The sequence below is a fragment of the Diadema antillarum genome, unplaced genomic scaffold (assembly GCF_040938485.1).
Source record: "Diadema antillarum isolate AM-2024a unplaced genomic scaffold, OU_Dant_1.0 seq00001259_RagTag, whole genome shotgun sequence".
Lineage (NCBI taxonomy): Eukaryota > Metazoa > Echinodermata > Echinoidea > Diadematoida > Diadematidae > Diadema > Diadema antillarum.
This window is the reverse complement of record NW_027272042.1, coordinates 97880-199141: the sequence shown is the minus strand read 5'-3', so window position 1 is coordinate 199141 and position 101262 is coordinate 97880. Positions and strand designations below refer to the sequence as shown.

The 101262-nt window shown below is 39.0% G+C and overlaps 4 protein-coding genes across 4 annotated transcripts; 2 read left to right on the top strand and 2 right to left on the bottom strand.

Moving 5' to 3' along the window:
* The first annotated feature begins 4975 nt into the window (after positions 1-4975).
* LOC139745359 (large ribosomal subunit protein uL29m-like) lies at positions 4976-12175 on the top strand. The gene is made up of 5 exons (XM_071655755.1): positions 4976-5104; positions 6563-6735; positions 10175-10332; positions 11188-11364; positions 11813-12175. Exons 1-5 carry the CDS (start codon positions 4992-4994, stop codon positions 11978-11980), a joined length of 789 nt encoding a protein of 262 aa, XP_071511856.1. The 5' UTR covers positions 4976-4991; the 3' UTR covers positions 11981-12175.
* Positions 12176-22345: 10170 nt separating this feature from the next.
* Positions 22346-51693, bottom strand: LOC139745374 (peroxisomal targeting signal 1 receptor-like). Its single transcript, XM_071655767.1, has 15 exons — positions 51617-51693; positions 49944-50164; positions 47700-47826; positions 41264-41404; positions 39417-39495; positions 35289-35324; positions 34491-34593; positions 33351-33479; positions 28575-28742; positions 26903-27046; positions 25846-25916; positions 25112-25324; positions 24194-24359; positions 23621-23778; positions 22346-22720 (listed from the first exon to the last, which is right to left on the bottom strand). The coding sequence occupies exons 2-15, from the start codon at positions 50115-50117 to the stop codon at positions 22516-22518; spliced, it is 1914 nt and encodes a 637-aa protein (XP_071511868.1). The 5' UTR covers positions 50118-50164; positions 51617-51693; the 3' UTR covers positions 22346-22515.
* LOC139745354 (uncharacterized) lies at positions 43895-46678 on the bottom strand. The gene has a single exon (XM_071655750.1). The coding sequence runs from the start codon at positions 46425-46427 to the stop codon at positions 45177-45179; it is 1251 nt and encodes a 416-aa protein (XP_071511851.1). The 5' UTR covers positions 46428-46678; the 3' UTR covers positions 43895-45176.
* A 4090-nt stretch (positions 51694-55783) lies between the features above and the next one.
* Positions 55784-98195, top strand: LOC139745366 (H(+)/Cl(-) exchange transporter 6-like). The gene is made up of 22 exons (XM_071655760.1): positions 55784-55891; positions 60600-60668; positions 64388-64519; positions 65184-65250; positions 66844-66950; positions 68240-68366; positions 69297-69423; positions 78604-78650; positions 79452-79537; positions 80082-80195; positions 81672-81832; positions 83966-84059; positions 84683-84815; positions 85393-85546; positions 86165-86324; positions 86964-87070; positions 87744-87930; positions 89177-89316; positions 89691-89856; positions 90861-90968; positions 91442-91567; positions 98085-98195. Exons 1-22 carry the CDS (start codon positions 55805-55807, stop codon positions 98193-98195), a joined length of 2610 nt encoding a protein of 869 aa, XP_071511861.1. The 5' UTR covers positions 55784-55804.
* Positions 98196-101262: the final 3067 nt, after the last annotated feature.

The window sequence follows — 101262 nt, the reverse complement described above, 5'->3', positions numbered from 1 at the left end:
GAGGAGGAGGAGGAGGGAGAGGAGGGAGTTCTATAAGAATCCGCACAGGTTCACAAAGAGGTTGTTTGAGGAAGGGGTTTCAGGAAGTTTGGAGGTGTCGAAGGAAGAGCTCGATAGGCATCTGAAGGCCACATACTGTGATGAGAGGAGAGAGGAGCCTTTTACTGGGGTGGCAGGGCTATTGAGGCCACAGGAGCCAGAGGTCAGTTTTGACTTGAGTGAGTTGAAGTTGTGGGAGGTTGAAGCCGTGGTTAAAAAGGCCCGAGCTGGCAGTGCAGCTGGGCAGAATGGCTTGTCCTACAAGCTGTTCAAGTACTGTCCTCGTGTCCGAAGGGTGCTGTGGCGGATCCTAAGGGTGCTATGGCGGGAGCGGATTGTTCCAGTCAGCTGGTGTGTGGCAGAAGGGGTATATATCCCAAAGGAGAGGGAGGCCAAAGGCATTGGCCAGTTTAGACCGATTTCGCTTCTCAACGTGGATGGTAAGATCCTCTTTAGTGTCTTAGCAAGGCGGTTGTCAGGATTTGTCATGAAGAACAAGTTTGTGGACACCTCTATACAGAAGGCAGGGATACCAGGTTTCCCTGGGTGCACGGAGCATGTCCAGATGATTTGGGAGTCAATCCAGAGGTGCAAACGTGAGAAGGAGGATGTGGATGTCATCTGGTTGGATCTTGCAAATGCATATGGATCAGTTCCTCACAGGTATCTCAGCTTTGCTCTTGAGTTTTTCTGGGTCCCTAGGGTGATCCGGGAGATGGTGCAGAGCTACTACAGCCAGTTCAGGATGAGATTCACGACCCAGACTTACACAACAGAATGGCAAGCGCTAGAAATTGGCATCCCCATGGGGTGTCCAGTCTCGCCGCTGCTGTTTGTCCTTGGGATGGAAGTGTTAACCCGGTGTGTGGCCCCGAGAATTGAAGGGTTGATGCTGGCTGCAGACGTGGTTGTGCCGTCGATTAGGGCCTTCATGGATGATCTCACAATCGTGTCTGGCAACGAGACCCAGGTCAAAGATGGCCTCCATAGGTTGGAGGAGTTGGTGGCCTGGACACGGATGAAGTTCAAGGCCAAGAAGAGCCGCTCAGTGTCAGTGCGGAAGGGGAAGGTGGTCGCAAGGAGATTTCAGATTGGGGGAGAAGATATCCCTCAGGTCACTGAGCAGGGAGTAAAGAGCCTTGGGCGGTGGTATGAGTGCAAGTTGAATGACAGGCACCGAGGAGTTCAGATCTATGAGAAAGTGGTGGAGTGGTTGAAGAGGGTGGACAGGACACTCATCCCTGGGAATGCGAAGGTGTGGTGCTGCCAGTTTGGCTTGCTACCACGGATCATGTGGCAACTGCAGGTGTACGAGGTGGCAGTGTCCAGGGTTGAGAGGATGCAGCAGAAGATGAACTCATACTACCGGAAGTGGTTAGGCGTTCCAAGAATGCTTACAGATCTGGCATTCTTTTGCAGATCAGGCAGGTTGCAATTGCCTATGACGTCAGTGGTGGAGGAGTTCAAAGCTGGCAAGGTTAGGCTAGTGATGATGATGAGGGAGTCAAAGGACCAGGTAATAGCAGGAGTTAGGCCACCGATCCGCACAGGGAGGAAGTGGAGGGCGGAGGAGGCTGCGGACGAGGCAGTGGCAATGGCAAAGTGGAAGGAGATGCAGGGTGCGGTTCAGGTGGGTCGGAAAGGGGTCGGGTTTCATCAGGGTGTCAGATGGTACAGCAAGCAAGGCAGGAAGGGTAGGAGGGAGTTGGTGGTGGAGGCGGTTAAGGAGAAGGAGGAGGAGTACCGCTTTGCCAAGGCTGTACAGCAGGGAGTGCAGGGAGCATGGACCCGATGGGAAGGGGTGGAGCAGAGGAAGGTGTCATGGAATGACCTTTGGTCAATGTCCTCTGGAGCTGTGCGCTTCATGATCAGTTCCACCTTTGATGTTTTGCCGTCTCCAGTAAATCTCCAGAGATGGGGCATTGTGGAGGATGGTGGATGCAGGGTCTGCAACAAGGCGAAGGGCTCACTAGAGCACACTTTGTCAGCATGTAGAGGTCTATTACAGGCCTATACATGGAGGCATAACCAGGTGTTGAAGGAGATGGCGGAGGTGGCGAGGGTGGCAGTGGAGGCAAGGAAAAAGAATGGGCCTCCTAGGGTGAGGGGTATCCGGTTTGTGAAGGAGGGTGTGAGATGCAGTGTGAGAAGGAAGGGTCAGAGGGATGATGGTGGGGGAATCTTAGCAGCGGGGGATGATTGGGAGGTGCGGGTGGATGAGGGAAACCGTACAGTGCCAGAGGAGGTGGTAGTAACTGCCCTTCGGCCGGACATGGTGCTGGTGGATAGGTCTGTGCACAGGTTAGCAATGGTGGAGCTGACTGTGCCATGGGAGACAAGGATGGATGAGGCAAGGGAAAGGAAGCTGGATAGGTATGCTGAGTTGAGGGAGGAGTGTGAGAAAAGGGGGTGGAGAGCGGAGGTGCATACTGTGGAGGTGGGGTGCAGGGGATATGCTGGTCGATCGGTAAGGAGGTGGGTCAGAGGGATGGGAATAGGTGGTAGGGACGGGGAAAGGTGGATCAGGAGAATTTGTGGGGCAGCGGAGACAGGATCTGCATGGATAGTAGGGAAGGCTTGGGGGGGTGGTGGGAATAGGGGGGGTGTAGAGAGAGTGTTTCGGGAGTGAGGAGAGGTGATTGATGCCAAGCTTTTTCTTTTCTGTCTTGTTTTGTGATGTTTTGTTTTGTTTTGTTTTGTTTTTTCTTTGAAATGCCATGGGGGTGCTGTCAAGGGGATCCCAACGCAGCACCGGCCAGCCAGGGGGAGGTGTACAGCACTTAAATGGCCGAAACACTGGTGATCCCTGGTGTGCTGCTGACGACCCATGGCATTTGCGGAGTTAACATCTTTCCGTTTATTTTCTCGGACACAAATGATTGAAGTTAGAGGATTGTGAAGTTTTCCTGATTTCCACAAAACAGTTCTTGAACAGTCAGTATGGATATGCAAATGAGAGAGGTGATGATGTCGTCACACATTGTCTACATAAATTCTTGACATTTTCCAGTTTATTTGCTTTGTTCTCGTTCTTTTTTTTGTTCTTTGTTGTTCTGTTTTGTTCTGCTTTTGCTCAAATGCAATTATATCCTCCATCAGTCTCAAATCCTAAAATATACCTAACTGATCATTATTCAGAAGTTATTCAACCAGGAATAACATTATGTTTTAGGCTTTGCTGTTCAAGCCGTTCAAGTTTTGTTTTGTTTTTGTTTTTGTTTTTGTTTCTCCATAATTATAATCACAATGCTCACGAAAGAATCACTACAAGTAATCAGCGAAAAGGGAGTACATCATACTTTAAATGGGATCGATTACAGAAATAGGCAGTTTAATTACAAATGAATTAGAGGATGGAGATGGGAGGAGTGGAATCACTTATATCGAAGCTCAAAGATACTTAGAAGAAAATTGAAATTTCATCAGTTTTGTTTTGGTGAACGATTATTGGCAAATTGTGAAGTGATGACATCATCAAGTCACTCATTGAATATCTATATTGTTTGTTTGTTTGCTTGTTTGTTTTTGGTTTGTTTGTTTCAATTTTAGATCTGTATGGCTGGATCATGGCCCATATTCAGCCTCAGTAGATGGTCTTCCAGCTAGTATGTATAGCTAACCTATTCTTACCAACTGTTCGAGAGCTCTTTTGCACAAAAATAGCGATACTTCGCAATTCAAAACTTCTCTTAACTTTATCCGATTCTTATCAATTCTTTCTAATCTAACAGGGTCTTTTTTTAAACATTCAAGATCGAGTCAGCAGTAGGCTCTTGGGTTCCAACAGGTCTTAAAGAAGCATTTCCCGTTTGAGTGATTTGCATCTCTTCCATTTCACGTTTTGATTCAAGTTGACTTCATGGTGAATATAATATAATTATAGTCTAATCAAGGAAGCACGATAGTAAATGTTGAAATACAACTGGATAGAAATGATACAATATCATGGGACTTAACAAATCTTACTAAATTTATATATCATGTACACTAATTGCATAGTCTTTTTTTCCTATGCCTATCCACTGTATATATAAATGCAACAGTACGATTTAAAAAAAAATGTTTTTGGCATTGAGGCGGACCGTGCTCATGACAACTTTTCATCCTACGGAGACTCGGGGACAGCAAGTTGATAGAGAAGGTACACAATAGTAGGCCTTCATGCGATCAGATGACACTTTTAAAAAAATTCACAGAGCCTCAGTCTTAATCAGCTATCAATACATTGCTGGGATAGAGTTCAGACAGAGTGGGAAAGCGAGAAATGGGAAACTAGAAGTGGGAGTGCTGATATACTTGTATTTCAATCATTCAAATGGGGATTTTTTTTGTCTGTCACAGTCGACCAGTCCTAATTCCTCATGTCGCTTGTGTGTTTTCACATGCCCATTCACAAGGCATGATAAGAGCACTACTGGAAAATAAATGAAGAAAAAAATTAATTAAAAATCAATGATGTAGTTTGGCAAAAAACTGAATAGCTGTAGATATTGAGTATGAATTCCTCTACAAACTGCATTTTGGTTGGAAGATGAAAGCTTTTCTGATGGAATTTGAGGGGACTATATTTCATTGGGTACGTGTACGGAAAATAGGTGATTTTTTGAGTGACAAGAACTCGTAGTCTGGCTTTGCGGACCCCTGGACAGAATTAGAGCAGAACAACCCACCCTGGCAATCTGATGGATGAAAGGTAATATCTCACTTATTCAGGTTAGTGAAGATGAAACACCTCATTTCTCCCAGCTATTTTACAGAATTTTTTGAAATTTGAATTTTAACACACGTCTCTAACATGGGGAATTATTTACCCGTGTGAGCCCTACTTGTCAAATATGAGGTCATAGCACTCTTTGCTCTTTTTGTTATATTATGTTGTCGTTATTTTTTTAGCCACGCATGGCTTACGAAGAATGGCGGCCTCCATACAAAAATGTGTGTCCAGGATTGCGATGGTTTGTGGGTTATTTGGAAGGAAGGTAACCCAGAGTGTCGCCACAGAAAGTAAGAGGGGACTGGTCATGTTCAAGCAAAAAGGTCTCGCCTGCTTGTCTCCCGGGTTTGTGTAAGTCAATTTAACAAAAAGATTTTGTGTCTGTGTAGTTTATGTACACATTGCATGCATGTGCATGTGTAAGAGAAATTACGTCGCGGTGTAGTCCCAACTATAGACATTCATGCTGTTTTCCGATTGACCAACAAGTTTCTGTTTCTGTAAGTAAATTTTATATGCTTATGGCAGACATGTCTGTTTCTTCCTCACAAGTAGAATTCTAGCTGGTAACACAGATTCTCCTTCTTCTTCTGATTAAGTCTGCCTCCTTCAAAAAGCTGAAGACTTGCAGACTGTGTGCGAGGTCCCAATCCACACTGCACTGCCACTGGCACCACTGCACTGGCACTGCTGTCCTGTCTGTGAAAGATTTTTACTAGTAAATAGTACTTGTAGTAGAATCAAGAATGAGGGAGGACATGCAAAAATGCAAGCCACCCATAATTTGACCACAACACTGTCCAAAATTAGACCACCTGCCACATGTATTGTAGAAACCTAGCCCTATATATGCTGCGCACGGTCTGGTCTAACCCCGTTGCAGGGCGCTGTAACATGATACATATTTGTCCGTATGGGGTCGCTGCTGCGGTTACAATTGTAGGTCTGGTCGAACCTTGGCACGCATGGGAGCAGTAAATATATTTAAAGTTTACATATGTGTAAATTTTACAGCTACAGAGTTTACTGCAACCAGCCTGAACGCAAAGCGTGTTCAGGCTGCAGATTAAGATTAAGAATTTGGTGTCTCGTATTCAGTGTTGTAACTTGTGGTTATTTCCTTGAAATTTAACATCAAAATGAACATACCAACCGCGACCATAGATGTGTTTAAATTTTCCTTTTTCCCCGAGCTGTTAGAACCTGGAACCACCTGCCAGGACCTGTGGTCACAATTAAACCAACCCATTAACATTCAGAGAGGCTGCTCTTCCAGTCATCCAAGTGATGCAGCCTCCTGTTGGGTCACACATGCTCTAAGTTCGTATCTAAGAAAAGATGCATGTTTTTTTACTAGCACTATGCACCATCACTTTTATTGGACATTAGTGACATTTAATAAAATCATCCTGTTCACCATGTCACTTCTCACTGACGCATGACACTTCTACCATCCCGGGATAGTTTCAAGGAACTGATGAAAGGGATTACTACTTCAATGTTCAAGGTTCAAGGTTCAAAATTGGATTTATTTTAAATTTGAATACCTACCTGGTAGTGGCAGAGATGTACGTATGTACACTACAGTAGTTCATTTGTTGACAACTCATGACAGTCATGTTGCACAAAATATGTATTACAATGCTGTCTAATACAACGTTGGAATCCCTAATGTTGGTAAATCTGTGTAGCTAAGTTTGAATTTGTAGCCTAAGAAATAATGTACATTACTTGTAGAGCTGCCTACTTATCAATAGTTTGTGACACTGAAGATACTTTCTTTTTCCCATTGATTTTGTTGCTCTTCAGATACAATGACAACTGTACAACTGTCAAATCGGTTTGCAGGCCAGACTTGCTATCCCGGCAGCCATCAAGTCGGCCAGCTGTCATGTCAATGATCCACTCATCTGCAACTTTACGAGGGCTGGAGGAATTCTTTGATGATGAAAAAAACTGGGGCCAGCCTACGGTTAAAGCAGGTAATCACTCGCTCTCTCCCTCTCTCTTTCACTCGCATCTCTATGCTGTTTATTCAAAGATATCCATGGATGGTAGAATGTTGACAATAACATATCTTATTTAAATTCATGAAATTCTTCCATCGATACGTTTTCATTGCAACTGATTGCCCTGCATCGACGTAAATTGACGTTTTACATCAATGTAGGGCAATTTGTTAATCAGTTGCAATGGCATATCTTTTTCAGACTCTGTTTCATGTCTTTGATGATTATATTAATGCTCAGTCGTTTGCTCTACTGGAGTGGGATTGGCACTTCATATTGTTAGTGGTAACCCTATGTAGCACACTGGAACATACAGTATGTGGCTGTGACCTCAGTGTATGCAAGCTTTTGGAGCTGCTAAAATCAGGCTACCAGATTTACATGTATGTTCTGTATTACAGAGTGAATGCAGAACTGTATCTCCAAATATCTTAAAATCAAGCTATTTAGAAATACGGTTCTGTAACTACCGAGTCGTAAACAGTGGCTGAAAACCTCACAGTGAGACAATATGTGACCCTGCACCTCAAAACAAACAAAAAGTCGCTAGATATGAATTTTTAGCTCACCTGAGCCAAAGGCTCAAGTGAGCTATTGCGATCGCCCTTCGTCCGGCGTCCGTCGTGCGTCGTGCGTCGTGCGTCGTGCGTCGTGCGTCGTCCGTCGTCCGTCGTGCGTCGTGCGTAAACTTTTTACATTTTCATCTTCTTCTTGAAAACCCCAAGACCGATTTTCATCAAACTTGGGAGGTAGCATCCCTAGGGGGTTGGGAACTCAATTTGTTAAAATGGGCACCATGCCCCACCCAGGGGGCCCCCAGGGGGGCCCAAACCCCCCAAAATTAAGGAATCTGTAAAAATCTTCTTCTCTAGAACCAGAAGTGATAGAGCTAAGTTAATACTATGAGTTAGTACATTGATGACTGTAGTTTCAAGTTTGTTCATGGCAAAATTAGGGGTGCCCCCCTTGGGACCCAGGGGAGGGGGGTGGGGAGGGGTTCTAATGGGGCCTAAATTGTACATTTTCATCTTCTTCTTGAGAACCCCATTACCCATTTTCACCAAACTTGGCAGGTAGCATCCCTAGGGGGTTAGGAACTCAATTTGTTAAAATGGGCACCATGCCCCACCCAGGGGGCCCCCAGGGGGCCCAAACGCCCCAAACTTAAGGAATCTGTAAAAATCTTCTTCTCCAGAACCAGAAGTGATAGAGCTAAGTTAATACTATGAGTTTGTACATTGATAACTGTAGTTTCAAGTTTGTTCATGGCAGAATCAGGGGTGCCCCCCTTGGGACCCAGGGGAGGGGGGTGAGGAGGGGTCCTAATGGGGCCTAAATTGTACATTTTTATCTTCTTCTTGAGAACCCCATGACCCATTTTCACCAAACTTGGCAGGTAGCATCCCTAGGGAGTTAGGATTTCAATTTCTTAAAATGGGCACCATTCCCCACCCAGGGGGCCCCCAGGGGGGCCCCAAACCCCCAAAATGAAGGAATCTTTAAAAATCTTCTCTAGAATCAGAAGTTATAGAGGTAAGATAATACTATGAGTGAGTACATTAATGACTGTATTTTCATGTTTGTTCATAGGAGATCAAGGGGTGCCCCTCTTGGGGGCAGGGGGGGGGGGTTGGTTGGGAAGGTCCAAATGGGGACCTGAATTGTACATTTTCATCTTCTTCCTGAAAACCTCATGATGTATTTTCATCAAACTTGGCAGGTAGCATCCCTAGGGGGTCAGGATCTCAATTTATAAAAATGGGCACCATGCCCCACCCAGAGGGCCCCAGGGGGCCCCAATCCCCCCCCCCCCCCCAAATTAAGGAATCTTAAAAAATTTGGGCCCTTATTGTACAGTTTCATCTTCTACTTGAGAATGCCTGGTCAAATTTTGGTAGAGCTGTGAATAATTTAGATTAGTGACTGCGTGAAAGGTGAACTTGCGATACTCAGGTGAGCGCTAGACCCGCGGGTCTCTTGTTAGTTAAGACCATATTCTGAAAGAGCAGACTTTAAGCTTTAAAATGATGTATAACTCAAATCAAATGGACTCTCCTAACCTATTTAGATATTGGAAAGAAAGCACAAACTCAGGAAAAGTGTGAATTGAGAAAAGAGGCTGTGAAGTACAGTGTCTATTCAAGCGCTTAATCTTTACTTAATCTTTGCTTAATCTTTGGCTGTGCGATGAATGGGACAAAAAACAGGAAGTAAACCACCAGAGTAACAACAATGAAGGGATTATCAGATTAAACTGAAATCATAAACGCCTCATTAACACATTCTGTCCATAATCAATGCCAACTTTCAAAGCAGTAGCACTATCCTTTCAAAAGTTATTAGAGTTGAAAGTGAAGAGTGTGGACAAGGTCTTTCAGAAATGTAAAAGTTATTCTAAAGACACACCTAATCACACTATTCTACCAAAAATGTTTGAGATAAACTGCTAAAAAAAAAAAACACTTTCCTGCCCGTTTTATGATACCAAATTTTAGCATAATGTAGAAGAAGACCCGCTCTTTCAGAAAATATGAAAAAGTCAAGTTCGGGTAGGTTGACCCATTTCACTTATTTTCAGTCCTCACGCAAAATCAGTGTGTGCGACCTTATGTTCGTTTTGAGGTGCACGGTCACATATTCACTTTGTACCATTGAACTTACAATTCTGTAATTGCAAACACTATTAAAAACCCTTTCATGTCCAATATCCAAAGGCCCATGTTTGAGGCTGTACTGGTGAAACCATACATCAATGAAGAACTGAAAATGCATATTTTTTTTTCTGTATTAAAGTCTCCCAATGTATCCGAATAAAGTATTCTAATTTCATGCCTAAAATTTCAATCAAAAGATACACATAGTAATATGATTTTGACTTATTTATGGAGAGTAAATTGCATATATGGCCATGCTTTCACTACATTAAGCACGGTGTTCACAGGAATGGTGATAAATATATATAGACTTTTTATGTCTTTTTTGGCGTTCATTTGTAATGATTATTTTGTGTTTTTATGTGCATTCTCTTCGTTGTATAATTTCTATGTTTTGTTATCATTTCACGGCCTCGCTGAAAAACAGCTTATAGCTGATAGCAAGCTTTTTACCCCGTGGTTGAATAGATAAACTCAGCTCAACTCAGTATATTTCGTATGATATCCCTGCTTCTTTTCTTTTTCTTTCTATGATGGGATGAGTCCATGCATCAAGTTACTGGTATTTCAGATTTCCATAGACATTTGTAAACATTTGTATCCATTTGTGATAAACTATTTGTGTTATCGAAATAACATTTACATTGCCATAAAAATGTGTCAGATATAATCCAGGGAAAGATCAACACATACACACAAAAGAAGACAAAATATGTACAACGATATATAAATGAAAAGAAATATTTTATTTTACTCAGGTCGGGCATGGAGCAAAGATGAGCTGAGGTTGAAGGACTACGTCACCCTGCACAAGCTGTGGTACGTCTTGCTCAAGGAGCGCAACATGCTCCTCACCATGCAGACCGAGGCAGACAGACAAGAGAAGTTTCTCCCTAGTCCTGAGAGGATCAACAAGGTCAGGCTTGCCTGTCGTGGCAAGGAATACCAGAAGTGTATGAAATATTATGATCTGTACAAATGCACGACATATTCTGCTTTTGATTAAAATTAGTTACAACATATTACCATCACAGTGCAATGTATCATGTGTATGAATACATGATAGATAAATGGTCAAGCAGGTTGTTTAATATGGTGAAGGAAGAGGTCTAGTAAATTTAGTTTCTACATTTTTGTGTGAAATGATTGAAGAGAATTAGCAATGTGCCACTCAAAGCATAGTGTTTGAGAAGAAAAAGTGCTGAGATTATTGTTCACTTTGTCATCAAACAGCCTGGAATGGAGTGACGGAAGGTTGCTCTTGTCAAGAAGAATTTTTAGTGGTCCCCATGCTTAGGCATTTGTGCCATTATTGATACAGATAAAGGAAGTATTGTGGATTGCCACAAGACTGGGGTTATTGTGGATCCTTTTCACCACTATAAGCTAGAGGCAGATCAAACAGGGCTGAGTAGTGTGCGGTGTGGGAGGGGATAAAGTGGTCGACACAAACCAAATTGTGCGACCCACACCTCATTTCTACATACAGGTATGTCTCCCATCGTTGTGTTCACAGATAATCGTCCAGGACAGCACACTTATATTTCACTTCCTGACACATTATAGGTCACATGTTTTGGTTTGTCCCAGTAAACCTTTCACACGGAAACCATTTTTCTGAGTAGAAACAAGGGGCACACACATGCGTGATGTGTCATCACAAAAGCTATATAGTGGTAATGTTCGGAAAATCATTTTCTGGTTTTTGGAAGAAATGAATTCGCCAGAAGCTAAAAAGAAATTCTTCCTCGCCTTTTTCTCACTCTATCAGGTGGAAGTTTCCATGGAAAACGTGCAAGCTGTGCTGAAGGAGCGGAAAGAGGCACTGACAGAACTTGAGACTGGTCTGAAGGATGAGCATCCAGCAGAACTCAAGTACACGCCATTCGGCTACAAGAGATGGGTCAAGCCTAGGGAATATGCCGTCCCCAAATACATGAACAAATTTGTGAGTGGTGTATCACCAGTTTCCTTTGTGTTTGGAGGTCACTTCTTTGAATCTTCAAGTAGGGCAGTGCCAGTTACAATGTAGCTCTGTAATATGCCCCGTAGATGTCCACTTTTCATGACAATTGGTGACCCACTTTGCTGTTATTTTGTCAATCTGGCATTGACTAGAGTTTTTGGGATGTACAATCTTAATATCAAGCAGCAAATACCTCATACTCAGATGAAATTATTGTGATTCATTGTGATTTGTTATGAATTTTGAAACCATTCTTACTCCTCATCCCAGTCACTAAAAAGTTCTGAAACTGTGTGTTCAGTATAACGAAGTTGTAGATGTTCAAATGCAAGTACGTACCTGGAGGTTTCCTTTAATCTTGGGTTATGAATTGCATTTCTTTGACTTCAAATCAACTTTGCAACTTTCTCTCTCAAACTTTTCTCAACAGTATGCTACGAGGAGGACCTGGTACGACCCATCAATGGGACGCTACCTGTCCCTGTGGTACGAGCAGCGAATCAGACGAGCGGCGAAGGAGAAGAGGAAAAAACGCCGCCAGCTCCAGAGCCTCAAGAAGCGGTTCCCTGAGTCAGACATCTGGGAGAACAAGAGCTGACCCGGAACACCGTGAAAAACGAAATGGAACTTTTATACCCTGTAGTATTTTGCCAGTATCTTGTGAGCCAGTTTACCAGTCCAACATTGACCTGTATTTTTCACATCATAGCTTTTTGTCCTGTCGTGAGGGTCACTTACCAAGAGCTGTAGGATCGGTCTCCTCTATACTGGGCGTAAATGTGGTGGTCACTGGAGAAAGATGCATTGGCAACACTTGAGGAATAAAATTCCACTCAATTATAGATATTGCTGGTTGTACCTTGACAGATGTATGGTTGTTGATATTTATCTTTATATTCCACATACTGAGAATCTTGCTATAGGATTTGTCAAGAGCTGATCACGTGATAAAGCATAGTTTTGCCCATCACATCACCTGAGAAGAAAAGTTTGTTACACTCTATGATGATAGTCACTTTGTTTCACTGATATCTTAGTCCACATAGTCCTCACGCGTGATATAACTTGCAATTTTGAGTACACACGAAATAAAAGTGCATTGCCCTATGGTCAATCATTTGACCTGGGTCAAGTGATAGACCACAGTGCAACACACTTTATTTCAATGCCACACACAGGGCGCAGGAGCAAATTTGTTGTTATGTCATCTACGCGCATACGTCTTAAGTAAACTACGTAGCCTAAGCCATGAGGATATCCTAAGACAGCTAAACCAGTTTCAGATGTGGAATAAAATGGGAATATCTAGGACCCTAGATGTGGAATATAAAGCAAATAATCAACTTTTAGTTTCAGGCAATGAGACAAACTATCACTTCCTCGGCGATCTGAATGTGTATGCTATCTTTCCTCAGCTGTGCTTCGGAAAGATAGCTACATCCAGATCGCCTCGGAAGTGATAGTTTGTCCCATCACCTCGACCAACGTTGATTATTTGCTTAATGTACCTTAATATCTATCCCTGTGTCGGGTTTTCTCAGGAAGCAGAAAACAAGTGATTATTATAAATTCCCTTATTTTTAGTCCACCAAAAAGGACAGTTGGCAAGAAACTATTATTTTTAGTGGGCCTGTTTGTGTTTGCACAGTAATTTGCACACCTAATTGGTAATTCAGAAACGGTTTTGTCAAGATTACAAGTGTTGTACAATGTATGTTTCCCTCCCCGGACGAGTACCGGTATACTGGGACTTGGAGCTCAACGTTGTGCTTGTCTAATACAGTGTATACACATGGCATTTATAAGAGTCAAGCACATGCAGCATGAGTTGACAGGTTTGTACTGAGCATGCAATGTCTCCGTGATTGAGTGGGGTGCATCTTAAAAAAAAATAATAAATAAATAAGATACAAATTTGAACACCTCTTTATGTCCTAACAAGACAAGACAAAGAGCCTCTTTGATTTAGAAATCATTTTTGTTCAGCGAGCTGCATGCAGCACACAAGTACCTCAGCAGTTGCTCACAAGGACTTAAAATGATTTTGTTGATGTGTGCATACCGGGCATCTTTGTAAGAGGGTTAGGTTTGTGGAAGTAGTGACAAGTAAAGCTATGGATCTGCAGATATTGTGTACTTGTATGTATGCAAAGGGATACAATAAGTGTCATATTAGTGCAGTCATTAACTTTCGACAGATATGTTCTTTTATACAACACCTATTCTAATAGAATGTAGCTATCCGATCGGTCGATTGCCCATCATGTGACATTTAGTGAAACGTTCTATTGCACGCTCTGGCTGTCTCAGCGTGCAATTTTGGTTTGACCAAAATGTTCTATTGCACGCGCTCTGATGTCACAATAAACAAACATGTGCCTCGCGCACTCAACAATTACAAGCGCATACTTTTGTCACTCATTTTTGTAAACAACTTCATTTCACATAAAGCTGTACGTACATACGTACACACATGTACATGTACATACACGGTGACTGCGACTGTGAGGCTACTCATTCGTCTTTCACGGAAAATGGTTGCCATTTCTGTGCTAAATTCAAGAATCTTGAGTACCAAATCTGTTGACGTTCGAGGTGTTGTATAAAACAAATAGTGTATGGTCTTTACTCGTGCAATGGAACCAGATTTCGCACTCGGTGAAAGATGAGGCGCACTATTCAACTCGGCTTCGCCTCATTGAATAGAGCGCCTCTATCTTTCACCTCATGCGAAATCTTGTACCATTGCACTCGTGACCATTCACTATTTGTATACTATATCACAGTTTTCATAATACAGGATGTGAAAGTGTGGTCAATCTACCGTAAAACCAGAAATGTTTGCATGCATTTTCAATATTGCGAGAGCCTAGATTCGCGAAATTAAAATGCACACAAAAATTCTTGTCTACACTACATGTATTATGCATTGAATACAGTGTACCAGTGATAATTCACAAAAATTTCATGCAGCAATAAAGGCTATCATCTCAATTCGCGAAATTTCATGCCTACAAAATATTTTGCTTTACAGTATTCTTCTCCATCTTTATACTAATGGCTATTTTGTTAGCAGTTTTGGACATTCTCTTTAATAGCTTCGATACTTACCGTCATTTTTCTTTCATTGAGATGCATGGCAAATTTATGTCTAGGCCATAACAAAATCAATGCCATACACACACTGTAACTGTTCATGAATGTGTTGATAATGTACAAATGTATCATGTAATTTTTTCTTGAAACTCTGCACACAATATAAAAGTGTCTATGTAGATATGTCCTTTTGTACATTTAAAACCACTGTGACAGCTAATGAATTGTTTTGGTGGTGCAATGATATCACTCATTCACCCATGCTGTTTTCATCAGTGATTGATAATATAGCAAGTGTGATTTGATATCATGATCACTTTTGTCATATCAGATGTTTTTTGTCTTTGGTTTCTATCGGTAAAGAAACAACCACAAGCTATACAGTCATCACATCATCTCGCAAATTTTTGAACTTGAGTACTTTAATAATGCACAGCTTCATATTATCAGATTTCAATCTTCACATTCATCTCTAAGAATGACTGTCATTTCAAATACTCATATTCAATGTGCGTGCAGAGAGGAAGCAAGAAAAATTCATGGACTTTGTCCCTTACTTGCATTTCACATTCCACAGCACGGCCATCAATAATAATACTGTGCAGGTCAAGGAAAAAAGAAAATAATTATGTGGCTTACTTTATAACCTGGATTTTCATAGCAAAAACGGACATAGCCCCTATTCAGTCACAAAATGTGGATACTGAAACTCAAACAGAAGAAAACTGACCAGAAATTAATATAATTTATTATTGGAAAAATGAGCAAAGAAAATGGGATTCCATCGGGATATGGAATTCCATCGGGATATGGAATTCCATCGGGATAGCCCAATGGAATCCCATTTTCTTTGCTCATTTTTCCAATATACTGAAACTCGATAAAGAAATATTGCATGAAATTGTCATCGTACATGTACATGTACAGCCTACGGACAGTTCAGACACATACATGTATCTCAACCAATTAGGAAAAAGAACAGCATTGTATGGATGTGTAGTAAAATTGCCTATGTTGTCGTGGCGGCTGCTAGCCCTTGTAGAAATGAAAGATAAGGTTACCTTTTGCACATGCTCACACTAAGCCCGCCAAGTTGTACCGTTCTATGGTCGCCATACATTCATATCCACACGAGAAGGTGATGCATTGTCAAGTTCTATGCCGATAGTTCGAAACATTGCTCTTACACTCCCTCCATTTACAATGTTTCGTTATGACATTTCTTTAGTGTTCAAACACATAAATCCATCATATAGCTACAGTGTATATGTTTTAGTATAACATTTTGTGTGTGTGTGTGTCTGAACACACTGATAATCTTTGTGTAGCTCTGTGTATTTTTTTTTCCATGAAAACAATTGCTGATAGCATTTTCTTGGTAATATGAAGTCATAAGACTGCTTTCCTTCAACATAATAATCATAATTAATACATGTACATTCCACCACAAGCGGCTTTGCGAAAATTTAGGAGCAACTGCGAGCTCAATATACTGTAAGCTGGCACAAAATATGCCGACATTCTTAGCTTTCATGTGTACCTTTCTCTGTAAGAATACATGAATAATACTTGTGTGGCGTCTCAGGTAGAAAAAAGAAATATGCAGTGCATTCAATATTTCCATACAATAGTCAATCAAAATCATTACGACAAAATCATATGATGCTGCAAATAGGGTGTATATATTCCATGTTTCTGTGTGAGAATAACATACATGTATATATTAACTTCACAATGGATTCATAAAAATATACAATGATTCTTTTTGAATAAACAAATGAAGGAGTTGAGCTTCTAGCAAAAGGAAAGGAGAACATATCAAGATTCATACAATGCACTCCTGTTATGACAAACATGGTTACAACAAAATTTTGGATATGCCAAAGTAAAATTAACGTCATAAAATTGTCATCTATCTTCATCTATCTTTATAAACTTTGACTTTATTTGGCTATAAAAATTTTTTATTTTACTAAAGAACATTGCCGGTCCCAAGGACTTCATTATAACAGAAGTTGCCTGTATTGGGATTGAATAAGCTGCAGCAGAAAAAATAGAACTTCAGATAAGTAAACAATTTACTTTATCCCAATCACTTGACAACCCCATGGAGCATCAGACACATTAACAACAGGCAAAATATATTTTTCATCTTTTCTATGTGAATATACCAAATGATATGTAGATTATATTGTTTTTCTATCGCTTTACTCTTTGTTTGACTTCACTTGACCTGAATATTGACAAGAAGTGCACTTTGACCTCGGGGACTACATTCTCAAACCAACATTCCTCTTGTACATGACCTTTGGGGTCAAAGGTCTTCAGACCCAGGATGGGAACATGGAGTTCACTGTAACTGAATAGTAGATAAATCTTGCAGTACGTGTGTAGTGGTAGTCAATTGTGCTATCGGGTACTTATTGTAACTTTAAAATACAAGACTTCTGCATGTCATATGAATTAATAATCACAGAAATTGGGCATGGAAAACAGAGACTCCAACCCAAAGCACCTTCTGATCTGGAGATTCTCCCGCCTGAAATCCCTAGCAAACTGGAGACTCCAATTTGACGTGTACGAAGCGCGAAGTTCCTAGGGTTCTAGATGCTCTCTGGTGCTATCTAAGTCTTTATTTTTTCAAAATACAATAGCAATAAGTAAGAAATCCTTTCCAACGGGAGACACAGAGCCAGGGCGGGAGAAATTAAATCTCAAGCGGGAGAACGGGAGATTTTGCAAAAATGGGTTTTCGGCGGGAGATCTCCCGTCGAAAACGGGAGAGTTGGAGTCTCTGGGAAAACATGTAACATGCACTGCATGGGGATTACACAATACTGAATTATACAAGAGGAGTGCAGATGTGATGTCCAGATGTTCAAGAAGAAGCATGTGTGCTTTGATGATGGGTTTCAAGCCAAGTAGTTGGAATTAAGTGAGTAACCTGCACCAAAGCACAACAACCATTATGAATGGCTAGAAAATCATTTGATGTTCCTTGCTTGCCGGGCATAAAACTGTAGTCAATTACCAGAACTACACTGTATTTAAACAGTGTGTCACACACTCTCCAGGCTTAAACCAATCATGTTTATCTATACATGCATTCATTAGCAGAAAGTCACTCCTCTTGTGACATAAGTATGCCAGATGGAGTATGATCAGAGCATAATCATGATGTTTGATTAGTATCTGCTACCATCAATGAAGAAAAAGAAGAAGAAAGAACTGTTTCAGTTATATTTGTTGCATCTGCTTAGCCAGGAAACCCAAACACAACTTGAAACATGCAACAACAAATTCCTGATTCTTGACGAAACTCATTCAAAAATTAGTAATGCTCCACGCCATAATTACATACAGCAAAATATTTCTGGCAAGAATACAGTTCTAAAACTTTAAATCTCTCTGTACCACATTCTACACTGAACAAATCAAAAGGATAGCAATCGTACAATGATTACAACTAAAATGAATGAGACAACAAAAACGAATCCCACAGAAATGCTGAACAAAGATTATAAAATGTTACACAAGGAACAAAAATTACACTGTTTGGGGAACTTCATATGCGGATTGTTGTCTTTAAAGTTCATGTGCTCAGTCATGCATGACATCTGTCAACATAATTAGGTATCAATGGAAAGAGGAAGAGTTCTTCATTCCACACAATTAACTTTGCACTCTCCAAAGCTGACAATTGAAGGGGTCGGTGCAATATAGTGCTAACCCACGCATTTGTCAAAATTGAATTACATGCATTTTCATAATCCTTATCCTTCACTCTAGCCTTTGTGAAAATATCATATTTGAATTCAACCAATAAGATGGTAAAAATGCATGCATTCATCTTTTATTACTGTACAATGTATGGACTTTCCAAACAAACAGCAATTATCTCAAAATGACTATTGTGTGGGTTAGCACTATATTGCACCGACCCCTTCAATTATGAAATGGTAGCCCTCCAAAGTTGGATTACTTTTTTTTTTTTTTTTGGATACACACTGTATATATACAATGATACACACTGGATTAAAAGAACAAAAGAAATTTGATCTTGTCAAATTATCTGTGAACAACAGGACATGATTTTCCTAGCAGGTTATTTGAAATGATGTATCCTCTCATCGTAGGCAATGAGTAAATGATTGCACATAATAGTGATATCTACAAGGGAAAAAAATCGCACCAAGATGTTTTAATTATCTCATTACATAAAACATTACATAATCTGCAGTCAATTAGGCATGAAGGCATACTATCAGGACACAAGAATATACTCATGAACTTCAGCAATACTGGTACTTCAACTTATCCACTGTAATTTACTGCAACCTATTTGAAAGCACAAACTCGCCTAACACAATATTGAAATTCAAATTGGCCCTATACAGGACACACCAGGTTTGAGGAGGCCATGGGGTAAGTGGAATTCAAAGGGAAATTCCAATCCTGATATTACATGTACAATGTAGGTATGTTGCTTTGTATGAAAATAGAAAAATCAGAGAAGTGGATCAGTGAAAATATGGGGAAAACAGTAGGGCAAATTGGCAACTCTGTTTGATCTACACTTGTACATTGTATATGTTGAGCAGCTGTTTATTCAGTTTGTACACAAAAATTCACAATTTTTTATCATTCTTCTGTTCATTTCTTATGTATCTTTTTTTCGTCCTTTTGTGTACTGCATAAGAATCAATTAATTTCAATGATAAAAAGTTGACAAAATCTAATTTATATCAATTTAACAAAAAACAAAATTTGCATTGGATTTGCACACAATATCGAAAATTTGAGCTGTTTTAGGCCGACATGCATATATGCAAAACAGTACGTAACTTCAGAAAGGTGTACCCGGACATCGCAAATTTGGTCTCAAAATATGCAGGAGACTTCAAAGAAAAAATGTCATGAAATGGCACGGCAAAATCTTTGCCCATTGCGGAATCGTCGCACGAAATGGGGGGGGGGGGGGGGGGATAGGGTTAAAGGCTAGTAGTCGGTGACATCCTCCTGATATTCCTACTGGCATCAATTAATTAATATATAACATAACACACCTGCGTTACAATCACTAACTTTTAGGAAAGGGAAAGATTAGCAACAAAAATAATATACTGTATACGCTATATATTTCGCGGGGGTTTTATTTTCGCGAATTTCGCGAGTCGGGAGCTATTCGCGAAATTAACAACACGCGAAAATATTACCTTCCAAAATGAATCCCTTGCCTTGATGATACGAACATTTCAGTACTAGAATACCATGTCACGGCTTACCGAACAGACCATACTGGCTAAGCTTGTTTATGCACGTCCACGTCTACTTGATACGAATACTGTAGAGAGCCAATCCATTATCGCAAGGGGACTACTCGTCAGAAATCTAGCGCGATGGACTTAACCACTTCAAAAATGTTGAATTCTAACTTACTAGTTCGCAGAGTTTGGCAAGTCTTTTTCATGCAGTGTATAACTAGTATCATTCTTATATGCTAGTAAGTTGAAAATTCACACTTTCTTTGCCACTTCATATTTTCTCTGGTCCCCCAATCGCGAATTTAACCACTCGCGAAAATGTGTGACATCGGTAATTCGCGAAAATTTATGTACGCGAAAATTATAGCGTATACAGTAACGGAAGAAACAGTCACTTTTATTTCCTTACTTTCGTCTCACTTCGTCAGGCTTGACTTTTCAATGATGTACACATAGCAGTATTGAAACCTCTCCCACTATTGGGCTTAAATTTCAATCGGGTTACAAAATATTTCATACCCAACCTCGCAAATATGATTCAGAATTGCCAACTTTTGTAAGCGCCTTTCAGTACTTTGATGGCTGAAAATCAGTAATTTGCACCTTTCTTTTTGTTTTAGTGAAAATCAGTAATCCTTAACTGTGTTATAGAATACATGTACAATGTATATCACAGACAATGATTTCTATAATCAGTAATTTGCTTGTAACTTTCAGTATTCTTCTCCAATTTCAGTAGAAATTACTGAAAATCAGTACTAGCTGGCAGCTCTGATGATTGTATTCCCAGATAGTGCTATGAGATATAAAAATAGGATATTCTATCAAAGATACACAATTTCATATTTACAGCGACACTGTTGGTTGACTTGATGTATTATGCACAGTACACTGCTAATCCCACAGACACACTTGCACTTGGTATCGGCATGGAATAAGTCTATTTCAGTGCATATCCTGTGATTTTTTTATTACTTTATAACTCTTTCTTCTTGATTTCATTTCCCAGTATGGCAAGAAGGAATGATTCCTAATCTTTCAGTGTGTGTGTGTGTGTAAGTGTGTGTGTGTGTGGGGGGGGGGGGGGGGTGGGGGGGTGGGGGAATATTACAGGGATACACATACACCATTGAAACCATTAAACAATAATAATATTGCAATGATTAAGTCAATGATTCACAATTCATGGCAAAAGGAGGGGAGTATTACAGAGATATGCATACAAAATTGAAACCATTAAACAATACTAATATTGCAATGAATAAGTTATACAACTTATTTTTCCAATGATTCACAATTCATGGCAACATTGAAAAAAAAATCTGCAAAAACGATGATTTTTGCATAAATTTCTGAATGCCTCTTCTCAACAGCTGACACCTCAACACCGGTCCTACCATGCAAGGAAACACCAATAATACAAACTTGGGATTAAAAAGAACTTTTCTTCTGGGATAATCATTCCTTGAATATTTTCTGTCAGTAGGACTCAACTCCACTGTGCTTTGCTTATTGCAAAATTAGGCTACAGAAGGTCTCATGATGAAGTTTGCTAAATCCCGCACTCTAAGAGCATGAAATGCATCTTCGAAATGCGCCTATTGCTACATCCAATATATCATGTATACTGACCATCTCAACTTCCATACTGTAGTATCACATTCGACAGATAAGAGAACAAATCACACAACATTCATTGCACAGCTGCTTGTCATGGTGGAAATCTATTAACATCATGTATGCACCATGACAGGGCACTTCCATGTAAAATATGGCAGTGTGCACGCTCCTAACTTATATTTCATGGTTATGATCTCGGCTACGACGAATGTGCATTTCTCTGTCTCTGACAAACCTTGAAATAGGAAGCATTTCTCCCACAAATTAAGTAAGAGAGGATTATGCAAGTTTGGTCACTCTCACAGATTTTGAGTTGCTCCTGTCCTTGTCCACACCATATGAGATATCAACTGAATTTACAACACTCTGTATTAACAATCGTGGCATTTTGAACACTTCATAGATTGAAAATGTCTTCATTCCCACGGGTCAATTGAGATGCAATTCTTTTGTTCCTTTTTTTTTCCTTTTACTTTATCAAACTGATTGCATTTTGGAAACTACTGTACCTCAAAGAAAGATGCGTGTAATAGGGTAAAATAATGGTTAGACACTGCAATACATACCCACTCTGCATACGTATTTTTTCATAGTCCTTAGAAACTTTTCAAACTGAATATAAAAACGGGAACCTCTCAAACTCATTCCAAGGGGGATTCCCCTTCTACTGTTGTGTCATGATACAGTGCACAAGGTAGGTATTATAAAAGATATATGTGGAGGAGTCTTAATATAAGATTAGATGTATGTAGGAATGGCCCTGGTCTGTGTAAAAAGTGTCTTCCTGTGACATTAGTCTCGATTGCATCAGAATTTCATCGCTTGCAACGTGGGGATACCACAAGCGATTTCCATTCATTCATAAGATTTCAGCAGCATCACTGTAATTTTGAAAAGATCTGTCTCACACGAACATCATACACAGTCTGCATCGTGTAGAACCATTTCCTTCAAAATGATATTGGCAGATTCATTTTCACAGGGCAGCCACAAATCACTGAGGTCATCACAACCACTTGGCATCGTGCGGAATCGTCACCCGGATGCAGTCCGCGTGGGTGCACTGGTAACTACGGCAACATTCTTCTTTCCGCCAGTGAATCCATTCGTTCCACCTGTGCAGCGGGGACGGCGTAGCGCGCCGGTCGTGCCGTCACTTCGGGACGATGTTGAACTCGGCATTGAGGAGATCCAGGTCGTGTCGGTCTGCTGCTTCGTAGAGCTGGATGCGTCCCATCAAGGAGATGGCCATGCGCAGTGTACTCCAGATGTTGTCCGACATCTGCGACTTCTGACCCTGAGGGCCATGGCCGCTACGTTGGAGGTTAAGTGCCTCCAAGAAGTGTTCTACAGCTTGTCTGAAGCAGAAAACAGCAATAATGAAAGGACAGAGAGATAGAAAGTGAGATCTCACAGCAGATTTATGAATGACATCAAGCATCATTTGCATGACCCTCCCTCCCCCCCCAAAAAAAAAAAATGGGACTTCTCATGGAGAAGATGGTGGCTGCTACCTTACAGATTAAAGTCTTCGTCCATGAAGCGTTCCACAGCTTGAAAGCAAAATAAAAGTATAAACAAAGAAAGCAAGCAATGTGACCACTATACAAAGGCTGCTGCATTGCCTCAGGTTTTAGCACGATAACATTACTTCAAGGAATGGCCCCTCATTACAGTTCGAAGAAGTGTACTTATCATGACCTTTGATCATGAGTAGATATACACTGCACCTCTAATTCCTTTGCATGTAGGAAATATCTCTCCAATCACTTTCATCTCCCTTACAAAATCACAATCACATTAGACATTCCTAGCTCTAATGATGGCTGGATAAGGATAGTTTCAGCCAAAAGTCAGCAACCTTTGCACTTTAACCCATAGAGGACAGACTGATTTTGCTACAACACACATTTTCCATAGACACCTGCCCAAGTAATCTCGGGACTCGTCCTCAACAGGTTAATTCTAACCTTTCATCCCTATCATTTCAAAAGAGTAATAACGAGGAAAACATAAGCAGCTAAAAGTCATAACTGAAACCTTAAAGTTCAGGCAAAGTTCAGCAATCTTCCTGACATTTCATCTCGACAGATTTTGCCCCAAAATCCAATCAGCATAATTTCACCTTGCACAGCATGCCCGCACTATGCTGGTACCAAGGGCGAGCCAAATCTACGACAGTTTTAGTCAAGTTCCTGATAGTGAAATCGGCTGTGGAGATACACAAGGGTCAGAGGAGATGCAGAAATGGGTCTTACTTGTGCGCTCCTAGATTGACGCAGCTGATGCCCAGGTTGTATCTGGACCGGACGAAGCCAGGAGCAATCTCCAGTGCTCTGTGGTAGGCATCCACCGCCTCCTCACTCCTGCCACTGTTGGCCAGGGTAGCTCCCAGTCGGTTCCACAGGTGGGCATCCTGTTATAGAACCAACATGTTTGTTGAATTACACACCAGCAGTTGCAATCATACAAATTTCATTTGTAGAGGGAGACAAACTGAAGGAAATTCAGACCTCAACCTTCACCTCTCTGATTAATATTCTCTTGCTTTTTTACATCCTATGCAAGAAATGACTGCGAGGGGAATCTCCCGTTTGCCAGGACATCCCCCGGCAATCCGCGAAGAGGGGGATCGTCTGAACGCCGGCTGATTATACATTTTCATCTCTAGCTTTGTGCACTAATATCAAATCATTTTCCTTTGTAGGTTTTGGAAAATCCCTACTATTATCACATATTCACATACACATTTATATTTTGTCTGAATTTACATAAGTTTACACACAAATACATTCACATCTTTCAGATCTGTTATACAGTAAGCGACTAACATCGGGTCTGACTGAGAGGGCAGTCTTGAAGCAGTCGACTGCCTTGTCGTACTCCTGAGAGAGATTGAAGAGGACACCGAGGCCGTTCTGGATGTCGGGGTCGATGGACTCGGGCGACATTCTCGCAGATTCCATGTACATGTTCTGCACTTCCTTGTGTAATGATCTGTGAAAATTTCAAAGAACATCCACAAAAACTAGTCTATATCACTTATATCTGAAAAAAAAAGAGAAAACAACAACAACATACCATCACCTACCTGCCAAAGATACTGTAGTATCCATAGTCAATATTTTACAAAACAGGTATGTGATTTGAATATGTCGAAAAGTCATGTGCCAGTGTTGCAAGGGGGGAAAAAGCGTAAAGTGAGGTAAGCCCACTGTTGTGCACAGTTGAGCAGAATAATCTATTAATTACATTGGTGCTCTCCACCACAGCATATGACTGGGTACCCCCTTGGAAGCTGTGTGGCTGGCTTTAGCATGTATGTACCCTTTAATAACTGGCAGCCTTGTTGGTTACCCCCGAGAAAGGGGACTGTATGTATTGGAAGTGCACATTTAAATTGTAAGACACTATTAAATAGCCCTACGACATGGTGGAAAGGTGCTCTATAAAAATAAAAAAAAACCAAGCAAACAAACAACAAACTAATATTGATTATCTTTTCTTAGTGAGTTGCTAAAATCCTAATTATTACATAATCATTGTCGACAAGCCTTCTTTTGCTTGTTATGATTCAGCCATTTGCATACAAACAAAGTCTTTTCTTAGCAAGAACAGTTTTGTAACATCCTGAATTGCTGATTATAGTGGGGTGTTTTTTAATTGATTTTCTTGTTTTTATGTGGAATGGAAAAAGACAAAAAGAGGAAATGAAAACACTTTTGGCATTAAGACGGAGATTCACTCACACTGACATCATGGGTGAGAGGTTGGTCCTAGCCTCCTCAGCGGAGGCCCCCTCAGGCCCCGCCCCGTCCCCTTTGATGAGGCTGGAGTACTTGGTGTTGGACTTGAGCCACCTCTTCAGGATGTCCAGTGCCTTGTTGTGGTAGGCCTCGTTGGTGTAGCTGACCGCCAGGGCCATGAGGGCTACTTTGTTGTCTGGGCTGAGCTCCAGACACCTGACGGTCAATGCAGCAGAAGCAGATTTAATACAATTCAAGAGTCAATTGTACCTAAGAACCGCCTTGGGTTAGTTAATCCATGCAGGCAAGAACTCTATGGCAAAACAACAATGTACATTTTGAGTATGTGTGACCCGCTACACTACAGCATAAACCTGGGACCCATTTCATAAAACTTGTTATCAATAACAAGTTATGATTGTTGTAAAGCAACTGAAATCCTTGCATCTAATTGGCAAATTTGTCATAGAAACGTGACAGTTGTTGGTGATAATGAGTTTTATGAAATGGAACCCTGATAAAGTCAATGATATCACAGCTTGAAAAACAAAATGTCTGTTGAAGTAACTAGAGTCAACAAAAGTCACAGATACTAGACATCAGTTTCAATATCAAGGTTTGTTATCTATTATTGCTACCATTATCATCATCATTACCAGCAGCAGCAGCAGCACCACCACCAACACCACCAACACCAACACCACCACCATCATCACCATCATACAGGCTTGACTAACCTTTTCAGTGCTGATATAGCTGCCTGCTCCTGCTCATTCTCTGCCTGTGTTGTGCCTAAATACTGCCATGCCTGCAAAAAATGAATGAATAAATATTAAATAAATAAATATATAATATATAACAATATAGTTACCATAATAAACAACAATCAGTGTATTCAAAGTTGGACTCCTTCTTTACATACAACTCTTGAACCTATTTCAATTCCCAAAGCAGTGCAATCAAAGTTGGAATCCACTTTCACATAATCATAATTCTAAAACCGAGGATACATGGTGCCATATCAGTGATATATCATGCTTGTTAACATTTACACTCTTCCACATCTTTTATATTTTGTCTGATAACTGTTCACAAATTACACTTTATAGTGGGTTTATTTTACCAAAGTTTTGCCAGTCAACCGATACTCACAAAATCTCCACAAACACTTCAACTGATGCCAAATTTTTGGTAAACACAGTCACCTACTAAATACATTACCTCATTAATATAGCAGCCCAACTTACCAGCGAAGCCACTTTGAACTGGCTTTCAAAGCTGCTTAAAAAAACATGGTGGCTGGTCTGTTCATACTGTCTACACATCTTCACAAGAATCTACCTCTACAGTGTACCTCTTAGATCAATCATGGGTACCAGCTTACTTTTATTAGGTGTAAACTTAATCTCCTTGTTGCACATAAGTGCAGTAGACAGTAAGGCATTTTTAGTACTACAAAACTAAGTATTTGCTGACACTGATAAGTCAGCTTCCAAGGAAACTAGGATTGGTGTATCAGTTAAATACAGTGTACTTATACTGAGCTTGAAAGAGCATTTAACAGCTTGTAAGCTACGTCTACAGAATTGGTTTAAAACACTGGACTTGAAAGTCTTGACCAAATTAGCTATTTCCATTGTTGCTGAAGATCATAAAATCTCACCCAGTATAAATAAACTATTATATTGACCTGAAGTGACACGGTGCGTTGAAGTCTGACACATACATAGACGCTCACATTAATCAAAGCCATCGTTCAAACACAATTCTTTGAAGGATCAGGCTTTTTCTTACTTCCATGTGCTCCGGATCTTTCTGGACCTCTGCCTCAAAGAGGAGCACGGCATTGGCAAGGTCGCCCTCTTTTAACTTCTTGAGGCCTTCCTCGAACGGGGACGGGTGGTCACGGAGGGGGTTGTCCTCCTCAAATGAGTACGGCTGCAAGAAGTAAGAAATACAATTGCACAGGTCAACTCAAAACAAAACAAAAAAATAGAATAAAAGAAATGAAATATAGCCATGCTCATCTACAAAGTGTCACAGTTACATACAAATTTACATGTTTGCATAAACATTGCCTGGTCCTGAAGGGCATATGATATATATTGCTTCTCCTCAGATGGGACATACATCATGTATAATAACATGAATATATTGACTGGCCCAGGATCATATTGCAAGGTTTCAAGACAAATGCAATACGGTCCAACTCGGAACTGCCGTCTTTGGTGTGTTCTTCTATGATAAAGGTCATCAAATATAACATAATATGAACCATCTTCTCAGTGGCTAGAGCCGTGTGGCACACAGAATTCTCGGGTAATACGTCTTTGCTGATGGTGCAAATACAAGACCCAAAATAACAAGCAAACAGATATTTGCCACTAGTTCATTATCTATACCAAAGTGTATATTCCATAAAAGTATAATTGTAAAAGTAGACATCTTAACGCAAGTAATTTTTTGTGCTCGGCTGGGTAAGATAAAATTTGAGTGCTTTTAATTGGTGAAATCATTTATTACTGGAACATATGGCATGGTGCGCTTTAATTTTCCCCCCAAGCTTCTGGTTGCGTAAAATGTGCAAAAAATTTCACTTTTACAGTAGCTGCCACTACCTATGAACAAATTTCCTCCTTCTATGTGCAAAATGCTGACAGAGGCTGATTGGACTTAGTTTTTTGCAGATGAGCACCTGCAAATTTTGTCATAGCACAAAATTATACAGCTATCCTGGGTATGTCTTTACATCACTTATATTCCTTCTAGTATTGGTTTTTTTTAATTATCTTTTACTGTAAAACCACAAACATTCGGGGCATGAAACTTTCACGAATTAGAGCCGATGGCCTTCCTCACATAACGAACTTTCGCAAATCTTGTCTCCTCCTGAAACTCATGAAAGCTTTATGCATGCAAAAATTCGTGATTAGAGTATTCTAAAGTTAGCCAATGCAATTTATAGCAACAACAACAAAATGCCAGTATGGTAGGTCTGTACATTTCAGCTTGCTAACCATCTTAGACAGCATTACAGTATTCTGATGGCAGAAAAGGCATTTTCACTTTTCCTGTAAAAAGCATAACGTCGCTGGGGCGACAAGACCTCGTATCTACAAAATGTCAAATGTTCTGGAGAGCCAAAAAACATGGCAGCCAAAGCACTGTGGCGAATGGGATAGCAAATCCTTTGACATGCCATGGTGGCTTCATTTTTGGAGTAAGACAGCTGAGATTTGGACAGGACATCACTTAACCCATTATTTGACCATTAATCCAAAAAAGTCATTTTCACCGAAATTGCAGATACAAGGTCTTGTCACCCCAGCAACGATATGCAGTGATACAATTCGGGAGGAAATAGTACTGTCCATAAAACCTGCAGAATTTTTGTCAACAGTACAAAATGCTTCAAAATAAAAAGGAGGACAGTTTGCATCTCTGCCTGTGTGAAAAGAGAGGTCACCTGATCTTGCATTTCAGCGGTCTTGAATTCATCGAGCCACTGGTGTTCTTCCCTCTCGGACCCCGCCATGCTCTCCCACTCTGCCTGGAGCCTATCCCAGAATTCCTGGTCGGCTGGCATCGTCTTCTCCTGGTCGAAGTCTCTGGCCCACTCCTCGGCCGTGTACTCCTGTAGAAACGTTGATAATTCTCCTTAAAATCAAATATAATGTGTTGACAATGCAGTGCCCGTGCACAGCGCAAGCTCACTTTTATTATGCTGATAGTACCCGAAAAACATAATCTCAAAACTGCCATATTTTTGCTGATTTTCTCAGCTATTTTTACATGCTAGGAAGAGAAATATCAAGACATACATTGTAAGCTCTGAAAATGTATTCCTATTGTGAAGTTGCAATCTTTTAGTCACGATAAGAAGGGACAAGTTAGATGTGAGTACTGCATATACGCTCTGCCCATGCCTGCTGCAGTAATTCTGCATCATCGGAAGTGCACAAGTGAACACAAAAAGTGTAACACCACTGGACCGCCGCATGTTGAGTGTGGGTACGAAAGCTCACCTCATTCATACGCAGGTAGTGTATGGCCAGCGAATGGACCCAACCACTAGCGACTAAATGTTTGCATACATATAAACATGTCAGGGCGAATTAGAGATATCACTTTTGGTGCCTCTCTACCCAGCATTGTAAAAGTAGAAATCTTTGTGCCATACATCTTTTTGCCCATCAGACATATCGCTTTTGGTGCTTCTCCAACCAATATTGTAAAAGTCAAAAATTTTTGCATCATCACATTTTTTCTTGCTTCTTGTAATAAAAAGAATTTCATATATTTTTGTTTTCACTGACTGTCAGCATGTAGCTAGTTAGTGTAGCTATGAGTGGACAAAGAGTTGCTAACAAAATATGAGAACATATTCAGTTTTGCCTAAGTATTAAATGTACACAATTTTCAAGACTGCACAATTTTTTCGCACTTTCAGCACCTGGGATAATATCAAGAGCAAATTTGCATCTTTGTTAGTATAAATCTATTACCTGACCCTCATTTATGACTATTTCTTTTTTTTTACCATTTTATTACAAAATAGATTGCTGCTTATCACTTCTAAAATCTGATAGTAAGAGAAGTAATAAGAAATAACTGCACTGAATCATTCACTATCAAATGCCATTGCTATATAAATTGCAGGTTGAAAATAGAAAACTGCCAACTACAGCAACTGCAATACAAAATCTATAATAAATTGTTTCAACTGATTTGCCCAACAAAGCTTGTAATGTGAACTATATAGAGTATTTCAATATGATGCAAAGCAAGTTTTTAACTAAACTGTTTGATAAGAGGACTACACTACACATATCTGTTTTCACAAGGCTGTATCTGCATCTTCAGTGTCAATGTCAGTTTGTAGATCCCCAATTAGATGCTAAGACTACTAGTACCTCTTCCAAACTTTTTATTGCGAAGATCAAGAAACTGCACTCCACTCTACGGAGCACATGAACATCTGGGCTCTCTATTACAGACAAGGGCTTGACGTTGCATAATTTCTGACACAATCTGTGGGCACATTTATCACACACATATTGTATGTGTGGGTATGTTTTGTAAAATAATGTATTACTAATTAATATAATGTGAATGGGAGGGGATTCTTTGATAACACTTTGTTTGAAAATTTGCCATCACTCATACATATCTGTTTAAACTAGAATTTTGGGGCACTATTTTCTGGAATTTCAGTTGCTGATATAATGATTCATAATATCAACTTCTACAGTGAAAATGATCTCTCTTTTAAGATATATCAAACCTAAGTGCCGTAGCCTACTACTAAACAAAATTAAATTTCAAAATAATTCTGAAAGCAGGCAAGTGATACAGTATGCAAAGAAACTCATAAGCAGGTATAAACACCCACATTAATGCATGAAGCAAGAAGCTATGAAAATCATGACTAGCTCTAAATCAAGAGTATGCTAAATACAATTTAAGCATATGTAAGCATGTTGTGTGTATGTCATCAAAAGCTGTATAGCATAGTGAAATCTAAAGGGTGTGTATAGTTCTGGTTGAGGTGAGGAGTTAGCTTTTAACGTTTTGCGAGATATTCAGAAACCACTCTATGAGATGTCAAAGAGCATGCAATTCTAAGGGGTATCAAAAATTTATTTGATGAAGATCGGTTTTGAAATGGCTGAGATATCCAAAAACAAAGTGAAACAAAGAGATCCTAATAAAAGGCATGGCCTATCGCCTTTTATTATTATCACTTTTTTGAATATCTCTGCCATTTGAAAACCAATTTTCATCAAATAAATGTTGAATCCTTCTTAAAATTACATGCTCTTTCATAATTCATAAGAGGTTTCTCATTGTCTCACTTAGGAATGTTATAAACCTGAATCACCACCTCAGCCAGTACTGTACAGTCCCTTTAAGCACCAAACCATAGATGCCCCAGAGAAACTCAAACAAAGAAACGCCTCTAAAAAACTGAAACATTCTCCCATCCAAGAAAACAAAAATACATTAAACTGGAGGAAACAAACGGACAAAACATAACATTAAATGACACAAGAAAGAAATAAGCATAAAACATTGATAGCAGATTATTAGAAGACAATGCAGCAACTCATATATCATAAAAGCTATGGCTACTTCACAGTTTCAATGTTACTGGGGGGTAACGTTGCAATTTTCTACTGGCAAGCTTGATACATGCAGCTACTGAAACATCAAGGCATTGGTGGTTTGGGGAGGGGGGATACAATGTATGACTAGCACTGTGTGGAGAAAGGGTAGTGAATGTCAATGAGCTACATATATATAGCATTTGCGCAAGCTTCGGTGATGATGGCAAGCCCAACTTTTAACCCGTCGCTTACTGAAACAGGATCCTCCTCTTCTTCTTCCTCCTCCTCCGTAATATCCTATGCAGTGCAGCAGCAGAAGTTGGGAAGCAAAGGGTTTAAAACACACAGGGGATGGAGCTCAAAAGGTCCAACGGTTAACCTTTTAAATGCTATCTTCCTTTGAAAGGTTTATCTCATCTCCCATTTGGTGAAAAATACATATACGCACACTTCCTGAACAGGTCTCATTTTAGTGGGACATGTGTAGATCAAGTCAAAGATAGTACACTTGTAAGAGATAGAGTTAGGCAATCCTATGCAGCTTTGATTTGATGCAAAAATCATTTAAACACTTATATTATGAATTGTCAAGACATATCATTTCACCCAAATTTGTTGTCAACATGCCTTTTACATTTGTGTTTCTTTTCTTGTTGTCGTTTAAGGGGGGGGGGGCAGAAATGTTGGGAGAAAGATAGCACATAAAAGGGTTAGTCATCACAGGCATTCAGAGTGGATATAGGACACAATGTACATAGATTATGTAACAGCAGACTTGCAAGGGGTCAAACTTCAGTTCAGGATTTGGTGGTCACAATTTGTAGCTGTTGTTGATTATAATTCTCCTTGGTTTTTTTCTTCCTTAGCTGTCTTGCTTTTCTAATCACTGACCATGCACACAGACAAGTGAACTATGTGTCATGACTGCAGCTGTCCACAAAATGCACAAGAGGGTTGGTTTTCGAAATTCACATTTTCACATCACATACAGGCATGTCAAATGTCGACAATGAAAGGGACAAGAAATATTATGGAATTCTGAGCACAAATTCTACTCACTTGAACATATTGTGTCATGACCAGAAATTAAGGATTACAAAGAAATAGACTGGATGCACACAAAATCCTGATTAAACATACAGACAATATGTTATGAATGGTGAAGAGTTTTAGCAGAGTGGAAAACTAACAATGAAACTGACACATTTACACTGATTGGCAGCAACACAGTGCATACGTTTACATGTTATGCAACACAATATCAACCTACACGTTTAGTCACAGAAGAACAGCAAAGTACAAATCACAAACACCCACAATGTACAAGAAATAGACTTTAAACATTGAGCATACGCCATGAACGACACTCTTTCAAAATGACAATATGAAATGATGGCAAAATTTAACATAATCTTAATATGCAACAGGAGTTTTCTAAGTTTAGATTTCAGAGAATGTGATTGATTACAACAGCACTTGAAACCGTGCAACTAGCCTCGACGAATTTATTAAGCCACAATTACGTGCTTCTTACAGGAACCTGCTGTCTATGAAACGATACATTTTCCGGTAGCATTAATACACAGTCTATCCCTTCCCATAGGCATTACCAGTAAGATAATACAATTATACTATTCAAAATCATTTCTGGATCACCTTGGGGGTTGCTTTTCATAGTCTATCAGTGTGTGGACCTTCTAAATCTGGCTACAGGCCAGGGTTAGTAATTGTACAAGGTGTAGAAAGATTTCCTTTAATCACTTGACGGGCAGGTGAATTAAAGTGCTGCATCCCATAGCAATAGACAGCTTCAAACTTTGGTCTACATGCAGAAAGACGCTAAACATAGATCTAAGTAAAAGGGGTCATCCCACGAGACCGACACTCAACAGTCATATAGCCTATGAATTTGACACTGAAAAAAGGTTCACGAGCTCTACAATCCACAAGTTATACAGCCCATGAGTTTGACACTGGGTAAAAAGAGCCCACGAGTTTGACATTACAACACCGGACTTAATGTGTCGGTCTCATGGCCTTGTTGGCTTAGTGTCAAACCCATGGGCTGCATGACTCATGGGCTGTATGACTTGTGGGCTGTATGACTCGTGGGCACCCATGCAGAATTCACGCACCTGTTGGGAGGCAAACTCTGAGGACCAGGCATCGGCCGTGGCATCAACCACCGATCCATCTTTACTCTTGACCTCATTGCCGTCCACTGTTATCTCACCGTCACTCAACTTCTTGATAAATTTCATGAACTGGAAAGAAATGTAGCAGATATTGCTTCATTCGCACTGTTTGATTTATTCTTTTCTTTTTTCAATATAAAACTTCCACAGAGTAAATATTTCTTTCTCTATTAAAGTTGTGGTCAAATATTATTAGGGGAAAAAAATCATATACTAGCTTACTTTTATCATACAACGTCCAATCTACTTTCATGAATTAAGTATGGCATATGTCCACTTGTGGGTGTATAGGTTCTCTCTTTCATACGTGTACGTCATGAAACTTTACCATCTCTTCTATAATGGTTACAAGACCTGGAATAAGTGCAGCAAACTAAAAGTGGGGGGTCTGATAACAGCAAAAGACTAGCTCCTGCTGCAGGTGTGACAGAATAGAGACCTGGGCCATCCGTCCAAACACATTGTAACATTTTATTCTGCCATTGTGTTATTACACAGTCTATCAAGGTTACACTGAGCTGTTTACACAGACCGATCAAAGGGCACAGCATGGGCAGTCAAACTGCAGCTAGCCCTTGTCTAAACAGCTACATTTTTTTTTTTTTTTTTGTAGGTGCAAGTGAAGCCACACTTTGCAGTACGACAGTTTACACTACAAACGTTAAAGACACACAACGACCAGTCTCGAGGCAGCTCTTATGTGTCAACGGACTCTGAGCCATAATCTGACCTTTACAAGACAAAGTCCAATCAGAAGTGGACCAAGGTGCCCCCCTCTCCCCCCATCCCCACCCCCCAAAGCTAGCTGTCTTTTTATTTGATTAGCCATGAAGCATACATGCTGAGTGTCACTAATGCAATACAAAAATGAGCGCTGAATGTGGGGATTTGACAGTTATCAAATAATACAATTGATTAATACATGTGATGTAAACATAAGCATATGATACAGTTATTAAAACTCGTAGGCAATGAGGATTTAATGCAGTCTGGACTCTGGCGATGAGGGTTGAATGGGCACAAAGCATTTTGCATCTGGGAAATGATAGGAAGGAGGGAATGGGCTGGGGTCACACCTACCTCTGAACTCTGGAACTTTGGATCCTCCATCGACCCGAGGAGTTGAGTGGCGGTCTGGGCCAACTCACTCTTGGACTGATCTTCCCCTTTAAATTCATCGATCCTGTTTCAGGGACAAAAACACACACATGACAGAACAATACAATAACGAAACTACCAACTACTTCTACTACTACTTCTATTTTACTACGACTACTGCTGCTGCTGCAAATAATACTACCAGTTACTACTATCAACACTTTTTATAACAATAACAGTTGCACAAAGCACAAAACAAAACTTTGATAAACAAATAATTTCTATACTTACCACATTGTGTAACAAGACTTACATGGTAACACTGTAAACTTGCACGTATACAAGTGTCAGAACAAAATATGAAAAAGTACAGGCAGAAAAAAAGAAAAAGGGAGATCAGAACACTATGCCTCTAGTGTTCGACAACAATAAAATAGTAATAATGGCAACCAGGCATATCAATTTATAGAGTGCCAAATCCATGTACATATATTCTTCTGCCCTGCATGATCCCCTGATGAACTCGACAATGATAAACAATCAACTTGAAAGGTGGATCAGGTCTTAGTTGGAATAATGCTCCAGTTTGGGATTTCCTCATCTGCAATGGTCAGTTAATCCATAGTTTTGGGGCTGCCCAAGCAAATGCTCAGTCTCATCATGTTATATTTGCTTCACATGTGTGTGCAAGGTACATGTTGTTTTATACATGATGAGGGTATTAAAAAGATTAGTGAGAAGAAAAAAAAAAACATGTCAATATGTCTGAAGACTACATACCATCTTGCATCTTCATTCTCGGCAAATTCTTCCGTCCTGGATGCATAAGAACATGAGCAAAAAACATGGTAAGGAAAACAAAAACACGAAAGAGAAACAGTACTTAGAAGAAAAAGGGATAAATAAAGATATGAGAGAAAAACAGTTGGAAGAAGATTTGATAACTAGATGATAGTCCTATAGACAGAAGTGGTACACGTAGGTCATTTTAAAGTGATTACACAGAAATAGAAGGAAAACATTTAAAAACAAACTAAGGATGCTGAACATAACTTCTCATTTTGTGGACCGTAAGTATGGAATACATTACCAAAAGAACTCTGCTCATTGATCAATTTGCAAAATGACAAAAAGAATCGTATAAGTTTTCATGTTCATTTTGACCTCATCATTGAGATGATGTTACTATGTACTTTGCATTGGTTAGAAATGTGCTATATAAAGACTGTTTATCATTACTATTGTCATAATTATCATCAGCATTGTTTGTACTGTAAATCAACTAGAAATGTCGCTATGGCGACTGATGCCTCCGCCATAATGCATGATTCTCCCAATAGGTGTATAGTACAATGTCTTCACAATGTGTGATGACAGTTTCACATACAAAGTAACTGGCAAAATATTGAAATGACAGGTTTGTCAGAAATATCCTGAATGTTCACTTTCCTTGAACTAGATTTGCTATACAGATTGTCTATTAAAGAGTGCAGGTACAAGTATTTGGGGAATTGAGGATTTTTACTTGACTCCGGAACGAACCTTTTATAAGTTTATGCATTGAGTAATTTTCAAGGTATGAAGAAAGAGTGCAATTACAGTATAAAACATTTTTTTTTTTTTATTTTAAACCTGGCCTTTGACCCCTAACCTTTGACCTATGACCTTCTGGCTGGAAATTTCCAAGAGAATCTCCATTACGTAATACATGTATATTAAGTTTTAAAAATAATAATGCAAGCATTGCATCTATATAGTATATATGAGGAAAATAGTAAAATTTTGAGGAGTTGACCTTGACCTTTGACACCTGACTATTGACTCATGACCCCTAAATTCCCTAGATAATCCCTGCCAGTCAGTATATGCGTATGTACCAAGTTCCATGAAGATATGTACATTGAACCATTTGCGAGAAAAGTGAAATTGTAACATTTTCACCTATGAAACCTTTGACCTTTTGACCTTTGACCTTATGACATGAATCTCTCTGGAGAATCTATACGCAGTAGTATATGTCTACACTAAGTTTCAAGAAAATACCTTCGGGCATTGCATGGATATGGGGAAAATAGCAACATTTTTAGCATTTGACCTTGACCTTTTGACCTTTGACCTTTTGCAAATGTCACTATAATCTACTCAACTAATTGCCCCATCATACATCATCCTTGGACCAAGTTTGGTGAAAGCTGCTTCATCCAGTTTTGAGTTATCAAGTAAACAGATAAATTTTAGGATTTGACCTTGATCTTTGACCTTTGACCTCTGTCCGATTTCACTCAAAAATCAATCAAGTAATTGCCCCATCATACATCATCCTCCAACAACGTTTGGTGAAATTTGCTCGATCCAGTCTTGAGTTATCGCATAAACGGATACAATTTCATGATTTGACCTTGACCTTTGGCCTTTGGCCAATTTCACCCAAAATCTAATCAAGTACAATTGCCCAATCATAGTATATATTTGGACCAAGTTTGGTAAAATTCAAGTAAATATTACTCAAGTTATCGCGTAAACGAAAGCGGACGGACGTACGGACGTACATACAGACGTACAGACGTACGGACGTAGGGACGGACGTACGGATGTACGGACGGACGGACAACCCGAAATATAATGCCTCCGGCACCACTTCGTGGCGGAGGCATAAAAAAGAATAATTAAAATATAAAATGGAAGCATTATCAGGGAACAGGATGACAGAAAAAGTATATTTCCTTTAAAGGGAAGGTAAACCCAAAAAGCAATGTGGATTGAGTGAAAGCAGCAACATTAGTAGAACACATCAGTGAAAGTTTGAGGAAAATCGGACAATCGATGCAAAAGTTATGAATTTTTAAAGTTTTGGTGTTGGAACCGCTGGATGAGGAGACTACTAGAGGATATGACGTATGAGTGGACAACAATACAAAGAAAATATAAAGGAAATTCAACAAAAATTCACTTTTCTAGAATTATGAAAGAGCAATGGACCAACCTCTTTCAGAAAGCAGGGGGAATAATTGCTACCCTTAACATATGTCAATATCAAGCTGATGGAATTTGTAATTTTCATGAAAAATGGATTTTTGTAGAATTTTCTTTATATTTTCTTGGTATTGTTGTCCACTCATACGTCATAACCTTTAGTAGTCTCCTCGTCCAGCTGTTCCAACACCAAAACTTTAAAAATTCATAACTTTTGCATCGATTGTCCGATTTTCTTCAAACTTTCACTGATGTGTTCTATTAATGTTGCTGCTTTCACTCAATCCACATTGCTCTTGGGGTTTATCTTCCCTTTAACACTGCAAACAGCACTATAATAAAGATTACACATTTTGTCCAATGCACAATACAAACACTGAATACGCCACTGCTGTATATTAACTGCATTATACCTTACATGCCTCATTAGCACTAAATGAAGTGGCTACAGCAGTAAGGCTGCCATATCATACAAATTGAGGCTGTGCCATTTCATTACCATCTGCGGGGCACTGAACCATGAAGCAATAATGTATTGCAGTTTCAATGTCATAGCTGATTAATATCTGTCCAAACTGTTGTATGCTAGCTCCATTTCATCTTTGTCTGTATGGCAAGTCACAAAGTATTTTCTCCACTCACTTTCCTACCACTCTCTAGGGGCTGTGGGATAGATTGTTTTTTGTTTTGTTTTGTTTTGTTTTGTTTTGTTTTTCGGGTGGGGGGGTGGTAGTGCTCATGGTTGGTTCGATTAAAGGTCCTGTTGACCTTTGGGAGTAGTGATTTTAAAAATGTTCAAGATATCACATTTGATGCATATGTGTAGGTCTGTTGTATCACAAAACATCCTACCATATGAATTTCTTGCAATAAAGCCAAAAATATAAGGAGATATCAGTATTGTTCTCATTAAACTGTAACTGTAGACGGTTTCGTCTGGAAACACTTATATCATAACTATTGTTCACATTTCGTGTATTTAAAAGATTTACTTAACATCTTATTCAAATTTATGAAGTTCTTCCGTCGTGATGTTTTCATTGCAACTGATTGACAATCAGTTGTAATTACTTAACATCGATTATAAGGATTCAAATTTTTACAGTGGTTGTTTCTATCCCTAACTCACATTTTATCTTAAAGCACTAATGCTGTTTTGTTTTTTCTTCTGCAAATGGTAAATTATCCCTTTAAGGGTCAATGCTCCATTTCCCCTTGGTTTTCTCTTTTTTATTTTTAACCAAAAGTGTTTGACGCCTGCAGCCTCCCTGTTCAGCAGCCCCATGCTGTCAGTGTATCTGTCTACCAGTCTATGCTCTAAAAATCTATTCTAGCAACTTGCGAGCTACTTATCTACACAGCAATGTTGGCGTCTGTAAACCTGACTATCTATTCATCTATAATTCAATGTCTAATTGAAATTTGCCCCATCATTCCACATGTGTATATCTTTCTATAAATACCTGGTATAACGATTCTCCTTCAACTAAATTGAATCTACTCCCATTCCAAGATCTCTCTTTGTGTATATCTTCTATCAGTCTATCTACAGGTCTACCTGTCTGTTAGTCTGCTTATGTTCTGTTTTTACATATCGTCTGCTGAGAATGAGAAGGGCGTTAAGTGGTCTTGAACACTATGGGTTTTGTGGCAATTTAACGCCCTTATCATTCTCAACCGACGATATATAATGATTACTGTGTTACAACACTTGGTAATTAGTAGTAATTAGTAATTATAAAGTGCCTTATAGATATTAGTGCTTTGTTCATCTTCGCTAAGCTTTGTCATGTCTGTGCAGTGCTGTTTCAATCATTTGATCTTGTTCTCACCACATTGTGTTTTGTGTCCAACTCAACACATGCACAAACATGTTCAGCTCTAGTAAATTAATGAAAAAAAAAATTATTATCATTTATGAAAAAAAAAACTCACCACAGTTTGTGTTCACTTTGCTCTAGGTACTCTTCTGCCCATTTGGTGTTGGAGGTCGTAGGAATTATATCTGGGCCAACTGTACACATGTATGATAAAACACAGAAATAAGGATCCATTAATAACTTGAGTCAATCGGTACTTGGGCTCTACAAACCTCTGCAGATGAAACACCATACTGATACAACAAAAACTTAAAACAAACAAACACACAAACAAAAACAGTCTTACAAAAAAATCACATTTTGGTCTTCAAAAAATGGGAAAACGAGTAAATTTAGTACACGCTCCATCCAATTTGGAGAAAAAAAAATCAAAACATACTTTTTTTAGATGAAGGGAAGACATGCGATGAGAAAACATATTAGTGGGCAGCTCTTGAGTACTGTTTGACAAATATTATTAATTTGGGATATGGTGAGGTGCTCAGGCTGGAGCAATATTCCCTTTCGCCCATTTTCAATTTAAATCTGTGCTATGTGTCACCACTGAATCAGCACAGCATGCCTGAGGAGTCACAAAGGTATTCGGAAAGTTTCTAAAATTCAAAGTACCTTGCAGAGTTTTGGACTCACATTTATACGTCAACAGGACACAAATTAAGTTTACAGATTTCGCATAATATATATTATGTGACCGTGCATCACAAAACAAACAAATACATGTAGTCGCACCCCTTGATTTTATGCGAGGACTCAAAACAGGTGAAATGGGTCAACTACGTCAATCTTGAGTTTTTCATATCTTCCGAAAGAGCTATCTTTCTTCTACATTATTCTTGAGTTTGGGATCCCAACTTGAATGGGAAAGTGGGTTTTCAGCAGTTTTTCTACAACTCTTTTTTGGTAAAGTAGTGTGATCAGGTATGTCTTACAGGCCTCTTTTTCATTTCTTGAAAATCCTTTTCACACTCTTCACTTTCAACTCTAATAACTTCTGAAAGGATAATGCTACTGCTTTGAAAGTTGACATTAATCACGGACAAAATGTGTTGATAAAGCATGCTCAATTCCAGCTTAATCTGATAATCCCTTCATTGTTGTTGCTACAGTGGTTTACATCCTGTTTTTGTCCCATTCATCGCACAGGTAGCACGGCTTAGTAAAGATTTTAAAGCATTTGATTAGACGCTGTACTTCAGAGCCTTTTTTCTCAGTTCACACCTTTCCAGAGTGTGTGCTTTCTTTCCAATATTTAGATAGTTTAGGAGAGTCCATTTGAATTGAGTTATTACGTGTACATCATTTTAAAGCTTAGAGTCTGCTCTTTCAGAATCTGCCCTTAACTGAAAATCCATGTCTGGTGACTTTTTGTTGGTTTTGGGGTGCAGGGTCACATATACCTATTATGCCATGTTGCCATGTTTTTATTTTTTGCAAATTTTGTAGATTGCTAATTTCGAATTTAACAAAAAAACCTTTAAACTTTGACCCTGACATGAATGCGATGTGCACGTGTACATTTCTCTGTTCATTTCAGCACTCCACATTCAAGAATTCAAAGTCTACTTGCAAAACTGTCAGGAAGTCTCAATTCGCGAAAAATTACACTTGCTAAATATATGGTACTCTATATATGTATGCAGTAAACTTCTTCCTAGGGGAAAAACCACAACACACACACAGAACATCCCAATGGAAGTTTAAAAAAAAAAAAAATTACAAGAATATGGAATCATGCCTTGCATATATATAAAGTCAATGAAATATCCAGATGACATGTAAGTCAAACAATGTGTATCCGATTACATGAGAACACATACAGTGTAGCACTTGACAACTGTCAAGCAGGGGAAGAAAAAAAAAAAGAGTGAATGGTCTGAAATAAATCAAAAACTTAAAACATACCAGCATCTCTCTGGGAGTCAAGGAAATCCTTCGTCCAGTCCAGGTCAGTGTCGTCGACGATCTCACCAGCTCTCTGTTGCTCAGCCTCAAGGAACTCTGCCGCCCAGTCCGGCTGCGAAGCGAGATGCGCCACGCCAGGTGCTGTGGTAACCAAATCATTCAACAAAGATGTCACTGCTCCAATGCCTCTTCTTTCATCAGCTTTCAATGCACTCAGTTGAATTGTTTTCCCCTCCTCCTCCCCCACTCCCTCATCCAGCAGAAAAGAAAAACATCATGAATAGCAAAACAATAGTAAGCTAATAATCAACGTTAGTGAAGGTGATGGGACAAACTATCATTTCCGAAGCAATCTGGATGTATAGCTATCTTTCCGATGTGCAGCTGAGGAAAGATGCTCATACACATTCAGATCGCCGAGGAAGTGATAGTTTGTCTCATTGCCTAAAACTTAAAGTTGATTATTTGCTTTATATTCCACATCTCGGGTAGCGGTAATACTACGAGTCAACTTTAGACGTATATATGCGCGTAGCTGACAAAATAGAAAGATTAAATGAGAACTTACCTGTTTGAAATTTGATCTTTATTTTACGAGGGAGTTGTAGGAAGAGAATACATTGAGAGACCCGCTTTGCGCACGCGCAGTCATTTTTCGAAGCATCAAATGTGGCTGCTGGATATCTGAAAGATTATGGAGAACTTAGCTTCAAGTTTGAAACCTTTGGGAGGGAGAGGAGGGAATGTATTCTCTTCCTACAACTCCCTCGTAAAATAAAGATCAAATTTCAAACAGGTAAGTTCTCATTTAATCTTTCTATTTTACTTCTGGAGTCTCCGAAAGAGACTACATTGAGATTTTGAAGCCCAGCAGCCACATTTGTAAGAAGATAACAGAAATGACTATGAATTGTCATTTACCAAAAAGGGTAAATTGTTTACCTTGTCTGGTCATTTCTTTAGTAGAGCAGTTGTGAGACACTTGCTCCCATCATCGAGCAAGGGTTTGCTGTAGAACTTTCTGAAAGTCTTTTCATTCGTCCAGCCTGCCTTCTCAAGGATAAACGAAACTGGCAAGTCTGCTCTGTGTGCAGCTGACGTCGCAGCTGCTCTTGTTGAGTGAGCCTTATATTTTGAAGTGTCGATTCCTGCCGCTGTCATAACATCTTTGATCCACCTGGAGATGGTTTGTGACGTAACTTTCGCATGGGGTCTGCGAAAACTAATAAAGAGCCGACGCTCTTGACCTCGAATTTCCTCAGTCCTCCGTATGTAGGCTTTGATGTAGTTGACAACGCACAATCGACGATCTGGAGGGTAGGCTCTCATGCTCAGTGTGTAGCCAGCGTTTCCCGGCCTATTTTGTTTCAGTAACTCGCTGAAATGAAATGTAACTGATGATCCCTTGAGTATCATGTTGTCCAAATTCAGGAGCTGCAACGACTGTGCTCGCTGTGTTGAGATGAGAGCCATGAGCATGCATAGCTTTTTGGTGAGATCTCGTAGGCTCAGTGCATTTGCCGGTGACAGCTTTCTGAGGTAACAAAACACAATATTTACATCCCAAGTATCTACATAGCGAGGTCTTGGGGTTCGGAGATGGAAAACTCCCTTCATAAATCTTGATATCAAAATGTTGTTCCCAACTGTAGAGGCACCATCCTCAAGAACTAGGAATGATGCGAGCGCACTTCTTGCTGTGTTGAGTGCATTGTATCCAAGACCTCCTACATGAAAAAGCTCACTAAGAAATTCTAAAACAAACTGAACACTAGAGTGAAGATGGCTTTTCTTCTTACTCTTGCAAAAGTCTTTCCACTTCTTTATGTACACACAATATTGCTTCTGGGTAGAGGCTCTCCAAGAAGCGGCCAAAATGTCCACAATTTCCTTCTTTAGTCCTGTCCTTTCGAAGGGCTGCCGCATAACCTGCAACAGAGAAGATCAATTCGATCATACAAGGGATGTGGTTCATGCGTTACAGGTTGCGTTAATAGGTTCCTACTCCTTGTAATTAGCACTGCTTCACCCTTTAACATCCTTTTCAGCTTAGGAAACCATGCCTGTGTGGGCCAATTTGGCACTACCATTATGCCTTCAGCTCTATCTGTCCTAATTTTTTGAAGACATCTTGGGATGAGACAGAATGGGGGAAAGGCATAGAATTTGAATTCTCCCCAATCCAACGTAAATGCATCTACGGCTTCTGCATTTGGATCTGGCAACCAAGTGACATATCTCTCAAGTTGGTTGTTTAGTCTGGACGCAAAGAGATCAATGTCTGGAAGCCCAAAAACTGAAACTAGTTTGTTAAAGGCTTGCTTGTTAAGCATCCATTCATTTCGGTCACTGAACTTTCTAGACCTGCTGTCTGCCTCAGTGTTCTCACTCCCTGGAAGGTGTGCTGCAGTAACCCAAATATTACGTTCCATGCACCACCTCCAGATGTCTCTAGCTGCACTGTCACAGTCCTTGGACTTAATACCCCCCATGTTATTCAAATAAGCAACTGCTGTTGTCTTGTCTGACCTAAGGAGGACATGAACATCATGTAAAGAAGAGCAAAAGGACTTCAGTCCAAACCCGGCTGCCAATGTTTCCAGGTAATTGATATCATTCTTTCTAGCTCTTTCCATTTCAAGATCGTTCCATCTGCCTCCTGTTTCAATGGACAGATTTGTGGCTCCCCAACCAAGTCCACTAGCGTCTGTACGCAGCTCAAGTGTAGGTCTGTTACGCTTAATTGGTGCACACTCCTCAAAGACATGATTAATCCACCATTTGAGCTCTTCTTTCCCTTCTAATGACAGCTTCATAGGTCTGTCAAAATGGCCTTTGTTAGCTTTAAGGGCGGCAATTTTGTCACGTTCTAGGCATCTGTAGAAAAGAGGGCCATGTTGGACTCCAGGGAAAGTAGCTATTATCTTCCCGATAACATGTGACACCTGCCTGATTGTGGGTCTAGTATTGTCAAGCAAGTCTGAACAGACTGTGATAATGTCCTGCATTTTCTCTTCTGGCAGGGAGATAGTCATATCACCAGTGTGCAGCTTAAACCCTAGGAAAGTGAGCTCTTGTTGGGGTTCTAGCATAGATTTCTCCTCGTGGACTACGAAACCTAGTTCAGACAGGAGATTTGTGGTTGCACGTACAGCCTCCTTTGCTTGTTCTACTGACTCTCCAATAATGAGAGTATCATCAAGGTAGCCTAGTACTATGTGCCCCATTTCTCTCAATGTAGCGAAAACAGGTTTCATGAGCTTGGTGAAAAGTCTGGGCGCTGTGCTGAGCCCATTTGGTAGGACTTTGAACCTGTAAAATTTCCCTTGCCATGGAAATTTCAAGAATTTTCTGTGTTCAGTGTCAATTGGGATGGAGTAGTAAGCATCTCGGAGGTCGACTGAGGCTAGGAAATCTCCTGGGGAGATTAAAAGGGCAGCTGTATGAATGTTATCCATTTTGAAGTGTTGTACGCTCACACACTTGTTCAAATCTGTCAAATCAAGTATTAGTCGAACACCCCCATTTTTCTTGGGTCGTGTGAAAATGTTTGAGAGAAATTCTCCTTCTTCATGACCACATTCTTCGATAACATTCTTAGTCAGTAAGCTTGCGATCTCTCTGTCAATACAAGCTGAATTGTGCTGGTTTGGTTTGTATTGAATGAAGGGCTTATCCCTCCTAGGGGGCATACATGCTTCTTCAAATTCAATTTTGTAACCCCTGATTGCTGCCAAAATAAATGGATCAGCTGTGATTTGGCACCATCGCCTGTAAAAAAGCCTCACTCGACCTCCGACTGCCACTGGAGCTTTCTTTGGAATACATTGCACACACGTACAAATACATTGGGGAATGCAGGTATGATCATGATGTGAATCGAAACTACCTACCTCTTTGGGTATGCTGGTAGTTATTTCTTGCGCTGCATTGGAGGCCTGTGCTGTGGAGCCTGTTGTGGGGGGCGGCTCGCTGTGCGGGGTGGTGGCTGCTTGCTGTGACCCCACTGTGGGCGCTGACCTAAAAAAGGCCTGCTACTACCGCCGGCTGTTGGTCTGTGTGTTGAGGCAGCTGAACTTGCAGTCCAGCCAGCACTTCTGTATTGTCGCTTGGAGAAAGCTGCTCCCCTGTACGGGTGGTACGTGCTAGACTGTGGCCGCGAAATTGGGTTTCTCATCACCCCTGATGCAGCTTTCTGCTCCTCTTTGAGATCTTTCATTCTCTTTCCCAATTCATCTCCGAATAGGAATTTAGTGACGGGAGTGGAAGGTTTGCAAAGATGAGAGTAAGTGGCTGCCATGTCCGGCTTGATAAGCTCTTTCCTCAACGAATTGAGTTCAAAATTGGCATTGCACAGCAACGCCAATGCGTCCTGCTGTGTGTCAGTCAGCCGAGGTGATGGGAAGGACTGTATTAGCGCACTCAGGCCCTTCGTCAGCGACTTCTGCACACGCTGTAACTTGGCATCTCTACTGCGTGTGTGTTGCGGTAGGTTATCCCAGATCGGGCCGTTCACCTTCGGTGTAGCGAGGTAAACACAGTTGCTCGGGGCTGGATACTTAGATGCCGTCTCTTCCAACACTTTTTCTTCTAGCGGGTGGCTTATGAGGTAAGTAGTAGAGCTGGCTAAGTCCTCGTCTACCGGTAGTCCTGTATCACCCGGCTTGGCAAATTTTGCTGCGAGAACGGGAATTTCTTGCACGTCTGCCGCGTCTGACGCAAAATCGCCTTCTTCTCTGTTGGCTTCGCCCGTGTCACGCACGTGCGGCTCCCCGCACTGTTGAAAATCAGTTTCCATAGGAATTTCGCACTGTCCGGCGCTGTGCGCCTCATCGTACGCCACAAATTGGCGCGATGCCGGTTTCGGCGGCGTGGAGTTTACACTGGGCAGCGCGTCGACCACTTTACTCAGAAGACTTTCCAGTCTCGATAGTCTGTCCTCGACATCCGAGGATTTTTCGGCCGTCTTTGGGCCCTGCTTCGCTTGCGGCACTGTACCCGCCATGTTAGTACCGGAAACCGTGTCCGACTTAACTAGTTTCTTTTTCGGCTTGACTTTTTTGTCTGTCGGAGGGGAACGTTCTTCGCAAACAACGTTGATGCTTCCCACTGCGCCGGGCTTAGCCGGATGATGCAGCTGTTCTTTGAGCTGTTGTGCCTCCATCACCGTAGCCACCGCGTGACTTTCGTGGAATGAGGCCGCTAGAAAGGGCTGTGCTTGCCGCCTTGCTAAGCACCGAATATTCGTTGTACGATATAGGAAGATTGCGGAATCTAATTCCACTAACTGCTGGTTTCTAGAACCGTTAGTACCGCGAAAATGCGATAAAAGATCAGAATTTTCGACTGCGATAAGGGAACTACGTTCGAATACTCGTGCGTAGAAAAGCGATATGACTGCGCGTGCGCAAAGCGGGTCTCTCAATGTAGTCTCTTTCGGAGACTCCAGAAGTAAAACAACGAATTTGCTTCGCGCACCATGGCACCGAAACTGTGGACTACCACTCTTGACCTAGTCAAGTGATAGTCCACAGTGCAACGCACTTTTATTTCGCACATACAATGTACTCATCTCGCATTAGGACTGTATGGACTGAAGAGATCAGCGAAACAAAAATGACTATCACTATAGAATGTAACAAACTTTTCTCTCAGGTGATGTGATGGGCAGAACTACGCTTTATCACGTGATTACGTCTTGAACAATCCTGTAGCAAGATTCTTAGTATGTGGACTATACCTTTTGAATTCTTATCACATCTGTGGCTATCCTTGAACATTTCAATGACACCAGTAGTAAATGCTTTAAATAGTAAGACCTTATGGTGTCTCATGTCCAGCAGCATTTGCAAAGATTCTGGTGCAATGAAACTTCCAATGAGACACAAAAAGTATGCAACATTACCTATTGGTTTTCTCATCACTTGCTAAATCTTCAAGAGGCAAATGCACATGGTATTTTAATCTAAACGCTCTCAGTTGAGCAATTAAGGAGAATGAGGTTGTATTATCTCCGAGTCGGATAACAGTTCATTCTTGGTTGGTTGCACGGGCCTGAGGGCCAAAGTAATTTTGATTGCTTTTTTCCAACCCAGCAACTTAGGGAAGCACATCAGGAAAAGCCTGACTTTTTGTGCTCTTGTATTATGCTTGTTTTGTTTGTTTGTCTGTTGTTTGATCATTCACTTGTATTGTCTTTCAAATGGTGAATAATATTTAGTAATTTATTGCAGCATGAAATGTCACCTCCTGTAGCTAACCTGCCACCATCCTTGCAAACATAATGAAATAAATGATGAAACTCTTAACTTGTCACTTCTGTTGTTTGGCTCCTCAAAGTATTCTACGAATGTAATCACAGAAGGCATTAATGATTTGTAAGTATTATTTACATACACTATTGTCAACACTTGAACAGAGAGCCTGGAAAACATACCTTGGGAGAGAGCCTGCCTGCTGTGAAGACTTTCTATTTCCTGCATCTCATGTAGCAGGGCATCCATGCGAAAAGTCTGGGGAGGCCCCACATGACGATGCTGGTCTGCCAGAAACTCATGCACCAGCTATAGTAGGAAAAAAAAAAATATAGGAAGTGGTGTTAGTGATCCATAACAAAAGCAAGGGAATATTGAATGCATTTGTATATATTTGACACGACAGATAGAGCTCTAGATATGAAAGCTTTAGTCATATCATAAATGACATGGAAAATACTGTTTATCCATGAAAAAAAATGGTTTATAATAAAGATGACCTGAAAATGAAGGGGAAAAAAACTTTTATTTACTTTAGAGAATTTCTGGTATATATTGCTTCGAAGCAACTATCCCCACACTTGATTGTGATGATCTCCACATTCTTTGTTTCTTTTTTTCTGATTTGTAAGATAAACTGAATTGTCATGATATAAAAGCAAATTCATTATTTCACACTAAAGACACTTTACATTAAAATCACAATTAATTTGTAAAATTATTGCTTCGCAACCATGTTTAATCACAATGTCAGCTTTTGTGTGACACCTTTGATACATGGTACGCTGTATACATGCTTTTTAAAAAGCAAAATGCAGAAATGAGAAAGGGGAACAGACAACACAACAGCTTAAGCTTGATATTCCACTGCAAATATGACTGCTCTGGTCTGAAATCACATTTTCCACAATGGGGAAAGTGAATGTAAAACCTTGTCCATGTAGCTAGTGCGGGTTTGAAAAGAAACTTATAAATGCAATCTTAGAAGCTACTTTATGGTAGGAAATTGTATAATATGCCATTGCTGATACATATAATTCAAATAACATTTTGGTAAGAAGAAGATAAAAAAGCAGAATTCACTGAAATATGTGGTTTACAAAGTAGATAATAGCAGCTTTTCACTCCTAAAATTAAAGCTAGCCTTGTATCCGCACAACTCACACATTTATAATATATAGTTCATTGATACTTATATACCACATAATTGTTAATAGTACCACCTCACAAATTTATAATAAAAGTCTCAAACAGGTTAGAGCTCTGAATTCTGTTCTAGAACCTTGAAATATGGACATTACTGCATTTCTGCTTGCTTTTCCACCTTATTTTGGAGAGAAGTGAGATACCATAATCATCTGCTTGTACTAAAAATCACAGCGATGAAAGATTCAATGAATAAGAAAGGTCCTGTAAATATACCATACTTTGGTGCCACTTGATTTTCCTGTAACTTGAAAGAAAAAAAAAATTATATTTGAAGTGGGAAAACATTCCTCTCATTATCCACCTTCTAATTTCTATCAATTTGATGGGACACTATATTTTAGTCATCCTAGCTATTGTGCCATGTTATCTGGTATGCACAGCCAAATCTCTAAATGACAACACATCTATGTACTCTGTATAAAGACCATATGTGATCATTAAAAATTTGTTTCCCATGTGTCTTTGGAGAACGAGCATGTCCTTTAAAACCTCTTGGTCTGCCAATGAAATTTGGTTCTTGTTTTTCTATCTCTTCCGGGTCACCTTTGTACACTGGTTTCACTGTACATATATTCATAGAAGACATGGTAACACAAAAGAGCAACGACCAGCCCCCTTGTTAAAGGACAAGTTCACCTTCATAAACATAAGGATTGAGAGAATGTAGCAATATTAGTAGAACACATCATTGAAAGTTTGAGGAAAATCAGACAATCCGTTCAAAAGTTATGAATTTTTGAAGTTTTTGTGCAGTACCCGCTGGATGAGAAGACTACTGCAGTGTATGAATAACTTAGATGTCACATGCGTACAACAATATAAGGAAAATATAAAGAGAATTTCACAAAATTCCATCTTTTGAAAAAAGTACACATTTCCCTGACTCGTTACCGACAAATGTTATGGGTAATATTATTCCCCCTGCCTTTAGAAAGAGGCAAGTCAAGTGCACTTTTATTATGCCAAAAAAGTGAAAATATGTTGAATTTTCTTTTACATTTTCTTTATACTGTTGTACGCATATGACTCACAAGCTGTAGTAGTCTCCTCATCCAGCGGTTCCAACACAAAAATTTAAAAAATTCATAACTTTTGCATCGATTGTGCAATTTTCCTTAAACTTTCACTGATGTGTTCTACTAATATTGTTGCATTTTCTCAATCCTTCTGTTCATGAAGGTGAACTTGTCCTTTAAGGGTATGGCTGGAGCACTCACCTCCTGATCAGGGGTCTCCAGAAAGGGCCTCGCTCCATGAACCATCTCCCCTGGCCTCGGCAGGTGCTGCAGTCCCTCCTGCTGTAGGGACTTGTCCTGAGTGAAGTGGGTGGCCAGGCGCATCAGGGGGTTGGCCGTCCCACACTCACCCTCCACCATGTCTCTCATCGCCATGGCGACTGGTGGCTAGACGTTGCTTCTGTGTTTCAGAGGCAACCAATCTGTAATAAAGATAAGGATCTTAAACTTCATCCACTTCCAGAACGACATACAATTTGTAAGCTACTGACATTTCATAAAATAAAGCACGGCAACATTGATTTAAAGAGACTACAGAGAGGATTATATCAGCCCAACTCAAGCACCGAGGTATGGCAACCCGAAGCTATCACCCTGATAATTATTCTATTTCACACGGCTCTTCAACTGCTCTCGCCAACTCCTTCTTTCATAGAACAGCGAAGGATTGGAATGGCCTGCCGAGCAATATTATACAGATTCATAAATTTGATAGATCCGACTAGTTGATTCTAGTCGGATCAGGCCGCTAGGTGCGGCAGTCTTGCATTGTGCGAACATGCTGGCGCTCGTGTTTTGATGGGCGCTCTGCATCGGTTGATTAAAACTCGATTTTTGAGAAAAAACACACACAGGATTTTTTCTTCTTTTCATCATGGATAGTGGACATGTGTGTGTAACAAAAAATCACCGTGCAAAGTTGCGACAATTTATACGTCAGATGTGAGATGAATAAGAAGTGAATAGGGGGCCTCATGAGGCGTTCCCCCCCGGGCCTCATGAGGCGTGGGGGCGGTCCTCATGAGGCGGGGCAGTCCTCGTACGCGGGAGCGGTCATCATGAGCGGGTTTCCTGGACTGATTATTAAACCTACTGCGGAGGGCATATGTCTGCTGCGGCCGTGGCGGAATTATTCTGTAAAATAATGATAAAAAAACACAAAATCTTATCTCGATTCATCAGTCTGTTAGTGTTTATTTCGTCTACACAGTCTACGTCTACCAGACGCTGTGCGAAGTGTGTATAGCTACCGATTTACGGGCAGCCACTACATGGACACACACACTTAACACACACACACACTACCTAGCGCAAGCCTCGCCCGCGTGATTGGTTTGCGCGATCAGCTAGCTCCGCAGAAGCGCTGAGTGAGGCGGGCTTTTATTTAGTGACCTTATCACTTGTCAAAACGGCGTTCCATATACACCGATATAGCAAGAGAAGCTCGCCAGCTGCTCAGTGCGGAATGTTATGGGATAGATCCTATCACCTTAGCACACGGCGAATGAGGTACCGATAATATCATAGAGGGCCATAAAGTGCACAATTGCCATTTATTCTGTAGAAATTTCTCCAACGTGGACACCTGCCCTGCCCCTCTCACTGCAGTGAGGCTGGGGCCTGGGGATTGCATAAATGACACTAAGTTAAGTGACTAAGTCCACTAAGCTTAGACTAGATCTAGAGTTCTCTAGTCTAGTAGTAGTCACTGACACTAGGTCTAGGCCTAGCAGTTAAAGTTTACATCATGTACATTTGTATCTTATCTATTGACCTTGTAACTTCAGCTGCACAGTCATGATCTACTTAAAAATCCCTACAAACTTTTCTCGCCTACATTTCTACAATCCTATATATTTCAATTAGCATCCTACCTAAATTTCGCAGTTGGTGGGTAACAGTCACTCAGCCTCCTCTTGCCTTGCATAAAGACGTCCTGCTAGACTAATACTGTTGCTCTCTGAGTCTGACTAATCGTTCAGCTCATGATAAAGGCAGGGGGGCAAGCGAGCTGCAGCAGCTGACCTACAGTTTGTAGCTCCACCACTACATCATACACCACATGCACTGTACTGTGATACGACCACCGCTTGCAATGCGTACACCGTACCTGTGCACACGGCAATACATGGATACAGGCACAGATAAGCATGGCTGTCCTTGGTGTGTATAACGTGTGTGTGTGTGAATGTGTGCAAGGGTGGTATGGTGTCCTCAAAACAGTAGAAATACTAAGTACATGGAGGGGGGGGGGGGGGGGGGGGGGGGGCAATCGCTTTCCCACTCCCATACCGGTACGCCCCCCCCCCAAAAAAAAAGAAACAAAACAAAACAAAAAACACCGAACAAACAAAAACGAACAAACAAACAGACAAACACTGCAAACAAAACAAAAACGAAAAAAAAAAACCTTAAAAATTTTCCTTGAAACTTCTTGATATAATTGGTCCTCTTATAAAAGAAATATGTTTTGATACATGTATTTACAACATGGATGTTGTGGATGATAGGGACTTTATCTTTATCATTAATGATGTGTGTTTCATCTGGGCTTTTTTTTTTCGTCAGGAAAATGTTATTTTTATAGGTTGTTACTGTCCTTTGAAGTTTCCATCTAACAAAATGTCTAACGTGAGAAGAGATCATCATATTCCAACTTTGCCATTTCAAGTATTGCACTTGGTGCAGTGTAACGAAATTTGCCATTTAGGGTCAATATTATGCACCACGTTTTTAAAAATGGGGCCCAGTTTATCTCTAATTTCTGGTGCCACTACAGGGTTTCATCAACTTCAACAGGCAAAAAAAAAAAAAAAAAAAAAAAAGAAAAGACCTCACGTTGGATGACTCACCCGTGCTCACTGAGAAAATATGGAAAAAATCGCTCTGGTATAACACCTTGCAATTGGCAAAAGCTTAACCACATTCTATTCTTCCGAGGTTTAAAAAACGTAGGGCCCAAAGTGCATGGTTACACCCTCCCCCCCCCCCCCTCCCTGATATAGCCTCGATTCTTAAAGACCTCTTCTTTTTTCAGTTTCAGTTTCAGCAAGTTTTATTTCTCCACTTGTACATAATAAAAACTAAGTATAAAAATATCGAGTATGTTATTCACAAGTCATGAAAATATAAACAAAATGTCGCATCACAAATATATAATCATGTGAAATAATACTTAAATATGATTACAGATCTTTAAGTGTACAGGTGGAGGAGACTGTTATCAATAAGGAAAACGCTCGACTTGGACAACGGCCTCTGAACATAATATGCCTTGTAACAATTGTTTTTTAATTTAACTAAAATACAAATAATGTAAATCTTATTTCAAATGTCATTTGACCAAAAAGGACAACACAAGGTGGAATGTATAAAGACGAAAGAAGAACAACGAAAGAAGAACAAAATAAAACAAAACAAAACCCGAGCAATAAGGTACCCGAATATAGGAAAAATAGAGGAAAGAGAGAAGAGAAGAAAAGCGATGAGATGCAGTGTTCAGGAGTTGGGAACTATAAAACAAAAGCGTAATTTTTAATTCGAGTGGTTTTGTATTGCGAGAAGAACGTTTTTATAAGACTCCACTCCTCTTGGGCAGCTAAATATATAGGACCACTCAAATCTTATGTAATTTTAGTGGTCCTTAAAAACAAGAAATCTATAGGCCTATAGTGACATGAAATAAACTGGAAATGATAACAATCTACTAAAAAAATCTTAGTCGCTCGATCAGAGACCTGGCCACCATGACCAGAAGATGAACGCTTAAATCGTAGAAGTTTGGTTGCCCGACGGCGCCACGGGGGCCACCGCTAATATCGATCCCTGCATCTTCGGATAACCCGTTCCATACTGGATTCTGAAATCCAGACCACGTACCAAGGCCCCATTTGAAGTTGATGTGATAACAACTCTTGCTGGATTGTCAAGGTAACGACAAGAATCCAGCTTCCTGATTGGCTGTTGCTGTGGGAAATTGCCATTCCAGCAAGAGTTGCCATCCTATAAACATCTTTTATGAAATGGGGCCCATGCAGGTTCCCGTATATTATGGAACGGGTTAAGGTTCAACGTCCCCGCGGTGACGCCATTTAGGCAGCGTCAAGTGATGTACTGTAAGAGTGTAATTTAGCGCACATTAATAATAGGTGTGTTGTGGATGTGGTTATATACATGGAGCACATGAAGAGTTTGTTTGCAAAAACCGATAAGTCCATTTTTGAAGATTTTGAAGTACGATCTTTGTCATAAAGTACAAAATAATACCTTTTAAATGATATATTGGTCACTACATATAAAGGTATATTTTTGAAGTTATGGTCAAAAGAAGCACAAATTTTCTTATTATTCTCTATATTTTTCTTGACCTTTAATCGCAAATATCTCCATTTGGCAAATATGGACTTATCGGTTTTTGCAAACAAACTCTTCACATTATTGCCTAAAAGAGGTACCCCATGCATGTGCAACATGTTTATAGTGAACAAAATGCACTCCCAAATTGATGCATTTGCTATTGTTTTGTGTTATTGTGCATGTGTTTCTTCCGAATAACGAATACTAACTCAAGCACTGCAAAATAAGCGTGCACTGAGAAGTGAAAAATCAGATATATAAAAGAAGGGCTAGAATTACTTTTAATTTTGATGTGTAACATGTGACTCATACCTTTTAATAAATCGTTAAACCCATCGAAGCCTTGACGAGGCAAAGAAATTCCTTTCGAAAGAATTATTTAGCCTTTTGTTATTTTGCATTACTAAATAGGGCTAAAGTCGCTCACAGAAGAAATCAAACAAGAATGATTTTCTTTCTTTCTTCCTTTCCACAATTTGCTGAAATTTCCCATCGGTTTCAATTCATCATCTTGAGCAGGTGCACTGGGTCGGATCCACTTTTTTTTCCGAGGGGGTGATCATTGGGTTGACTCAATAAAGACGGGTCATGACAAGCAAAAAACAAACGAACAAACAAACAAACAGCTCAAAGGGGGTTTAAAGGGTTGTACAGTTCTGGTCGAGGTGAGGATTTAGCTTTTAACATTTTGCGAGATATTCAGAAACCACTCTATGAGATGTCAAAGAGCATGCAATTCTAAGGGGTATCAAAAGTTTATTTGATGAAAATCGGTTTTGAAATGGCTGAGATATCCAAAAACAAGGTGAAACGAAGAGATCCTATATAATAAAAGGCGTGGCCTGTAGCCTTTTATTAATATCACTTTTTTGGATAGTCTCAGCCATTTGAAAACCAATTTTCATCAAATAAACGTTGAATCCTTCTTAGTTATGCTCTTTCATATTTCATAAGAGGCTTCTCATTATCTGGCTTAGGAATATTCAAAACATGAATCCCCACCTCAACCAGTACTGTACAGTCCCTTTAACCCCCCCCCCCCCTGCCCTCCCCCAACAATAAAGCAACAACAACAAGAACACAGAGACTCCAACCCCAAGCACCTTCTGATCTGGAGATTCTCCCGCCCGAAACCCCTAGCAAACGGGAGACTCCAAGTTGATGTGTGCGAAGCGCGAAGTTCCCAGGGTTCTAGATGTTCTCTGGTGCTATCTAAGACTTATTTTTTCAACATACGATAGCAATAAGTAAGAAATCCTTTCAACCGGGAGACACAGAGCCAGGGCGGGAGAAATCAAATCTCCAGCGGGAGAACGGGAGATTTTGCAAAAATGGGTTTTCGGCGGGAGATCTCCCGTCGAAAACGGGAGAGTTGGAGTCTCTGAGAACAACACAAAACTGGGGGCCCATAAAGGGGGCGGGGCCCCGGGGAGGGGGCCGGGGGTGGGGGTAATACGCTTACACTAAGATATTATGTAGGCATACTAATCCCTTTACGCATGACTTATGCATAAAGAAAGCTTCAGCAGCTAACCTGCTGCAACGCCCTCTTATCTACTGCCGTACGTATGACCTATGTTTACTCCACTGGTGGTGCCTTGTGCCCCCTTCCCCCCACCCCCACCCCCACCACCCCCACCCCCACCACCCCCACCCCCACCCCCATTTTCGCGATTGTTGTGCGACAGGACAAGTAATTGTACAGGATGGCAGGCGCAGGGAGGCCCCATAAATGCTGTTTGGCTTCCTGTGTCTGCTGTATTCCAACGAGAAGAAGAGATGGGGAAGAGCTGGTAAGTATCCAGGGCAATTTTTAACTTCTTAGCTTCAAAATATGGCATGATAAGCTGTTTAATCCCAACAACATTATCACTGAGTTTAAAGCTTGTAACGCACTTCAGTCCCAGATGTTGCGTTTTGCGTTAGTTGTGGGTCAACTAGCTCTATGAGATTACACACAGCCCGTATGCCCAGTCTAGTCTATAGTCGCTATAAAATTACACAGCGTGCAGCGCAGCGACTGGGCTGTGTATAGACACTAGTTAGTTGTAGATCTAAGTTTACTACTTTTCTCTACGTATTTTACACAGTTCTTGCTAGTCACCTGGCTGCTGGGTGTGTAGACAGAAAGATCCGTCTGTCCGGAGGACTCTTTTTATATTTTGCCATTAACGCTGTCCTCCGTAGACAGACGGAAGGTTGCAGTACCCATTGCTGTGTGGATGTTCTTAACCACTGTCTCTATGGAAAATTGGGTGATACGTGAGGTACTTCACCCTTCTCGATTGCGTCTAATTCACGGCCCTAGGTCGGCAAATTTAAGCTTGTATCGTGAAATTAGCTTTTTAAAAATACATTAAACTCACCAGATTAATGAATTATCCAAAATTTTAGTAGAATTTTCAACGTAAAACACAGCCTGTCGCGTCGTCACGTTCAAACTGCGGAAACATACACTATGAATCTATTAGCCTATCACATGCGAGGTAGTTTCTGGGCCAATCCACGTCAAATCATCCAATTTTCAGAAAAGTTGTCACCCGACCCCCTCCGATTTTCTTTAAAATCGCACCAAATGTTCCCCAAAGTGTCTGACGGAAAATCCCAAAATATTTTGCCCCAAGGTCAATTGGTTGCTAAGATACAGCCTCACATAGCAACCAATGCGCATTCCAAAATATTAGTTAAAAGAAAATTATGCATTTTTGATCGATTGTGGTAGCATGGATATTTATGCAAAAGTGTTCATTATCTGGAAATTGAGAGAACTTTATAGTCTTTGCAAGAAAAAGTGACTGTGACGCAAAATTGACTTTTCGTTAACGTGCACGAGGTCACCGAAAATGGTGTTAAATGTTAATTTTGAAAATTTCAAAGCATATTTAGAGGCTAATATCTTCCACATTTCATCACCTCAGGTTCTAAGATATTATGCTGTTGAAGGCTTTGACTTGCTCAGTAATTTTGAAAAAAATCAGCGGATTCGTGCTCACCGTTTTTACGGAGAGCGCCCTCAAAGTTGACAAAAATGAAAAATGTGTCATATTCAAGGTCACGGATCACCCTTCGTCCCACCTAGGAATGGCATCAATTTTTGTGTATTGATAGACATTTACCTATATTATCTTGGGTTACCAAAGAAATTTTGCTACCGAAATGTTAAATGGTAAATTTACCCCACTGAAAATGGTCGTAAACGGCCAAATTACCATGTAATATCACATATTGGGTTTAGAGGACATTTCAAATGTCCATGCTTTCAAGATGAAAAGCCGTAGCCCTGTGATATTTGCTGTAGGGGTAGTCTGTAATACATATTTTAGTAATATATACCACAAAACACTTTCATTACATAATCATGACCTTGAAATTTAATCCAAAATTTGATAAAAACAATAAGTCGCTCTATTTTCCTCATTGCACTGCATGTAATATGTGTTTTGAATGACTTTTCACAGAGCAATATTTCAAGAATTATGAAAGCTGACAGCCTGCCATATTATGGTTCTAAACTATTTGTGCTCTTCTTTCTGATTTAGTGTCAATTTGATTATGAATGTTATACCCTTGACCTTGAAGTGCTTCTAAAAATAGCTGTAAATTTGTTAACTACAAATTACACACACAACAGGTGTTTTATGGCATAACATACTAGTGATTCTTTCACAAACACAAAAGTTTTTATGGTGTAAATGTTATATACTGGAATAACTATAGGTTCTTGCAAGATATGTCCGATTAATTACTTTGTTCTGACAATGACCCTGAATTTATGACCTTCAAAATCAGGAGAAATGTCTATTCCTGCCCATAAAGACCTGTATTTACACTGTAAGTACATATGGACATTGTACCCTACACAAGATTCTTATTCTAGCCTGTGAAAAGCAAATTAAAAGCACTGAGAGTCTTCTTTTTTGGGGGGATTTGTTCTGTAACTTATGACAATTCAAAAATCATTTCCATTCCTATATATTTTCTTGTTTTTGGTAAATTTGTTATGTATTTCTTTGTTTTTTATTTTCTACAGCATTTTTTTTTATTGGAAATTGTCACAGTCCACTTTTTCTACCATAATTTGAATAGAATTAATCAATCAAAGTGATAGATAGTGAAAATGGTCAAGTTTTTATGACTTTTACCAAAAACCACTGTTTTCCATGGGAAATGCACACAAAATCACAAAATATTACTGTACCCTTTTGTGACTGAAATTGAGGGTCATTGTCAGAACAAAGTAATTAATTGTAACATATCTTGCAAGCACATATAGATTAATTCCAGTATATAACATTTACACCATAAAAACTTTTGTGTTTGTGAAAGAATCACTAGTATGTTATGCCATAAAACACCTGTTGTGTGTGTAATTTGTAGTTAACAAATTTACAGCTATTTTTAGAAGCACTTCAAGGTCAAGGGTATAACATTCATAATCAAATTGACATTAAATCTGAAAGAAGAGCACAAATAGTTTAGAACCTTAATATGGTAGGCTGTCAGCTTTCATAGTTCTTGAAATATTGCTCTGTGAAAAGTCATTCAAAACACATATTACATGCAGTGCAACGAGGAAAATAGAGCGACATATTGTTTTTATCAAATTTTGGATTAAATTTCAAGGTCATGATTATGTAATGAAAGTGTTTTGTGGTATATATTACTAATATATATATATTACAGACTACCCCTACAGCAAATATCACAGGGCTACGGCTTTTCATCTTGAAAGCATGGACATTTGAAATGTCCTCTAAACCCAATATGTGATATTACATGGAAATTTGGTCGTTTACGACCATTATCAGTGGGGTAAATTTACCATTTAACATTTCGGTAGCAAAATTACTTTGGTAACCCAAGATAATATAGGTAAATGTCTATCAATACACAAAAATTGATGCCATTCCTAGGTGGGACGAAGGGTGATCCGTGACCTTGAATTTGACACATTTTTCATTTTTGTCAACTTTGAGGGCGCTCTCCGTAAAAACGGTGAGCACGAATCCGCTGATTTTTTTCAAAATTACTGAGCAAGTCAAAGCCTTCAACAGCATAATATCTTAGAACCTGAGGTGATGAAATGTGGAAGACATTAGCCTCTGAATATGCTTTGAAATTTTCAAAATTAACATTTAACACCATTTTCGGTGACCTCGTGCACGTTAACGAAAAGTCAATTTCGCATCACAGTCACTTTTTCTTGCAAAGACTATAAAGTTCTCTCAATTTCCAGATAATGAACACTTTTGCATAAATATCCATGCTACCACAATCGATCAAAAATGCATAATTTTCTTTTAACTAATATTTTGGAATGCGCATTGGTTGCTATGTGAGGCTGTATCTTAGCAACCAATTGACCTTGGGGCAAAATATTTTGGGATTTTCCGTCAGACACTTTGGGGAACATTTGGTGCGATTTTAAAGAAAATCGGAGGGGGTCGGGTGACAAGCACTGGATGATTTGACGTGGATTGACCCTTCTATGTGTTTGTTCTGCTAAAACACGTACCTCGCATGTGATTGGCTTACAGATTCAAAATGGCGACTTACAGCTTGCGAACGGCGATGTTGCGATATCGATAAAATGTCTGCGTTATAACCGAGTTTATGTGAGTATTTCGATTGCACAATTGAGAAATTTATCCCAAATATTGCTGCATAATGTGTCATGTCATGTCAAACTTGTTTGAATGTAAAAAAGCTGTCTGAAATTTGGTTTGTCGTAACGTTTGATCTGTGCGTGACTGCTCCACACAGGAGCCGCAATCATTGACTTCGGTCTGTATACGGAGGGGATCCGTGAAGCCAAACGCAGTCTCCGCGGAACAGTCCCCGACGGACAGATACAGACTGATCTTTCGGTCAACTGGGTGTGCTGCTATAAATTTAAACACTAATCCGGATTAAAAGTAGACACAACAAATATCCAAAATCAATGTATGAAGCATTGATTTATGGAATTATGGACCAATAATGTCAAAGTCAAACGAATCGAATCATGGAACTGTCACTGTCAGCACCGTTTTAATGTTCACAAGATAATTGTGGTGCTCATTGCATGTAGAAATACCCACCTCTGGTAAATTCAAATTAGATTCTGGATGCTCTGTTTCTGAGTTGACATAGACAGTGCTATGTAGTGACACAGGTTGTGTTAATTTGAGACTTAACTTTATATAAGAAAATGTTTCATATGAAATAGCGTAAAATTACAACAAAGCAGATAGCCGACGCTAGGCCTATCTGCTTCATCGCTGCATAGCTTTCTCATAATTCTCTTGTTCTCCCTCTCGCTCTCTTTCTATCTCTGTGTGCACATAAATAGAGACTATGTGTGTTTGTATGTGCATCGATATGTGTGTATATATAGTATAATTATATATGTACATACATACTGTTGTACACTCTCACACACACACACACTCAAACATTGAAGAAGGTATTCATGATCCTTCTCTGAGTTTGACCTTTTTCAATTTCATTTTTTTCTATCAGCAGGATTTTCTTGCATCAAACAGCCACAGTCAAAGGCAACACCTCCAACTACCACGGAAAGACTATGATGTGAGTTTTTGCATTTCTGCATTGAATTGGCACAATGGGCTTTAGATGACTGGATTGGAAACCCCATGAATGTTAATATGTACTGTAGTGTAAAAGTGGAAATTTTTTGCAGTGTTGAAATTTTCACGCATTTTGTGCAACCTTAAACTAGTGCAAAAATGAAAGCACACAAATATTTTTGCTTGCCATTATGTTCTAGTAGTCCATGTCTGGATTTCGCGGAGTTAAAAACATGTGAAACTCTTCTCATCCGGCCAAGCGCAAAAAAATTAGTCACACGAAAATTCCACTTTCACAGTATTCTCATCAAATGTCAAGATCCTCTATAATATCCTGTCAATCTTTGCAACATACTGTAAAACGAGGAATATTCGCGTGCATTCTATTTTTGCGAATTTCATACCGCAAAAAAAAGGTGCAATTCGCGAAAAATTCATGCTGCGAATCCATATCATGTTTTACAGTATCAGGGTGCTACATAAGCACTTACACGATTGCCCGAGTCGAGTGAAAATCAAATTCGGGCAAGTGTTTTCAAACAATGAGAACAAATGCTTGCCCGGATTGGGCAAGCTTAAGGTTTTGAAGCCACTGTTTTTTTTTTTTCACTTATTCCCTTCAACAAACCCATACAGGGCAAGTCCAAGATAACGCGCATGTTACGTATGGGACATTCAGAGACTTTTATGACCTGAAAAATAGTGTTAATGGCCTTTGATCGTATTGAACTTCATCATGGTGATTGATATCTTCAAGAAGTATAATCATGTAAAAAATTGAGAAAAATGACCTTGACAATTATATTCTAGAAGAGAAAATATGTGCCGTTACGTATGGGACCAGAAAAATTTTGTTTTTTTAAACATTTTTTTCAACTGCAAAACTCTCTGAAAGTATATCATTCTACAACTTGTAACTCACTGTGATGAAAGTCACAACACTCAAGATTATCACAGGTAAGTTTCATGTCATTAGGCAAAAAGCTCTAATTACAGGTTCTAATTAAAGGCAGACATGACGTGTTACGTATGGGACAGTTACGTATGGGACAGTTTGTCCCCCATTCATTTAGTGTGTGAAGAACCATGTTTGTGGGTATTTTGCATAATCATTGAAGTAAAATCAGTTGAAACTACTCAAATACTGATCCAGATTGTCAAGGAAACAATATTCCCCAAATATTCACCATCATAATCTTATTATATTCAATCATATTTTTATATTTTTATGACCAACCTGGGTATGCATGCCCTTTGTCCCCCATTCGTTTAGTGTGTGGAGAACCATGTTTACGGGTATTTTGCAAAATAATTTTGTAAAATACCCATTTAAACAAATTTTTGCATAATTATTGAGGTGGAATCAGTTGAAATTACTCAAATACTGATCCAGATTGACAAGGGAACAATATTCCCCAGATATTTACCATCATAATCACATTCATATTCAATCATATTCTATATTTTTTATGACCAACCTGAGTACAGGTATGCCCAATTTTTATCAGGATAGTTACTACTGAAAAATTGAATAGTTTAAAGTGTTCACTTCCATTGATGAAGGGCAGTTTGCCATTTAGTTTCAATAAAAAACAACTTGATACAAGAAATATTAAGTTTGATAAATAAGCAATACCTGCTGTGTGGAACCCCAGTGATTGAGTAGATATATGATGTCTGTCTAGCAGTCAGGTCATTGATTCGAGTCACAACTCAGAATGTATACCCATGAATTTTGTTGTGGCTACTACTGAAAACTGAATAAGGACAATTTGTGTATCACTTGCAATTTAAAAAAAAATCATTTTACTTTTTATTTTTTTTCTGTAATATCACAACCATTTCAAATTGGATCTCCATCACATAAACTTTGAATTCCTCTAGTCTTAGGATTTTATGCTCTTAAGTAATTCATATAATTGGTTTCCAATCATCTCTTTAAATGTTGAAAACTGAATCCCCATTTCTACAAAAAACTATACCATCCCTTTAATGCTGATTTTTCATTGTGTATTTTGCCATTTTCCCCTCCCCCTTTCTGAAAATTGTTCAGTCAAGGTCATGTACATTGTTTCAAGTGTCTATAACTCAAAAAGTAGCTACAATGTTGGGATGCTTTCTTCAGGATGATTGACCATTTATGTACTGAGAGACCTTCCCAGGTAGCTACATGCATTCACATGCAATATGTATGAGGATGTCCCATACGTAACGCATTTGTCCCATACGTAACATTATTTCAATGCCTAATAAAAAATGTTTCTTTTACTTTTTTTTCTTTTTTCTCTGGTATTTAATTTCTCTTAACAATAAATTAGAACTTTCCAAAAGGGCATTAAAATAACCTTAGCAATTTCAGAAAAAACCTAAAAAAATGACCTCATTTTGTTACGTATGGGACATCTCATGATAGGACACGAGCTAATTTGCATAATCATTTGCATAATCCCTAAATTTTCATATCAAGTTAAACTATGTGATGAACTTCTTATGTCCACATATTAATCAAATATTATTTGCTTTCCTTTGAATTAATATGAATTTTTATAAATGTCCCATACGTAACGCTGTGTTTCACATTTATGCAAATGAGGCCCTTGAAATTTGCATAAATTTACATAATATCATTTTTTCCTCCGCGGAAATCAAAACTTCAACTCATAAGCTTCAAAATGATACCAAACATGTCAATATTGAGCAAAGATGAAATTTTGCCTTCTGAGGGGACCTTATCTTGGACTTGCCCTACAGTCAACCATACAGAAGCCCAAAGATATTGGCTGTTTTGTACGTGAAGAAGCCCCAATGCAATGCAACAGCAACACTTGATAGGACCAAGTTTGATGCTCCATTGTGTTTATGCGTGCAGTTCAATGTGTGCTGTTTATTCCAATGATTGCATTTCATTAAAAGATTGATCTATCAGTTATGATAGCCGTTATATGGAAGATGATACAGGAAAGTATATAATCGTTAGGTTACACCACATGTGAAAATGAACAAAACAAATTTGAGTTTTTAAAACAAACATGAAAGATATTGCCATTTTTCAAGGTTGGTTTGTTGTGGAAATAATTTTTCTCTTCCACTAAGGCTTTTTATTCTTCAGAGATGTAAGAAATCAGAAAGAATTGCATCAAAATCTAGAGCGTTTCCTAAACCCTGAGTTTACCACTTGGTAGATATTCAGAAATGAAAATTATGTAAATGTCACTGTGTCCTTCTTTAAGAGCCTTTTCACTGTATATTGAATAAATCTGGTACGAATTAGAAAGGAGTGATTTGTTATGGTGCCAGTCTGCATAATGGTTGAGTTATTTTTATGCCTCACTGGAGCTGATTTGAACAAGATGGAGAATTTGGTTCACTTCACTAGAAAAAGTGAGAGTGAGTGCATTCAGTACGTGTTATTAGTTCGATTTTGTGTGTTTGAGTTTGGATACATCTCAGTTTATGGTTTCTAAGCTTGAATGCTTCACTTACACTCATGATACATGTAGAAAAATATACAACAATCTAGAAAATTATGAGAAGGTAAAAGCAACAACAATAAATCAAAGATACCAGAACATGAATTCAAACTCAATTCAAAAGAAAAGTGTGATCACAAAAATCTATATGTACACAGATTGCTTGTTAAGTTACAGTTCCAAGGTAAAGATAGTGCTAATACATCAATGTTATAGTAGTTGTTACTTCTTGTGGTCCCAATTCTGACAGAGCCTGGACTATGATACCTGCTACAGTGAGGTTTACTCTGAGATGCTGGAGGGGAAGAAATCTTGGGCCAGCCGTCACCTTGAGGTCTTCCGCTGGATCATGACAGCAGCTATCGGTATTCTCACTGGTCTGGTAGGTGTGGCTGCCACATAAATGTTACAACTGTGACCATTTTAGGGAGATGCAGTGAGGGAATCTGCAAAATTCACTTCATTAATGACATAACGAATGACAATTTGTCATCCTATAGGGATGACCATTTTGTTAAAAATATGAGATTTAGAAATTGATCTGGTAGGTGTGGCTGCTACGTAAATGTTACAACTGTGAATATTTTGAAGTGGTGTGGTGAGAGAGTCTTCAAAATTCACTTCATTAATGATATAGATTTTGTTTGAAAAATTTGAGATTTAGAAATTGATTTGTGCATTCTATTCACACAAATGGAATCAGATATGTACATTGTATGTCTGTGGATATGTGTATACCTTTTCATGTAAACATCAGATTCGATGATGTCATAATTGTGCAGCTGTAGACTCACAATGACCCATTGAATATTATGTTTCCTGGGCGACCCATACATTTTGCTCTCTCAAAATTTTCCTTCCTCACAGACTGATTTCTCCTTAAAATCTCTGGAAGTGAGCAGTTAGTACAGTGCTCTTAAATTTCACAGTGCATGGGTTTTGCTGGTTTTGTCATCAGTTGTATTCAAGGAGACAAATTATGAGACAATTTCATCATCTCTAATAGTTTCGATATCCGGTGATGTTTTTTTTTTCTTCTTCTTCAGGTAGCTGTCTTCATCAACTACTTTGTTGATTTGCTCAGTGACTGGAAACTTGGCACAGTGGACAATTGTATCCTTTGCAGATTATACCCTGGTGAATCTTAATCTATGATACATTCCCAAATACAGTCATCAATGTTTTTGTTCACTTGTCAGGCAATGTATCATTTAGCTAGAATAGATACAGTTGTGCCTATGATGACTTAGCTCTTTTTATTTACTTATATATTCACCCAAATTTCATATTGAGCCACAATTTCAGCAAGGAATGTTCAGTGGTAATATTATGCTGCAGGAGGGCTGTCAGTGTAAAGGGTACATAAAAGCAGATGAATACAACCAAACTCGACCACTTGCTATAATTTGACTGTTCTTGATGTTTACCAGTTTTGTAGTATATATTCACATAATATGCTTATACGCTGACTGGGCAGTCAGTCATTGCTGTCTACAATATTATTCCAGAAATATCCCCTTTATTGTCATCTTATAATATATGTGACCCTGCACCACAAAACCAACAAAAAGTCGCCAGACATGGATTTCTTGTTTATGAGGGCAGATTCTGAAAGAGTAGACTCTAAGCTTTAAAATGATGTATATCATAATTCAAATGGACTCCTGTAACCTACCTAAATACTGGAAAGAAAGCACACACTGTGGAAAAGTGTGACCGGAGAAAAGAGGCTCTGAAGTACACAGTCTATTCAAGCGCTTAATCTTCACCAAGCCGTGCTAGCTGTGCCATGAAAGGGACAAAGCACAGGATGTAACCTCCAGAGCAACAACAATGAAGGGATTATCAGATTAAGCTGAAATTGAGCTTGTTCTGTTAGCACATGCTGCCCATGATTAATGCTAACTATCAAAGCAGTACAGTCATCCTTTCAAAAGTTATTAGACTTTACAGTGAAGAGTGTGCAAAGGATTTTAAGACATGAAAAGCGGCCTCTAAGACATACCTGATCTTCTACTCTTCCCCCAAAAAGGGTTGTAGAAAAACTGCTAAAAACACACTTTCCCATTCATGTTAAGATACCAAACTGAAGAATAATGTAGAAGAAGTATAGCTCTTTCAGAAAATATGAAAAACTCAAGATTGACTTGGTTTATCCATTTCACCTTTTTTGAGTCCTCACGTAAAATGAATGGGGTGCGACTTTTTGTTTGTTTTGTGGTGCATGGTCACATATAGTGAATCTTGTGAATATATATTGGGCTGTGTTGTGGTTTTTCTGTTTTGTCCTGGCCACCAAATAAGGTTAGTCTGTATCTTAGAAAAAATGAATAATGATGATGATGATGATGATGATAATAATAATGATAATAATAATAATAATAATAATAATAATAATGATAATAATAATGATTATGATAATAATGATAATGATAATAATAATAATGATAATAATTATAATAATAATAATGATAATAATAATTACTATTATAATAATAATTATAATTATACTAATAATGATAATAATTATAATAATAATGATAATTATACTAATAATGATAATTATAATAATTGTAATAATAATAATGATAATAATAATAATGATAATGATAATGATAATAATAAACCTGTTTGTAGCTTACTGATATAAACTTTAATTGTGCTTAGTGTTGTCATTAAGTTTCCCTGACGCACATGCCCATGCAGTCCTGCAAGGCTGTACTGTGTACAGCTGTATTGGTCTCCCTCTTCTTGTTCTCATGGCCTTCAATGCGTCCTTTGTCCTGATAGCTTCACTTTTGGTGGCCATGGAGGTAGGTGTGATTGGAGTTAAGGTTTGACACCTTCATTTCCTGTACACAACTTGTTCACAATTTGTTGTAGAATAATGGCAGACAATTGAATATGAAACAAGTGTACAGTTTTAATGCAACAAAGGAAGATGAAATCCATGTTCATCCAAAGGTCATGCTTCATCTTGTTTAATTCTACTTAAATTTTCGCGGTGCTGAAATTTTCACGCATTTCACACAAACAGAAACTAGCGTGAAAATAAAAGCACACAAATATTTTTGCTAGTTGATGTCTTGATTCTTCTTGATTCTTTCCTCGCAGAGCACGAAAAATTAAGTCGGGTGAAATTATCCACTTTTACAGTATGTCATTATTCATATATATGTGTTTTGTTTATTTGTCAGTGATAGGAACTTAGCACAGAGTGAAATTGTAAATGTAGCCAGTAAACCAAGCTTGTATTTTGCAGGCCTTTACCTCCCCACATAGTCATACTATCTTTAATTTGAGATAACAATGAGCTTATTCCTTGACCTGGTGACTAATAAATGAAACTGACCATAGTGTGTCATTCTCACCTGTCAGCCATTTTTAGTCAGCGACTGTTGCATGTGGAAGGAGCGTGATAACTTGCTGATAGCATGTGATAAACATCAATCAGATCAGAAGAAGAAAGTTGCTTACACTTTTGTTGAAACACACACATGCATCTAGAGTCTGAAACATTGGAAACACATTGTACAGTTGGACTGGTGGATAAGTGCAGTATCTTTCTGCTTTTACAGATTTATATGTATGAGCAGAAATGGATACCAAAGAGCCATGAAAGGATTCAAATGTAGGACCTTGTCATGGAAAGCACATTCTGCATCCATTAAATCATGACACTTCTACCTGATTAGACAGTTGATCAGGGGGGCATTTCATAAAGCATCTGGGTCGGATATTTTTCTGACAAACTGTTACAAGCCACTGAAATCCTTGTATCTGATTGGCTGAGAGCAAGTTTGTCCGACAACTTTGTCAGACAAAGTGCTTCATGAAATGTCCCCCAGATCACAACGTACAATTTGCATATTTGATCAGTCATATAAAGCAAATAATGCAAATTTTTTATGCGCAATGTTAAGTTGATGCAATTCATTTCGATTGTGTTTACCGGAGGTGGTGGACTTTACTCTCTCACAATTGTCAAAGTTTCACTCAGTGATCTATACAAGTTCATGTATGCAGCATGATATTATGGTGAATACTATGCATAATGATTAACACATTGTATACATATATGTATATAATTATCTTCATTTAGCCAATAGCAGGTGGATCAGGCATACCGGAGATCAAGTGCTACCTCAATGGAGTCAAGGTACCTCATGTGGTCCGCCTCAAGACGCTGGTCTCCAAGGCCATTGGTGTACTCTTCAGTGTGGCGGGAGGTGGGCATTGACATGTTGAGGAGTTTTCCTTCACTCAAATTTAGAGCTGTTTTCAGTTAACATATATCGTAATTGATTATCTGTGATTATACTGTTTTCTTCCTTTTTTCATTCCTTATTCATTTCAAGTTTTACTGTATATCAGTCATTCATTCCTTTTTTTTCTGTAATCAATGTTTGCATTCTTCCAATATACCCATTTATTCCTTCATTCATTTATTTACTTTGTTGTCTATAATCTATTTGTTGTTATATCTGCTTATCTCTGTCTGTCCATCTATCTATTCATTTATTTTTCACCAGCCTTGGACATTGCTACCACATATTCAATAGATGTGAATAATTAGAACACATGCATTAGTCAATACAGAACTATCATAATGTCTCCATGGAGTTTACAGCTAGTGCCTATTATATGCTTATCCTCCACTGCCAAATACTAAAACTAATATGAATGATAAAACATATGTGGAGACTTCTGATTAAAAATAATAGCCTTGTCTGACAAAAGCTTTCTTGACAGGTAGAACAGTGGATTCTTGGCATTACCTTTAGAAGCAAAAAAAAAACAACAACAACAACAATAACAAACAGACCCTGCCTTGCCCGTAGTAGAATTTTTTAAGGTCAAGAGGCTGATGCAATGACTACATGCTGGTGTGTCAAATGCTGCATCCCAAATGTGGCACTCTGCTGTGTGATAGTAAACATGGATGTGATAATCCATCAAATATCAAAGGCAGATTTATGTGAATGTGGCATGTTATGAGTTAATGTCATACTTTCTATGTACATGAAGCTGCATTCATCACACAGTTCATTTGGCATCTGACTTTGAATCCTTGACACCACGGCATTTTATTCTGACACATTCTTTTCTTTCTTTTTAGCATTGAATTAAAATGAGTATGTTCTTTTCGTTTACTACAGGTCTCTTTGTCGGGAAGGAAGGACCCATGATCCACAGCGGTGCCATCGTTGGGGCAGGTATCCCACAATTCCAGAGCATCACATTCCGCAGGCTCAACTTTGACTTTCCTTACTTTAGAACGGACAGGTTAGAACGCTCTCTGCCCATCATACAGTTTGTACCCTCCTGACAGGAAGATTATTAACCCATTAAAGACTAGTCCAGAGTATACTCAGGCATTGCAACTGATTGACAAATTGCCCTACTTCGACGTAAATGAGCACTGAATTGATCAGTGTTTTAGTAGTAGCCATGATAAAAAATCATGGGCGCACATACTCGAGCAGGATTCGAACCTACGACATCCTGATCACCGGACAGACGTCAGGAAGCTCGGTGGTCTAGTGGAGATGACGCCTGTCTGGAGATCAGGAGGTCGTAGGTTCGAATCCTGCATGAGTATGTACACCCAAGATTTTTTTATCTTGGCTACTACTAAAACACTGATCAATTTTAATAGTGCTTATTTACGTCGATGTAGGGCAATTTGTCAATCAGTTGCAATGAAAACATCTCGACGGAAGAATTTCATGAATTGAATATACTCAGGCAGATGCCTATGGAAAATATGTGTAATAGCAACATCAGTTCATCTTTAATGGGTTAAAGGTTTCATGGATGGTGGGCTAGCAAGAGAAAAATATTGTATGAGTCAGTAATCCAGCTCTATGGAACGCCATTAAGGAAACAATACAAAATTCATTTCACTCCAGCCAATATTCATTTCACTTTTAACAAATACATTTCACTCACAAACATTGATTTTACTTTTTATAAAAATACATTTCACTTTTCACAATAATACATTTCACTTTTAAATTAAAATTCATTTCACTTTTCACAAAAATACATTTCACTTTTGAATTAAACTTCATCTCACTTTTCACAAAAATACATTTCACTTTTGAATTAAAATTCATTTCACTTTTCACAAAAATACATTTCACTTTTACATAAAGATTCATTTCACTTTTCACAAAAATACATTTCACTTTTACATAAAGATTCATTTCACTTTTCACAAAAATACATTTCACTTTTAAATACAAATTCATTTCACTCCAGCCAATATTCATTTCACTTTTAACAAATACATTTCACTCACAAACATTGATTTTACTTTTTATAAAAATACATTTCACTTTTCACAATAATACATTTCACTTTTAAATTAAAATTCATTTCACTTTTCACAAAAATACATTTCACTTTTGAATTAAACTTCATCTCACTTTTCACAAAAATACATTTCACTTTTGAATTAAAATTCATTTCACTTTTCACAAAAATACATTTCACTTTTACATAAAGATTCATTTCACTTTTCACAAAAATACATTTCACTTTTACATAAAGATTCATTTCACTTTTCACAAAAATACATTTCACTTTTAAATACAAATTCATTTCACTCCAGCCAATATTCATTTCACTTTTAACAAATACATTTCACTCACAAACATTGATTTTACTTTTTATAAAAATACATTTCACTTTTCACAATAATACATTTCACTTTTAAATTAAAATTCATTTCACTTTTCACAAAAATACATTTCACTTTTGAATTAAACTTCATCTCACTTTTCACAAAAATACATTTCACTTTTGAATTAAAATTCATTTCACTTTTCACAAAAATACATTTCACTTTTACATAAAGATTCATTTCACTTTTCACAAAAATACATTTCACTTTTACATAAAGATTCATTTCACTTTTCACAAAAATACATTTCACTTTTAAATACAAATTCATTTCACTCTTCACAAAAATACATTTCACTTTGGCGTACCATATCACTCAGACAAAACCATTTCACTGCGCTAAAACCATTTCACTCTGATAAAACCATTTCACTCTGATACAAAAAAAAATACGTTCCTCTTTTTTCCCGGCCAAAAGGTGGCGCCAGTCTGAGAGGAGTCACAGTGCCATGGCACTTAGCACTGAGCTGAGGTGAGTGGCCGGCCAGCTGGCCGGCTGGCTATGCAGTACCAAGATTTAGCGCGCTAACGCTGGCGCGGAAGCGACGCGAGGCGAGCTAGCAGTCGACGGTCCTCGCCTCGGCCTCACTCACATGCACGCTCGTGCCGTTACATGCATACTACATCGAGGATTGAATCTACACCTGACTTGCTGAATAATTAACGTGTGTTTTACAACGCTTTTCAACAGCGATGTTGTGGGGTAAGTTTGATGTGTGACTTCTTGTGATCGACATGCTATTTTTTTCCGGTTCAAAATGAGTAGGTCTATTTTTTTGCCGTTTAAATAGTATCTCGAAGTTGACATAGTATTTTTCCTCTTTCAAAACATTCCCGTGTTTATAGCTGGCTGCTGACCCATCTAAAAAGGGGATTGATGTGACTTTTTGTTCATCAGGTCGGCAATACTTCTTGACCGAAAGATCGGTCTGTATCTGTCCGTCGGGGAATGTTCCGCGGAGACTGCGTCTGGCTTCACGGATCCCCTCCGTATACAGACCGAAGTCAATGATTGCGGCTCCTGTGTGGAGCAGTCGCGCACAGATCAAACGTTACGATAAACCAAATTTCAGACAGCTTTTTTACATTCAAACAAGTATGACATGACATGACACATTATGCAGCAATATTTGGGATAAATTTCTCACATTGTGCAATCGAAATACTCACATAACCTCGGTTATACTGCAGAAATTTTATCGATATCGCAACATCGCCGTTCGCGAGCAGTAAGTCGCCATTTTGAATCTGTAACAATTGCTAAGCCAATCACATGCGAGGTACGTGTTTTAGTAAAACAAACACGTAGAAACTACCTCGCATGTGATTGGCTAATAGATTCATAGTGTATGTTTCTGCAGTTTGAATGTGACGACGCGACAGGCTGTGTTTTACGTTGAAAATTCTCCTAAAATGTTGGATTATTCATTAATCTGGTGAGTGTAACGTATTCTTAAAAAAATAAATTCACCATACAAGCTTACATTTGCCGACCTAGGGCCGTGAATTAGACGCAATCGAGAAGGGTGAGGTACCTCACCAAATTTTCCATAGAGACAGTGGTTAAGAACATCCACACAGCAATGGATACTGCAACCTTCCGTCTGTCTACGGAGGACAGCGTTAATGGCAAAATATAAAAGAGTCCTCCGGACAGACGGATCTTTCTGTCTACAATACTTCGTGCTTTACGCAGATACCAAGATCGACGGTGCCCTAGAAGCATAACTTGTTAAAAATTAGGCCTGAAGATTGCATTTTTAGAGGCCAAATAATGTATTCTAGTCCTCCGGAAGGTCACGCGATCGCATCTAGTGCGGAAGGGGACTTTTTCGGACCGTACCGAACGATCTCTGCGGAGGTGCAGGGTCAGTCCCATATATTGAAATTAGCGTTGTTCATTCGCTCAATTGGAACTTTGTGATATCGTGTGTTGTGTACAGTGAGTCAGTGTAGGCCGGTGGCGGTAGGCCTACAATTGTATGTGGCGATGGCAATTTGTAAATTTGAATTTACAACTTATTCACAAAAATTGTACAGTGTACAATGTGTATGCTGTCTATAATAAACAGGGTCTTAGTCTTCATTTCTTAGTAGTTAATTATTATATGATTTAGGCACCTACTCATCACTTAATACAAACAAGAACAGTATAGATTCAATATTATTATTAGTAGTAGTTTTTTTCTTTCGCATGGAGAAAGAAGGCACAAGAGCGATTCTAGTATTTGATGTAAACATAATTTTCATGACATGTTTAAGAGTTGACCCGGCTGCAATATTAACACTAATAGAGTACCAGGCTATTTGAATTTTTCAAGTTGGTATACAGGTTGTCAGTAAATATAGAGATGTATTACTAGTCTTCCGCATCTACAATTTGTAACAATAAAGTTTACGAGGATGTCTGAATGAATGCAATTATTCTCAGAATAATATGAAGAGTTTGTTCGCAAAAACTGATAAGTCCATATTTGCCAAATGGAGATATTTGCGATTAAAGGTCAGGAAAAATAAAGAGAATACTAAGAAAATTTTTGCTTCTTTTTGACATAGCTTCAAAAATGCCCTTTTATATGTAGTGACCAATATCTCATTTAAAAGGTGTTATTTTGTACTTAATGACAGAGACCGTACTTGAAAATCTTCAAAAATGGACTTATCGGTTTTTGCGAACAGACTCTTCATATGTTTACCATAGTACAGTGCATGTCTGTAGTTTCTCTCTGCTTGAATTGGGGTTTACTCCAACATAATGTTTTCGGACATGTTATTGTGAATAATGGTTTATAATATCATCTATGATTAATTTTCTCTATTTGTGTCACATTGTATATGTAGGTATCCCCAGTACCTGACATCACACCGATGGAACATGCATATTTAAGGTGATTCTCTTCTCTGTGGCCTCCAGGAAAATCTGCATGACATAAACGAGAAGATCTACACTGTCAGTTCTATAGTGTATTTTGTTTTCTTGGATGCACACGTACCATTCAATCTCTGACAGATTTTTATCAAGGAGAGCACTGCTGTTTTGCAAGCGCTGAGTGACTTCCTCACAAGAATAGAAACAACTGATTAGTACACCTGTCAACTTTTTCATTTCATTGAAAAACCTAGAGCAGTATGTGATCATGATAACCTACCTCAGAAAGGTGCTAAATATGTGATATGATACAATAGGAAGAATGAAGTTGATATACAATTGTAACATATTACAGTATGTTACTGTATATCAACTTCATTCATCTTTACGGTAACATTTTTAGTAAAGAGGATGTACATGTATATTCTTTGAAAAGCATGGTTGTTGTAGTAAATGTGAAGTTCGACCATTACAGATACATCAATGTGTGGAACTATGCAAGATAGTATATGTTAAATTATGTGCATTTAAATTACTTTGGAGTTTGTACAGATGGCAGAATAATGAGCCCTGATTAAACTAAATATTATCCTTCATGATATTCTTGATAAATGTTATGGAAGCAAGTACATTGTACAGTATGAAGTAGTATCTGGACGTACAGCCATTACTCGACAGGGGCATGTCTTGTTGCTGAAGGTATGAATTTAATTTGTACATCATCACTGAAGCACTATAAGAGGTTTAGTTAGTACATGTATGCATGTTTTATTGCTAATATTTTGGTTGTGACCCATTTCAGAAGAGGTTTCAAAGATGTAAGAATTCTGTTCGATCAGGAAGATACACTAGGTATGTCACCAAAAGGAATTGAACGGTCAAGAAGGGATAAGGAAGATGAAGATTTTGACACAACAGTTAGATAGATGATACATTACATTAGTACTTCCACCAAATCAACCAAAATTTTGAACATGTTCGCATTGAACGGGCATGCTCTTATTAGATACCTATAAAGAAAAATTGTGGACCTTGTGAAAGGTAAGATGAGCAGATTTTTATAACACCTGGGGGGTTTCATGTTGGCCTGTAGTCTACCCCAGTGTTGTCGAGTGTTGTTACTGGTAAGGGGTTCGAATACACATTTGTATCATTCACTCGGTCATAACCATGAAGAGAGTGACACACAGATATTTTAAATGTGTATGATACTGCTTGTGTACATGTACTGATACGTGTACATGTGTATTCAGTTGACAGAGATGTTGGGATGATTAGTTTGCCTTTTGACATTTCAGATAAGATTATATACAGTCAATGCTAAAGTTGGGAATGAAAGATTTCTTCACATAGATGTTTTGCAAGATGCTATAAGGCCAAATCTAATCTGTCTGCTTTGATTTCCAGTTATATTGATGTTTTAAAGTTACTTTAAATTTTTTATCTGTTTAGTTTCCAGTATAAAGTGTACTTCATACATTGGCGGATCCAGTTAGGACCGCAACTGGCGCACGCCCCCCTTTATTTTTTGTTTAAACAAAAGAAATTAAAAGAAAAAAATGGGGGGAGGGGTGCATGCGCCCCCCTTTAATTTTGTAAACGCGTCCCCTCTTTACGGAATTCCTGGATCCGCCCCTGCTTCATATGTAGTATGTACACTTCTGAATTGTTGATGCAGCTGCCAGTTCATGTGTTTGAAACATTGGCAGTGTGACCAATAGATACATTGTACTTGCCTTCAAAGTATTTAAGGGCATATGTACACCTTCAAAACATTCTCTGCTGTTTGGACTGTCGATGAAGTTTATATATTTTGTACATGTTTCATTTTGTTTCCAGTAAGTACACTTCATATGTATACATGTACACCTTCAAATTGCTCTTGCAGCTGCCAGTTTACTGTCACCCTCTATTCATGTGTGTGAAACCTTGGCGATGTGAATACTATAGTAGATACACGTATGTGTACCTGCCTTCAGAGTACTCAAGGGCATTTGTACACCCTCAAACATTCATGCAGTTTGAACTATTAATGAAGTTATCTCTGTACATGTATCATTTGAGTGAAACCTTGCCAAAAGTGTAGATGGCATGTAATTTACAGAGTATTGCCTCAAAACATTTGTGGTATTCTTGCTTGATTTTATTCACTTACATAACATTCAAGCCATATTCACAACTGTTTCATGTTTGTGCAACATCGGTATCAGTATAGTTTGTTTATTGCCAGTGTCAAATTTGCCGGCATTTTATTTGTACAGATCTGCTCCATACAATGCAGCTCTGCAATTGTTCAAACTACCTGGTACATTCATTTGCTCTTGTCTTATTACTGAGCTTCACCAGAAGATTTTTTTTTTTGAAATGTTCACTGTACATCAATGTTGTAGTCAAGACAGACTGATCCTACTCGCGTTCCTACATGTACTCACAAGACCGCTGACAGTTGTACCTTTCGCAGGTCTCTTACATGCCACTTGGCTGGAGACTGAGTCCAATACCACCACCAAAAAATAAATTAAAAATAATTAATAAATGGATGAATAAATAAATGAGAGTTATACAAGTTGTAAATAAAAAAAATAAAATGATCTAAAATTGCATTTGACTATACTGCTAAAAAGTAGATAAAACTGTAGACTGCTTATGCAGCTCTTACTTTAGGTATTTTTTTTTGTTATGTGTGTGATACATTGTCATGAAGATTGGTGGATACCTTGAAACTTAACTGCAATGTAGTTCTTTCAACACTTACATGTAATAAATATATATATATGGAGATGTATATACATTTATAAAGAAAAAAAACTTGTGGATTGTGCTCCTTTCTCTGTTGTTATTAATGAAAAAAAAAGGTATTTTATTAATTGATGAGAATGGCACGTGCAATAATGTATGTAAATTTCTCTGCCTAGTTAGGTAGGCCTATAGTAATAGAGTGAAGTAATGTAGTGAAGTCCTTGGGATCAACAGCTTTCTTTTGTTATATCAAAATGTTGTTATAACCAAGCATGTAAAAAAAAAGGTGGATAATGTAAGCGGAATTTCGATATACATGTAATGTAACTGTGTTCACTTTAGCGGAGTGAACGGTATAAGTAGTGGTTATAATGTATTTGAGTGGATGCTTAGGATGCTTTGAATTGAGAGAGAGTGATGTGAATGATTGATGGCAGAATGAAACTGAGAATCAGACACTTCCTGTTGACGAAATCAGAAGGGTGGACAAAAGCAAACAAAACAAACATACATTGTATTATGAATAACAAGAACAAGACATATAATCAAAAAAGAGAGGGAGAGAGAGAGAGAGAGAGAGAGGGAGGCCCAGCAAGAGGCTGTAGACTATTAGTACGTAATGTCTAATGACAGACACAAGTACAGTATATCACAGCCAGACGCTCGAAACTGACCACGTGTATTTACGCTGGGGTCGTTCATACAGTAACACACACGTACAAAGGCATCGAAGACACACGTCAATTTCTATATGTGGGACAGTACAGTACTTCGCGATTTCGTGCCGAGAAAAAAAGGAATGACATCCCTATGATATCAGCTGGCTGCTGACCCATCTACAAATCATCACATTACACTTTTAGGTATCATCTTAAAGCTGAATAAATTTCCTTTTACATGATATAACTTTTGTTGGTGTCCCACGATGAAAAAGAAGACTTTTAGGAGAATTTTAGAAGAATATCTGTATCCATTATTACCGGAACATCTGCAATTAGTTAGCCACGAAGTTGATAATCTTTCATGTCGTTCTTGGATAAATCAACAAGATAGCATCCAAGTTTTAACCTTTACCTATCAAATAAAAGAAAAATCATGTGAAAACGTAATTCAGTGACCAAGATATGAGCATTTCAAAACGATTCTCCAATCGCGCTCTCTATGACTTGCGGGGTCAACTCGCGTGCGAGGACTTGGATATTCTAGACGGGTTTTTTCGGGCTTGCCGACTGACTGGCTACTAAGTATTTAAAATCTAGGTACTGCATGCATAGCCAGCCGGCCAGCTGGCCGGCTACTCACCTCGGCTCAGTGCTAACAAAGTGCCCTGGCACTGTGACTCCTCTCAGACTGGCGCCACCTTTTGGCCGGGAAAAAAGAGGAACGTATTTTTTTGTATCAGAGTGAAATGGTTTTATCAGAGTGAAATGGTTTTAGCGCAGTGAAATGGTTTCGTCTGAGTGATATGGTACGCCAAAGTGAAATGTATTTTTGTGAAGAGTGAAATGAATTTGTATCTAAAAGTGAAATGTATTTTCATGAAAAGTGAAATGAATCTTTATGTAAAAGTGAAATGTATTTTTGTGAAAAGTGAAATGAATTTTAATTCAAAAGTGAAATGAATTTTAATTCAAAAGTGAAATGTATTTTTGTGAAAAGTGAGATGAAGTTTAATGCAAAAGTGAAATGTATTTTTGTGAAAAGTGAAATGAATTTTAATTTAAAAGTGAAATGTATTATTGTGAAAAGTGAAATGTATTTTTATAAAAAGTAAAATCAATGTTTGTGAGTGAAATGTATTTGTTAAAAGTGAAATGAATATTGGCTGGAGTGAAATGAATTTTGTATTGTTTCCTTAATGGCGTTCCATACAGCTCAGTGATTGAGCCAGGTCATTCTCAAGAATTATTGATATTACAGATAAAGATGTCAATAGCTGTAGATGTGATGAACTTGAATTCGGAATTTGGTAAGCCTATTTGATGTAGACAAAGAATATTTTGCTACATTCCGCAAGAACACTTAGTTCAGTAATCCTGATATATGCTCATGCATTTAAAAGTCATGACTTAATGACTTACACACATTCCTTGAAAATATATGTTTCCAAATGGCCAATCTGCAATTTTAATGTTCCAATTTTTGCTTTGTCTTCCATCCTTAACCTCCAGAGACAAGAGGGACTTTGTTTCGGGTGGAGCTGCAGCTGGGGTAGCAGGTATGACCCCATCTTTTTTTCCTCACCCCCCCCCCCCCCACACACACACACACACACCCCACGTACACACTCTCGACACAAAATTCAAGGCCCCTTGGCCCCATTTTATCAAAAGATACTGTATAATAGATTATAAATTTCCTTACCACATCAGCTGCCATAAACTTACAATGGAAATCAACTATTAATCAATTATAACTCTTCATGAAATAGGGTCCTGGTGTTATAAATAAACTTTGGTATAATGATCCTTTGGACATTCTAGCAGTCACATTGTTTCATGTGTTTAAATGCTTTGCCAGTTTGCCATCCTCCTTGTTTGGTTTGAAAAGAAAAAAAAACTTTCTCAAAAATGATTTAGATAAAACTGTCTTCATATATCAAATGTACTGCAGTTCTTTAATCATGAATGCAAATCTGCATTAAATAGTTCAAAATGCTCTCTTAACTTATTCACTTTCACTGTTACAGTTTTAAAAGAAACTCATATATAAAGTAGATATGTGCATTTGGTTGGAATATTGAATGAATCATGATGACATTAGACATACCTCTGAAGTCCAACATGAGTATCATGTAATAATCTCAACTACTTCTTTGCAGCAAATTGTGACTCATCATGCTCCTTTGATGTTATATCAATGTTTCTTTCAAAGGGTGATGGGCAAATATTTATACATATTATGTCACCATTTCCAAATAAGCAAATTATTTTGTATCCCACTCTACTTATCACACCCTTCTCCTGAATAATAGAAATCACTGTTATGATTTTGAACTCCTTCCACTTTTTTTGAACAGCTGCCTTTGGGGCTCCCATAGGTGGAGTCCTCTTTAGCTTGGAGGAAGGGTCCTCCTTTTGGAACCAAGCTTTGACATGGCGGACGGTAAGTGACAGTTCATCTCAATCTTACATTCAAATGTTTTCTCCAAATCAGCAACTGAATTCCAGTTTTAGAAATATGAAATGACACTAGTAGAGTCATTAAAAAAAAAGATAGGTGTCATAGACTGTTGTATGTAAACACCAACAAGCAATAGTATTGATGGACAGTCATCTGGAATATAAGCTATCAATACTTTTCTACGATACAGAGACTTCAGCACTTGCAAGCTAGTCAGTACTGTTCCGAAAAAGCATTTCAAAGTCTTCGTTTGCTGTTTAGTGTTTATTGCATGACAGATGAAGAAGTATGTGTATATTAAAGGTGATTTATACCGCTGTCACTTGAAATCAAGCTCTCTGTTTTTAAAGTTGAGTAACTTAGATGTGATAAGCATGTCCTCCCTTCTCTTATGAGATTCTCTTTTGCTTCTTCTTTTGTGCTTTTTCTTTTTAAGAAAAATTTGTGAAAATTTCATTCCACACAAGCATATCAATGCTGTAAATTTTGCTAAAGTACAGGTCCCATGTTTGTAATTTTCTTACAGTTTTTCTGTGCTATGTGCGCGACTTTCGCCCTCAACTTCCTGATGTCGGGGATAAATTACAACGACTGGGGAGGGCTCAGCCAGCCTGGTTTGATTGACTTTGGAGTATTCATGGTAGGTGCATCTTGAATTGACACAGTGATCATGCTATAACACAAATTTTGGAAGATATTTCAGAGTGAACCCAGATGACAAGTGTCAATGGGGTGTTGCAAGAAAGTTGCAGTCATTTGCAGATCCCCAAAATCACTTTAATAAAAGTCTTGCAATAAATTACAAAATTTTCAATTGATATTTGCAATCGATTGCAATTGGACTTTCTTGCAATGCCCGCTAAGCCTAACAGTGTTTGATGAAACATGATATTTTTTTTTAAAATATATTTTTCTAATTTCTATTTGAAAGATACTGTACAAGCTTTCATTTTTCCCTTCAGCATCACTTCATAGCATGTCTCCAGTTTTGAAGTACTGTTTGCATATTTTAGCTGTCTGCACTTCAATAAATGTATTCATTATTTCAGAATGTATGTATCATGTAATGCATTGCAAAGGAATGACATAGCATTTGTTTTAAAGAGAATCTTGATTTCTCTTTCAGGGTGGTGAAAAAAAAAATTGTCAAACAATTTTACATTCATGTTCAATAGAAAACATGTCTTAAATGTTCCTGACATCATGGAAACGATTGCCCTCAAATCTGCAACAATAGGCGTTTTCACATCAGCCCGATGTTTCGAAATAGCGCGCTATTTTCTGACTTGGGAAATTAACCCGATCAAGAAATAGCGCGCTATTTGATAATGTGAACACAAATTAGCGCGCTAATTGTATCGCTCTGATCGAGAAAATTTCTCGAGTCCAACTCGGGAAATTTCTGAAATAGCAGGATAATTGGCGAACTAGCGCGCTATTTGATTATGTGAAAACACCTCAAGAAATTAGCGCAATGCATCCCATCATGCCTAGCGTATGTGACCCGATCGATCGAGGCAAACTGCACACAAATCATGAGGAATTTTTGAAAGTGCACACATTACTGATGCTGTTTGCACATGCTCAGCTGTCAAATCAGCTCAAAAAAATTTCGGGCTAATTCTCTTCGGGCTGATGTGAATAAGAAATGAAATAGCGCGCTAATTTGCCATCGCGAAAAATATCTCGAGCTTGGATTTTTATCGGGCTGCTGTGAAAACGCCTATACAGTACAGTCATGTGGTACGCTTGAAAGCTTAACTCATGATGATGAAAGATGTTTATGATGACTAATTGTCCTTGTTATCCAAACAGGTGTACATGATTCATAAAATTTTGATGCTTTTGTACAGAATTCTTTTGCTTCCTTGTCTCTGCCAAATGCACGCCAGGTGTTCAAGGGAAAAATCCTACTCTGAACAGTTGTATTCAGAAATTTTGCTGGTGAAAGAATTCCTCAAATACCCTACCTCCATTTAACTGATAACAGAATTAATTGCAGGAGTGAAATCTACATGGACATACATTTTTGTTATCCTATTAATGTCAGGTGTGTGTGAGAAATTGTTATGCTTGGACAGTAGCGTTTAATTTGATAGTGTCTGTTTATCAATAGTGTGGTGAAGGGAAGTGCAACCTGTGGACAGCAGTAGATCTGCTCATTTTCATCGCTATGGGCTTTGTCGGAGGACTCCTGGGGGCGCTGTTTAATGCCATCAACACGTTTATCACGATTTGCCGCCTGCAGAACCCAATAATGAGACACAAAGCAGCAAGGTAAACAGTGGCCCTGTGTAGTCGGGACAGAACTCTCTCATAAATAGTTTGTATGAACATAACGTCGCTGGGGTGACAAAACCTCGTATCTCAAAAATGTCAAATGTTCAGGAGAGCAAAAAAACATGGCGGCCAAAGCACTATAGTGAATGGGAAAGCCTTTTCTCTGACATGTCATGGTGACTTCATTTTTGAAGTAAGACAGTTGGGATGTGGCCAAGATATCACTTGACCCATTATTTGACCATTAAGCTAAAAAAAAAAAAATTGACATTTTTGAGATACGAGGTCTTGTCACCCCAGCGACGATAAAGACGTGCTGATTTTCAAGGTCAAAATATCGGCTTTGCCATTATATTTGTGGAAGTGCCAATATCCAGAAAGTATGTTTTTAGAGGACACAAGTCTTTTGATATCTTTGAAGACTGTGCTGAACAAAGAGGTCATGGACCCTTTCAAGCTTTTCACATGATACAAAAATGATGGCAATGCAACAACTTGGAGACCGATTCTTTTTTAATATCTCAGTGGTTGCACTGTCACACAAACACACTGTCATACCAAGGAGGTTTGATAGCTGGAGTTTCAACTGGCTGTAATTATTCAAACAGTTGTCAGATTTCTATTGATGTACAAAAGAATTCCACAGGTGCACTTGTGCCTTTGAAGATCGATGTTCCAAGCCGCCGTCTTGCTGAGCAATCTGAAGATTCATTTTGGAACGTTATCATAATGTTGGCCATATTTTGCTTATTCATTTATTAAATGAAATGAAATTTCAATTAATGATAAAGCATGTAAAACAAAAGTCATGTCCGTCCAGAAATTTGCACAAAAGAGTATTAAAATCAGAGCTGTATCATGTGAAAATGTTTGAAACTGTACCATCCTAGAAAGCTGGTTTTATCATTTTTCCGCTTAATTTCCACAAGTGAAAATAATATGGAATAATCTTCAAGTACAATTCTTTATTGATAGATATATCAGATTAGTGCCTGGGTATGCCCAGTCGATTAATTTTCATCTTTATTTCAGCATTTTTTGCTCGATTTCTATTCATGCATCCTCGTGTCTGTACCACCTACATTTTATGAGAAGGGATAGTGAAAAGTAATTACCACCACAAAGACATATCTTCCTTTGAAAGTGGCTGGTGAGTATGCAATGAGACACGAGTCATTTGTCTTCCTATCTGCGTGGTAGATCCTGTTTGGCACATGCTTCAAATATTTTTGAGCGGCGGCATCGAACATCTAGCAAAGGGAATAAGACAGTTGTGACTCCATTCTCTAGAACCTCCTTGGTCATACATAGATGCACACAGTGAATTGTGTGGTCTGACTTTGATACTTTCTTAGAAATGGTAATTTACATATTCAAGTATAGCAAACCTCATCCTACAATGTACCTACTGTCTGCTAAAGACCTCATATAGTTGAAATAAGGTGTAAGGTACAATGTATGTGAAGGAAGAAAATCAAGCAAAAATATAGCATGTGGAAGAAGTATTTTCTTGCAAGGAAGGCATGGTTAGCATTGTATAAATGGATTTGTACCGGTAGTTGGTTTTAATGTGTCCATGCTCCCTCTCAACATAGAGGAGAGATTAGCTACCCCGACAAACTAACCTGTTGAGGACGGGCTGATTTTGCTTCAACATGCATTTCCCATAGACACCTGCTCAAGTATACTCGGGACTCGTCCTCAACAGGTTAACGTCAATTGAGGAAAGATCTTTTTTTATCTATTTCATAGTATCTATTTCATAGTAACTCAGTTTAGAAATATGGCTTTAGTAGAGTCATGAGGGCCTTTTTTTTTTTGGGGGGGGGGGGGTAAGAAAATTCTGATAGATCTTCCCTGAGGCCTCTCCCCCACCCTTCCCCCATAAAAAGAGTTTCAAAGACTCCAAAAATTATGTCTAATTTGCCATCAGGAACTATCCATTATGAATTGTGCTGCATTCCATACTGTCATGTAAAAGGTTTTGTCTCATGATTTGGGTTTTTTCTTTTCTTTTTTATTGTCAGTGCAATACAGCACTGTTACACTTTGTTGATTTGTATGACAGTTGTCTCCTAGAAAGGGAATATAGAATTCACCACATTCTCTTTCTTTCTGTCTGTCCAACAGGGTTGCCGAGGCAATTCTTGTTGCCGTAGTAACAACACTTGTTGCATTTCTGGCAGCCATGACGATGGGGGTGTGCAAGGAATTGCATCACCAGGTGAGATCATCTTAACTTCAGTGAAGCAAGATAAAGGTGGAAATTTTCGATGAGCGGTAATGTTCGTGCATCTCGCAGATATGAAACTAGCCTGAAAACAAAAGTGCTAGTATGCCAAATATTTTGTTTGTTTTGCTATTATTTTATGCATACCTTAGGTTTCTTCATATTTGCTCTTCCCGTAGGGTGAGTAAATTTGCAGCGACAATGTCGACCAGAAACCATTTAACATAGTACTGTATACACCAAATATTTCGTGAGGTTATTTTCCCGAATTTCGCAATTCAGGTGCTATTCACGAACTTAAAGACATGCAAAGATAATGACTCTGATCATGATATGAATGTGATGCACACATTTACATTTCTCTGTTCAGTATAGTACTCCATGATCTCAAATTTAACCACTCGCGAAATTATCGGGAAGTCCCGATTCGCAAAAATTTAGACTCGCTATTTTAAGATATGTATATGGTGTATACAGTACTTGTATATGCTGCCTATTAAAAGCCTTTAACTGCTGTAGCATCGTGGTCTCGGAACAATATGGCACAAAGGGATTTTAGACCCTGGCCCACAAGTTTAACAACGAGATGGGTCTAATCTTCATTCCAATCTGAATAGAATACCACCACACAAGAGAGTATTACGTCCTCGGTGCGGACCTACTTCTGTCCAGAAGGCTACTACAACGACATGGCCACTCTGTTCTTTAACCCTCAGGAGGAGGCCATCAAGCAGCTGTTCCACCAGGAAGGTAGGAGGACCATTAGTGGAGGTCAAAGTTCAAAGTTCAAATCTTCCACATTATGTTAGATAGCAAGTGGCAAATCTAGACCACAATATTAGCAATTATCAGTCAAATAAAGGTATCCAATTTCAAAGAATGTACAGAAGGTCCAAAGAGACAGAATAGGACTTTCACTTCAAAAGTTTACTTTTTTGGCCATTGGAGAGAGATTCATAGTTAGGTAATTTAACATGAGCAATACCCCCTTCCTTGTCCCACTTAGTATTTTACTACTCAGTTTTGGCAAATGCAAAAGGGAAAAGGATGATGATGATGATGATGATGATGATGATGATGATGATGATGATGATGATGATGATGATGATGATGATGATGATGGTGGTGGTAATGATTTTAATGATGATGACAGTGACAATGAAAGTGTTGATGACAATAGTAACAGTGATTATTGATTCCTGAGAAGATATGTTGAAATAGATTTGTTTTATTATCTGTTTTAATACTACCATGAAAAATCCTTGAAAAATTGCATTTTGTGAATTTTTTATGTAACCTAATCTCTTTCTGCATATCATCTTATCAGGAACATTCAGTCTTCAGTCGCTTGGACTCTTCTTCATGTACTTCTTCTTCCTGGCCTGCTGGACCTACGGAGCAGCTGTACCAAGTGGTCTCTTTGTGCCTTCTCTGCTGTGTGGAGCTGCGTACGGCCGATTCGTTGGAAATGTTTTACACAGGTGTGTTTAACTAGTGGTAGGCATAATCTTCTAGCTGTCAGTGGACTCCCCTTGCAACACCTTAAAATATCTCGAGGGAGGATTGTCTGACTTGAGCTCAGGATGCAGGCTCACACAGTTGAACAACGAATCATGACCAAAAAGTCTGTTGTGCTATGATGATGAAGATCAGTTCTTGATTGTTTGAAGGCAGATGCACTTCTGAGTGACCCAGCTCATTGCCCTTTGAACCCTGCTGTTTCCTGAGATTAAAGTTGACACATGCCATTGTTCTGACACTGAGACAATCGGCAGACTAATCGGCAGGAACTGGAAAATCCTACATATGTACATGATTCCTCATGTGTACTTTTTATGCAAAGCATCCTTGGATTTGCTCCTTGTAATTGTTACAAACTCTTTGATAACGTCCCAGTTTTAAGGTCAAAGTTAAGGACTGTATTTTGCCATGGCCCTTCATGCATGTATGGCTTAGCATAGCAATAACGGCAACAAAAGTGCACAATTTTGCGTATTGAACAACAGTATGTGACTTTCTGTAAGAAAAAAAAAATACGACACTTTATATGTTTGTGAGTGATTACAGTTATGTCTTTTGTGTTTGTGTGTTTTCGGCAGCCTCTTTCCAACCCGAGCAATCTACACAGGATCGTTTGCTCTGGTGGGCGCTGCAGCGTTTCTAGGGGGCGTGGTCCGCATGACAATCAGTCTGACAGTCATCCTGATTGAATCAACCAATGAGATCAGTTACGGCCTTCCCATCATGGTGACACTCATGGTACAGTAGGATGTAGTCACATCATCTGTTTGTGTTTCTTTTTCTCTTTTAGGGTATTGACATTGATATGCTTGATTTATCTTCAATTGGCTCTTCTTTTTATTGTCATTTTGGACAGAAAGCATTCATAGTGCAGTTGTGACTTCATTTTGGCATGGGTTGTCAGCCAAATACGTGTTGTTTTGTTTTTTAGATGATGCCATCTTTACCTATTCTGTAGAAACACAAATTTAGATAATTATGCTGCGTATCTTGATTCAAATGTATTTGGAATTGATGCTTTTATGTGGTAGTGCACTATCTGGTGTCTTAACCAGGAATTGCCTGACATAATCATGGAATGATACTTGTGATACAGTATGAGAGTACAAAATATTCAGATTACTTTCTTTTCTTCTTCCTTTTTTTTTTTCTTACAGGAGGACCTTGGCATAAGATAGGTAATCATGTCATTAGGTTTGAGAGAAAATTGACCTTACACCTTTTCTAGTAATACTTGAATGACCACAGCTTCAAAGGGTTTAAGTTAAGATTGTCTTGTAAAAGATGTTCATCAAATCTAACAATCAACCTCTTAAGGATTTACCTTGTCTACTCATGCTCTTTTCTGTTGCTGTTGTGTTTTGTTTTAATTCTTAGGTTGCCAAGTGGTCTGGAGACCTGTTTAACCAAGGTCTGTATGACATTCATATCAAGCTCAGAGGGGTGCCACTCCTAGAATGGGAGGCTAACCGGAGTATAGAGAGGTACGTCTATCACTTTCCCCCCTTGCTAGGATCTCTTCCTGGGATGATGATAAAAGTAGATGTACTTTAGTTGATTTTATTTCTTTTTGTATAACACTTTTCCACCACATTACTATGCAAAGTGCTAATGGCACTTCTCAACTTCTCAATTTCTCAATTTCTTCTCTGGCCACAGGAATTAACCCTATGCCTATTTGTACATTCAACATATTTTCTCTTTTCTAGCATCATGAAGGAGCACTTGACTTACACCTGTACCTCTTTCAGAATGTGGGGGAAATAATATTCCATTAACATATGATGGTAGCGAGTCGAGGGAATGTGAACTTATCATAAAAAGTCAACTTTTACTGAACGATCTTTATTTTCTTTATATTGCGCACTGGCATCACAAGCTATCGTAGTCTTCTCATCCAGTAATGGCGGCACTGAGACTTTAAGAATTCATAACTTTGTGCATAACTTGAATGGATTGTCCAATTTCCCTCAAACTTCATTACTTATATTGATGCATTCACTCTACCCACACGTAAATTTGGGTTTCATTCCCATTTAAAGGTGTAAATATGAGTTTGAAAGGCTGTAGTCAGGGTCATAATTCAAGACTGTTACTTTGAACCTACATGTACCTCTCTTTCCTTTCATCCTTCCCCCATTCCTTACGTCCTTTCAGGCTTAGAGCTCACGATGTGATGGAACCAGACCTCGTGTACGTCTACCCTCACACCCGCGTCCTCTCACTCATCAACATCCTCCGGACCACCACCCACCATGCCTTTCCCGTCGTCACGGAAACGGCACCTCGGCAGAAGCCCAGGCGGCCCATCGATGCAGTCACCAGCAAGAATATGATGTTCAAGGTATTTTTCAGTAGTCAAGTTTGTAGACTGTATACGCAGTATATTTCACAGTGCTTTTGTTCTCATAAATTTGACCAGTTGATCAATATTTGTCAACTTGGCAACTCGCAAAAATATTGCCTCCTGTACTGCGTAAGCATTGTATTATATTATCTTTAAGGTGACAACTCACTTACAGTATGTAATCTTCTCTGGAAAAGTGAAGATACTGCTTTCTCATTTCAACAGTGTGGTTCTCCACGATGAATCCAGCTACATGCAAAATTGCCTCACAATTCTCATGTTGCAAACTATTGTACTTATGGAATTTACAGAATGTTCAGTATTTAAACTCATGTAGTTGCTGGTGCATAGACGGTGCATCTGTATTGTGTGTTCCTCGTGTGATGGTGTTATTGTCAAGCCCACTGGAGGTACGTGGAGACTAAGGGATCACCTGTTGCGTCTGTCCGTCCGTCGTCCGTCCGCTGTCGTCCGTCCGTGACGCTACAATGACTTGAATAACTCTCTACTGAGGACTTGTACACTACTGGTTGAGGTGGGGATTCATGTTTTGAACATTCCTAGGAGAGATAATGAGAAACCTCTTATGAAATATGAAAGAGCATGTAATTTTAGGAAGGATTCAACGTTTATTTGATGAAAATTGGTTTTCAAATGGCTGAGATATCCAAAAAAGTGATAATAATAAAAGGCGACAGGCCACGCCTTTTATTAGGATCTCTTTGTTTCACGTTGTTTTTGGATATCTCAGCCATTTCAAAACCGATTTTCATCAAATAAACTTTCGATACCCCTTACAGAGTGGTTTCTGAATATCTCTTCTCAATATCTCGCAAAACGTTAAAAGCTAAATCCTCACCTCGACCAGAACTGTACACACCCTTTAATTTCAGTCAAACTTGGAGGGAAGAATGGTTATACAAAGTTACATAATTTACCCTTGAGGTCACCTCAAGGTCCAAGGTCAAAGGCAGGGGTCAATGAACTTTTTGGGCCCAATGTTAATTTTTTCTGGCGTGTTTCGATAATGGCTCATAACTTTTGATGTATATGTCTGTTTGTGACCAAACTTGGATGGTAGATGTCCCTTGGGGAGATGAAGTTCATCACAAGGTCAAAGGTCATAGGTGGGGTCAATGAACTTCCGGGATTTAGAAAAACATTAATTTCTTCTACGCGAATGGGCGAGACACATTTTGGCACTTGCCTTGTTTTAGAGGTGTTCACTCCCTCTTCCTTACAGGCCTCCACCCTAACGAGAGCAGAGGAGAGGAAACTGAGAGGACAGTCAGTGCTTCTTAACGATGCAGAGGCCTCGAGTCTGATGTCTGGTAGTCACACCCGGCCACGCCTTCACTCCGAATCAGTGAGCCACACACTCAGGTAGTTAGAGCTTTTATTTATCAGCATCTTCAGACATAGGCTACATGTATGGTGTGTATTAAACTGACAGATTGTTATATTATCTTCTCTCTCATTTGTGTATTATTCAAATGAATGATAGACTTAGAACATCTAGACATATCTTACTACTCTGTTGTATGCAATGAACACCAATTGTCACACGACACCATGACTTGGCTGTCAGTAGCATGGGATGCCTTGCAACAATTCTTCTCAATTTATGGAGGAGCGTGGTACTTATTGGCTTTTGTGGTGCTTGTTAAATAATAAGGATGAAACACTCCTTCACTCTCTTTCCAACATTTCAAGTTAAGTGATTACTTGCACCTCATTACATGTTTCCACGACTACAGTCACACAGCAAGTATCAATGGACCCGTACGAGATGTCGAGACACCCCCTGACTCGGGCGAGGAGGTTCGAGATGAAGACCGACCTTTGACCTTCCACGGCCTGCTCATGAGAGACAACTTGGTGACTCTGCTGAGACACAAGGCCTGTTACCCTGAAAACTTACAAGTGAGTGCTCTTTGGGGTAGCAAAGTTTTTTAAGATTCTTTTTTTTTTTATAGGATTACTTTATGTATGGCTATAGTTCTCTGTCCATTCCATGTTAATCTTGTCCATCTTTCTTGTTCTCCTCTTCCTCTTTTTAATCTTTTTGCCTTTCTCTGCTTCATCTGTTTCTTCTTCTCCTCATATCCTCTTCTTTCTCTTCGTTATCTTCTTCAATCTTTTCTTCTTCTTCATTTCACTCTCCTCCTCCTCCTTCATCATTGTCTTCTCTTCTTTTTTATCTTCTCCTCTTTCCACTTCTCCTTCTCCTTCTCCTATTTTTTCTTCTCCTTCTTCTTCTTCCTTCTTCCTCTTCTGTCTTCTTCTTCTTCTTCTCCTCCTCCTCCTTCTTCCTCTTCTCCTTCTTTTTCCTTCTTCCTTCTTTCTTCTTCATCTTCTTCTCCTTCTTTCTTCTTCATCTTCTTCTTCTTCTTCATCTTCTTCTTCTCCTCCTCCTCCTTCCTCTTCTCCTTCTATTTCCTACTTCTTCCTTCTTCTTCCTTCTTCTTCTCCTTCCTTCTTTCTTCTTCTTCATCTTCTTCTTCATCTTCTTCGTCATCTTCATCTTCTTCTTCTGCTCCTCCCCCTCCTCCTCTTTACTATGACATTAGAGGTACTGTTTACCATTGGGAGAAGTGGTTTTAAAAATGTGCGAGTGATCACATTGATGCATATGTGTGGGTTAGTTGTATCACAAGACATCCTACCATATGAAATATTTTAATATAGCCTAAAATATAGGGAAATATCACCATTTTTCTCAATAAACCATAACTGTGGACAATTTATTCTAGAAACAATTTTATTGTAACTATTGTTCACATTTTGTGTATTTAACAATGTTACTTAGAATTGATTATACTGATTCAATTTTTTACATTGGTTGTTTCTATCCCTAACTCACATTTTAGAACTATTTTTTAAGATAATGCCTGTAAAGAGCATGTGTGGTATGTTTACATCGTCAGGGTTTCTCACAGCCTCATGTATCCTATGAGAAATTGGTGGCTGACTACCCGAGATATCCGGACATCTATGACATCAGCTGCGCTGATATTGATGGAAGCATGATAATGGTGAGTTTCTCTATTATGGAACAAATATCAAAAATATGTTCTGTCATCTTCTGCCCATACCTTTCTTAGTTCTTGTCATCCTTGGTTTGTAAAATACTGTGGTGATAGTAAATACTTGATTACATTGCAGTTTTGTTCTCAAAAGCTGGTATTTCTTGTAGTGACAGGCATCAACATTTTCATTCATTGATTTTTCCTTTTTTGGTTAATGGAGGAGAACATTGAACACGAATTTATGATCAAGCAGAATTTGTCACTTTTTGTACATTATTTATTAGCATCTGTGGTAGTATATGAAAAAGTGTGTGACACTGAATTCTCGCTTTATCTGCCCCCCGAGGTGTATTGTCAAAATACATTGAATGTATCTGCCACATCTCCTGTGCTCCAGATTTGTACAACAAATTCAATCAAGAAATATGTGTATATTGACTGCTTGCATCTTTTTTTTTTTCCGTCTCTCTTTCTTTTAGGATGTGACCAAGTACATGACACCGTGCCCTTACACCGTCTACCCCGACACGCCTGCACCAAAAGTCTTCAACCTCTTCCGTACAATGGGTCTGAGGCACTTGCCTGTGGTCAACTGCCTTGGAGAGGTGACTTTAACCCATCCCCTTCTTTACATGTGGCAGTGTGCAAATATGTAATGCATGCTTTGCTACTATTGATAACCTTCTTGATGATAGTTTTAGCTCAGCAATCATGCTGGACTTCAGGCACAAAGATTGATTCCTCTGCCTGTACTTTTACCTGTAGATGCCACCATAGAAATGCTAACTGAATCAGGGCTTCCATTTTATAAAAACTTATAATCGATTATAAGTCCTGAAAATCAATGATAACATTCCCAAATCAATAATAAGTCCATAAATCAATTATGATAACTCTCGCTTGCTAAAACAGGGCCCAGATCTATGAAGTTCATCCAGTATTCTGTCCTGCCAAATTGCCTACATCAAATGCTTCCCTGCTACATAATTATACATTTTTTTTTTTTTTCAGAGAGTTTCTGTTTCCAATACTGGTACTGTAACAAATTTGCCTCTTTGTTATTACTGAGTATTTTCATCCACTCAATCGGGATACTCGCCAAAGTATATGGCTGGCAGGCACCTCAGCTCATCGCTCACTCATTCATGGTCACCTCACACCCTCGCTCATCAGAGCAACCACCAACAATGAGCACCCACTACATGCACTTAAGTAGGCCAAGACATCACAAAATGAGTCAACAGTCAGGGTACATACCATTCCGATGTGTTTAATCAAGGAGGATCAACTCCAATACAGCTGCAGTGTATGTCGATTCAAGTACAGAGCATAGCACGAGAGAAGTACTGTAAACAGTATTGCAGCCAAAACAGCACCGTGGCAGGATCAGGGAGGTGAGACAACTCACCTCCCTGCACCTCCCTGGCAGGATTCAGTCTTCACCCCACTGCAATCCCCGGACAAACTCATCAAGACAAGTGCACATCAATAAACTTTATACTGACCTGACACTGGGTCAGGCACACACACACTAGCACTCATGACCCGTGTACTTTAACACATGACCTATGCCTACAGTACAGTACACACTCCAGTGCACACTCCAGTGCACAACCCTGGACTGATCCATTACAGTGAGAGGGGTGCTCTAGGCAATTTTGTGACACAACCCTCTACCAAGATTGAAACGTCCCAGTTTCAAATTATCTGAAAACGCCACAAAATTCACAGAACGTTATTTTTTTTCAAAGAAGACAAAACGAAAACTATTTACAAACTCTGAGGTACGATTGACCAACACACGTATGGCAATTAAGGCATCAAGTATAACATACAGCGTGTACAAAAATATACCTTCTCACATAGCATAAGTAGCGTATCGAAAATATTTCTTGTCACACACTAATGTTTGGCAAAAAGTTGTTTAGCACTGAAAGAGGTATCAAAACTTTAGAATACGTATGGCACTTCCATACTTTGCATCTTGAAACACCCTGTATCACTTGGTACCAAAAAATATAGGAATGTGAATACAAGCATAAAACTTTCTTCATAAAAGTCATGTTCACACCTGAGGAACTTGCAGCAATTAAACTCCAGATGTCGTCATACATGTAATACAAAACAAAATCATGCCTCGTTAACGGTCACAACGCACAACTGTCAAATCGTTCTGGCATAGAAAGACAACAGAGAAAGTGAGCAGAAATAGTTGAAGAGAAGGGGGAAATGCGAGGCAGAACCTGTACGGATAGTCGAAAAGGAAAAAGCAAAAGTGACAGGCGATAGAGAAGGAAAGTAGAGAAGGGTAAGTTAAGACATAACATGACAATTTAAGTCTTCCAGTAATCACTAGAAAACAAAATGTATTAGCTGTATGCACATTTTTTGTTCTTCTAAGTCCAACAACAACGAACTTAAAGACAAAGGAGACAAGATAATCAAGTACTCGTTCAAAAAAAAAAAAATGCTAACAAGATTCTCCAACAATGTTATCAACAAACAGACTTCAACATAATAAACATACACCTGGCATGTAGAAAGCTAAGTTTAAATCCGGTTCCCTTTGTTCCTCTTAAAACATACATGTAACATATAAACTATTTTTTTTTTATGCACCTGTTCATATACATGTCAGCCATACTTCTCCTTTGGCAAACCTGCTTTGGAATAAGCTTTATACACAACAGACAAAAAGTGCACCTTTATGTGTACACTATACATGAACACATAGTTAGAAGAGAGTGAAAGTCTGTATAAAAACACATACTTTAGTGTTAAGACAAAAAAAGTGTAAAGGCAATTATCATTTGCACTTGCAAATGTAAACACAAATTCATATGATCGGCAAAACTTTTTTTTTTTTTGTTACTGCAAAGAGAACTCATACAAACCGAACTTTTTGTAAAGTATTCCTTTACCAAGTGTCAAAAAAACCAAGGCATAACAAAAGCATTACTTAACAAAACAGAAAAGTTTTTGAATAGTGGTGTACCATATTTACAATACTTACAACATATCAACCATATCAATGCATATAACCTGTAACAGAAAAGATACAGAGACAGAGAGAGGAAGAGATAGAGAGAGAGAGAACAAGCAAGAGAGAGAGAAGAGGAGAATAGGTAAGGTTAGAAACAGGTTCAGAAAAGAAATAAACGGTCATAGAACATCTATACATGCATAGTAATGTACATAGGAACAAATCCATGCATTAACTATTACTTCTTCGACAAAGCGTGATTACACTCCACACTGTTATCCCAGTCCTTAGGAACCTTTACAGTGTAAGTTATTGTGGAATCGAACTGTCGGATGATGCGTCCGTCGTAATAGTAGCGGATAATCTTCTTCTCAACCGCACTTGCAAGAAGGGTGGTAGGCGCAATCGGGGTGGGGGTGTATCTTCCTCATCTGTGTCGCTGCCGCTAGCCGACTGGTTATTCAAGCTTTGTAGTAGGAAAGCCAAAGGCTTTCGGCTGGGGCGAGATGTGGGCGTAGTCGTCTGCGACATTTTCTTCATCGTCTAGTGATGAAGTTGTCAGGTCAATAGGCATCCTCATCTATCTCCCGAGCATCATCCATCTGAAGTCTTCATCTGCTAGTTGGGCGTCTCGTATGTCTGACAGTGTCAAGGTAGGTTGTGAAGTAATACCTCTGACGTTTCCATCTATGTCATCTTTTGGAGAGGTGACTTGGGACGTAGTCAGGACTTCAGTATATACCTCTTCTACCTTTCTTCCACACTGTTTACACTGCATGCGTGATAGCCCATCTGCATTTGCATGTTTGCGACCTGGTCATGCTGGCTCAGATCATGTTCTTGATCTCCTCTGTCATGACCATGTAGCAGATGTGCCTTGCCCTCTTGCCCGGTGGAAATCTGTTTGGCTTGATGGGAAGAATGAGGCTTTGGATTAATCATCACTCTTGGCCTTCTTGCTGAAAGTAGAAGAGACATAATTATCTGCAGACAACTGTGACTTAAACTTGGTCCCTTCATCAGAGTGTAGCTTGTGAGATATACCCCAAAGGTATCAATTCCTTCTTCGGGGGAGACTTGCTCCGCTCACCCAACTCACACCTTCTGATACTCGTACGCACCTCATCAGCTGTAATTCCTGGCTTGTAAAACCTAGCCTATATACTCAGCTAACATCTTTTTTCAGCCCATATTGTTATCCATCCCTTGGACCAGCATGCACCTCGGCTACACGTAGGCATTGTTCTGGAGTTTCAATGGCAATACAACATGCCTCCACAGAGATTTCCTTTACTCTGCCTCCCAATGTCTACTCATGCAATACGCCCTTATGCACTTCCAGCTGTTCCCGCCGGGACCAATATGTCTCGGCTGACATCAACATGTGCGAAATGCCTGACCACTCTGGTCACATCTGATTGTCTTCCTTGGCTTCTACAAGCCACCCCTCCATGTCATCTTCTACCTGAACATCTCTTTAGCACTTGTATCCGGCCACCACAGAGAAATTTTGGCTGCTATACCCCTGACCATCTGCCTCCTCACCTTTACTCGGTGATATAAGACTGTCAGTATCTCTAGTATGCTTTTACTCTTGGCCGCTCTGTCTCTGGTGTTAACTGGATAGTCCATCAAAATTGCCATGTTCTTCCCAGGTCAAAATTGCATTCTAATTTTATACTCAGCTATGTTGCATTTATTTCAGGATTCTTGTCGTTTTCTTGTAAGGTCTTTCCTCAAATCTTCCATAATAAGAAGTGATTACTCGGCAGTCTTACCAACTCACTGTATGAGTCCTGCTGCACACGAAGGGTGTCATATACTACATGCTGGCTCTCAGTGCCCTTCCTTGAAGACTTGCTGTCAGAAATGTTGCTGCTTGGAAGTCATTCCAGCCGTTAACTTTGATACAAGTCTTAAAGTGCGGCTTGTATTCGTTCCAAGATGACCCACCATTATATCTATCTGGTACTAGTAATGGTCTCTGATGCACTCCTGGGTATGGTGTGTGGGGTAGAGGTACGCCGACATCACTGACATGGTATCCATGTGCTTGCCCATAACCCACTGGAGATGATTGGTTGCTCTGTCTCTGCATTGGGGTGTGTTCTGCTGTATTGCTAGCTGGCATGTTCCTGTTTCCTGGAATCAGGGGCCCTGCATTCACTGTGTTTGCCACTATCGGTGTCGACATGCCAAATGTCATGCTCGGCCTTGGGTGTGTTGCAAAATTTGGTCCCTGATTTATTGGTGTCTGGGTTGGTGGTTCCATCGACATGGCGCCTGTCTCATTCACCTGTTTACGCTGAGGCAACTTGAATCTAATTTCAGAATCGACTTCACGAAATTTCTGTGGAAATTCCTTTGCTCGAGTTGGAGTTTCTCTTGTGCAGAGATTTGCCTGAGAGTTACTAGCATCCTCCTGTCGTTCCATTCTTGGATCTTCTACTCGAGCCATTTCCCACTCGAGTAGTTCCTTGTCCATCCTAGAACGGCTAAGTGCCTCCCTCAGTTTCGCAATCTCTCTCTCTACCTCCAGTACCCTTTCTTCAGGACTTTCCATTTTCGTTGTTTGCAGAGTCAGTCTTTATTTCAACCCAAAACCATCAGACCGCCAGAATTTTCAAATAATTGGTCAGAAACTATTACATGCGGATTTCCAGACTCAACACAAACAACACTTTCTCATGTGTTCATCCTCATTGAGCCATTGTTTTTCATCTATCTGTGTATCAGTAAACTGATCTGATATCTCTGCAGATATAACCCAATACAGGCTACCATTCCCTTTGAATTACTCAGTACCACCTGAAGTACTACAACATATTCAGTGCATGCTCACGACTCACATAGGCCTACGAGCATGGTGCACTCACGAACGAACTTGCGAGCACGTCCAACTCACGAGCAGGTTATACTCACGAGCACACTATTAACTCATAACTCATGAGCAACACTATCTCATGAGCAACACTATCTCATGAGCAACACTATTACTAACTCATGAGCAACACCAACCGACACGAGCATATGCTATGCTTTACGTGTACTTGTCAGGTACATGCTAACGGGTCACACTTGCTTGTGAATTTTGTATAGCATTCAGTGTCTGAGCTATTTCTGGGTGCATCAGTTCTGAGCACCAATGCTTTTCACTGTACCGTAGTGCAACTCATTGTTATACAGATACAGCCTGTATCACATCATGACATGCATTGATTGAAGGCTTTCAATTACGTTTCAACTTCACTTCTGAGCAACTAGTTCTAGTGCTTCATATCTGAGTTGAAAATTATGTTTCAACATCACCTCTGAGCAACTATTGCTTCATATCTGAGTTGAAATATACTCGCTCTTATTGCAAGGATAGACTCATGAGTGAGAGCGACTCAAATGCCGGCCAGATCCCACCGCTGCCACCATTTGTAACAATTTTGCCTCTTTGTTATTACTGAGTATTTTCATCCACTCAATCGGGATACTCGCCAAAGTATATGGCTGGCAGGCACCTCAGCTCATCGCTCACTCATTCATGGTCACCTCACACCCTCGCTCATCAGAGCAACCACCAACAATGAGCACCCACTACATGCACTTAAGTAGGCCAAGACATCACAAAATGAGTCAACAGTCAGGGTACATACCATTCCGATGTGTTTAATCAAGGAGGATCAACTCCAATACAGCTGCAGTGTATGTCGATTCAAGTACAGAGCATAGCACGAGAGAAGTACTGTAAACAGTATTGCAGCCAAAACAGCACCGTGGCAGGATCAGGGAGGTGAGACAACTCACCTCCCTGCACCTCCCTGGCAGGATTCAGTCTTCACCCCACTGCAATCCCCGGACAAACTCATCAAGACAAGTGCACATCAATAAACTTTATACTGACCTGACACTGGGTCAGGCACACACACACTAGCACTCATGACCCGTGTACTTTAACACATGACCTATGCCTACAGTACAGTACACACTCCAGTGCACACTCCAGTGCACAACCCTGGACTGATCCATTACAGTGAGAGGGGTGCTCTAGGCAATTTTGTGACAGTACCAAAGAGTAGTTCTAGAAAGTGCCCCAAATGATAATGTTTTAGGTGTTTTTATTATTTTTTTTTCGTCATGTTTTATCCAAGATCCTTGGCATCATCACAAGACACAATTTGACGGAGGAATTCTTGGAGGAGAAGGTGGAAGAACTTCATCGCCGTGAATCTTCTTCACAGGAGAGGCCGAGTGAAAGCTGAGGGTACAATCTATCTGTACGTCAAGCCTTGATAGCTTTGCCAAAGAAAGATGCAGGCATACATTAAGTGTGCGCTCCCTTTCTGAGGGGACTTTTATATATCTATATTTTTATATGTTGTCTTCATTTGTACTCTCATGTAAAGATTATTTTATATGCATCATTTTATGTTGCAGCTTGCATTGGAAATGATGATGATGGGGATGATGATGATGATGATGATGATGATGATGATGATGATGATGATGATGATGATGATGATGATAGTGATAGTAGTGATAAGGTGATTACTGTATACTGCATATATCTAGCGAGTCTAATTTTTCGCAAATCAAGACTTCCCAACAATTTGGCTACCTTTGGTAGTGGTCAAATTTGCTATCATGGAGTGCAGTAATGAACAGAGAAATCTATGTGTGCATTCACATTCACATCGGGTTCAGAGCCCATAAATAGCGTGTTGTGATATTAATTTGCGTTTATATCACCTGACTAGCAAAATTGGCGAAGATAAAGACCTTGCGAGATACAGTGGAGTGTACAGTATTGTGATGATGTCATATTGCATATGTTTCAAGTGAGATGAAGAATATTTAATGTTGTATGTCTGGATACACTCTGTGTCACTCAAGTCTTAAATATTCCAGCTGTGTGCTTTCAACAAAATGTCAGGTTGATGACTTTTGTGTGTGAATGCCATTATGGCCAAGGTGTGCATGCTTTCTATGTGTATCACATTGCTTACACTGTAGCCCATATTTTATGAAATACGGTACATATTTCTGATACTTCAAGAGGCACTGACAGAAAAAAAAGAATATTTACTCATTGTTGATAATGACATCACGTTGTGTATAACTGCACATAATTGTAAAAAGCCAAGCACAATTATTCAAAGTATGTTCAAATAGCTCACTTTACGTATTAAATTACATTACACATAGTGGTAAACTACTTGTGCACAAAGACTCGAGAAACAATATGAAGATGTTTTACTATTGTTCAGCTTTCAAATGCTCTAATTTTAGATATGATGCAATAATGTGTTCATGCAAAACAGTATTATGACAATAAAGAGTCTTTTTAGATTCTTTGGCGCCTAGAGGTTTTATACAAAGCCAATCTCTAATCACTGTTGGAAAGAGTAAATTTTACAGTGATGATTATTGCAAGTACTTGGTACGTTGTATAGCGCATTTTACACTTGTAAAAAATTGCAATGCACATGAAAAACGCAAATTATGAAATGACATAAAGTAGATCAGTGAAAATTATAATGCACTTACAATATATAGACTTACAATAATTATTGTGAGCGTACATGACAGCTCAGAATTTTTGATATGTCAGCATATATGTGGGTTTATTCAAATTTAGTGAACACATACATGTGTACGCAATTTTGTACATTAAAACTGTCAACTGTCATCAGACCCCTTTAGTGGGTTTCGTAGGGAGTTCCAAAGTGTTGGTGTAGCCTGAGCAATTTTACACACTATCATTGGAGATTAAATTCTCGAGTTAGGAGGTACAGCAATGATGACATTACCCAGGTGAGGAATCACACATGCATTTTTGCACACCATCACCCCCCCCCCCCCCCACACACACACACACACACACACACACACACACACACACACACACACACACACACACAACATGCCTGCACAAATGCACAAGTGAAGTGGCTGTAGGCAGATTGATGATTTTAGAGAAGGGCAACTCACCGTGAGCTATTACAGTGCTTGCTGACTGACGCTGACAATATTATGCGAGTTCGTAATTGCTGCAAAAATATGTAACTAAATCACATCTTGCCAACATGGTATGCCGATATCTGTTGAATCTAATAAATGACTAAAATAAAATTCAATGTTAAATTGATGTCTTGTGTATTTATTGATATATGATAGGTTATATCCTGTAAGAAGCAATACTCCCCCCCCCCCCCATACACACACACACACACCATTCCAGGAGCGACTGAACGCTTCACTGGGTTTTACACCTTGATCTTTGCAAGATCCAAAGTGGAACCTTTTGCATAAGTGGTACATGAGTTGTGTCTCACACACATACACGAGACCCTTTGTGTATGTCCTTACTGTGGGACAGTGTGTGAAATTTTGTTAAATTGCAGGTTTGAAACCTGATCAGAATGACTGATGCTACAGTGGCATCTTGGAAAAACTTTTCCATGACGTACTCTAAGTTCAAAACTTCAAAACTTACAAGTTCAAGACGACCTCCAACACACAATAATATAGACACCAGAAGAATCTCGGCTTTGTGTATTTTGGTTTTTATTTAGATTAATGATGTATTTATTTCATGACACATCACCACATTTAAAAAAGGAAACAAAGGAAGAAAAAAAATGCTGCATACAGTGTTCAAACAAGGCCGACATGAAAGACAATGGGTATACAGAAACTACGAAAATGCTCATCAAAAGGGGTACCTTTGTGTCATGAAAACATGCGCTAGCAATGTGTAATAAAACTTGCCCGAAAAAGAAACGTTTGGCCCATCTCTGATATTCAAAGTATATCTCAGAAATACTGCGCTGCAGTGACAAGAGAGAAATCATATCCACTTGTATATAATTCTCATGATTCCATAACTGCCATGGAGTAGCATAACTTACAGGAAGAAGTAGGCCTACTGTATTAACTTCTGAATCAGTAGTTTGTATGCCTACTGATGTTGGCACTAATAAGCTACTGTATAAGCTGTTATAGTGGCATACAAATATTTTCGCGAATTAGGAGGTCACAGACATTCTGGCGAGATGTTGTTTTTGAAAATCAACGCCGAAGCTATTATAAATGCATGGTAACATTTTTGTGTGCTGTTCAAATCGCGATCCAATAGTGATTTGCGAAGTTAGCGAAAATTAAGCCCTCACGAAAATAACACCTTATACAGTAAAATGAAAATTTCACCTTTCTTTCATGGCATACAATGGAGGGCAGACAATTGTGAAAATGTGAATGAATACTTTCTGGCTGTGAGTTCCCTTTGATAGCAAAGATAAAAAGAAAACAGAATAATGTATCAAGAGA

Bases quoted from the DNA above. Each gene is read 5' to 3' on its own strand.
- LOC139745354 (XM_071655750.1), bottom strand. From the start codon at position 46,427: ATGGAGGCACAACAGCTCAAAGAACAGCTGCATCATCCGGCTAAGCCC.
- LOC139745366 (XM_071655760.1), top strand. From the start codon at position 55,805: ATGGCAGGCGCAGGGAGGCCCCATAAATGCTGTTTGGCTTCCTGTGTC. The intron at 69,424-78,603 runs GTTAGAACGCTC...CTTAACCTCCAG, and splicing joins CCTTACTTTAGAACGGACAG to AGACAAGAGGGACTTTGTTT. The intron at 89,857-90,860 runs GTGAGTGCTCTT...TTACATCGTCAG, and splicing joins GTTACCCTGAAAACTTACAA to GGTTTCTCACAGCCTCATGT.
- LOC139745374 (XM_071655767.1), bottom strand. From the start codon at position 50,117: ATGGCGATGAGAGACATGGTGGAGGGTGAGTGTGGGACGGCCAACCCC. The intron at 33,480-34,490 runs GTAGGTGTGACC...ATTTCTTTCCAG, and splicing joins CAAAGTTCCAGAGTTCAGAG to TTCATGAAATTTATCAAGAA. The intron at 25,917-26,902 runs GTAAGAAAAAGC...CATTTTTTGCAG, and splicing joins AAGATCCGGAGCACATGGAA to GCATGGCAGTATTTAGGCAC.
- LOC139745359 (XM_071655755.1), top strand. From the start codon at position 4,992: ATGGTTTGTGGGTTATTTGGAAGGAAGGTAACCCAGAGTGTCGCCACA. The intron at 6,736-10,174 runs GTAATCACTCGC...TATTTTACTCAG, and splicing joins CCAGCCTACGGTTAAAGCAG to GTCGGGCATGGAGCAAAGAT. The intron at 11,365-11,812 runs GTGAGTGGTGTA...TTTTCTCAACAG, and splicing joins CCAAATACATGAACAAATTT to TATGCTACGAGGAGGACCTG.